Here is a 129,790-nt window from a genome sequence, read left to right on the forward strand (position 1 = left end):
CGTTGGTGTCATGGCCGATGTCTTCATGGAAATGGCAATGTTTATTTTTGTTCCGATTTTCAACGGAACCTCTCATTGGAGTCGGCTTCTCAAGGGTCAGCTGATCCTTTACTTCCATCAAGATGGAACAGCAGTCCGTGTGGAACTCGTACCTTAGAACGTACGGTTTCCACTCTTTCTTCTTTTTCTAGGCCGGCTGATCAGAGTTATCCACGGCCCAGACTTGCTTTTTCTTTTTGCTCTCTTCTGGCTTAGGGGCCGACTGAGCAGGCCGACTCTCCTTTTGTCGGTCGGACCTCTTAGAGTCCGACTGTCTGTTGGAGGAGCAGAGCTCGGTCGCCTGTATATAGGCTTCCGCCTCTCGCAGTGCTCCCTACAGGGTGAAAATTTGTTTTCGGACAAGTTCATACTTGAAAGTAGAACCGTCCTTCAGACCCTTGAAAAAGTCTGTGAAGGCGACCTCATCAGACAACCCATGGATCTGGATTCGCACCAGATTGAACCGCCTGACATAGGAACGCAAGCCCTCTCTATCTCCCTGCTGCACATTGCCGAGATCAAGGCTTGTCTTTTTGGCAGGGATGTTCATAGAGAAGTTGGAAGCAAACAAGAACGCAAGCGTCTTGAAGCTATTGATGCAACCAGCCGACAAATTGCCGAACCACTGCTGGGCTATGCCCTTCAGGGTGGCTAGAAAGCAGCGGCACCATGCGGCATCATCCAACCCTTGTAAATACATGAGGTGGGTGTATGCTAGCAGGTGGTCTTCGGGGTTGGTGGTCCCATCATAGGTTCCAACCAACACATTTTTAACCTTAGCCGGCTGTTCGGCATTGGTTATTTCCTTAGAGAAGGCAGAGGGTTGATTTCCAAGGTGCTGCAGCCTAAGCTGCCAATCCATGGGCTGATAGCCGCATGCCGCCTGTCCTCCAAGGAAGGCAGGCTGGATGTAAGGTTGAGCAGGCATTTGGTACAATGGCTGAGCCATGTACGGAGCCGGCTGAATTACATGAGGTCCAACTTGAACCCGGGGGCTGCTTATTGGAGTCTTATGCACAGATTGTGAATACCTCGAGGTATTCTGGAAGCTGTCGTGATAAGTCGACGTTGAGGCCGACTCCGAAAGCTCATTCCTCTTCTGCTCGATGTAATGTCGAGCATCAGAGAATGTTTTCTTATTACCATTCGGCTGAACATGCCGAATGGCTTTTCTTGCAACCGTTTCTGGGAAACGGAGTCTTGAAAGGTCAAACTGAGGCCGGGCCTTTTCCTTAGGATGAGGAGTCGGCTGACGGTCCCTGACCGATTTGTGCTTGCCCGTCTGGGCTGACTTCTTGGCCGACTGCTCCTTGGCAGGAGTAGCCGACTTCTTGTTGGTGAGTTGTTTTATCTCTCCACGGAGAGTGCTCACAAGCTTCATGAGCTCGTCTCTGGTTACCGGGTCTGACCCTTCCGTCTGGGTAGGATCAGCCGGTTTCTTTGGATGTCCGGCTGGTTTGCTCGGAACATTCTGAGAATGAGGACGCTCCAGCTTTTCCTTGCTGCGGATGCGCCTGGAGATGAGGGACCCATCTCTGGCAGTATAGGTTTCAACGTCACCGTCGTCACCTGAGTCATGGTCCGACTGGACCAATACTTCTTCCAGGGGCCGATTGGTCTCTGGTGGCTGTCTGGTCTCCGGTGGCCGATTGGTTTCCGGAGGCCGATTGGTTACAGAAATTGGTACAGTTTCCAAAGAGGCCATCTTAGAGGTACTCTCCCCACAGACGGCGCCAAATGTTTCGGGGTTTTTTGAGTCCCTTGGGAGAGTTACAACACTAAGACTGGATGCTCGCTTGGATGCCTGTACCTGCAAAACAACGGAGCACCGAATGGTCAGTGGTCCGCCTCCGAAGCTTAAGTTAGTCTAAGTCCGAAGAATAAGGTGCGGAATGAAAAGGTTATCTGCTCGGATTCCGAGCTCGGGTGTACTGTTCTCTTGAGAGTGACAGTTCTGACAATGATTGGTAATCACTGAATATTCCTCATAAGGAGTGTAAAAGGTTTTGTTGTACGTGAAGACGTATTGAATCCCCCCCATAAATGAGGAGGTCATCTCCTATTTATAGGCTTCTCGAAAAACGTGCACTTCCTAGGGTTTCGTGCCCTAGGGAATATTCACGCATCTTTTACAGACCTCGGGATTTGGGCCTGAAAGCCGCCAATCCCAGGTCCTTTTATCCATCTGCCACGTGTCGTTCCCTGGGAGGTCCAAGGTGGCGCCCCTTCCAGTGACACGTGGCGGACTCTGATTGGGCCAACTGGCCTAGGGTATTTTTACCCAAAACAACGGTATTTGAATAGAGTTTTTAAATTATATTGCCAATAAATTCAATTTTGAATTTTCATTTGCTATATTAATTTAAGCAGACTATTTGATCTTTAATGCTTCAATATCCATTATTATTGAGAAGGTTTTGTGTGAGTCCCTTTCACGTGAGTCCAATTTATAATGCATACTCCCATAGTCCCATTCCCTACCCACTGTCACCGCTCAACCCTATCGGCAACCGACGACCATTCCCTTTACAGGATGTTTGGTGCGTGGGAATAGGAATTTGAGTAAAATACTCCATAGGTTGGGATAAACAAGGAAATTTAATATGTTGTGGGGAATTCATAAATATATGGCCATGTCAGTTGAAATCAAGTAACAAAAAATCGTGCACTGTATAAGCTTTCCTCTAGCAGGACTGCAGGAGTCATATGGATGGACATTATTCTCTGAACCCTCAGAATCATTATCACTATCTGAATTTGAACCGGTAACACAATATCGCAATATTATGTTTAATTTATAATACAATAGTTTTGACAATGCAGTGAAGAGTTCACCCAAAATTGAAAGATGACAATAAAATTCTACAGAGTACTAAGAATTCCAAAGAAATACTCCATAGGCAGGAAATTATTGACTGAAAAATTAGAATATAGTCTAAAAAATTTTACAGTTACCTGCAGACGAAGTATCATCATCAGCTCCATCTTCTTGAGTAGAACGAACATCTTTCAAATCAATTGTTATCTCTAGAATATGTTCAATCTCAAACCAGCCTTCACCTCCCTTCATGCATCTCTTTTTCAATAAAGGACAAGCATCTATTTCAAGAGTTTCTATCGACTTTGACAATGCTGGTCCATCTGACAGAGATTTTAGCACTTTGCAGTGGCTTATTTATAGATGCTTCAAGGAGCGGAGATGTGGAAGAAAAAGAAGCACACTCAGCTTGGGGCATTGCCTTACAATAAGCTTCGAAAGAAGTGGAAAATCACCATAAGTTACTCTTCCAAGAGTCTAATTGAGGCATGCCATCAATTTGTAGTGTCTCCAATTTAGGAAAATTGACAATACCATCCTTAGCATGAACCAAACGATTGATGTCTGTCAATTTGTACATTAAAGTAATCTTCAGATACTTGAGATTTGGTAACTCTCCTAATCTAATTTGAAGCTCTTTTATTGCACACTTGAGGAGGGTTATACTAACAAGCCTCTCATACTCTGGAGAGCCCATCCAAGCTGGAAAATTTAAGCCGGGATAATATAATACCTGCAACTCTTCCAAACATAAGTTTGGCTTAAGATAATGAGTAGTCCAATACATGCAGCGTAGGTCTTGTACACTATATGATTTGAAGTCATTCCATCTTAGTTGCAACTGAGTAAGATATTTTTTTATCAGATAAAGTAGCTTCCTGGGCCTCACGCTGAGTCACATTTTCCAACCCGGAGATACAAAAACTTCCTTTAAGGTTATTCATGTGCTGGAGTTCTCTAATGCTACAACCCTCTCCTGAGTCTACAATGAATGCCGATAGTGTGCGAAGCTCAATAAGAGCTTCTATACCTTTGGGCATGATTGTTAGTTGGCCCAAAACATCAAAATATAAATAGCGAAGGCCAACAAGCTCTTTCATTTCATCAGGAAGGATGTATAAATGCCTACACCCTTCAAGTTTCAAGGTTTGTAGTTGATGAAGTCGATCAATGGACTCAGGTAAACTCTCAATTAGTGTAAATGAAAGATCAAGGTAACTTAATTGTATTAGATTACCTATAGAACTTGGCAGCTCAGTTATATGGCTTCCACTCAAATCAAGTGCCTGTATAGACTTTAGAGCTAAAAACAAATCTGATGGTATTTGTTTGAGAGAAGATCCATAATCGCGAACAAATAAAAGAGTCCTCAATTCATTGAAAGTCTTTAGTGTCTCGAACGTTCCTTGATCAATGTGATTAGACACTATTGAGACATGCCAAAACTTAGATCCAACCACATATGCATTTTCATCTTCTAACATGGCACGAAGATCCTTATTTTGGATTGTTAGCATCCCATTTAGAAGAGTGGTGACCTTGTCATAATTAACCTTATACTTACTTTTTCCAGTCAAAATATCAAATCTTGTTGGTGAGATGTATTATCCCTCTAAAAGAGCATCAAATCTTAAGTTTCCAGCATCTTCCATGTGTTTATCTCCTAAAAACCCCACAACCATCCATAACTGGACTAATGTCTCTCTCTCGAATTCATAGTCATCGGGGAAGAGACAACAGTGAAGCTTTGTCAGCTCTCGTCCAGGGCTAACAATAGTTTTCATCCTCATTATTGCTTTGAAAACCAATGCTAGAGTGCGCCAATGATTATGATTAATCAGCAGTCCTAAAACAATAGATAGTCATTATTTGTCCAAGTTTACATAGTTTAGCTAGTTTATTACCAATTATGAACAAGGTTGTTTACAAAGTGTTAGGCAAACAGCAAACTACATACTACATTTGTTAATCTACAAGAATAAACTTGAAATGAACAGAAAAGATATCAACACTTGGGTAATAGTACATGTTGTTCTTTTCATTCGTGATTTCACTATGAAATATGGATCACTCTGATGCAAGTGCGAGGCTGTTGAAGCATTAGGCTCCTGGTTAACATTGCAGATATGTCAAAGGCAAGCATATATATGCAAAAAATGTAAGCACTTTCTTATCTACACATTTTATGATACTTGGGTGGCTATTAGATGGCTAATGCGCATGCCATACATAGTCATGTCACCAGATCTCTTTTAGTTTGGCATGTTACAACTATAATTGTTGGTAGTTGAATGAGGAAAATTATGTAAATTATACGAACAAGAAAAAAATCGGATTTCAACTAGGCCCTTGATACCATGTTAAATCAGAGACAAATTATGAAAATCATAGAAGATGAATATAGTTCGAAAATTATGAAAATTATACGAACAAGAAAAAAATCACAAAAGATGAATATAGTTCGAAAAAAAAAATACAGAAGATGAATATAGTTCGAAAATTATGAAAATTATACGAACAAGAAAAAAAATTGAATTTCAACTAGGCTCTTGATACCATGTTAAATCAGAGACAAATTATGAATGCAATTCTCTGTATCCTTCTCATTGATATTCACGGCCAATACATGTATATATATTGCTAGGGTAACAAACCCCTAAAGCTCTACAATATTCTACCATATCTTTGCACAAGATATGATTCCTAAATATATCACAATAATATCACAATAATATCCTAGTATCCCTAGGATAACTCCAATACAAATATTTTAGCAGTATATAGACATTAACATTAGAGCAACTTCAATGGTAAGCTAATTAAAAAATTAGCTTGTTATGCCGCATAAGATTTATAAGCTAATCTGTTTTGTAGTTAATTTGTGCTCCAATGGTTAGCTAGTAGCTCAATTTGTTAATTAGCTTTTAACATTTAATTTTATTAATGTATCAACCTATGTTTTTGGCAAGTTTATTTCTCAAGCAAATTAGCTTAGCTAAGCTAATTTTCTTGACCAAGCTAATTTAATTTTTTAGCTCCAACGGATAAGCTAATAGTTAGAGAATTTTCTAAATTGCAAACAAGTCCCTAGCTACAACCCATTGGAGTTGCTCTTAATTAAGGATAACAAATAAGTAAATAAACATTTTAGAGAATATAATTGTTCAAATAATATTGATAAAACTATAAAAGTTATTTCAAAGTATGAATGACTGTCGTTCCAAAAAAAAATTCTTAGTGGTTTGTTCACAAAATTTTTATCATTTCCAATTTTCCACCTTATGATAATAAACTTAATTCACCATACAACTTTTTTTTTTTTTTTTTTACAGGAATTCACCATACAACTTAAAACATTTGGTCTCTTACATTTCTTGTAAATTATATCTTAAATAACAATTCCTGTCAACAAAAAAAAAAAAAATAAATAAAATAAAAAAAGTTTTACATAACTAATTTAAAATGTTGAATTCTTTAGCTTTAAATGTAAAATAGTTCATTTTTGGAACATTTGTAAAAAAAAAAAAAAAAAAAAAAAAAAAAAAAAAACATGTTAACAATTTTTGGCAAATACGGAGTAAAAAATAAGATATTTTATCAGGAAATATATATATATATATATATATATATATATATATATATATATATATATATATATATATATATATATATTAAGTTAAAAGTTCAACTTAGTTTTTCACATTTTTCGACATTGACTTGATATTTATCTTTCTTCTCCCTCATCGCCACCATTGTCCACTTCTCCTAGCACTGTTCTCTCTCCTGAATCTCCTCCCTTCAATTTTCACAAAATGGTGCTTTTAAAATTTTTCTATGATTTTTCCTTAATTTGTGTCCTAATCAACATATGTGGTCTATTATCAATAATAATTAGTTCATCAAAAAAAAAAAAATTAAAATAATACTTCGTACTACTTTATCTCAATAACCATGTCAGCATGAGCAATTGAATTGAGAAAAAACTAAAATGGACTTGCCCGACTTGGTGAAAACTTGTAGATTTGTCCATCATGATAAACTTTTAAGAGTGCTCTTGTCCCTGTGTAATTCAAGAATATTAGGCCCTTGCTGTTTTTTTAAGAGTGCTCTTTAGCTTTTTTTTACTCTTACCGGTTACCAGACGATTTACAAAAATAATGTAATTTAAAAACTTAATTACGATTGTGGATTGGAGTAAAACTTAATTACAAAATTAGTTTCCACGTAGGCTCGGTAAGAGGTTTGTTTTATTTTTTTATTTTTTTTATTATTTTTCAAGGCAAAACCACTATATATTATCGAAACCGCTATCTTACTACTTCTTTGTATTGTATGAGTGTTTACTTTTTTTCCTGAAAGAAATTTTATTTACTTCTTTTACTGCAAAAGTATGGAGTAGAACAATTGCAAAGCAATTTGGCTTCCCCAAGCAGTCCTACCACCGAGTAGCTCAACACCAAGCAACCCCACCACCGAGCAGCCTACTTGCGCTGAGCAGAAACTATTATTGCCGGCGTCATTAAGCTATCACTCACAGGACTAAAAAAAAAGGTTAGTTTTTCCCTAATTTTCTTTCTCAATTTATTGTTTGTTAAAATCAATTACCTTGTTGCATCATGTTGTCAAAATTATTATAATAAATTCAACAAGAAGATGAATTTTACCATGAAAATCATTCAAATTTGCTGTACGATTAGTTTGTCCGTTTACTTTCCCCAGTCTCTTCGTAGCGTGTTAAAAAAACGTGTTGCAAATGTAAAAAGTAAGGAAGTAAATGTATTCAATCTAATTAACACACTCCGTTCATAATTACTAACTAGGATTAAAAAAAATATAAATTGACTTAGTGGTTTAACATGGATCATATCCACTAAGCTACATTTACTCAATAATGCAAAATAATGATATCATGTCTTTTGACTCAAACAAAGTAACAAACACAACGAACATGCTTCTTAAATTAGATGAACATGACACTTTGATCCAACAACGAGATCTTGACAAATATGAGTACTTCAAAACTTCAGTACAAACTACAAAAGACAGAGGAAAGCCTACATTTCTGTAGCACCATTACTTCAATTGTTGTGAGTTTTTGCAAGATCCGCCACTGATCTTACAACTTTTATTTGGAGAAGGCCTCCTACAAAGTCTTGTTGATTATCTGAATATGACACAAGTGATAAGCATCAACCTCATTAGCTTTATAGGATGTTTGGTACATGGGAATAGAAATGGGAGAATACACATTAGATAAAGAAGGGGAATCTTTTATTGGGAATCCATAAAATATGACCATTTTATAGGAAAAGGAAAATATCATCCGGAATCAAGTAACAAAAAATTTGACCCTTTTATAAGTTTACCTCTAGCAGGAGTCACAAGGGTGGATATTATCGTTGTCTGAACCCTCACTATCTGAATCTGAACCTGTAAAACAATATCCCAACATTATGTGTAATAGTTTAAACAATTACTAGAAATGAAGAGTTAATCAATTAAAACTGAAAGATGATAGAATATATATAGGACAGAAATTGATGAAAAAGCTAATAATTACCTGCTGACGAAGTATCATCAGCAGCACTACCTTCTTCAGTAGAACGAACATCTTTCAAATCAATTGTTATCTTCGGAATATGTTTAATCTCGAACAATATGTCTTCTCCTCCCCTCATATATCTCTTTTTCAACAATGGACAAGCATCTATTACAAGAGTTTCTAGCAACATTGACAATGGTAGTCCATGTGACAGAGATTTTAGCACTTTGCAGTTGCTTATTTCTAGATGCTTCAATGAGTAGAGATGTGGAAGAAACGGAAGCACACTCAACTTGGGACATTGCTTTACAATAAGCTTAGAAAGGACTGGGAAATCACCATAACGTACTCCATCCCAAGTTGCTAATTTAGGCATGCCATCAATTCGTAATGTCTCCAATTTTGGAAAACTGCCAGGACCTTCACCAAGATACCCATGAACCCTGTAATCGATGTTTTGTCAATCTGTACATGAAAGTAATATTCAGATATAGGAGATTTGGCAACTTTCCTAATCTGATACGAAGTTCTTCTATTCCACACTTGAGGAGGGTTATACTAACAAGCCTCTCAAACTGTGGAGAGCCCATCCAAGGTGGCAATCTTAACCCAGGATAATATGATATTTGCAACTCTGCCAAACATGGACTTGGCTGAAGATGAAAAGTACTCCATAATATGTCGTGTAGCCTTTGATCATCGTAAGATTTGAAGTCATTCCATCTTAGTTGCAAATGAGTAATATCCTTTTTATCAGATAACAGAGTAGCTCCCTGGACCTTATGCTTTGTCGCATTTTCCAAACCAGAAATACAAAAACTTCCTTTCAGATTATTCATGTACTTAAGTTCTCTAATGGTACAACCCTCTCCAGAGTCTACAATGAATGCTGATAGTGTGCGAAGCTCAGTCAGAGCTCCTATACCTTTAGGCATATAAGTTAGTTGGCCCAAAACGTCAAATTCAAAATAGCGAAGGCTAGTAAGATTTTTCATTCCATCAGGAAGGTTATATAAATGCATACACCCTTCAAGTCTCAAGGTTTGTAGTTCATGAAGCCGATCAATGGATTCAGGTAAACTCTCAATTAGAGTAAACGAAAGATCAAGGTAACGTAATTGTATCGCATTCCCTATAGAACTTGGCAACTCGGTTATATGGCTTCCACTCAAATCAAGTGCTTGTATAGACTTGAGAACTAAAAACAAATCTGATGGTATCTGTTTGAGAGATGAGCCATAATTGCGGACGAATAAAAGTGTCCTCAATTTATTGAAAGTCTTTAGTGTCTCGAAGGTTTCCTGATCAATGTGATTCGACATGATTGAGACATGCCAAGACTTATACTTGTATCCAACAAAAGATGCATTTTCTGTTTCTAACATGTCACAAACATCTTTACTTCTGATTGTTTGCATCCCATTTAGAAGAGTTGTAACCCTGTCAAAATTTACTATGTACTTGCTTCTTCCCGTCATAATATCAACTCCTGCTGGTAAGATGTACTGTCCCTCTAAAAGAGCATTAAACCTCAAGTTTCCAGCATCTTCCGTGTGCTTATCTCCTAAAAACCCCACAGCCATCCATAACTGGACTAATGTCTCTCTCTCGAATTCATAGTCATCAGGGAAAGACAACAATGAAGCTTTGTCAGCTATCGTCCAGGGCTAACACTAGTTTTCATCCTCATTATTGCTTTAAAAACCAATGCTAGAGTGCGCCAATGATTATGATTAATCAGCAGTCCTACATACATAAATCGACGCAATAGATAGTCATTATATGTCCAAGTTTGCATAGTTTAGTTTATTACCATAATGAACAAGGTTGTTTACAAAGTTTTCGGCAAACCGAAAACTAAATACATAGTACCTGTTGTTCTATTCATTCGTGATTTCGCTACGAAATATGGATCACTCTGATGCAAGTGCGAGGCTGTTGAAGCATTAGGCTCCTGGTTAACATTGCAGATATGTCAAAGGCAAGCATATATATGCAAAAATGTAAGCACTTTCTTATTAGTGGCTAATGCGCACGACATACATAGTCATGTCACCAGAGCTCTTTTAGTTTGGTACGTTACAAGTATAATTGTTGTTTGCTGAATGAGGAAAATTATGTAAACAAATATTTTAGCAGCATATAGACATTAACATTAGTTAAGGATAACAAATAAGTAAATAAACATTTTAGAGAATATAATTGTCCAAATAATATTAATGAAACTATAAAAGTTATTTCAAAGTATGAATGACTGTCGTTCCAAAAAAAAATTCTTAGGGTCTGTTATGATTGACTGAATTAAACTTACTGGAACTGAAATGAACTGAACTGAATATTTTATGAGAGAAGGAAATTAAGAAATGAACTGAACTAAACTTATTGGAGTTGATCTAAATTGAAATGAAATGAAAATAAGTAGAAGAGAACAGGCCCTTAGTGGTTTGTTCACAAAATTTTTATCATTTCCAATTTTCCACCTTATGATAATAAACTTAACTCACCACCATACAACCTTTTCGTTTTTTTTTTTTTTTTTTTTTTTTTTTTTTTTTTTTTGGCAGGAATTCACCAATCACCATTCAACTTAAAACATTTGGTCCCTTACATTTCTTGTAAATTATATCTTAAATAACAATTACTGTAAAAAAAAAATAAAAAAATTACACAACTAATTTAAAATGTTGAATTCTTTAGCTTTAAATGTAGAATATTTAATTTTTAAATCCTTCGGAAAAAAAAAACCCAAACCTTTTTAACAATTTTTTGTAAATAAAAAATAGGAAATTTTATCGGGAAAAAAACTAAAAAAAAAAAAAACCATTTTAACAATTTTTGGTAAATACGGAGTAAAAAATAGGAAATTTTATCAGGAATTTTTTTTTTTAAAGTTAAAACTTCAAATTTTTTTTTTTTTTTTTTTTTTTTTTTTTTTGATGGGAAAACTTCAACTTAGTTTTTCACGTTTTTCGGCATTGATTTGATATTTTTCTTTCTTCTCCCTCACCGCCACCATTGTCCACCCCTCCCACCACTGTTCTCTCTCTTCCTACCACTCCCACCACTATTCTCTCTTCTGAATCTCCTCCCTCACACCACCACCACACAATTTTCATCTCCTCCCTTAAAATTTCACAAAATCAAAATGGTGCTTTTAAAACTTTTCTATGATTTTTCCTTAATTTGTGTCCTAATCAACATATGTGGTCTATTATCAATAATAATTAGTTCACCAAAAAAAAATAATTAAAATAATACTTCGTAATACATTCTCTTAATAACCATGTCAGCATGAGCAATTGAATTGAGAAAAAACTAAAATGGACTTGCCTGACTTGGTGAAAACTTATATATTTGTCCATCATGATAAACTTTTAAGAGTGCTCTTGTCCCTGTGTAATTCAAGAATATTAGGCCCTTGCTGTTTTTTTAAGAGTGCTCTTTAGCTTTTTTTACTCTTACCGGTTACCACCATAAAAAAAAAATCACAACATTGTTTTTTTATTACCAGGAGTTCTAACTTTTATTTTACCACAAAAAAACATAAAAAATTGTTTTTACCACATATTGTAAAAAAAAAACCCGGCAAATCTAACAAAATTTTTTAAAATTTTCGATTTATGTGCCAAAACATGCACTTTAGAGGGTTTGTGGGGTGTTTTAGTCCTTTAAAACCAATTTGAGGTCAAAATTGGCAACAAATAATCACATAAAGTATGGCTTAAAGCGTTGGAAATGATTGGAAATGCACAAACGGTATACATCTGTATGGTAAGCAAATGCCATATACTCATATATATCAAAATCTGTACATTATCCAGTTGAAGAATGTATGCAGTAACTTTTTAATGCAAGCTGATTCTATTTTTTTTTTAAACAGCTGACATGTATATAGCAAAGTATGAAAGAGCACACCTTTTCATCCTCTAAGATGATGTCCTGAAAGATCACACCAGGTTTTTTAGGTGAAGGCTGAGCTCTTCCCTTTTCAGTGACCGTGACTTTCACCTTGTAGTCCTTACTTTGAGCAGTTAGCTCGTCCAAGTACACTGGTTCCAGCTTCATTTTTGGAGGTGTATTCATTGTCTACAATATATAAGATGCAAAGTAGTAAGTAAGTATAGCAAGAGAAGACATGAAATATAATTTACATGCAAATCCAGCAGCAAAACATGCTGTCCTCCAAGAGCTTAAAGATCTAAACAGGAAACAAGTGCATATAAAAAAAAAAAAAGAATGCAGTAACAAACAATGACATGGTCTGCAATGATCAAATTTAAAAGTTTATTTTTGGCATGTATTATTTTGTCTTTTCATGAAAATACAAACAACTTTGTTTTTTTTTTTTTAGAAAAAATACAAACAGCTATGTAACACTTTATAAGGCTAATATATGCAGGAGCATGAATTATTTTGAGAAAATTAATATATGGATAAAAGGGAGCTAGCAAAATATATATGCAATTACAAATGATCACATTTTAAAGGCTGTTTTGGCATGCATTCTTTTTGTGGTTTCTGCAAAATATATATAGATTAGTAACAGTTTTGAAGACCAAGGAATCTAAAAGCATGAATTCTTTCCAGAAACTAATGTATGTATAAAAGGAAGCCAGCAAAATATACATGCAGTTACACCAAATAAGATCTCAATTATTACAAATATTTAGTATAACAAAGCAGCAAAGCAAATTCAAAACAAAAATAAAAAAAAGGTCAAAACGTGGCTTTATTAGGATAGATTTGCATGCACTGAAATATAGTTCAAGATTTAAGTGATAGTAAACACTCTTGACATAAGGGTACTACAAAGAATTCCCATGAAAACAGAAGAATATACCATTACTATGGATGATAAGGCAGAGAATAAAAAAGTTTGCTAAAAAAAGTGAGAACTCCTTTGGTATTTATAGTGTAGTTAGGGAAGAAGCTAACCTGGATCTTTCTACCAAGCAACGGTCCAGATTGTAGAGGCACTGTTCATTAAGATGACTGGGTACAGCTTGCAAGCATAATACTCTTGGTAAGTACAATTTTCCCTTATGCATTAAGTTAAAAGGGATTAATTATTATGGCTAAGATAATATTGAAGTACTTATAATGCTGAATTTCTGATTTTTTGTGGTGAAAATGAAAGAGGAATACATCTAGCTTTATTATAAAACAATTAGTTTACTCAAAACAGTAACTTTGACCTGTACTTGCCACTTACTTTAAGATATAATACAAAGTGCATTTCAGTTTTGAATCTAAGTAATCAATAAGTATATTTTATAGGGCTTCTTTATTGATTTGTTGCGGGCTAGAGTCAACTAAGCCCATGTATATTTCATTAAAGCCACAAAAGAATTACAAAATCAAAAGAAGATACTTAAATCACCACTAAATAATGTAACATACCACGGTATACTAAACACACCCTTTGCAATGTCTGCTATTTGTTTTCACGGTTCAAAAAGATTACTCATTATTTATCCCATTTTTTTTTTTAAAAAAAAGAGGAATTCAAGTCTGTAACTTGAGAGCAGCATTCTAATATCACGATTAGTACAGACCAACTATAGTGAAATAGACGTAAACCTAGTAATAGATATTCCATTCTTGCTTAACCTACAAATCGTAGAACTTTTAAACCATAATGCAGATTGTAATGTACACCTCAGTCATAAAAGAGCTAACTCAGTTAGCATATAGCAGTAAGTAGAACCTGAATCTAAGAAATAGAGTCGTTCAAGTAGACTTTTAACGACCTTATAATTTAAAGGCAGCATAAAATTACAAGCTAGATTGTGACAACAGATCACTTACTGATATGTGCACCAAATGTTTATGATTACTGTAATACAGCAGCATGTAAGTACATCTGCATCTTTTGCATACCAAGTATAACATAATATACCTAAGTTATTGCATGAAAGATACTGTTTCAGTGCTCCTATAAACAGAAGATGAATGACTTACATTGTCTTGCTATCAAGGGCAACCATGAACTGGAAACTGGTCCAATCTGCAGACAAGCAAGTACAGATTTCAGTAATGCAATATCTAATAGCTAACTCTATTGTCACATAAAAGAAAAGACCAGCTTACCTATAAAAAGTTACTAATAGAAGCCTAGATTGCTTTGGGTTTGTCTTCACCAAGGGAGTAAATTAGGCATATTGCTGAGCCTCACTGTCAATTATGGCTGCTAGATGTAAAAGATCATAAGACACTACATTCTTCACTTCATTTGCAGAACACTGAGACGTACTTCCAGTTGTAAAGACACGAACATCTTTTGATTTCTTAGCCCGTGATAATGCAACATAGAGTTGGCCATGAGAAAAGCATGGTCTTGGAAGGTAAATGGATACTTGACTGAGAGTCTGTCCTTGTGACTTATTAATCGTCATTGCAAAACTTAACTTTATAGGAAACTGCTTCCTTTCAAACAGAAATGGATAGTTCGCAGAGCTAGAGGGCCTTAAATTAATTCTATGTATGAATATCTCTTCTCCTTTGTAATGACCAACTGCTATAGCACACTGGATCACGTTAGGGAAATTTTTTTTGCAAATAAGCCTCGTACCATTGCAGAGACCTGAAGACGGCAGCAAATTCCGTAACAATATTACAGGACAATTCTCCTTTAATACGAGCTCATGTGGACTCATTCCTCCGGGACATAATTTATTAGTAAATTCTGTAGGATATACACTACAGGTGTCATTCAAAACGACATCAAAACTCTTGTATGTAACAGGCTGCCCAGGAAATTTATCTATCATGAATGTATTAACCGCATCCACATCTTCATTCATGGGTGTCAATATTGCCTTTTGAGTGAAAACCTGACTATCAAAGTGGCCATGGACCATTTCTGGGAATGTTGTCTGTACAACAGTACTCACTAATTCCGTGGCATCGCTAGTAGATTCCACAATCTGTTGTGGTAACTGAATGAAAGCATTTTCTGTTTGTTGCAACTGACCATTGCCTAAAGCAAGTAAAAAAGAAGCATATGTTGGATCCTCTCTTGCTCTTATATTTTCTATTAACCTAAATTTGGTTAGTTTGGGCCACAGATAAGAAGTTACAATGCTTGCTTCTACTGCTTCTTTCATAGTTTTTCGTGGAACTACTAGCAAGACTTGCCTAAAATCCCCTCCAAAGACGACAACCTTTCCTCCAAATATGCTCTTATTTCCACATAAATCCTGCAGCAAAAGGTCTAAAGATTCTAGATTTTGCTTTTTAGCCATAGAAGCCTCATCCTATATAATCAATGTTGTTTCCTTCAAAAGAGCTGCTAAGCTACCTTGCTTTGGGACATCACAGACCAATGAATTTTCACTATCAATCGGAATTTTGAATCGAGAATGAGCAGTTCGACCAGAAGGAATATTTGCTGCAGCAATGCCTGATGTAGCTGTTGGTAGTACAATCTTGTTCATTTGTCGTATTTCTGCATATAGAGCATTGTAAAGGAAAGTTTTACCTGTACCTCCAGGGCCATCAACGAAGAACGCGCCCCCTTTTTGCTACATGACATGATCCATAATACACTCAAAAGCAGTATTCTGTGCAAAGTTGAGCTTTGAACGACAACTTAAGCATTCCTCTGGAATTGGTGCATCAAGAGCATCAACAATATCTTTGGTACGCCTGAATTCATCACTGACCTGAGAAATTAGTTGGTCCAAACTAAAAAAAGAAAGAGATTTACCCATTGCTTCAAGATGCTGTTCTATTGATCTGACAGTAAGTTGCTGTATTTTAACCATCTGATTCGGAAATCTGTGAGAAAAATCTTCAGTAAGAAAAGTGTAATAGGCATTCCATAAAGCAAGAGGATCACGTGGCTGACAGAACATCAAGACTGTAGCAAAAAGCCGTCGTAGAGCAGCATGCATATGAGTTTCGCATGCTTTGGACATGGTTGAATTAGCTGCATCATCATCCTCTATAAGACCGAGCTTTAGAGCAGCTTCCTGAAAAGTTGGAAGCAGACAACCATTGACAGTACGTAAATCCTCAAACGATTTAGGACTCCTTACATTTAACAATAAAAGTCTAAGGAAAAACCGTTCACCTTCTGCAGGAAAGACGAACGCTAATCTACCAACTGAAATTCGGTTCTGGACTCTTTGCTTCCATTTTTTGTCACCTTGATGCCATGTGTAGTGTTCACAGAATTCGCCATACAAATACCCCAGCCCAAGTTCGGATGCAGCATTCATTGCAAAAAATTCTGTTAATTGAGTTCTTGATCGCTTTGAATCTGAAACAACTGCACGGAGCCTTTCATGAGGGAAAATATGAACTGTCTGCATATCAGGCAAGTGGACCTGTAAAGGCAAAACTGCAGGGTGCATTTCGAATAAATCAAAACTAAAGATTCTCCATGCAGCTTCACAAGGAGATACCCATCTACCTGATTGATATTGCTTAATCTCATCTACAGAATTGCTGTCAGAAGCAACAACATTGTACGAAATCCGATCGTGACCTTTATAAACATACTTGTACAGGTACTTTACTACCTTAATTGTCGAACAAACTTCAACGTTCAAGTGACAATCAAATAGTATAGACAAATAAGGATTATAAGGGATAACCCACTGGTTATCTAACTCTGCATTTCTTATCATAACCTTTTCCCCGGTTTCTCTCCTACGATAGATAGGATAACCATCCTTATTATTAGTTGTTTCGGTGAAAAACTGTTTAGGATACTTGTTCTTACAGCTAAGCTTTAGACCATTCTTCCGCATACAGGGGCATTCAGGATCAACACACCACAAGGGCCATGCATCATATGCGCCAACACAATTTTTCTCAAAGTAAGATTTGCCTCACTGGGTATCTCAGCACAAACAAATCGATCATAATCAGCAGGAGACTTCAACTTGTATTCAGGTTTCAGAACAATTAAAAAATGAGCGTGCGGCAAACCTCTTTTTTGGAACTCGACGACATATACCATCGCAGCAACCTCTCCAAATACTTTCTTCTCCATAATTTCCTTTTTCAGTGCAAGCAACTTCGCCCTAAAAATTCTAGCTACCAAATCTGGCCTATCCTGCGCTGTCTCACCAGCCGCCAACTCAGCCTTGATTTCAGGCCAATTAGCATTACATGTAATCGTCACAAAAAGATCCGGTTTACCAAAACGCTGTACTAAAGCCATAGCATTCAAGTACCTCTTCTTCATATCACGAGGACCCCCAATATAAGTAGGAGGTAATATAATGCGCCGTCCAACATTCTGACCAAGAGTTTCCCCAGAATCTAGTGAATCCAATATACCTTTATACAAATCAGCCCTTATTGTTTCTTGGTTGTTTCTGAAGTAATCAAGTCTGGTATTTTCGATTTTCACATACATATCGACTATATATTGTTGAAAACATCTACCTGCTCGTAGCAGCATGTTATTCGGACGGATTTGCAACCTGTATGCATAGTATTCCCTAGCAGAAATGAACTTATCTGCTTTGGTATTTTTCCGCTTTGAACCTGTACATAAAAATTAGAAATAAAAGTCACAAAAGACAGCAACATCAACAATATACTACAAATATGCAGCAGGATATACAGAATATCAGGGGAAAAAAAAACAAAATCAAGACCAAGCTCATGCTAAAGAAATGCAGCAGAACATATAAAACCCAAAGCACTTACGGGCTTCTTCCTGACTTAATAAATCCTCTGCACTATGCACAGCACAGGACATGATAGGATCTGGAATCGAATCTGCTGCCCTTCTACTTGGATGAGAATTTTTCTTAAGGCCTTGAGTCCACCCACATTCTCCTCGAGGGAATAATAGTGGATACTGAAGGGGATCATAACAACCATAACTATGATAAATTCGGTGAGATTCATCAGATCTTCCAGTGACTAATATATGAGGGCCCAAACTTTCGCTCGATGAATAAGTTTCTGGCCAGATCACAGCCACATCATCAACAGCAGGAGCGTTATAAACTCGCTGATCAAGTACTGAACTTCGATTAAGAACAATTTTTGTATCTGCATGAATAGCTCTGTCTCGTAAAGATCGAAAGAAGGTAGCATATGGATTCTTTTCAGATACCTGCATAAGAATGCTAACCACATCTTCTCTTATTTTTGGGAAACAGCCTACTCTATTTTCTGCTTCATGCTGACCATCATAGAAGTATAACTGTAAGTACTTGGGATTGCTATCATCAGGCAATAGATCTGGCACAAAATGATACATTTGGCCTTGCAGCTTGAATAGGTACATCCCTTTGTAAGTACTTGCATAATAAAGGCCCCCTAACGAACTAAATGTAAACAGATTATTGTATAATCTAGCATACTTTCGAAAATGCACAGCACCTTCATCCCTTGAGGTAAACAAGTAAACAAGCTCATGTGGATAATCAGCTGCAGCTATCGTAATATCTCCATTCCCACAACAGAAATGCAAAGATTCGAACATAAATTTCTTTGCACCACACTTGCCATAAAAATCGGGCAAACAAAGTCTAAAAGGTTCAATTGGAAGCTGACGATCTGTAGCAGCACCAAGGATATCTAACAGAAACACAAGAAAATACAAGCATATAGGTAATGTGGTATAAATCACGATAGTAAGAAAATCAAGGTGCATAATAAGTATACCAATTTACCTTCTACATGACTGTGTTTAGCCTTCTTTTTACAAGAGAGAGGTACCTTTGAAGGTGCACCACTGCATAGAACAAATAGTGTCTTACTATATCATTTGAACGATAATGCAGCAAAGCAAATACTGTACTACCATGCCATCTGTATAGCTAGTAACAACCACTTATCTCAGACAGGCATTCTGGCATCTATAGAATGTCTAGCGGTAACCACTGTTACATAGTATAGCCATTATAAGCAATAGCAAGAGCCATATCCAACACAATCAAACAGCAACGGATGACCAATATGAAGACAGGAAATTATGCTGGCCTAACCACCAAGATGACACCACACATAGAACAGCACTAATGAGCACAAAGAAAGCCACCTAAATAAATCCAGTATACCTGTTTAGCAGTGGCGGCGCTAGCTCCTGTATACATTTTTGCCGCTTTGAGGTATGACCTTGTCGAGAGCGTCTAGCAACACACTGAACGTCCAGCGAAGACAGGCTGCTAATAAAGGCCAAGTTATTTTTTTCACAGGCACAGTACTGGCTATCCTAACTACTCTTACCATTTGATGGGCACACATGCCTAGCATAAAAATGATAATACACCTACAAATAATTCTGAACTAATTACTTAAATACTACTGTATGCATCATAGCACAACTAACCAAAAAAGTGGCTATTTCAATGGATATAGTATACCTATGTAGCTGTGGAGCACTAAGTTCCTGCATGCTATTTTGTCGATTTGAGGTGCAACTTCGTCGAGGGCGTTTAGCAACACACTGAGTGACTGGTAAAGAGGGACTGCAAATAAAAGTAAAGCTTTTTTCTTTACAAGCACAATGATACATATCATAAATAAGATAACATCCCATGAAGTTGTATACCTAGCGAACGCTGACTGTGATGTTCTTTGTGCTGCCCTATTCAATCTGCTACAGCTTTGCCGAGACAGACGAGGAATGCCATAACGACAATCTAACATACAACATATACCAATTACTGCAGAGTAGCAAATGGTACAAAAACACAGATATAATAACTAAGACAAAGTGGAAGTAAGTTTAGCTAAGGCAGTACCCATTGCCACCACTGCAAAGCAAGCTCGAAGAATTGGAACGTAATAGTACTCTCCAAAACCTTCTCTTGACAATATCTGTAATACCCGTAAAAGTGAAAAAACATAAACCGTAGGACAATAATAAACATAGACAACCTATGTAAAAGGGGCCATAAAGGCAAAAAAACCAACACTTTAAATACTAAATCAGGAAATTCCAAAACTCAAAAAGCTCATGTTAAAGAGACCATAGGCAAACAGGCCATACTTAAAATTTGAAGCACAAATGAACTGCATTCATTAAAAAGAGGCCATACTGGCATTACAGTCAGATTAAGAACACCAATACAATACAAATATTCAAGTACATAATTTCAGTAGCAAGATACCATCTATTACATATGTTTTTCATATCTACTGGTAATCAACAAAAGACACCTAATTAGTCTAGCATATCCTAAACAAAAGACTACCATCTGCTCACATACCCTTAATTACCTAAATCCAAAAGGCAGATAGCCATACTAAACATAGTTATTCAACCCTAGCACACTTATAGACAGCCTCTAAATCAGACAGACCAGCAACAAGACTGTCAGGAATCTGCATTCCCACACCACTGGTAGAGGGCTCGCTCCTATCAATTCTGCGCTTAGACGGAAGACTCGGTTGGAGGGCTAAAACTGGAAGCTGATTTGCTTCATCAGTCGACGTCACACATACATCAGTACCTAATCCATTAACAGAATCAGTCTCCTTTGAACTACTCTCCAAGCATTCAAGATGGCCCTTCAAAACCATATACTTCTCTCTTATTAAAGAACATTCTGCACTAATCTTTGCTGCAGCACCATAATTAGCATCAACTATTTCTAGATTGCAAACAGAAGCTACAAAGAAACATGCTTTCTTCGCAACTCGCTGCTCAGCAATGTACACTTCAGGACAGGGATCACTGAAAATGCACTCCATGGAAATACTGTTACGAGGGCAGGTCACCGTTAACCAAGACATATAGCCATGTCCTTCTAATCTAGTGGTTTCAATGCCAGTCACAGTTTCACCAGTCTTCCTAACTAAAACTCCCAAAAACTGTGCATAATCCAATAACACATGAACATCATGAAACAGCGCATCCTCCCTTGTACTGCATTCTGCACGTATACGACTTAAATCTTCTCTGTCCTGCACTAACTCAGCACATCTACTCTTATACAACTTCACACACAATCGATACATCTTAATGCGCTCATAAGTGAAGTCAGACACGCGCACACTAAACCGACACATCAATCTCTTCACAGCTTTGTGGGCCGCTCTTTCACAAGATTCTTCAACTGAACTGGCATCTCCACCATAGAATATGAACCTTGCACGAGAATTTGGCTTACTAACTCGCACAAAGACATTATTCTTAGCAGCATCTATAAATCCATAAACAGGCGAAGGGAACTGCAGCTAAGCAACAACCTTTTCCAAAAAAGGCTGGAAAGGGACAAAAACTCTGTTTGACCGTCTAGCCATAACCTGTAATGGCAAAAACGATATTCAGCTACAAAGCATCTAACAAGAGAAAAGGGCTTTCTCTCCTAAACAAGACTACTAAACCCTAAGCACACCAGACCGTAAAAAATAAAACTAAACTCTACTAATAAGAATCTAATCAGAAAAGGAAAGCTATAATGGATACAAAGGCAAATCATATAAAGAATCTAGAAACAGAGGACATATATCTTGTGCTAAACACACATACAAGTAAATAAGTATTCTTAAAATCACAAACACTCCACCACAGAACAATCATGCCATTGGTGCACTATAGCAAACAGGAACTCTAAATCTGAAAAGGCATACATAGAAAGCAGCTCCATTAGTCCAACAAAATGTACAACTTTGTTCCACTCCATGTGAAATCCCCTCCCATGTGTACTCAATTTAAATATTGGCGACACTAATCCATACTTCATCATTACCTAACACTGAAGAGCTATGCCATATTAAAACGACCAAACAAATATTACTTTGGCTCTACATACAATAGCTAACAGGTACTATTTCTATTTAAAGCAAACATAAAATACACTACATAACCACTCAATTAACAAACCCCAAAACTATTATATGCAACTAACCAACCAGTCAAGAACCACATCTTTAAAAAGAGTCTTAACTATCCACCATCAAACACATAAAAAAGAAGCTGGAAAAAATACCTCAACAAATGTCCAACAACACCACAACCAACGATAGCAGCAAACCTGTAAGGCCAAAGGGAAAAAAGCAAAATAAGAACATGCAAATAAATCAAATTTATGTGTCAATAGTCCTATTACCACAACAATCAAATCCATCCACCTAATGTATTCATATCCACACTACTAACACTATCCAAACCGCGTCATAAAGACAATATTATCACCATTTCTTTGACAGTGCAGAACAAAAGCAAACCCGACACCACTATCACGAACATTCAATCAGCATAATCACATAAGTGTAGGGAATTAAAACAGACATCCAACACATTGTAGAATTGTATATTCAATATTAGTCATTGTATCAGAACACATATAATAATCTATTAGTAAATTAAGGCTCGATTTGCTAGAAAACCCAGAAAAGAAACCATCTGAACAAACAAATCATGTGCTATAAGTAATATAAAATCATCCATAACAAAGTACCACCTTTCACACAAACAACTCCGCACAGGAAACTCAGATCACCCACCGCCAAAAATAAATTGTTACTGCGCATGGATCGCTTGCCATGTCCAAAGAAAAGAACACCCTCAAGCTATATATATAGACTATGGTCAACAAGAGCACCGACATCAAAGGCATTAATTTTTTTTCCCTTTGACACAGACACTGTAGTGGCGCCCAAGTAAGGCAATCCAATGCAAAAAACAAACCAAAATACTAAAAGGCTAAATAGCAAAAAAAAAAGCAACAGAAACATACCAGCCATTCTGGAACTTCCAACCACAGCAAGAAAACTCCATTCCAGACCTGGCCATCGAGCAGAAAGGCTCGGCAAACAAACCAGCAAAAATACCCAAACCAGAGCAACTAAGCAAGACTAAATCAGAAATTCAACACACAAAGCTACCTGTACAAGCAACCAACACCTTAGCTGTCAGGCAAACAAACACATGCACACCAGCTGGATTTTCCATCATACATGGCAACACAGAAAGCAATTCACAGCAAGGGCAAACTCGGCATTCTATTTAATCTAGGGGCGTCTAGGTAATAACACGCAAAAGAACTATTCACCAGCTACAGTGAATACTTTTGCATGTTTTATAATGGTTATAGATTTAGCTATTCAGCCCTTGGGTCATCTCATCCATATTTTTCGTGGTTTTCGCACAAGAATTTGGAAACTTTGCAAGCCCCTGAGTTGAGGCATCAATTTGTTGTCTTATAACTCTAGGTAATCACTTACTAATATTATTACCTACAATGCTTTGAATTGTATGTATTTTCTTTCACTATCAAGTATTTTCTGTCATTGATCAATTCACTAATTAATCAGTTGATTGAGCTACATACTTTGAAAAAATTTATTAGGGATATCAAAAACTACTCCATGGTTTTTTTTAATACATTGATTGGTTAAGAGAAATTTGATTATACCATGATATTGTGATGATTGTATAGATAGATTGGGAATTGCAGTCTTACATTGTTGGAGGAAGTCGTCATTTATCAATGGATTTTTTGTAAATTACCACCCTAAAATGTACCACGTATTGAAATAACCACCCATTTTTTTTGAAATTAAAAATAACCACCCATATTTTACAAAACATGTAGGTTTTACCACCCGACCTATACTCCGACCAGTTTTTCGAGCATGGGCCCCACATAACGGCTGTTTTTTTTATTGTTATAAAAGTTGTTTATCGATTTATTTCCTCCCTTGTTTCACAAACTACTCCCAAACTTAAAATTCTTCATTTTTTCCACAAGTTCTACCAATTTTTACTCCAAGTTTTGCAAATTGACAAGCGAATCCTTTGAAGAACACACTTAAATTTTTTATACACCAATTTGTACAGCAAGGTAATTGAAGAACGCCCTTAATTTTTATTTTTTATTTTAGTTATTTTGCAATGTTTAATGAAGTAGAATTCAAGTTATACGATATTTGTTGTTTGGAATGTGTTTTATTAGGAATTTAATGATGCAATCGTTGTTTGATTCATTCAATTTAACTTGAATTGGAAATTAGGGTTCTTCATAATGAAATTGTGGGGCACATGCTCGGAAAACTGGCCGGAGTATAGGTCGGGGTGGTAAAACCTACAGTTTTATAAAATATGGGTTGTTATTTTTAATTTCAACAAAAATGGGTGGTTATTTCAATACATGTTACATTTTAGGGTGGTAGTTTACAAAAAATCCTTTATCAATTATCATTTCGATAATCAAAATTTGTTTATCAAGTGGTATATGCTAAACAAATCAACAAATTCAATTGTTGATTTAGTTAAAATTTTGTCACTAGATAAAACACTTTTTATTTATCAATTAGGTGATAAACTCAATTATATGTTCTCCTTACATTGGATCAACTAAATATAGAACTAATTTCGTGTATTTGATTTATGTTAATTAGGCATCAAACAATAGCACCATGTATTAAGTATATATTAACTAATATCAATTTTTTTTTTTAATTTCATATTCTTAAACTTTTTTCAAAAAATTTGATAAGCAACCTTTTGAAAATATCATATAGAATGTCTTTGATTTTGAATTTAGATTCACTAGCCTACATAAATTCTATTTGTTCTCAATTACACTTCAAAGAGCCCATGAGTATTTTTTTTTCTTATTTAAAATTCTCCAAGTAAGCGCAATTACATTGTAAATAACAGAAAGACTTGCGTGGACCTGTTCCACAATAATATTATTGTGAACCCGAGATTATACACACGCAACTGACATTATATTGAACATAGTGACTTTTATTTTTAACATAGTAACCTTATTTTTAACACAATAACCTTTATTAAAACTTGTATAACGTTTAATATTATTGTGAACTTGAATACGACGTTGTGACCCTAATTTTAACATAGTAACCTTTATTTTTCATATTGACCGGTATATAAAATATTTCATTAAAAAAATTAACCTCTTCTAGCCTTTATATTACCAAAATGGCTTTTATTTCAACATAGTGACCTTATTTTTATTATAGTGACCTTTTTTTTTATTAATAAAACAATCATAATTTCTCTAATATTAGTGGTGCACAATAAATTAGTGTGAACCAGGTTCATTTAATAATTTGTGTGTAAACAAATCAATATTTTCTAAAAAAATGTACATCTAGAACAAGATAAAGTTGTTGATGGATACATACTCAACCTTCACCTTTCCTGAGTACTGAGTAGGCATCAAATAATCCCTTTTAAAATATCTTTTTTCCCTCGCAAATATATTAAGATTTAAATATTTAATCTAATTATTGATTCTATTACATGTTTTGATGTTCATACACATGTTTTAACATATATATTGATGAATAAAATTGTGTGATACTGTGATAACAATTGTAAAAGTTAAAGTGTTGCATATGAACTCGCATTTACTAATCATATATGTTCATCATTTCAGTCAAAGACTATATATAGATATTTTCAATTGTCAACTGTTATTTGGATGGAGCACACAAGAGGGGGGTGAATTGTGTAGGAACTAGTGTTCCAAAGTTTTGCAGAAATTAAAAACGTTTAATGCTATGGAACAAATAAAAGCGCAAGAGAGATCTTTACGTGGAAACTTCTTGTGCCCAACAAGAAGGAAAACCACGACCACTTGGGATTTTCTAAATCGACTTCACTATATAGGAAATACTATTACAACCTATTGTAACTCGACAAGAATTTAAGTTCCTTAGAACCTAAATCTACCCCAAATTCTCTTTGCAGCTTCAACCCCGAAGCTTGAAAACTCAAGACTCATTTCCAAGTCTCTACAAAAGATAACTCAACCTTCTTATGAAATTACACAACTCAATAATAGATTAAACTCTAGTACGTAGAAACTCAAGAACAATTGGAAACTCGAAACTCTTGGAAACTTGGAACTTGTGATACTAACTTAATTACGTGAAAACAAAATATATTATATGAAAATATTTTCACTTAAGTTAGACCCACTTGGAATGGCTCACTAAAGCCAAACCTTTTTTGGAAAGACTCTCTAAGGTCAAACAATTTGAAAGTAAAACTTAGATCTCCTTTTATAGGGTTCCAAACCACCCACTTTGACGCACCACTTTCTCCACTACTTGATGTGGTGTTCCTAAAAATTAGGAACTAACTAATGCGACAGAGAGAAGTCAGGAAGAGTCGTTCAAGTAGAACGTGGGTGGAGTGTTTGAATAAATCTTTTTCTTGGAGAGAAGATAGAGGAAGCAGTTTAAAACTTTGTTTTGAAGAAAAAAGATATTTTTGTAAAATAATATTGGGTTTTTCTATATAATAACCCTGTTAATTTCACTTTTCTATGTTGTGCCCCAACATATATCAATCTCCACACTATAACCCCAATATACATTTTGTTTCCATACGGTAACCTTGTTATTATCCTGCCGTTAAAAATTCCGTTAGTGAGGCCCACTCTTAATTTATTAATATTTTTTTTACGATTTGCGTGTTGGAACATGTTTCGGTAAAGATTTTCGGGCTATTTTGGCTCTTAAGAGTCCAAATTGAGCTCAGATTTGGCAAAAAAATAACTTAAATGTCTCGTTTTGCTTATTAAGTAATGTCTCGATTTATGTGTTCACGTTTTAATACTTATATAGAGGCATTTATGTTATTTTTTTTGTGAAATCTAAGTTCAAATTGGAGCCTTAAGGAACAAAATAGCCCCCAAACTTTTAACGGAACATTTTCCAACGCGCAAATCGATTAAAAATATAAACAAATTGTGAGTGGGCCCCACTAACGGAGTTTTTGAAGACGAGATAACGACAAGGTTACCGTATAGAAACAAAATGTATATTGGGGTTACAATTTAAAAAGTGATATATGTTGGGGCACAAAGTAGAAAAGCGAAATTAACAAGGTTACTAAATAGAAAAACCCAATAATATTTAAGATATACTTTCCAAAAAATAATAATTATCTTTTTACCAAAAGTAATTTTATTACTTTTAAAAACTTTCTCTTTTAAAGAAAAATAACTAAATAAATATTTCATTCATTAAACTGCACGTTATTTATTTTTCTTTAAACCAAGTTATGTTCCTTTCCATTATATGTTCCTTTTAGTACCATGAGTTCCAATGCCTTTCAAGTTTCTACATACGTACATGAATCCTAGAAAATAAACTCATATCTTCTGTTTTCATGCTCCATGGTACTCCGCATATTGATTTGTTCCGTTTATGGAACTTCTAGTGATTCTCATAGGATCTTGTGTATAGACTGAAGGAACACTAGACTTGAACTTCTCTATTTTCTTCCTTCGATTAGTCTGCAGTGTATTTCATGTAGAGATCAAGGACTTCCCTTTGTTCCAACTCTGGAACTTGTTCCTTTCTCAAGAACGTGCCTAAACCTGTACACTTAACACACTTTCATCAAATCTACTAGAAGTATATAAATGAAGTTCTTAAACTAACATAATTAAATTATAATAATAAATATAGTAATAATAAAACTTTAAATACTTGTTCCATATTTATTAGGAACTTCTCTTTAACAGTATCCTTACGAGAACTTCATTGATTGTTGCTCTAACCATGTTCGATCATGATATACAAGGATCAATCTCCATGTCTTGTTTAATATGCACATCAACACACAAGTTAGTTAATAAGCATCATTTTTTTATGATCATCAAAACCATATTATCTCAACATCAACTATTTGCATCCTCTATAGTCTTAGGTAGAAATGGGCACCCATTTACTATCCCCTGATTTTGCAACCTTTGTTGTTTTATGCAGAAATCATCTCATTATGGAGTATACTGCAATTATATCTCCTGTGTTGAAGGCACTGATTGAAATAACCCGAAAACAACTTCGAAATCTAAGTAAAAACTTGGAATACATTAAACAATCTGCTGAGGAAGTGCCCGTGCTAAGAGCCCTTGTTAGTAAAGCTGTTGTCCTGCTTTATAACAGGGATCACATCTTGCAGTTACAAGTTGACAACTTTGATGTGCAAGAGCAGGTTTATATCATCACCAGCATCAGCTATGATGCAGAAGATGCAGTGCATGAGATGGAATTCGAGAGCATGATGAGCGCATTGGAACCCGTTACTTGCAGAAGTGGTGCAGGGATATCTGTAAGACGCAATCATAACAGGATCAAGGATCTTACAAAGAAACTAGAAGATGCAGTGCAGAACTTGCAGAGCCACCTTCAGTCAGTCCAACCTCAATTACTGGGGCATGAGAATAATATTCCTAACGATTGGTTTCTGCCTCCTAGTCCTGATTTGCTTGTTGGAAGGAACGAGGAAATTGAGGGCCTTGTTACGGAATTGACATCCCCTGAGAGGCAATCTCTTGGTGTTACAATAACCGGAATGAATGGGATTGGAAAGACGGCACTTGCACATAAGATTCAGAATCATGCTATAATCATGGCTAGATATCCTCTTAGACTTTGGGTTTCTCTTTCAGGCCCTTTTAACCCACAAGAAGTGCTCGAGGAATTGGTAAAAGATTACATAATAAAATATAAACGTCAGCTAGATCACGACCTTGTGCGTCACAAAATCACTAAAATCCTCCAGAATAACAAGTGGTTGATAGTTTTGGATAACTTGTTAAATGTGACGTCTAAGGAAGTTTGGTCTCATTTCTGGTCTGTGATTCATAATTTTCCTCAACATGGAAAACTTATCATTACCACTGTCAACCGTGATGTTGCTCTTGCTACTAAGACTACTAGTCATCGGATGAAGCCTGTGCCAAACCTCGTTTGTGAACTACTGATCACAAGGATGCTCAATAGATCATGTGAAGTTGAGTATATTAGCAAACTCGCTCAAATGTGCCATGGCTTCCCAAGGGTTGCCATTATCCTCACCAACCACTTCAATAATGATATAACAGACGACCAAGAAGATCAAGGGGGTACGTTGTTAAATAGGGACCTGTGGGAAATCCAAGATTTCAAGAGATTTTTTGTAATAGCTCTCGCGACAAGTTACTCTATGTTGGAACCACACTATGTAAAGATGTGCTTCTCCTATTTCTCCCTCTTCCCTCCCGGCTATCATTTCAAAAAGGAGGACTTAATCCACTTATGGATTGGAGAAAGGCTTCTATGATGTCAAAGTAAATCAAGCATGGAGAACATTGGGATGGACTACTTTCACACCCTTTGGAAATGGTCTGTCATTCAACTGTCAGAAGACTCCAATGAGCAGAAAACATGTGAAATTCACAAATTTACTCGCATGTTTTCTGAACTTATTGCTTCAAAAACATGCCTCCGCTTGGATGAAGATGTGGAAACACGTCCTTGGGACATAAGTATTCGCCATTTATCCTTGTTGTGTCAAAATCTACAACGTAGCACTTGGAACAACATTCTAACTCTCAAGGGGCTGAGAACATTTCTCCCACTATGTCCTATAAACATCGGTAAAAGCAATCTACAGCATATATTGAAGAATTTAGTTTACATTCGAGTTCTTTCCCTCAGTGAAAGTGATGTTGATGAACTTCCAGAGTCCATAAAGATGTTAAAGCTCCTTCGATACCTTGACATATCAAAAACTAGCATAGTAAGGTTGCCAAATTCAGCAAGCCAACTTTACAATCTACAAATTCTGAAGCTGAAAGGTTGTCCAAATCTGAAGTCATTACCTAAGAATTTCAACAAATTGCTTAGTTTACGACACATAGATTGGGAGATACCTGATATGAGGCGCTTGAAGTCAATGCCATCAGGCATTGGCAAGCTCACTAGTCTTCAAACACTTCCTTTGTTCACCATTGGTAAGATTGAAGGACATACAATCAGAGAGCTCAAGGATATGAATCGTCTAAAAGGCTCGATTTACATCAAAATTCTTGAATATATCAAGGATGAGAAAGAGGCTGCAGCAGCAGAGTTATCTTATAAGACTTCTATTGAAAGGTTGGAGCTCGAGGTAAGCAAGGACAGGATTGTTGGTCGAGATGTTTTCAGGTCCCTCGAACCTCCCAAATCTGTCAAAAGGTTGCACATAACAAATTATAGTGACCCTATGTTTCCAGAATGGCTAAGCCATTTACATAAGCTGGAAGATCTTTACATACAAGGGTGGCATTGCAGCCGACTGTCATCTAGTAGCATTCGATTCCCTCAGTCGCTACAAACACTGACATTGAAAGACACAACATTACCTAGGTTTCTTTGTTGCCGGGCACTGGATGGAGTTGATGCCACTGATACACCCCACCTTCATCGTCTTGTCATCAAGGAATGTCCGAATCAGACCAGCTTGCCTTCTCTTGAGCATCTGACATCATTGACAGATTTGCAAATCAGTGAATGTGACACACTTGGAGTGTTACCAGAGCTACCACCATCACTCAACAAACTTACCATCACTAATTGTGCTTTGTTGAAGGACCATTGTCAGCGAGGCGCTAATGAGTGGCCAAAGATAAGGCGCATTCCAACTTTGGTGATTGATGGTAACTGCATCATAACATCTGATGACACTTTCCTGGTATGCATTATTTCACCCATCTTTTATATACAATATACTTTTAAAGTGGGTTAAATACAACTCTGTTACAAAAAATGATTTTGTTATAACAAAGATAATTGTATGTTTTTTTCAAAAGGGAATTACTGAAGAGAGTAAAGGATACAGATCACTTTGGACGAGGGTCAACCAATTTTTCAGGGCAGCTTAATCATGTTTATCTGGTTCATTTTGCAAGCTCACAATGATCAAGTACTCAAGTAAAACCTGCTAGCTAGTATGTTATGGTGCCACTATTAATCTCGTTTAATTTGGTTGTAGTCTGTCATGCTATGCTAAGATCACGGAACTTCAACCGTTATGACCACGCGGCACGCGCTACATTCCTCCTCCGGTATCTCTTCAATTCATAATTTTATGCACAAGTTGGAGCAAGTAGATCGCCAATCACTAGTCCCATATTCCCAGATCATTGTATGGCTTCACCTATTACCAATTCATAGACAATGTGACCAATTTCAAATTATGCCTAGCTTGTTTTCATTCAATTTGTAAGTAATCTTGGTGTCCAATAGACTTCACAAACATGCTACCTGTTCTATTATAATTATTTTCCAAAACTTTGAAATAAGAGTGAAATATGGCTTGCTGTTATTTAATTTTCAATCATAAAAAGCCTAGTTAATTCTTTGGCCACTAATTAACAAATGATAATTTATATGAATATCATAATAGTAGCAAAATCATTAGAAATCAAAATGCAGATATTTGCTTTTGAATTCGATCTCTTGCCTTGCTATTATTATTGCATGGCAACATTTGTAGAAATTTTATTAACTTGCTAAAAGGCTAGAAAAATGTTACTATTAAGACATAGTACTCTCTCTGTTTCATAATATAGTACCTATGCTTCTAGTCCTCATAATAGATATTCTCTTCTAAAAGATCTCAATTATCGATTAATTTATCATGGTCCCATTTTAGGGGGTTCCCTAACTTATACTCCCTCCGTTTTTTTTTTTCTTATTTGCACCACTTGGTGATGCGCGGAGTTTCAGGAAAGTAATATAATATTGTGAGTGGATGAATAATTTATTATAGTAAAAGTTAGACGGGGACCATGAAAAAGAAAGAATGTGAGGGAGAGTAAATATTTTTATTATATAAATGGGGATCATGAAGAAGAGAGAAATGATAAAATAATTTAAGTGGGGTTTAAAATAAGGAAGAGGAATGATAAATTATAGTATAAAGTTACTAGATAAGGAAGTGATGTATTTAAAAAAAACACCCAGAAAAGTGATGCATTTTAAAAAAACGAAGGGAGTATTATAATTGGATAAAACACTTAAAATTGTTACATGTTGCAAATTTAGTGGTTCGGTTTACTAAATATTATTGTTAAAAGCTAGGAGGGGGTGAGTGTTTAGAGTGGTGGATGATTAACGGTTTTTACTACACTTAATGAAAATAAGACATGTGACATTATTAACCAATCAAACCAGTTAAAAATGTCAAAGATCGTTTAGAGCTAGAGGACACTCTCTATTATATACTCTTTTGAGAAGATAGTTTAAAAAAATCGTATATACTCTGTCCATCTGTTGAGAACGGTTTGAAAGAGGTTAAACTGTTCTAAAACAGATGTCCTTTTGAGAAGGACACCTCTAAAGTAACTATATATGCTTTTTTGAGACGATGGTTAAAAGTCTTTATCGGTCAAACCAGTTAAAAATATATGGTTTTTATAAAGATGGAAAAAGTATATACTGGTTATTTTAAACATGTACTTCCACCGTGTTTTAATAAGTACGTGTTACAGTTTGAATGGCACGTTATAAAATATTTGATTGACTTAAATAAAATAAGAGGTAAGTGGGGTAGTTGAAATATTAAAAAATTATTTTTGATGTTTAAAGAGCCACAAAGGCAAGGTGAGAATTGATCTCAGGATCTCCTGAAATCGGGAGGAAAGCTCTAACCACTTGAGCTAATAAATGTGAGAAAAAAGATATAATAAAAGAAGTAGGAGTGGGTTAGGTGGGGATTATGAGAGGAGAGAGATATAATATTTTGGGAAATTCTACATGGTGGCCTCAAGGATTCACTTTTTCTACGTGGAAGACGAACGTTTTTCCAACTCTTTTAAGTGGCCCCAAGGTTTTGAAGAATTAAGCATAGTGCCCAATTTTTGATTTTTTGGCTAACTTTTTTAATTTTTGGTTAACCATAACTAATTAAAAAAAAGGCAAAATTGGTATAAATCACCTTTTTTATCCAACTTTTTTGAAAAAACCACCTTTTATGTTTTTTTATTTACTAAACCACCTTTTAAGTACCAAAATTCTTGGTTGCACCACCCCTATTTCAAATTTTGATGAAAAATTTAACTGAGATGTCAAAGGGGCCCACAACTTGTGCCTTTCGTTCCTAAATCATGTATTTTTTCACCCCTAAAAACATTTGACCCTTCCCTCTATATAAATGCATGACTAAATTGAGTAAAGCTCTAAAAAACCAAACCTGATTTTGCTACAAAATTTAAATTGTAGTATTTGTTTATTCTCAAACGCTAAATTGAGGTAATTGAAGTGATGGTTGAGATGGAAGGGAAGGTTTTGCTATGGTTGATGATTTGGAAGTGGATGGTTGAAATGCAATCTGTTAGATTTGAAATAGGGGTGGTGCAATAAGAAATTTAGGTACTTAAAAGGTGGTTTAGTAAATAAAAAAACATAAAAGGTGATTTTTTTTTTCAAAAATGTTGGACAAAAAGGTGATTTATACCAATTTTACCTTAAAAAAATAAAAAAATTATTTAAAAAAAAAAGAAACACCAGCCAGTAGCCACCTACGGCAGTAGGCACCTGCCGAACCCACTACCCCGTTGCTGGCGCGCCCATACCCCTTCCCCAAGTGTCGGCGCACCCACAACCCCCTCCCTCGGTGCCGATGCCACCCTCCATCCCTTCCTTCTCTAACCACCGTAACCTCGCTCAGCCCCCACCAATCGAAAACCCCTAAAAGTTGCCGGGAAAAGTCCGACTACCCTCCCCACACACTCGAAACCCTAGCTAGTGCCGGCCTTTTCGAGGTGTGGGGTAGGGGCGACCGGACTTTTCACTATTTTATGGCTAGGGTTTTGATGTTGTACGGTGGCTAAGTTTAGGTTTCAAGGGTGGTGGATAGGGTTTTGGGTTTTGAATGGTGGCTGAGAAAAAAGGGGGTGTTTTCATGAATGGGATGGTAAAATTGGGTCGGAGCTGGCGATAGGTAGGTTTGGGTCGGGGCTGGCGGTGGGGAATGGCAAGGTTTGGGGGCTGGAGGTACGGTGGTGTAAGGCTATGGAGGGGGCAGTGAAGGTGGTAGGTTTGGTGGCTGGGAAGGGGTTAGATTAGTTAGTTTATTTAGTTTAATACTTTTGATTAGCCAAAAAATCAAAAAAAAGGTCATTGTACTTAATTATGAAAATCTAGAGTGCCACTTAAGAGAATGCAAAAAAACATTGTCTTTCATACAGAATTTTTAAATCCTTGAGGCCACCATGTGTAATTTCCCTAATATTTAAAAGTAATTTTTTGACAAAAAAAGGAAGTGTAACACTTATTAAAACACGGAGGGAGTATCAAGTTCATATATCCAACTAAGTTGGATAAAAGCTTGTTCAAGCTCAAACATAAACTTGAAATGCAAATTAGAATGATTGTTGACAAATCTAAAACAAGACAGACTTTGATCTAAACAAGCCAATTAACTGTGAACAAAAGTCAAAATTTTAAAGGCTTGTTCAATCTCGAGATAGCTCGATTGAACACAAGTAATGCTTAACAAGGCTATGCTTAGTTCGAATAGGCCAAAATTTAGGTCAAGTTGGATATATAATTTGCAAGCCTTAGCTGGAATGAAAGGATTATAACGAAGTATTTTTTTTGCTCAATGAATTACGGGCCTGTTCACTTCAGCTTGATTTTAGTTCAGTTCAGTTCAGCTCTTAATTTCATTCTCTCATAAAATATTCAGTTCACTTCAGCTCCAATCAGTTCAATTCAGTTCAGTAAATGTGAATAGGCCCTATATTAGATTACATAAATCTCTTTAGATATACATCATAGATATGTATATTTATTTTTTTGAATGGATCAAAGTAAATGAATCACATTGGATTACTGAGATATAGATATATATTTATATTTGGCAAGAAATCAAATTGGATATGCTAAAAATGCAACAAATCTTAGATGATTTAATATTCATTATTAGTCTATATAAGCTGAGTACAAGCAATAGATTTTTCAAACAAAATTTATTCTTAATTTCTCATATAATTCACAACAATGACCAAGATTTGTTTACCTTCTTTTTTACTCTGCTACTCTTACTCTTCTCTTATGGTAATTTATTTTATTTTTTTTATTTTGCAGAGGGGTGCTTGGTTCACACACATAATATTTAGGTTGAATAAAACCTATAATTATTGACTATTGTTTAGGGCTGGCAAACAGGTCGGGTTGGGTCGGGTTCGGGTTGAACTGTTTACATAAACGGGTCAACACCCCCCAACCTGAACCCGACCTGTTTAATAAACAGGTCAAAAATATGAACCTGAACCCGACCTGATTTTATACGGGTCGACCTGAACCCGACCTGATTTGACCTGTTTAAAACTTAGAATGTTCAACCTGGTAATTCCAGAAACCTTTTGTATAATTTATTCAATCAATAATTAACACAAATAATTAGACAATTACATTTCCAACCAAAATAATAGTATAAACTTGGTGATATTACAAGTATGGCTCAAGTCTAAGTAGACTTTCTTCTTTAAATTATCTCAACCAGATCTATATTCATAAACTTCATTCGTTCATCATTTGACTTCTCAGGCTAGTCACCTGTGCATAGAAAAAAAATGCATAATAAGAATTCAAAAATATACCCGAAGAATGACAATCAACCAGATTTTCAAAAGCAAGGAAGTACTAATTTCAGCAAGCAAAATGTAGAGAAATCACGAGTTCAAATAAACAATCAACATTTTCAACATTTCATAACAAAATTAAATTGCATAACTATAAAAGGAATAAAATTGATGGGTATATTACCTTGACGAAAGAACGATGGAAGATTAACGAGCATAGATTGAACAAAATGACATATAATGCGAGGATAATTGACCTTTTAACAAGTGAATTTCCTTGAATCTGAAAATCTTGATGATAAATATTGAAAACAAAGAGAGGAGAGAGAATGGGTGGAAGCGGCGTGACAAAGAAAATGTAGTAGTTAGGTTTTACTTTCATACTTTGTTTTAGACTTTGGATAGGTTGGGCTTTGGCCCATAATTGCAAATAAAAGGCCAAATATCATTTAAACTAATTGGGTTAAACGGGTTGGGTTCAGGTTGACCCGACCTGAAACTGACCCAATTAGTTAAACGGGTTAAGGCGGGTTATTATCGGGTTGGGATTTTCAACCTGAACCTAACCCGTTTATTTTCAGGTCGGGTTCGGGTTGACCCAATTACTTAAACGGGTTGAAAATCTCACTCAAAACCCATTTATTTCGGGTTGGGTTCGAGTCGGGTTGTCGGGTTGGGTCAGCTTTTGCCAGCCCTACTATTGTTTGTTTAAGTGTAATTTTAACATATACCAATATGTGATTGTGAACCAAACGTCCCTCTTATTCATTTCTTACTAAAATAATGTACTTACATACATATGAAGTACTTCATACTTCATATATCTTTACTTTTAATCATTGAATATTATTAAGAAATTTTGTCTAAAACTACCTTAAAGATAAGGTCATTTGTGAACAACTACCCGTTTTTTTTTATTATTTATTTGTTAAGAACTACCCACAAGTTAAGAAAAATTTGGGTAGCACTACCCATTAACGTTTTCCTTCCTAAAAACATTGATGGGGCCCACTTTTTCACTTTTCCCACTTAATTAACTCCCCTAATTACCTTCTCTCTCCTCCCTAATTAACTTCTCCTAAACCCTAGAAATTAAAACCCCAAATTTAGACATCCTATCAATTACAATGGTCAATTAGACATCCTACCAATTACAATAGCCAATTAGTAATTAAAATACAATTGAATTCAATCTTAAAGTCAAAATAACCGAAACCTAGAACTCAATTGAAGCCCTAAACCCTAGAAATCAAAATTCCCAAATTTATTTGAACCCATAAACCCTAATCCGAATCACTAATTTACACCCTAATTATGTTAATTGCGTTCAATTAAAACTTGTAAACAAATACAATAAACCATGAATTAAAAGGAAAGTGTGAAACATTACTTGAATAATTGAGAATTTGTGTTCAATTGATTGAGTATGTTCTCTTGGATTTTTGAGTGAGAATGGAGGGGAAGTTAATTAGGGGGGAGGGAGAAGATAATTAGGGGAGTTAATTAAGTGAAAAAAGTGAACCTAATAACGTCTTAATTGGACGGAAAACGTTAATGGGTAATGCTACCCAAACGTTTTATAACTTTTGGGTAATTCTAAACAAATAAAATAAAAATGAATAGTTGTTTACAAATGACCCTATCTTTAGGGTAGTTCTAGATAAAATTTCCTTCTTATTATTATTATTATTCGATTTAGGTGATGTATCTGTAAAGGTAATGCCGAAGAGGACAACATGCGCAAAACCTATGATTACAATAGAACCTCAATGCACAACACGACTTTGTTGGACAAATTGTGAAGATGAATATGGTAAATTTGAGCTTGGAGGTTGCCATAATGCCAAAAAGTGTTACTGCGAATAAAAAGATGTAAGGATAATAATTAATAAGAGACTTTGAATCAAGAGAGATTTGTATGGTTCTATTGGCAACAATATATTAATAAGCCCCAGTTACTCTTTGGGATAAACAAAATTTGTTTATCACATGTCATTTTGGTAAATAAATCAACAATTTTATCCAATCATCATCACTGTGGGACCCATTTTTATTGAAAAAGATGTTGATTTATTTACAAAATTGTCATGTGATAAACAAATTTTGTGTATCTCAGAGACTAACTTGTATTTACCCATAATTTAATGGAGAGGAATAAACGCTTTATTAATTAACATAAACTATTGATGTTTGATTTCTATTTCACTCAAATTTCTTATAGGTTGAATAGCCTACTAAACTTATATGTTTGACTTTCTCATTACCCTTCTAAGTTTTAACCATATTTTAACTTAAGAACAGTAAGGGTCTGTTCACATTTACTGAACTGAATTGAATTACTTGGAGCTAAACTGAACTGAACTGAACTGAATTGAGCTGAAATGAATATTTTATGAGAGAAGGAAATTAGGAGCTGAATTGAACTGAACTGATTGGAGCTGAAGTGAACAGACCCTAAGTTCATACACCTTCTATTTACAACCACCTCTCATTTTTCTCATTTGCCCATTCACACTTTTGACATTATTTTTCTTAAAACAATAGCAAATAATGAGTAATATTTCCTCCATTTTTTAAGTTGACACCGTTTGACTTTTACACTATTCACACAACACGCTTTGTCTCGCTTTTGTGGTTTATATATACAATAAAACATATTCATGTGGGATCTTGTTTGAATCGTTTCAATGTATATTTTATTAATATTCACTTTTCATAATTTTACAATGTTTATAATTACATATATTAATCGTTAAAAACATGCGTTGGCAAGCGTGATAATAGAAAGGTGTAAAAAAAATAAAAATTAAAAATAAAAAAAGAGGAAGTATGATATATCAAAAATTCTAATTATAATATAGTTTAGTGAGAAAATACAATTTGATTTTCATGATGATAAACAAAAAGTGAAGTCAACTAAATATATAAAAGATTTTTGTTTATCATGATGCTTAATTGGTCTTCCTCTATGTATACCACCAAAGAAATAATAATGAACCATTGTTTTGAATTATACTCTTAAGTACAAAGTTAAACCTATAGCAAATTAGCAAGTACTCATTGTATAAAACCGCTATTACCGTAAGCGGATCTATGCTGAACTATAAATAAATAAATAAATAAAAATTAACGAAGCTCTAACTAATCCTACGTGAACAACATTGTGGGAATAAATTTAAAACGATGCATATAGGAAATAAATTTACGTTTAAGCAATATTTAGGGAAATCGTTCTAAAGAGGGTGATCAAGCAGAAGATTAAATAAAAAAAAATTAAAAAAAAAAGAAGTGACTTAATTGCGTTTGATATTAGGAAAGTCAATATAAATGAAATACAAAAAGCCCACAACCTAAATATAGTGAGTAATTCTTAATGTCTAACTAGTGTGTGTCACGGGCGATACCCGGGTTGCTAGCTAGTTTGTGTATTTCTTTAATTTGATAATTATGTTCAACTATTTTTATATATTGTGTAATTTGAGCATTGTTTGAGTATATGTATTTATATTCTATTCTTGTGAAAAATAAATGAATTTTACAATATAATATTATATGAAATTTGAAACATTAATAAAAGTTAGTCGAGATGGTAAATGTATTACTCCCTCCGTCCCTTTTTTACATTCCTGCTTTCCTTTTTGGGTATTCCAAAATTACATTCCTCCTTTCCTTTTTTAGTAAGTATTTTTTTTTTTCCAAATATCTCAAATTATCCCTCTTTTTCTGTTATGTAATTAATGCTCACTCTTATTTTCTCACTCTTATTTTCCTATTCTCACTCCTAAATTTAGATGAATATGATTGGTTCTTAATTTTCTAATAGGAGCATGTTATTGGTCCTTTTTTTTTTTTTTGCAAAGGATTGATGACATGGCATCATTAAATATTAATCTATCTTTGTTTTACTCAAATTAAAGACATCATTTAATGTTTTGAACTTCCCATTGTGTTTTGTTTTATTGTTATTTGTTTAATTCTTAGTTCCTTAATTCCCGTGTAATTTTACAAATAGGATTGTAAAAAGGGACGGAGGGAGTACCTTTATGTATTGGAAATTCTGGGTTTATAATGAAAATACACTTAAAGACTAATCTAAAATTACGTTGCCACGTCAACAAAAATAACGGGATAAAGACACGTATAACGGGATTTGGTATCACACGCTATTTTTTCCATATAAACACACAGGAACCCAACAATGAATTAAAAGGTAAATAATGTAAATATTAACCCTAAATTGAATCGACATTGTTCTTATAATTAAACCCTACATTGTATCTACAGCAAATTTTATATAACCCTTATATACGTTAATGAGTAACCCTACTAAATCCTTCAAAAAAACTAATAAAGTAACCCTTTATTATTTAATAAATAACATTTTTTTTTTAATAAGAAACTTAATATTTTTATAAACTAAAAGGTAACCACTGATATTATATATATATATATATATAGTTTCACGTAATTTGTTAATATATAAATAATTTTAATATAATTTATTTCACATTAATTGAACTGAATAATAAAAAATATTAGTGTCGCTATCAAATATTAATGGAAAATCCCAAATATATGAAAACTTTTTTTTGAATAATTTTTTATTTTCATATTTGCTTTATTTTGAGAATTGCTATAACAGTCTAATACCATTTAACTTATCTTTCCAACTTTAAAGTTGAATTATTCTAATCTTTCAATCTTTTTGTAAAATTGTTCCCTTACTTATCTATCTTCTCTGTAAAATATGATTTTTGCATGTTTCAATATTCATATTAATTAGAGTATTCAATCATAGAAGAACTTCAGAATTATTACTTTGAAAATGTTCTGTCCTGATCTATCTTTCAAATATACCACCCTTTTGACCAAGATCCTCCTATCAATAGAATGCATGTTTGTATCCACCGTTATACTCAATTGATAGGCCCGGTATATATAGGTGCTTGTTCATTAGGCAACGTTAATGACTATTCTGGCATCATTACTCGATATAGAAATTCTCGAAATATTATAGAAAGATAATCAGAGGGTCTCAGGATAATTCTTTCTCTGCGTAAGCACATAAGTATTAGCTAAGTGAGTTGCACCCTTTTTATCAAACTATAATCCTTGCGTGTACAATGGGAAAATTAAAATATTCTCGTCTTCTTGATGTCTACAAGACAAATATCCAAGAGTTTACGCCATCATTTATAACTGACTTATATATGCTCTGATCAATGTTCTTTGCTTCATCATTAATGTTACGTACCATTGAATTAGTAAAGATAATTAGGGTTTACCAATGATAATAAGTTTTTATTTACAGTTTACCACTGTGAAAATTAAAAATTACCAGTGTACTAAAGAGAATTTTCGTATTTTTTTTAAAAAAAAATAACTAAGAACCCATCAGGAGATGACACGTATCATTACTAGTGTGTCTTTTAGTATATATAGTAGGTTAAGTCCCGTGTCATACACGTTCATAATAACAAAAATTATAAATAATACCAATCAATCAATTTGATGTTGGTATAGTGGTGATTGGGACTACACTTGGTAGGGGGGACTTGTGTTCTACCCCCCGCAACAACAATTGGGAAGGGAATGGAACCTAACCATCCAGAACTGATCCCCGAATCAGGATTAGCCCAAAGGGTGAATCGGGTAGAACACAAAAAAAAAAATGGTGTTAATTCAACAATAATTTATCCAAAAACATATTTGTAACATAATAACTTGAATTTTAATTTATACCAATACCAAATGCGTAAAAGTTGTTGAATTGAATTTTATAAAAAAAAAATACTCTCTCTATCCCATAATTCTTGGGACGTTGCAATGGACACGTAGTTTAAGAAAACTACAAGTTTAAAATATTTTTTCATTGTATAAATTAAAAAATTCTCTTTTGTATTTTTATATTGTAAGAAAACAATAAAGTAGGGTGAGGGTGGGGTAGGTGAGGAGAGTGAAAATGTGGAAAATACTTTTTTATTAGTGGTCCCATTCCATTTTAATAACGTGTCAATTATTATGGGACGGACGAAAATGGGAACTGTGTCAAGTATTATGGGACGCTCGGAGTATTATAGTACAGAGTAATAGAAATTTAGAAGCTATAAGGTTTTATATAAGAAAATGAAAATATTAGCTTTGGTTAGTAGTTGGTACCTGTTAGGGTTGTACACAGTTTGGTCTAAACCGTGACCAAACCAGACCAAGCCGTATTTTAGCGGTTTGGTTTGGTTTACGGTTTGGTTTCGAATTTTTTGTAAATACGGTTTACGGTTTGGTTTGGTTTTTCAAAAATTATAAACCAAACCAAATCATAAACCAATAAACCGTATTTTAATATTTATATAATTTTTAAATAAAAAAATTAATTATTATATATTGTAAAAAAAGAAAATGAAAAAAAAATATATAAACAGTCAGTGTTCAATTCTTCAATAGGTCATATTTTGCTACCAATTTATTTTTGCATGTATTATGAATTTATGATTGTTATGTATTATTTTTATTATGTGTTAGCACTTGATTAGTTGATTGTTATATTTATTGTAACTTTGTAGTACAATTTAATACCTTTGGGCTAATTATTTAAACTGTATTATGAATAAATGAAGTATCATTTGACAATTTTTAGAAAAATATGTCATCCCATCATAAACCGCAAACCAAACCTAACCAAACCGTATTACGGTTTGGTTACAATGCTAATATGATTTGGTTTGGTTTGAAAAATTGACCAAATCGTATTTTGCGGTTTGGTTTGGACTCAAACCGCACCAAACCAAACCATGTTAACCCTTAGTACCTGTATATGAACTCATATACATTTTTCCTTATATTTTGTTGACACACTCATAGAGGTTGAGTTTTCTGGCCCAGCCCACACTTGGGCTCGTGGCAACTCCCCTGAAACAAGGCAGAGCGCAAGGCTGGACCGTGTTCTTTGTAATTCTGATTGGAGCATGAGGTTCGAGCAAGCAAGGGTTAAGCACCTTCTTGCACTCCAATCTGACCACTGCCCCCTTCTCATCTCCTCTAATGGATTTGCTCCGTTGGACTCATTGGATAGGCCGTTTCGGTTTCAAGCTGCTTGGCTAGCTCACGAAAAGTTTGCTGATTTTCTTGGTGAAAAGTGGAGTGTTGACACACCTCTTATCCCTCTCCTTGCATCTTTCTTTAAGGAGCTGCAAGATTGGAACAAAGATGTATTTCACAATATTTTTTAGGGAGAAGAGAACTCTAATGGGTCGAATTAAGGGGATTCAAGCGTCTTTGTCAACAAACAAGCAGTCCGGGTTGATAAAATTGGAAGCCAAGCTTCGAAGAGATCTTGACGAGGTGCTTCATCAAGAAGAACTTTTGTGGTATCAAAAGGCGAGAGTCGATTGGATTGAAAATGGTGACCGCAACACGACTTTTTTCCACCTAAGTACAGTAATTCGAAGGTGGAAAAATCGAATTGTAGCCATCAAAAATTCGGAAGGTGAATGGGAACATGATAAAGCGGCAGTGAAGCAGCTAGTGGTTAGTTATTTCTCTTCATTGTTTACTGATGATGGGATTTCGAGGGCCTATGACATCCCAACTGGAGTTTGTTCTGCAATATCGACAGAGGATTGGAATAGCCTGAACTGAGCCTACACAAGCAGTGATATTGACTATGTGGTGAAAAATATGGGAGCTTTAAAAGCCCCGGGTCCAGACGGATTCCAAGCCTTGTTTTATCAGAATAATTGGGAAATTGTAGCACCCTCTGTATATGCTATGGCTCTTGTTGTTTTAGAGGGGAAAGGTATTCCGAATACTGTGAATGAAACTTTCATTTTCCTGCTCCCAAAAATTGATAATCCGGAGTCACCTTCTCAGTTTCGCCCCATAGGTCTATGCAATGTGACCTATAAAATTATAACGAAAGCAATTGTCAACCGTTTGAAGCCCATCCTGCCGAAAATTATTTCTAATGCTCAATCGAGTTTTGTGCTAGGGCGACAAATTACGGACAATATTGTCATAGTTGTAATCCCCCATATTTTAATTTAATTATAATTTATTTATATATTATTCTTACAATTATATTTATGGCAATTTCATTAAATAAATTATTTTTATGAAAGGATTTAAATAAACTAGTGTATTTTTACTAATTTACAAGTAATTCTAACATAGCCCAAAACCCAAATACTACTCCTAATCTAATTAGGAAACCCAAAGCCCAAATAAAACCCTCACTTTCCTCCTCTTTCTCACGTAAAAAAAAAAAAAAGAAAAGCTTTCATATTTTTCTCCTCCTCTCCTACTGCTTTCACGAAGAGAAGAAAAAAAAAACGAAAACCTACTGCTGCCGCCCCTGCCGCCCAGCAGCCACCACCGCTGCCGCCCTGCCGCGCCGCCCAGCAGCCACCACCGCTGCCCCCCTGCAGTTTGCCTACTCCCTTCTCCTTCCCCTTATTTCTCCTTCTCTTATTCCTTGTTATTTTTAATTAAAGCTTCAATTTTTATTGGTTTTCAATTATAAAATTATTGTTATTAGGCTTTGATATTATGTATAAATTACAAAAGATTTAAATTTATGGGTTTTGTATGTTTAAATTATTATGTTAATTTTCAGATTTGGTTATGTATGAATTTAGGGTATTAAAGTGTTGATTTTTCATGTTTAAAGGCTTAATTATGTACTAAACAAGTTACTTAATTATTCTATGTTCAAAGTATGTCAAAATATGATTATTTTGGTTGTATATAAATTTTCAGATTTAATAAAGTTGCAATTTTTATGGATTAGCAGTGTTAATTTCATGTTTTCATGCTTCTAAACCTATAAAATATTTATTGTGGGTATTTTGTGATTGAAAAAGCTTTGAACCTTATATTCTAATCTTAATAATAATTTTCAGATTTTATACTTTTTATTTTGAAGCCTCTAATTGCATTGAATTGATATATTTTTGGGTTTTTAACACACTAAATTGCTATATAATGACTATTTCAAATAATTATGCTTATGGGATTATTTTATATGCTTAAAACAAATTTTCAGATTTATTTAACCACTTTAAAGTTGCTGTAATTTGGTATAAAACACTATATTTTCATGATTTTAACACATAAACTTGTAGTTGGGATGTTGTACTACTAGTTTTGGCTAATGGGAGTAATTTAAAGGCTTTATTTTAATGGTTTGAGAGGTTTTTAAATGCTTTAGTATTGCTGTAATTTTAATTGCTTTGGTATTGATTTATTTCTTATTATTTGGTTTAGGAGAGGACTTTGTAGAAGGTGATTTCTAGTTTCTAAAGTGGCCAATCGAATTGTTTACTCAAGGTACGTACAAGTTACAAAACCTTGATTTTAGGTGCATGTTTAAGGACGGATCGAGAACTTAGTATCATGTCTAGGGATGACTGGGTTAAATTGTTTGGTTATACATTGTGAATTTCATTTGATGTGCACTATTCCTTATTGCAATTATTGGTTATGTTCTAATTATGCAAGGTGCGCTTAGAGGCAAAGGTATGTGATTGGTGAAATGACTTAATTATTACTCATTCATGATTTAATGAAATAGGATGAATAAAGGAATGATTCATGTCTTATAAGACAAGGTTAAGAGTTTGGGGTGCCTTATGCACTCAAGGTGTTTATACACCGAGGTAGTAAGGGAATAAATAATAAATGTTGCTTGCCACTAATAAATCAAGAATTGAAATTGAAAAGTTGCTTTACTTGATTGAATTGATATTGGATTGATTGTATTGTTATGCATATGAGTCATCACCAAGTCTAAACCTGTAAATCACGTAAAGTGCAAGATGGATGAGAAATAAAACTCTGGATTGGTGCACTTCTAGAGTAATGACAATCAGGGGTTGGGGTACATGGGGTATTAGCCGTGTACTTTTCTCGAGGCCGTCTGATCTACGAGTCTCTTATTTCAAATATTTTTCAAAACTAGGAGTTAGGTGAGATCTCATACTAACTACGGTCACGGAGTCGCGCCCGTGGTCGTTGGATGTTTATTGATGTTTCCGAAAGGAGGCATGGGGTTTTTCTTTATTGATGTTCCAAATGGGACATGGGTTGGACAACCTTGTCTATTGCTAAATCCAATGAATAAATTGAAATGAGTTAGCTACTATTAACTAGTGAAGTCTTAATAAATTGGATAATCGAGTCGTGTGTCGAGTTTGTTATTAATGATGCGTATGATTGATTATTAGTAGCATGTTAGGTATTTCCTTATTTTACTTTGCAGCTTGTATGTACTCAGCTTTGCTGTTTGCGTGCTTTTGTGTGTGTGTCCTTCTTTGGTCATGGCCTTCGCATTTCAATGACCCTGTGACGATCCAATTTTTACACTTGTAATATTGGGGAGCAGAATAACCGCAGGTTCTCTCACATGCAACATTCATCAGGGTTGTGGGATCTTGAGTAGAGAGTTGGTTGCTTGCATTTCATTTCCTTTGCAAGTTTGATTTTATCTTAACTCGATTTTATTTGACACTATTTCTTTTGGTTAAGTTTGTTTAAACACTGAATTTAATCACTTATTATTTCTTTTGGGTTTTGAATAAGGGCCTTAATGGTTCCAACTTGTAATACTTATTTTGATTTAAATACTTTGTTTTGAGGTTTATTTAAAACTGTTTTGGTTTTCCGCTGCTAATTTCTGAGATAGCCTTAACGTTTGAACACGTGGCGGTAGCACACCAGTAATTCTCTTGAATTTTTTCAGGCTATATACAGGTTTCTCACAGGTTTTTAAGAGAGAATTATTGGGGTATTACAAAGTGGTATCTGGGAGCTTAGGTTAGATTTAATTACCACTAAAGCCAATTAGCTTAATATGTCTTAGGCGCCTAACTAACTAACATTGAGGATTTAAGTTCAAAGGCTAAAGTGATTTTTCGAAACTTAGTATGTTTGAAACGTTTTATCTAAAATGATTTTGAAGTTTATTTTGTCTACTTGGTGAGCTTTGGGTAGACTTAAGAAGGGAATGCATGCATATTTCATACATATCTTTACATTTTATTGTCACTTGAAGTGTCATTTTTCTTATTTATTTAACATGTAATAATTAATGTCTTAATTGATGTGTTTTATGATGTGCTTGTGTTATGCTTTTGTATATTCGTTGCGTTGGGATGACGTAGAAAGGAGATGAGTGACTCAGTAAGCACGTCTGGAAGCACGAATAATGGTATTAGGAACAACCCCGTTGTTGTGTCTGAGGATGAGAATGATGCGCGAAGTGAAGATACCTTAGAGAGGTTTGAAAAGACTATGACGCCAGATAATCCTGATGAAGAAGACTACCAGTATATACATGAGTTTAAGACTGCGAAGAATAAAAAGCATAAGATTAAAACTTATACAAGAATGTTCCATGACTATACTCTTATTGAATTTCCAGATGAGAATAACCTTGAATGGCTACAACCACCACTGGAAGATCCAAATGCGGGAAAGAGAGCTACTAGGAATCCTAATCCGCTTCACAAGTATATAACTATTGAAGACTCAGATGATGAGAAGGATCCTGATTTTGATGTTAATAACTATGATGAAAAGAAAGATAGGAACAGCAATGTGATACCTTGAGATTTATTTTTTTTAGGGTAGAGTTAGCATGAATAAGGCAATTTGCCATTAATAATAGTTATTAGAACTTTATTATAGTATGCTTTAGATGATTGATTTAAATAAGTAGCTAGAGCTATAGAGTTATTATTCTTTGGGATTCATACTTTTATTTAAGTTATAATAAAGTCATTATTTTATATTAGAAGTTTTATTTTACTAATATTTGTGAACCAAGGAAAGTTAAAGTTTGTGAAATAAAGATTTTAAGATATTTCCTTTGGTTATGATTAAGCTAGTAAGAGTGACGTGGTATGGGGATTATTTTTCTTAACTTTACTTTAATTTGCGTGTGAATTGTGTTTATATTTGTATGATTCTACTTGGGACAAAGGGGTGCAAAGCAAGGTGCCCTTTGAACCAATGTATGTGATATTTATTATGATGATTCTGTGAATATATGAGAATGGTATTTGAACTAGAGTATGTATCCCTATATTTTCAGGCGTAAAACTACCATGGCCAATAATGCCGCCCTTGCTGAGGCCATCCGAATGTTGGCAGAGAATCTGAACCAAAACCGAGGGGATTAGCTTGACCCCCAGGCAGAAATGTTCAAGAAGCTAGCACAAGTAAGACCCCCAGTGTTCAAGGGAGGTGCTGACCCCACCTTCTTAGAGAACTGGATACGTGAGTTTGACAAATTGTTCGTGGCACTGAACTGCCCTGATAATCTGAAGGTGGATCAGGCAGCCATGTATCTTAAGGACGAAGCTGACATATGGTGGAGAGATAACTGTGAGCTAGTGAAAGCCAAGCCTAACTTTGGGTGGGAGGTATTCAAAACCGCTTTAAGAGACAAATTCTACCCTCCTTTCCTAAAGAAACAAAAAGCTCAGAAGTTCATAAACCTGGAAATGGGGCAGATGACAATCTCCGAGTATTATAATAAGTTTATGGCCCTTGCTAGGTTTGCCCCTGAGGTAGTACCCACTGAGGAACTGAAGGCTCGGAGATTTTAGCAAGGGTTAACTAACCAACTGCAAAAAGACCTAGCAGGGAAGGTATTTAAAACTCTAGACAAGGTATATGAGAGAGCTGCCCACATGTACCACCTAAATTCTAAGAGTGTAGGAGAGACTGCCAAGGCCGAGGAGAAAAGAAAGGACTTTGGGAGACCCGAGCACCAAAGTAGCTATAAGAGGCCTAGAAATGGGAACTCGTTTGATAGAGGTGACCAAACTGCTAGCAACTCTTCTAATGCTAACAATGGAGAGAGAACCTACCATTGTAAGAGGTGTAGAAGAAACCACCCTGGGAGAGACTGTGATGGGAATTTAGTGACTTGTCAGTTCTGTAATAAGAAGGGGCACAGGGAATATGAGTGTTACACCAAACAGAAACAACAGGGAAATGGTGGGAATGGTGGGAACACCCAACAGAGGCCTAACAATTTCAACAACCAGGGGAACAGGGGAAATGGTCAGAATGGGAAGTTTGGAAATAATAGCAACAACAACAATAGATCTGGCAACAGCAGTAACAACTCAGGCAACAATAACAACAATGGTTACCAGGCAAGAAACAACACTCCCGGACGCTTGACTGTGATGAGCAAGGGAGAAGCTGAGAGGTCCTCAGATGTAGTTACTGGTACTTTTTCTATTCATTCTGTCTCTGTAAACACTTTGTTTGACTCTGGAGCAGCTTACTCTTTCATTTCTACTTCTGTTGTGCGCAAATTAAACTTAACTGAATCGAGTCATGTTGATGTGTCGGTCAGTCTGCCTACAGGCAAACTTGTCCATTGTAATAGAATATTCAAAGGCTTGCCTTTGAAAATAGGAGAAGCTATCTTTCCTTCAAATCTTATTGAGTTTAATCTAGGGGATTTAGATGTAATTCTAGGGATGGATTGGCTGAGTTCATACAAGGCCAAGATAGACTGTGAGATGCAGAGGGTGCAATTGAGAGATCCTTTGGGTAAGACGGTGTCATATAGTCGTTTAGGGAAGCCTAAGGGTTTTGGGATTATTTCTGCTTTGAAGGTCAAGAAGCTAGTGAGTAAGGGATGTCCATTGTACTTTTGCCGTGTCCAAGATTTGAGTATGAGTGAGAGTAGGCGGATGGAGGATGTACCCATTGTGAATGAGTTTTTAGATGTTTTTCCAGAAGAGATTTTAGGAATGCCACCTAAGAGGGAACTTGAGTTTACCATTGACTTAGTCCCAGGAGCTGCACCTATCTCAAAAGCACCTTATAGAATGTCACCAGCTGAGATGAGTGAGCTAAAGGCTCCATTACAGGAGTTTTTAGACAAGGGGTTCATTAGGCCTAGTGCATCACCTTGGGGAGCACCTGTGTTATTTGTGATTAAGAAGGATGGAAGTTTAAGGCTGTGTATTGATTACAGAGAGTTGAATAATGTGACTGTGAAGAATAAGTACCCTTTACCTAGGATAGATGACTTGTTTGATCAGCTAAAGGGGGCAAGTGTGTTTTCGGAGATTGATTTGAGGTCGGGGTATCATCAGTTGAAGGTTGCAGATAAAGACATTCCAAAAACAGCCTTTAGAACTCAATATGGGCATTACGAGTTTACTGTCATGCCTTTTGGGTTAACCAATGCACCAGCCATATTTATGGACTTGATGAACCGAGTGTTTCACAAGTATTTGGATAAGTTTGTAGTTGTGTTCATTGATGACATTTTGGTGTATTCGAAGAATGAGGAAGAGCATGCTGAGCACTTGAGAACTACCCTTGAAACTCTTAGAAAGAACAAGTTGTATGCTAAGTTTTCTAAGTGTGATTTTTGGTTGGAGAAAGTTGCATTTTTGGGGCATTAAATTTCGAAAGAGGGTGTATCTGTGGATCCTGCGAAGATCAAGGCAGTAAGTGAGTGGCCCACACCTGAGAATGTGACTGATGTTCGTAGTTTCTTGGGATTAGCTGGGTATTATAGAAGGTTTGTTAAGGATTTTTCGAAGATAGCTAGACCCATGACCACCCTTATGAAGAAGCAGAGTAAGTTTGAGTGGAATGAGAGTTGTGAATCAGCTTTTCAAACCCTCAAAGAGCGATTGACCACTGCACCAGTGCTGGTATTACCTGATGGGAGAGAAGGATTCGAAGTGTATAGTGATGCCTCGAAGCATGGTTTGGGATGTGTCCTACAGAAGAATGGAAAGGTGATCGCATATGCATCGAGATAACTGAAGAAACATGAGGTCAATTACCCTACCCATGACTTGGAGCTTGCAGCTGTTGTGTTTGCTTTGAAGATTTGGAGGCACTACCTTTACGGTGTTTCTTGTAAGATCTTCACGGACCATAAGAGCCTAAAGTACATCTTCACCCAAGATCACTTGAATATGCGGCAACGTAGATGGCTAGAGTACCTCACAGACTACCATGTCCACATTCAGTATCATGAAGGAAAGGCGAATGTAGTTGCTGATGCCCTTAGCAGAAAGTCGAGTCATAATGTTAATGCTTTAATTGTGGCCAATGAGTTGTGTGAAGATATGAGGATATTGAACCTTGAGGTTATCAATCAAGGAGAGTTAGAAGGATTACTGAGTGCTTTAACCATCCAACCTACAATATTTGAGGAGATTAGAGAAAGGCAACTGAAGGATGAGTCGTTTCAGAAGATTAGGGATCGTGTGATTAGTGGTGCGGAGACTGAATTCAAGATTCATGAGGATGGGAGCTTGAGATATAAGGAGAGATGGTGTATACCACAAAAGTGTGAGGATATTAAAAGAAAAATCATGGAGGAGTGCCATAATACACCTTATTCAGTTCACCCTGGGGGAGATAAGTTGTATAAGGACTTGAAAGAGTTCTATTGGTGGCCAAATATGAAGAGAGAGGTAGCTGAGTTTGTATCCAAGTGTCTGACGTGCCAGAAGGTGAAGATAGATCACAAGAGACCCATGGGAAAAGTACAACCCTTGGAAATACCAGAATGGAAGTGGGATTCTATATCCATGGACTTTGTGACAGGCCTACCAAAGACTCGTTCTGGGAATGACACGATTTGGGTGATTGTGGACAGACTTACTAAGTCAGCGATGTTCATTCCTATCAAAGAGACCTGGAAAAAGAAGCAGCTAGCAAGTGTCTATGTGAAGAATATAGTTCAGTTGCATGGGGTTCCCAAGGACATAGTGTCAGATAGAGACTCGAGGTTTCTATCAAAGTTTTGGCAAAAAGTGCAAGAGAACCTTGGGACAACATTGAAGATGAGTACTGCTTTTCACCCTGCAACAGATGGTCAGACTGAGAGAACAAACCAAACCATGGAGGATATGTTACGAGCTTGTGCTTTAGATTTCCAAGGAAATTGGGAGGATCACCTACCTTTGATCGAATTCTCCTACAATAACAGTTACCATGCAAGCATCAAGATGGCACCTTTTGAAGCATTGTATGGAAGGAAGTGCAGAAGTCCAGTTTGCTGGAGTGATTACAGTGAACGGGTTACTTTGGGTACAGATTTCATTGAGGATATGGTGGGAAAGGTGAGACTAATCCAGTCGCGTATCAAGGCAGCACAAGATAGACAGAAAAGTTATGCTGACTTGAAGAGGAGAGATGATGAGTTTAATGTTGGGGACAAGGTCTTTCTAAAAGTTTCTCCAACAAAAGGTGTGATGCGATTTGGCAAGAAAGGGAAACTTAGTGCTAAGTATGTGGGGCCATATGAAATCCTCCAACGTGTGGGAAAGGTGGCTTACAGATTGGCTTTGCCAATGGAGTTTGAGAAAATGCATGATGTGTTCCACATTTCCCAACTAAAGAAGTATGTGCCTAGTGAAACCCATGTTTTGCAACCAGAGACTATTCAATTAGATGAGTCTCTAACTTATGAAGAAAGACCAGTAAAGATACTAGATCACAAAGTGCGTAGTACTAGAAACAAGGATGTGAAGATAGTGAAGGTCCTTTGGTCTAATCAGGAATACGAAGAAGCTACCTGGGAGGCCGAGGAAGAGATGAAGAACAAGTATCCCGAGTTATTTGACGAGTTGAGTTACGAGGGCGTAACTCTTTTCTTTTGAGGGGGGAAGAGTGCGATGTAATTTCGCGCTTTTACCTCAATTATACCATTTATTGCTTGATTTTGCACGTTTTTGCGTGTTTTTGGTTATCATTATGCATTATTAATGCGTTTACATACAATAAAAGTATGTAAACTTAAGCCAAATATGAGTTCATTGAGTACAAAGTCCGATTTGTTAAGTATGTTTGTTGAGAAGCAAGCAATTTACAGCAATACAAAACACAAAAAGTTTGAATGATTTTGGAAAATTATGGTTTTTGGGTTAAGTTTCAAAGGCGAAACTTCTTTTAAGAGGGGTAGATTGTAATCCCCCATATTTTAATTTAATTATAATTTATTTATATATTATTCTTACAATTATATTTATGGCAATTTCATTAAATAAATTATTTTTATGAAAGGATTTAAATAAACTAGTGTATTTTTACTAATTTACAAGTAATTCTAACATAGCCCAAAACCCAAATACTACTCCTAATCTAATTAGGAAACCCAAAGCCCAAATAAAACCCTCACTTTCCTCCTCTTTCTCACGTAAAAAAAAAAAAGAAAAGCTTTCATATTTTTCTCCTCCTCTCCTACTGCTTTCACGAAGAGAAGAAAAAAAAAACGAAAACCTACTGCTGCCGCCCCTGCCGCCCAGCAGCCACCACCGCTGCCGCCCTGCCGCGCCGCCCAGCAGCCACCACCGCTGCCCCCCTGCAGTTTGCCTACTCCCTTCTCCTTCCCCTTATTTCTCCTTCTCTTATTCCTTGTTATTTTTAATTAAAGCTTCAATTTTTATTGGTTTTCAATTATAAAATTATTGTTATTAGGCTTTGATATTATGTATAAATTACAAAAGATTATAAATTTATGGGTTTTGTATGTTTAAATTATTATGTTAATTTTCAGATTTGGTTATGTATGAATTTAGGGTATTAAAGTGTTGATTTTTCATGTTTAAAGGCTTAATTATGTACTAAACAAGTTACTTAATTATTCTATGTTCAAAGTATGTCAAAATATGATTATTTTGGTTGTATATAAATTTTCAGATTTAATAAAGTTGCAATTTTTATGGATTAGCAGTGTTAATTTCATGTTTTCATGCTTCTAAACCTATAAAATATTTATTGTGGGTATTTTGTGATTGAAAAAGCTTTGAACCTTATATTCTAATCTTAATAATAATTTTCAGATTTTATACTTTTTATTTTGAAGCCTCTAATTGCATTGAATTGATATATTTTTGGGTTTTTAACACACTAAATTGCTATATAATGACTATTTCAAATAATTATGCTTATGGGATTATTTTATATGCTTAAAACAAATTTTCAGATTTATTTAACCACTTTAAAGTTGCTGTAATTTGGTATAAAACACTATATTTTCATGATTTTAACACATAAACTTGTAGTTGGGATGTTGTACTACTAGTTTTGGCTAATGGGAGTAATTTAAAGGCTTTATTTTAATGGTTTGAGAGGTTTTTAAATGCTTTAGTATTGCTGTAATTTTAATTGCTTTGGTATTGATTTATTTCTTATTATTTGGTTTAGGAGAGGACTTTGTAGAAGGTGATTTCTAGTTTCTAAAGTGGCCAATCGAATTGTTTACTCAAGGTACGTACAAGTTACAAAACCTTGATTTTAGGTGCATGTTTAAGGACGGATCGAGAACTTAGTATCATGTCTAGGGATGACTGGGTTAAATTGTTTGGTTATACATTGTGAATTTCATTTGATGTGCACTATTCCTTATTGCAATTATTGGTTATGTTCTAATTATGCAAGGTGCGCTTAGAGGCAAAGGTATGTGATTGGTGAAATGACTTAATTATTACTCATTCATGATTTAATGAAATAGGATGAATAAAGGAATGATTCATGTCTTATAAGACAAGGTTAAGAGTTTGGGGTGCCTTATGCACTCAAGGTGTTTATACACCGAGGTAGTAAGGGAATAAATAATAAATGTTGCTTGCCACTAATAAATCAAGAATTGAAATTGAAAAGTTGCTTTACTTGATTGAATTGATATTGGATTGATTGTATTGTTATGCATATGAGTCATCACCAAGTCTAAACCTGTAAATCACGTAAAGTGCAAGATGGATGAGCAATAAAACTCTGGATTGGTGCACTTCTAGAGTAATGACAATCAGGGGTTGGGGTACATGGGGTATTAGCCGTGTACTTTTCTCGAGGCCGTCTGATCTACGAGTCTCTTATTTCAAATATTTTTCAAAACTAGGAGTTAGGTGAGATCTCATACTAACTACGGTCACGGAGTCGCGCCCGTGGTCGTTGGATGTTTATTGATGTTTCCGAAAGGAGGCATGGGGTTTTTCTTTATTGATGTTCCAAATGGGACATGGGTTGGACAACCTTGTCTATTGCTAAATCCAATGAATAAATTGAAATGAGTTAGCTACTATTAACTAGTGAAGTCTTAATAAATTGGATAATCGAGTCGTGTGTCGAGTTTGTTATTAATGATGCGTATGATTGATTATTAGTAGCATGTTAGGTATTTCCTTATTTTACTTTGCAGCTTGTATGTACTCAGCTTTGCTGTTTGCGTGCTTTTGTGTGTGTGTCCTTCTTTGGTCATGGCCTTCGCATTTCAATGACCCTGTGACGATCCAATTTTTACACTTGTAATATTGGGGAGCAGAATAACCGCAGGTTCTCTCACATGCAACATTCATCAGGGTTGTGGGATCTTGAGTAGAGAGTTGGTTGCTTGCATTTCATTTCCTTTGCAAGTTTGATTTTATCTTAACTCGATTTTATTTGACACTATTTCTTTTGGTTAAGTTTGTTTAAACACTGAATTTAATCACTTATTATTTCTTTTGGGTTTTGAATAAGGGCCTTAATGGTTCCAACTTGTAATACTTATTTTGATTTAAATACTTTGTTTTGAGGTTTATTTAAAACTGTTTTGGTTTTCCGCTGCTAATTTCTGAGATAGCCTTAACGTTTGAACACGTGGCGGTAGCACACCAGTAATTCTCTTGAATTTTTTCAGGCTATATACAGGTTTCTCACAGGTTTTTAAGAGAGAATTATTGGGGTGTTACAGTTCAAGAAGTCATCCATACCATGAAGCGCAAACAAAGTGGAAAGGGCTACATGACAATCAAGATTTATTTCGAAAAAGTGTATGACCGTCTTAAATGGTCTTTTATCCGGGATACGCTTAAAGAGATGAATTTGCCGCTCAAGATGGTTGGAGTCATCATGGAATGTGTAACTTCTTCTTCTTTGAGGGTGCTTTGGAATGGTGAGAGACGGATGCTTTTAATCCAACTCGAGGCATTCGACAGGGGGATCCCCTTTCACCATACCTATTTGTGCTATGTATGGAACGCCTCAATCAAGTAATTGAAGAGGCCATCATCTCCAATAGGTGGCAGCCCATATATACAAGTCGTGGGGGTCCTATGTTGTCCAATTTGATGTTTGCCGATGACTTGATACTCTTTGCTGAAGCTTTTGTACAACAAGCAGAGGTGGTGAAGGATTGCTTGGACCGTTTTTTTAATGCTTCCGGGCAGCGCATTAGCCTTCCAAAGTCTCGAGTTTATTACTCGAAAAATGTTGATGTACAGCTTCAATCCCAAATTAATGCTACTTTGGGAATGGACTCGACAGAAGACCTTGGTATGTACCTTGGTATGCCGACATTAACTAGTCGTGTTACCAAGGAAACTTATGATCACCTTTGTGAAAAAATTGATCGAAGATTGTCGGGTTGGAAGACAAAGTACCTCTCTCTTACAGGGAGAATCACTCTTGCTAAATCTACACTCACGACCATGGCAAACTACTCAATGCAAACTGCAAAATTACCTCGATTAGTTTGCGATGAGATTGATAAAAAGGCCAGGCGATTTATTTGGGGAGGAAGTGAGGAGAAAAACAGAATTCACCTATTATCATGGGATACGTTGCAATTACCTCGTGAGAAGGGTGGGTTGGGAATACGGTCAGCGAGACAATCAAACTCTGCTTTTTTAACAAAGTTGGGGTGGAGGGTGCTGGAAGAACCGGACTCACTTTGGTCAAGGGTGTTACGTTTCAAATATTGTAAAGGCCGATGTGATGTCGATATGTTTGCTTCTACTTCTAACATGTCTAATGTGTGGAGAGGAATCACAGACAATGCTAAGTAGATTTACAAAGGTTCGGCTGTAGCAATAGGCAATGGGAGAAGAACTCTATTCTGGGATCACTGCTGGGCAACGTCGAAGCCCCTTAGAGACATGGCTATAGTTCCCATTCCAAAAAGCATTGATGGGCCTATTGTTGAGGAAATGTGGACAGTAGGGGAAGGGTGGAATTCGGATATTTTTGCCAACTTCTTGCCTCCAAATTCCCTTCAACAGATTGCTGCACACAAGGTCATAGAGAACTCAGAGATTAAAGACTCTAGGTACTGGAAGGGGTCAAAATCTGGAGCTTTTTCAGTTAAGCAAGCTATGTAAATAATCAAGAATGATGACCACATTATGAAGGATCCCAAGTGGGCTTTAGCCTGGTCTACTCAAGTTCAGCAAAGGGTCAGAGTATTTTTGTGGTTAATTCTTCATGACAGGGTCTTGTGCAATGCTAACAGGGTCAAACGCCATCTCTCTGACGAGCTACGCTGCCATCGTTGCAATTTAAATGCAGAGGAAACTCTGCTTCACATGTTGCGTGACTGTCCTAGGGAAAGGGAACTTTGGAATTCTGTTGGTGGGGCTGCTTTCTACCCATCCTTTTACACTGGTGATCTACTCTCTTGGATGACAAAAAATCTCAAAGCTGAGGAACTTATTCACTCAGAAAAATGGCCAGTAGTGTTTGCTGACTTTATGGTGGGCTTGGAAGTGGCGTAATTGTGAGATTTTTAGTCGAGATTCTGATATTCCTTTGAATAGAGGCACTTTCATTCGAGGCAAGGCTGAAGAAACTTGGAGTGTCATGATGGGTGATGGCATATCTGCTATGTGTAATCGCCCTGTTAAGAAACACCAAGTGTTGATTCGATGGCAAGCACCACCTACTGGGTGGTTCATTTTGAACACTGATGGCGCTGCTCGTGGCTCACCTGGGCTTGCTGGAGGTGGAAGGGTGCTTAGGGACTGTCATGGCAGAGTTATTAAGGGTTTCACGGCTAATTTTGGTATGTGTACTGCATATAGGGTTGAGCTTATGGCAGTAGAGATTGGGCTGCAAATGGCAAGCAACTTGGGTGTATGCAACATTGAAGTTCAGATGGATAACAAAGCCTGCATAGAAGCACTTCAAAATGACCAACTCCTTGGGGGTGAAGGCGTGCATATGCTCCGTAATTGTCGTAACATCATTCGTTCTTTTGGTTGTAATTTTCGTATTTTTCATTGCTTTCGTGAGGGGAATAAAGTAGCTAATAGACTAGCTAATTTAGGGGGTGGTTCAATCTGATAAGTGCCTTTATTTCGAGGTACCTCCTATCGAAATAAAGGAACTTATTAGGGAGGACATGTTAGGGGTTACTACCTCACGTTTTATTGTTTAATTTTCTTGTAGTTTCTTGGGCCTTGCTTCCTTTTGCACCAAAAAATAAAATAAAAAAAAAATTAAATTAAATTACTTTAGAATAATTAGCATTCTGTAATCAACTTTTTTTAAATATATTTTTAGTTGGTAGTAGGTGTTTTTATTTTAATTTTAATAATCACATTGCATAACTGCGTAGAGTAGATTGAATTTTTCAATGTATGTTATGTACTCTCTCTTTCTTTCTTTTTTTTTTATAATTTACGCAAAAGTTGGAATTTTACACTATTCACATGTCATCATTGATTTATTTTTTTTTATAGGATTTGTCATAATGTGTGCTTTTATAAAAAAAATCATAATTTTTAATAATCTCTAATTAAAGATATTGATGGTCAAAGTTGTGCCTCGACAAATGTGCAAATTCAACTCTAGCTTATAAAAAAACGAAGGGAGTATAATATGATAAAATAATTTTGTTCAGTTGTTCTTATAAACGTCATGTATAATTTTAAGATTTGTACAAAGTATGCTACCAAAATGATTTTTCTTTTTTTAATTAAAATCAATTTTATTGTCAAATGATAAAAGTTTGAGGAAAAAAAATGATAATATTATAATAATCTTGGATAATGATATATTTCAATACCTTTTTAATTTTATTTTTTTTTATCTATGTTAGTATATTTGTAACTAAAGACACCTAGTATATAGAATATATGTAAAAACAAAAAAAGAAAATTAATTGAGAATGATTGGATTATATATATATATATATATATATATATATATATATATATATATATATATATATGTATATGTATGTTATAAATAATGACATCATGACAAGTGTCATTTTAGGTTTGCTTTTAGTGTAGGTTAATTGATTGATTATTGATAATTTTTCCAGAAGATGGTTAAAAAGTCTTAACCGATCAAACCAATTAAAAATATATGGGTTATTTTAAAGATGGAAAAATATATACCGTCATTTTAAACATGCATCTAACTAAAAAGATGGAACATTATATTATTAATTACACGCATAGAAACTTAAAAGAACTTATTTTAAAGGCAAATTAAGGTTAGTTCATATATCAAACTAAGTTGAATTAAAGCTTGTTTAAGCTTAAACATACACTCGAAATACAAACAAGAAAATAGCCAAGTGTGAACAAAATTTTAAAGGCCATTCTATCTTGAGACATAGCTCAAACAAAAATATAATACTGTAATTCTTAACAAGCTAAGCTTATTTAGTTGGAATCAAAAAATCTTGCGTGGACCTGGTCACAAGATTTATACACACGTAACTGACATTATATTCAACATAGTGACCCCTAATTATAAAATAGTAACATTACTTTTTAACATAGTAATCTTTTTTTAAAACTTGTGTGACCTTTAATGTTATTATGAATTTAAAGTATGATATTATGTTGAATAGTGACTAAATTTTAACATAGTGATTATTATTATTCATATTGACCATTATATTAAAAATTTTATTAAAAAAATTAACCTCTTATAGCTTTTATAATGTCACACTAACTATTATTTCAACATAATAACCTCTATTTTGATATAGTAATCTTTTTTTTATTAATAAAACAATCATATTGTCTCTAATGTTGGTGGTACATAATAAATTAGTGTGAACCAGGTCTATTTAAGAATTTGTAAGTTCGAATAGGCCAAAATTCAGGTCGGATTTGGATAGTTTGTAAGCCTTAGCGGGAATGAAAGGATTATATTTTTTTCTCAATGAATCATATTAGATTACATAAATCTCATTATATATATATATATATATATATATATATATATATATATATATAATTGACAAGGAATCACATTGGATATTCTAAAAAATGCAACAAATCTTAGATGATTTAATATTCATTATTGGTCAATATAAGCTGAGTACAAGCAACAGATTTTTCAAACAAAATTTATTCTTGATTACTCATATAATTTACAATGACCAAGATTTATTTTGCCTTCTTTTTTACTCTGCTACTCTTCCTCTTCCTCTTCTCTTATGGTAATTTTTTTTTAATTTATTTTTTATTTTGCAGAGGGGTGCTTGGTTCACACACATAAGGTTAAGGTTGAATAAAATGTATAACAATATTGTTAGTTTAAGAGTATTTTTAACATATACCAATGTGTAAATCAAACGTCCCTCTTATTCATTTCTTACTAAAAAAAATAATGTACTTACATATGAAGTACTTCATAATGCGTATATATTTACATAAGTTTGGCTTAAGATAATGAGTATTCCAATACATGCAGCGTAGGTCTTGTACACTGTATAATTTGAAGTCATTCCATCTTAGTTGCAACTGAGTAAGATATTTTTTATCAGATAAAGTAGCTTCCCGGGCCTCGCGCTGAGTCACATTTTCCAACCTAGAGATACAAAAACTTCCTTTAAGGTTATTCATGTGCTGGAGTTCTCTAATGCTACAACCCTCTCTTGAGTCTACAATGAATGTTGATAGTATGCGAAGCTCAGTAAGAGCTCCTATACCTTTGGGTATGATTGTTAGTTGGCCCAAAACATCAAAATATAAATAGCGAAGGCCAACAAGCTCTTTCATTCCATCAGGAAAGATGTATAAATGCCTACACCCTTCAAGTTTTAAGGTTTGCAGTTGATGAAGTCGATCAATGGACTCAGGTAAACTCTCAATTAGTGTAAATGAAAGATCAAGGTAACTTAATTGTATTAGATTACCTATAGAACTTGGCAGCTCAGTTTTATGGCTTCCACTCAAATCAAGTGCCTGTATAGACTTTAGAGCTAAAAACAAATCTATTAGTATTTGTTTGAGAGAAGAGCCATAATCGCGAACCAATAAAAGTGTCCTCAATTCATTGAAAGTCTTTAGTGTCTCGAACGTTCCTTGATCAATGTGATTAGACACTATTGACACATGCCAAAACTTAGATCCAACCACATATGCATTTTCATCTTCTAACATGGCACGAAGATCCTTATTTTGGATTGTTAGCATCCCATTTAGAAGAGTGGTGACCTTGTTATAATTAACTTTTTACTTACTTTTTCCAGTCAAAATATCAGCTCTTGCTAGTAAGATGTCCCTCTAAAAGAGCATCAAATCTTAAGTTTCCAGCATTTTCCATGTGTTTATCTCCTAAAAACCCCACAGTCATCCATAACTGAAGTAATGTATCTCTCTCGAATTCATAGTCATCGGGGAAGAGACAACAATGAAGTTTTGTCAGCTCTCGTCTTGGGCTAACAATAGTTTTCATCCTCATTATTGCTGTAAAAACCAATGGTAGAGTGCGCCAATGATTATACCTTGTATACATTAATAAGTAATCCCATTAAAATCATTCATAAAGCTAATAAAGTAACCCCTTATTTAATAAGTAACCCTTATATATTTTAATAATCCTTTATAAGACTAATAAAGTAACCCCTCATTATTTAATAAGTAATCAAACTTAATTTTTTTAATAAACTGTAACCTTTTATATATATAATGTATATATATAATTTCACGTAATTTATTAATATATAAATAATTTTAATATAATTTATCTCTTTTATATTTGCTTTTGGAAATTGCTACAATCTACATCTTTTATGAGTTGTCAGACCATTTGAACTTATCTTTCTGACTTATATTCAGATTGCTCTGAGTATTCTGTCTTTGAAGAACTTGAGAATTATTACTCGATATAGAAATTATCAGCATCTGTCTTTGCTTAGTCCAATTATTCCCATGCCAATATGGAGGGATATAGAAGGGTCTCAGGACACTTTTTTTCTCTAGGTGAGCACATAAGTATTGACCAACTAAGTTACACCCTTTTCTTCAAACTACAATCCTTGCGTGTACTCAACTTGAGTGGAACGGATATTAGTGAGCTCCTAGAGACAATGGGAAAATTGAAACATCTCCGTCTTTTTGATGTCTCCAAGACAAATATCCAAGAGTTTCCAGCATCTACAACTAACTTATATATGATGCAATTCCTCAAAGATGATCAAAGTCCTTTGCTTCATCATTAATGTTACCATTGAACTAGTAAATATAATTAAGGTTTACCAATGATAATAAGTTTTTTTTTTCAAGTTACCACTGAAAAAATTAAAAATTACGACTTTACCAAGAGAATTTCCTTTTTAAGGACACATCAGGACATGACATGTGTCATTACTGGGTTATTTTAAATGGAAAAATATATACCGGTCGATTATTTTAAACATGTATTTAACTCAAAATGTTAGTTGAGACGAACACTATAAGAGGGGGGTGAATTGTAGTGAGTTCCTAGTGACTACTTTTGCGGAATATATAAAACAGAATATAAAAGGAACTTGTACAGCACACAGTATTTTACAAGGAAACCTTCCAGAGCCCAACTGAAAGTAAAACCTCGACCCTTCTAAGGGATTTCAAAACACCAAAACACTTCACTATAATAGAGAAATCACTCCTGTTACAACCTTTTATAATTAGACCTAAACTCACAAGTTCCAGAATGAACTTGCTACACAGTAGAAGCCTATTCTACCCAACCTAAGTCCCTGACTTAAATTCACTCCGTACTCCCTGATTACTTTCTCACTCAGCCTCAACATAGAAGCCTACAAAACTGTATGCAATAAACAAATTACTCACCCAAACCAAAACAATACAAGCAATTCTAAAACTGTCGATTTTCACAAAACATATTTTATGAAGAAAATCTTTTTAGAAAAATTATCAAAAATAAATTTATGAAAAGAATATTATATTTTTAAAACCAGATTTCATTCTATGAAATCTCTTAGAAAATATTTTCATAAATCAAAACTTATTTTTTATAAACTTTACTTTTATAAGCTTGTCAGTCAAGTTTTGCCACACTTCTAATAAATTCCATGCATAAACTAACCTAACATATTTACAATAATCCTTAAAAATATAAACTTAACATAACTTAGATTGTTTCGTCAATTGTTGTAGATTAAGGATACTTGGGCTTCACGCAGTCCAGGATTAAGATCATGCTGTCTTCATTTCTCCAACTCCTTACTGAAACTTCGCATGCCAAGTTCTTGTGGAACTTGCTGTCTTCAATGCAGACCAAATTAAGCTTCTCAGCTTGCTATCTTCATGATCCTGTTAGGGAACTCAGTTAGTTCCATTGAGGAACTCTTCTTCTACTTTCTTTAACTTCCCTTGGAGTCTTCATAGGCAGGTTACTCTTCCAGTTCCAAAGTCTACTTCGCCTGTTCAATTTACAACACTTAGAGAAATCTCATTAGTTGAAGTTTGTCTTTTGTGTTCATCATCATCAAAACTCTTAAGCTTCAACAAAAAACATGGAACATTATATTATTAAATACACGCATAGAAACTTAAAAGAACTTATATTAAAGGCAAATTAATTAAGGTTCATATATCCCAACTAAGTTGAATTAAAGCTTGTTCAAGCTCAAACACAAACTTGAAATGCAAAGTAAACAAGCACAATTGTTGACAAATCAAAAACAAGACAAACTCTGATCTTAACAAGCCAAGTGTGAACAAAATTATAAAGGCTCGTTCAATCTTGACTTCTTGAGATACCTCAAACAAAAATACTGTAATTCTTAATTAACAAGCTAAGCTTAGTTCGATTAGGCCAAAGTTCAGGTCGGATTGGATAGTTTGTAAGCATTAGCGGGGATGGAAGGATTGTTATTTTTTTGCTTAATGAATCACATTAGATTACATAAATCTATTTAGATATACATCTTAGATATGTATATTTATTTTGTTGAATGGATCAAAGTAAATGAACCACATTGGATTACATAAATCTCATTAAATATACATATATAAATCTATATTTGACAAGGAATCACATTGGATATTCTAAAAAATGCAACAAATCTTAGATGATTTAATATTCATTATTAGTCTATATAAGCTGAGTACAAGCAACAGATTTTTCAAACAAAATTTATTTTTGATTACTCATATAATTTACAATGACCAAGATTTCTTTTGCCTTCTTTTTTACTCTACTACTCTTACTCTTCTCTTATGGTAATTTTTTTTATTTTTTTATTTTGCAGAGGGGTGCTTGGTTCACACACATTAGATTTACAATATTGTTAGTTTAAGAGTATTTTTAACATATACCAATGTGTGAATCAAACGTCCCTCTTATTCATTTCTTAATAAAATAATGTACTTACAATCATATGAAGCACTTCATACTTCACTTTTAATCATTGGCTATTATTATTTATTTATTTATTTATTTATATTTAGGTGATGTATCTGCAAAGGTAATGCCGAAGAGGACAACATGCGCAAAACCTATGATTACAATAGAACATCAATGCACAACACGACTTTGTCAGACGAATTGTGAACATGAATATGGTAAATTTGAGCTTGGAGGTTGCCATAATGCCAAAAAGTGTTGCTGTGAATACTTAGATGTAATAATAAATCAATAAGAGAGTTTTGAATCAAGAGAGATTTGTATGGTTCTATTGGCAACAATATACTGAATAATTTAATGGAGAGGAATAAATGCTTTATTAATTAAAATAAACTATTGATGCTTGATTTCTGTTTTAGATTTCTTAGAAATTGTTTGTAAGTGTCGTTTGACTATCTATTATTAATGAAATCCTTCTTCTTGTCAAAAAAAAAAAAAAAAAAAAAAAAAAAAAAAAAAAAAAAAAAAAAAAAAAAAGGAATAGCCTACTATACTTATATGTTTGAGTTTCTCATTAAGTAATCCTTCTGACCATATTTTAACATAATAAGAACATACAGTAAGTCCAAACTCCTCCTATTTACAGCCCACCACTCATTTCTCATTGCCCATCATTCGCACTTTTGACATTGATATTTTTGTTAGTTAAAACAATAGCATATAATGTGTAATATTGATATATTGAAATATAATGAACCATTGTATTAAATAATAAGTACATAGTCAAACATATAGCAAATTAGCAAATACTCATCTCTATTACATAAGTCAGGAGTAATTCTAATTTTCTTTTTTATCTAGTCTTTTAAAATATTCAGTGTCTATACATAGTGTTCATATAAGTCTTGTCCTTGCATAAAACAAGTTCTAAAGAATCAAATGCCAGATCAAATTTGATTCTAGTTACCAATAAGTTTAAATTTTGGAATACAATCGATATTGGATAATTGGGTACGGAGTGTGAGTTAGTAATTTACTATTTCCAACTATTCAACTATTAGATTTTTTTTTTTTTTAAAGAAACTATTAAACAATTCACAAACTTTTAAATAAAACGGATGTTCAATAAATTACTGAACATCCGTTATAAAGTGACAATAAAATGTGCAAAAGTTACACTAAAACGCACAAAAGTTACCCTGACATATATAAGATTTATTTATGCTTTATTGATAAATTTGACAAAAGTGACACTAAATTTGACAAAAGTGACACTAAATCTGACAAAAGTGTACCCGATGTACAGTAAATTACTGAAAACCGGGTGTATACAAAAGTTTTCCTAAATAATTTAGTATTACCAAGTATTGGATAATTTAGTCTTAGTGTATTACCAACTATTCAACTATTGGATAATTTAGTATTACCAACTATTCAACTAGGTAGTAAACATCAATTTGGGGGTTACTCACGTAGTGAAGTGGACAGAAGCCCCGATCTCCACTTAAATTAATACGGACGTAGCATCTTTGAATGGCACAAAACGCATGTTGGCCCAATTTGCTGCCTTATTTTGACTTATTTTTTGACAACACTACTGAAAATTGCAGCCAATTAACATTGATTGAGGAAAGTTCTCGGAAGTAACAAACAAAAGATGCAGCTTAATCAGATCTTACTACCACAAAAAATGCAGCTTTTACAATTCTTACTACTACATAATCATTTCAACTTGAAAATTCAATCTTAGAGAAAAAACACACACAAGCTATGTTCTGAGCACTGTGATCTATGTTCTGAGCACTGTGATTTCTCTTTTGTGATTTCTGAGTGTGTGCGATATGGCATTAGAATTTGTATGTGGTGTGTTTGCATCTGTTGTTGTACAAGAATTTGTAGACACGATCAAGAGTTTTGGTTATGATCAATTTCGACATGTGATAGCCGATGTGGAGAAGAAGTTGCAAGCTCTGGAGATGAGTTATGTCAAAGCTCAGTTGATGCTTGACAAGGTAGATGGGTGGGAGCTTGTAAGCAGCAAGCTTCACCAAGATTGGGTGGGGGAAGTGAGGAGAGCTTGCTACGATATTGAAGACTTGATCACAGATGTCATGAGTGAAATGAGGAAGGCTCAGAATGCTCTGTCATTCTTGAAAAATTGGGTTCTGTCTCGTGAAATTGATGAGCAGCAGCACAACTTGGATGTTTTATTAGCAAAACCACTCAACTTGGTTGATGTTGCAAGTATGGAACAGCCAAGGAACATGCTTGCAAAAGAGCCACTGCTGGATTCTAGGCCTTTCCTGAGGGAGGCAGTTAAGGAAGAGATCATCAAAACACTGCTGCTTTCGACAAACTTCAGGAGGAATGGTGCTGCAGCTGCTGCTAGCAGCAGTAACAAGGGTGGAAGTGGGACTGCTGGTGTCATTGTTTTGATAGAGGGTATGTTTGGACTTGGTAAAACTACACTGGCTCGTGTAATCGATGATGATAACAAAATCGAGACTAGCTTCAACCAAAAGTTCTGGGTTAAGTTGTCAGGGAATTTCAACTTGAGTAAAGTTTTAAGCTCAATGGTGATCCAAGCAGATTCTGAACAGAATCAGAGGCAGCAATCAGGGCTATTACATAGAGATGTTAGTGATAGATGTAGGGGAAGAAGAGTTTTCATTGTTTTAGATGACTTGTGCAACTTTCCAAATCTGCAAGACTGGGAAGAATTTGAAGCTCTTCTCCTCAACTCCACCCAAATGTTTGGGATCCTCATTACTACTCGAAATCCTAAAGTCACCCATTATGTATCATCTATTAGCATGGTTCCTGTCAGCAACCACCACTTGAAAGGGCTATCGGAGGAAGACTGCCAATCGATCATCTTAGGCAAGAAACTCTTGTCAGCATCAGTGGTCGACATCCATTCCAAAAGAAAGCGTTGTACTCTGGAAGAGTCTGCACTTGAGATAGCTGAGAAATTCTGCAAAGGCCTACCTTTGGTGGCCAATGTCATAAGACCCCACCTTTACAATGAACCAGAGGGACAATGGTCTAACATGTTGTCTAAAGACCTATGGGAGATGCCATTATTTAGAGAACAGATCTTTCCAGCATTCAGATTGAATTTTTCAGATCTCTCCCGAGGTTTGAAAAATTGTTTCTGTTATCTCTCACTTTTCCCAAATGGCTTCAATTTTAAGAAGAAAGATCTTTTGGAGTACTGGATGGCAGAGGGTTTCATTATACAAGGGCACCCAGGGGAGCCATACCACACTGCAGGCTGGGAAGAAACGGGCAATCATTTGTTTGATGAATTGTTATCAAGATCTATTATTGTCTAATCATGAGTCACAAGTCTACAAGATGCATGAATTCATCCACCGTTATGCTCAATATGTCAGCTCTGACATTTACCTGCGCCTTGACAAACAATTTCTCAATGCGTACTCCTCTTTAAGTAAAGGTATGCCCTTTATTTCTCCAACTTGGTACAGTAAAGCACGGCATGTATCTTTTGTTTTCCGGAAATTTCCGCCTTCAGTGCTGAAGGAATTGGAAAAATGTAAGGGTGTGCGCACAATTGTTAACCTCCTTGAGCGCACTGAAATCAAAGAGCTTGGCTATGGACTTTTCAGTAAACTACAATCTCTTAGGGTACTCAACTTGAGTGCAACTTATATCAGTGAGCTGCCAGGATCAATTGGCAATTTGAAACACCTTCGGCTCTTAGATGTGTCTAGAACAGATATAGAGTCCTTGCCTGTATCGATTTCTAAGCTCACTGAATTACAAGTTCTCAGACTCACTAAATGTTATATACTTGAACTGCCTAAAGATACTAAGAACTTGACTAACCTGGTCCATCTTGAGGTTGACATAAAACGTTTGTCTTGCATGCCCGCTCACATTGGAAAGCTAACAAAACTCCGAACGCTTCCTGCATATATTGTGGGTACCAAGGATGGGTGTCAGATCATAGAGTTGAATAAGTTGAAGCAGATTCAAGGATCCATTTGCCTTACAAATTTAGAGAATGTAACGGGAGAAGATGATGCTAAGAAAGCCATGTTGAGCAATAAACGATTCATCAAAAGACTAGAACTTGAATGGAGCAATAACATGAAAAATCCATTACAAGCAAAAGGAGTCCTCAAAGGACTTGAACCTCACCAGGATTTAGAAGAGTTAAATATAATGGGATATGGTGGTGATAAGTTTCCGAACTGGTTGAGCGAACCAGAATGGAGGCTCACTAGCATTCATCTAGAAAGATGCCACAGATGCAAAAGCTTGCCACCACTGGGACAACTTCCATATCTCAAAGCTCTTCATTTACAGGAAATGTGCAGTATAAAATGTATCAATGATCAATTTTTGGGAGCAGGAGCTGCTTCTAGTTTCCCAGCATTGGAGTTGCTAATACTCGAAGACATGACAAGCCTTGAAAAGTGGGAAGGAAGACTGCTAATGCCTCGCTTACGTAACCTCAGGATCTTGAGTTGTCCAGTGTTGCATGCTCTGCCTTCCCTAAATCAACTTGCTGCACTGGTAAATTTGGAAATAAGAGATTGTGCAGCATTACAGTCACTGCCAGGAGGAATAATGCCCTTGTCACTAAAACAGCTGATCATTGAAGACAGTAATCTGCTAACACAGAGATGCCTTCCAGAAGCTGGCGCCGACTGGTGCAAGATCAGCTTAGTTCCCAGCGTAGTTATTGACTTTCTGCCCATTGAAACCTTGACTAGTTACACAATTCAAGAAGTCACAAATGATCAATATTCATCAAATCTGTAAAAACTTATATTGCATAAGTTTACTATTATAATATTACAAGTTATATAAGTTCCCTTTTTCTTTTTTCTTTTTTTCAAATTCATCATTGTACAATAAAATTAACGGGAAAACATTCAATCATTGGTACACCATATTAGATTTTCATTATAGGGAGTTTATGTTGAAATTTTGAATCAGATAACCCACTATTTACACAATACTTAGATGTAATAAACATCTAACAAAATACCATTATGTACTTCGGGTTTTTTTTTTTTCATTACAATTCATGAAACAAACTTCAAACAAATTGTAAACTTTTCAATGCAGGTTCCAAAATTAATGCAGGTATATTGAGTCGTATTTTACAAACAAAAATCATGTCCTAGGATTTCATGTCTACAAATAAACATGGTACTACCCATCATATATTACACAATACGTACAGATAATCCACTCAAATTAACTGAATAATTACCCCCCCCCCCTCCAAAAAAAAAGAAAGAAAAAAGAAAAAATGAGTAACTTCAGTAAAATCCCCTGTATCTACCTGTTGGATGTCGCATAAACAGCAGTGGCCTCGTAGTGTGGCTGTTGCTGCCGATCTCATTGAAATGACACTTCTTAAGTTTTATTGATGATCCTGAAATACAAAAAATAGGCAGCATATAAATTGGCACTGACCGACTCTAGGATGGTCCCAATTCGTGCACACTACAATAATGCTGCTAATATACTCCGGATGACAGAGTAATTCCAATAATCCATAGGCACAAGGTCTTGAGTCATATGATACATAAAGTGTATTTTATGATTCAAGACCTGGTATTCAGCTCAATGGGAGGATATTTCTTCATAGTCAATCCACACGCTGGGAATATGCTCCATCTTATGCCAATCTTGGCCATGCAGCTTTGAGCAGCTTGATTTAAGTAACGGGCAATCTTCAATCACTAATTGTTCAACAGAAGCAGGTAACCGTCCCCTAGGTAAAGACGAAAGTAAAGGACAATAACTCATCTCCAAAACTTGAAGAGAAAGGATGTTTGTAAGGCTGCACAAATCAGCAAGTTTAGGACAGTCCTTTATGGTAAGTTTACGAAGGGAAGGAAAGCATAATTCTCCCATGTCTCTCCATGATTCCAAATTGAGCATGGATGTGAGGGCCAGATTTTGCAAATTCGGGAATGCCCCATCAGCACTCCCTGCAACAGTGGATGCACTATTTCCACAGAAATTAAGATCAATGATTCTCACTCCAAGAAGTCCATTTAAGGTAATTGATTCAAGAGAGCATAGCTGACCTAAAGCTGGTAGGTACTGACACTGTTCACATTTGAAAAGGGTTATGCTCACCAGATTCTTATAGGATGGATTAGAAATCCAGCTAGGAAATTTCGTACCCCCATAATACAGTACCCATAAATTAGTCAGCTTTGCATGTGGCACTAGATATTCAATGACCTGATCATCAATTTTAATGTCTTTTTCTGCTCTGGGACACCATCGAAGCTCCAGTCTCGAAAGGCTTGGCTTAGCTCTTAGGTTTGCCTCTTTAACTTCCTCCAAGTTGGAAACATTTTGAAGCCTTGAAAGGGACATACTGCCTTGAAGGTATCTAAGGTTCTTAAGTTCTGCTAGGCTGCATTCACTTTCTGGGCCAACAGGGAACTCTGACAATGTGTGAAGACGAGTTAATGCTCCAATCCCAGGGCAAATGGAATTTAAGTAGCTAAGTGTACCAAGATCAAGATGAACAAGACTATCTAGCTTTGTTGTATTTTTTGGTAGCGTAGCCAGGTGGGGACAATTTTGCAGCTTCAGTATTTGCAATTTTTGAAGGCGGCCAATGGTTTCTGGTAAATGTTTAATCAGGGTCTCTGAGAGGTCCAAATAACGAAGATCCTTCAAAATGGCAATAGAACTTGGGAGTTCTGACAGCTTAGTCCCATTCAAAGACAAAACCTCCAGGACCCTCAATGAGATAAAGAGATCATAAGGTACGTGCTCTATGCAAGATTCATGACCACGCAAGAACCAAAGAGTCCTCATCCCTGCCAGTCGTTTAAGCAACCTGAGATTTGAAGGCACATTTTGCACTGTCACATGACAAGGAGGTTCAACCACAGACAGATCTTTGACAGTATCATCCAATTGGTCCACCCTAAGGTGGCTGAATCTAGCTGACAACTCGACAGAAATGATAAATTCATTTACCTTGTACCACACCGACCCAGTTCTGATGTCTTCCCTTGAACAGACAATGTACCCACTAGACTGAATGGCTTCAAGATAGCCAGCAGATATGTAATTGGCAGACACTTCCTGGAGATGACCTGCTACCATCCATAACTGCACCAGCGTATCTCTATCAATTTCATATTCCTTGGGGAAGATACTTAAAAGTAGGAAGCAATCTACACATTGAGCAGAAACTTGAGGAGAACTGATCAGTGAGTCCAAAGGGCAATAATGTGTAAGTTGTGAATATCTAGATCTGGTGAAACCAACATGCAGCTGCAACCGCCTACATTTCCCCTTCACAACAAGATGCTCTTTCTCTTCCAGAGCTCGAAGACTCTGCAACATGTCATTAAAAGGTTGAATGTTTCTAGTATTTTTCTGGCCTACATTAACAATAGATGAGGACTCAGCCTTCCTTATTACAGAGGGATTCTGACTCGGACCAATGCATTCTATATAGAGCTGATTTTGCAATTTCTCACTTTTCAGTCCAACAGTATGGTGAAATATCACAGAATGACCAGCAGCCAAAGCCTTGGCCTTGACAAATTGAAGCCAACCATTGTGGAAGGTGCAACTTTCATCTTTTTTGGAGAACCTCAAACGAAAACGCCACTCTTCCCCGCTTTGAAGTTCAATTATGGCAACTTCACCTTTCTCATCTTGTGCCTGAATAAACACATGCTGGTGGCCTTTTGGAACAGAAAGTACATGTAATACATCGCTTTCAGTCAGTTCCTTGCAGAACAAACGCTCTGTCTTCTGAATGCCTCCTTGTTGGCCAATATGGCCATCACTGCCTTCCATCAGTCAAAGAGTAAGTTGTAGTGATAATCTCCAATAATCTGCACAATTCAACAGAACTTGCATTGATTCACTGAGCTTTGGCATCATAGATCGAAGAATCAAAGAATAATTTATCAAACATCATTGGAAATATATATATATTTTTTTTTTCTTTTTAATGTAGTCAGCATATAAGTTATTGCTGAAAGTCACAGGCCTCAACAGTCAACACTACAGTGAGCCATAGATGATCATCAAATATGATTAAAAGCAAAACATTGCAACGCGCTTATCTTGTCACAGCTTACAGTATGTTGTTGGCTAGATCAACATGAATGTGGTGGCAAACTGACTCTTAATCATTCAAAAGCAATTAGCTTTATGAGGCCATGTCAGCTATGGTTATGTGTCTAATCTAGGCTTTGATTTCTGGTTATTATTAGATAATGTCACACTAGATCTTTAAATTCATATCAATTAAAAATAAGGGAATTTTATTAAAAATCAAAAATTCTAAATTGGGAAACTAAAGGGTAGCAATTCAAAAAATTTACTCATACTACCTCCTTCCTATAAAAGGCATCTGCCAACACATTTTTGATGTTATATACAGTATCTTCAATTAATTTTTTATTAAAAGAAAATTAATCATTTCAATTAATCATTAACAACACTTATGAAAATTGATAATTTTATACTACAAACTGAAGTTCATCCAACAACATTATTAAATAGCTTTTGTTCCTATCAAATTAGTAATAAAATATAGTCAAACTAAATACAAACCATTTTCACAATCAATCAAATAAGGAAGAGAGCTTCTGTTTTTAGCCTGCTCTTAAACAAACATTAATTAAGCACACTCAACTTAACAGATCAAAAATCTGAATATACAATTTGTATAATCAATAATAATAGCTATATTAATTTTAAAAAAATTACAAAAAAAAAAAAAAAAATCACTGCCTAATTATTGATCAATCGATTGAGATATTTACATTGCTGAACACAATCTATGAATTGATAAGCCATAAGCATAATTAGTTTAATTTAAATTTGTATAAAGAAGAAACACTTACCAGTAATCTTTCTGGCAGCAGGGAAGCGGTGGTGGGGTGGCGATAATGGTAGCGATGGAGTAAAAAGAGGTGGACTACGTAAGTGAGCTATGAGCTAAGGGGAGAGAGAGAAAGTGGTGTGAAACAAAAAGGGGTACTTGTATATGGAGTTGGTAGGAAAAGTAAACTTCGAAATATAGACTACAGTACTCTATAAATCGTGCTAGAGTGCTAGGTAGAGGGTAAAGGTGATCATTGGGCGGGCAGGACGAGTTTAGGTGGGTCTAAGCGTTTAAAATCAGCCCTTCAAGTCGTGTCAGGTTAAAAATGCTTGCCCAAATCCAAATAGTTTACCAAGCCTAGCGGGCTTTTCTGGCAGTTTGAGTCGAGTCGAAAAAAATGTATAAAATGCTTGTACAAGGTCCGTCCAGAAAAAATATGTTCGGACTAAGCCAAACTCGACGTCATTTCATACCCATGGCCTAGCCATTAACCGGCCAGGCCTATGTTGATCAGGTCTACTCCTAGGGTATGAAGGATTGAAAGTTCACCTTCAAGAGCTTAGAGTATTATGAGTACTATTTTTAGAAATCAATTATTTACTTCCTTTGTTATTTTTTTAAGTGTTATATTTTGACCGACTATTCGTCAAAAAAATATATAGCTACCTCCTTTTTTTAGTTAGCACGTTTTCACTTTAGTTGGCGGAGTAGAAATTACGAAGTATGTGAATTGCGTAAGTCTTTTTAATATATATATATATATATATATATATATATATATATATATATTGCATCAATGGTCATATTTGAGTACTCAATCTGCAACAAAGTTTGTAGTTTAATATCCAATTTTATGTTTTACTCACTTTAGGATAGTAAACAACATACATCCTCTGTTTTTTTTTTATAGTTGCAACACTTTTCTAAAATGGAAATGTCACAGTAGTTACAACACATCATAAAATGAAGGTTTTTATGGTGAAAATTGTACTACTCCCTCTGTGTTTTAGTAAGTGTTACACTTATCAAATCCGGCCGTATTTTAATAAGTGTTACACTTCCTTTTTGGCAAAAAAAACTACATTAAAATATTATATATTACTCCTTTCATGGTCCCCACCCAAACCCACTAATACTTTTTTTTATTATATTTTTCCCCTTACATTCATTACTTTTCAGAGAGTGAGGAATAGCTCAAGTGGTAGAGCTTTCCTCCCGATTCCAGTGGATCCTGGGATCGATTCTCACCCCCGCCCTTGTGGCTCTCTAAACACCAAAAAAAAAAAACATTCATTACTTTTCAATAAACTATTAACCCCATTATATTTCTTTTACAATTTTTTAATGCTCTAACTACTCCACTTACCTCTTATTTTATTCAAGTCAATCATATTGCCTAAAACTATGTACTGGTCAAACTGTAACACTTAACAAAACACGGAGGGAGTATTACCTTTAATTAAAGCACATGGTCCACTTGATTATATTGCTAACAATTTTTTAACTCCATTTAATGTGTGTTATAACATGTGAGGTCCACTTTTCTTAAATATCATGATAAAGTATGCGTTGCAAGTATAAAGAAACGGAGGAAGTATATATATATTTGACACAAGTAAACAATATAAATATATGTGCATGTTATACATAAATAATTGAAAATTCACAGCCAAAGGGGGGGGGGGGGGGGGGAATTTCTTTTAAGTATGACATTAGTATAAACATATGGTATTACTAATTCCTCCGTTTTTAAATACTTGCTCCATTTCTCTTGGGCACGAATGTCGATGCTAATGTTTGATCAATAATATCTTTAATTATCAATAAGTATAAATTCTAACAATTGAAATTTAATAATCTATTCATTGAAATGATTCCAACAAGTACCTATAAGACTATATTTTTTATGTATAAATCACAAACATTAGTTAAAGTAAGATGAATGAATAGTGTAAAAAATATAAATGGAGCAAGTATTTAAAAACGGAGGGAGTATATTAGTATTCCCTCCGCTCTTTTTTATGTTTCCATTTACTACACATATAAAATGAAATAGTAAGGCCCTGTTTGATTCACCTTAATTTTGCTGAACTGAAATTATTTTTACTGAACTGAACTTATTTTTACTGAACTGAAATTTTTTTACTGAAATTAAATTATTTTTACTGAACTGAAATTATTTTTACTGATTTTCTATTATAATTCTTCTTTAAGAAAACTTAATTTTACTGAACTGAAATTATTTTTACTTAATATTATTTTTTTAAGGTGAAAAGAACAAGGCCTAAGTCGAAAGTGATTCCTTTTTTACTTTTTAGGAGTGAGAGAGTTGTTTGGAATCATTGATATTATTACTCCCTCCATCCTATAATATAGTTCATGTTTTCCTATTTTAGAGATCCAAAATGTTGTTCCCGTTTCTATTTTTGGATAATATGTGAAGACATTTATAGTTTATACCTTTACTTTTTAAACTTTATTTATTATATTTCTTAACTTACCCTTGAATTTTGCACATACCTTGTACTTTTTTTTCACTTTCTCTCTCTAACTTTCGTCAACAATTGTAATTCTCATTTTAATTAATGTACTTCATCCACATTTCCCTCCTACTTTTTAAATACAGTAAAAAAACACAAACAAGAACTATATTATGGAACGGAGGGAGTACTATATATTTTTATGTGAACCATGTGAATATGTGATGGTTAAATGGTTAAATGCTAAGAAGTGTTAAAAATTGATTTGTTTAATATATTGGTTTGTTTAATATTTTTTATGTATTTGTTTGTTTATTTTTTTTTTCATAATTTATACGGAGTATATTACAGAAGAATGTAGCTTAGTTTTATAGAGGTTATAGCTTAAATCTTGTAGTTTGAAGATTAATGATGTAGCAACCCAAAGCTACATGTATATATAGCTAGCTATTGTGGATGACTGAATGCTTTAACATCATTATTACATTCTTTTTAAGAAACATAAAATCAACTAAACCGTTAATTACCTATGAATATTTATGATTCATGGAATTTTAGCTTATTTTTTTACAAGTTTGTCATTTGATAAACTTGGATTTTCTTTTTTTGAGCGAGGGAGTTGAACAAGTGTGTCCCCAGCCCAACCAATCATCTTCTAATTTGGAAAATAATCAAAATATCATTTTCGAGGAATTAGAAATGGAGGAAAGTTATGTATTTACTAATGCATAACATTGATTAAAATATTATAATAACACATGGTAGAGAGAGAAAAGAGGAGAGAGATAGGAAGAGAGAGGCATTTAGGTGGACCACACCTATTTTTTGGTCGGATTATATCACGTGATGGGGACCACATGCTGATTGTTCCACCGAAAGTTTATATAGTACCATTGAATCCTCGGTGGTAGTTATTATGCAATTCTAAATGCCTAACATTCCTCCCTTTAAAATTCCTCATCATTTTCATTCTCTCTCACTGCTTTAATACTCTCTCACACAATTTGTTTCACTGATCGACATTACAGTGGACTTAGACCAAAACTGGAAAAGGACATGGAGTTTGACGGAAAACTTACCAATGTCAGATTAATTTCAAACAAGGTAGATTACAATACTATGACTTTTAGATTTTTGTATTCATTTATTTAAAATTGCATTTAGCCCCAATTCGAAAACCCTAACATTCAATGTTCAATTTCTCCCAAATTATAAACCTTAATTTACCGATACCATGGACTGAGCAAAGATTTGGGGTTAACTACTTGTATATTGGCTATAATTTGCAAAACCCCATGTAATTTGTATCTTCAATTGTGTTGATTTTGCGTTAATTTCTCGATTTTGGCTGTTTATTATTGGGTATTTGTAAGCAAGATAATTATAGTTTCCCACAAACTTTTCTAGTTGAATAAATGGGAGTAATATTATGGACTATGGTGCGTGGAAATTTGATTTCTTGATCATAATTATATTTACAAGCAAACATAAATCAATGAAAATGGAAAAATATGGCCTATATGTATTACACTCAACAGTATGATAATGAATTTAAATGGTCTAAACATCTAACACTTGAAGATTCTGTAATTCTTTATCTGCAGATCATGCTCACCAAAAAGCGATCATTCAAAATAATATAATGAGACTGATAGTGGAAGTTCTGGATCTTCAAGTCTCGGACAACGTATGATTTCTAAATGTTCAAGCATATTGAAGAATCGCAATGTAGACACGCCATACAATGTAGGACAATTGATGAGTTTAAGAAGACAGAGACGAGGCATGTCGTTGGGTCTCAGTTCATCCCACCTTGCAAGACTTTCCATGTTCTGAAGCTCTAGAGACTTCAGTTTTGGGAACCTGGTACTCCTATGATCGCCAAAGAATTGGCGGTCTAGTTCCACCAAACTGCTTGCTGTATCAATGGTAAGGGTTATTAGTTGTGGAAGCTTCCAAAATGATGGAAGTTTTTTGATATATGGACAATTGAAGAGATGAATGGACTTAAGGTAACACGAAGGACTGCCAAGCCAACTTGGAAACACGTCTCCACTGTAATTTGCCAGCCGAAGTTCTGTCAAGTGATCGTGAGGCTTGAGCTTATCAAGGATGGTGCTTATGAGTGGTTCTGGTATATAGCTTCCTGGTGTCCAATGCAATTCTAATCTGTTGAGGTGGGATTTTTGACATAGCCTGGCATTCTCAGCTTGTAATGCAGTGGTAACATTTTCGAGCTTCATTATCTTGATTGATTCTCGAAGAGCATTCATGTTCTTTAGCTCTGTGATACGGTATCCTTCTGCATCATGGACAGAGAAAATGTTTAAGGCTTGGAGGTTGGTGAGCGATCCTATACATATTGGAGGGGTGTGCAAATGTGCCATATTCATATCAAGATGGAATAGATTGACTAGGTTTGCAATTTTGCTTGGTAAACTAAGAAGTTTACAATTTTGTAGCTTTATAACTCGCAACCCAAGAATTTCACAGATTGGATCAGGTAAACTCTTGATTAGGGTATTTGATGCATTTAGGTAACGAAGGTGTTTGAGGTTGCTAATTGATCTAGGAAGAGTGGTGATATGGGAACGATTAAGGCTCACTACCCGTAAATATTTCAAATTATGAAAGAAAGACTGTAGGACATCAGTAATGTTGGCTCTCTTTCCAGATAACAAAAGAAATGTCCTTAAATGGGTGTAGAACTTTTCAATGTGCGTGTGATACAGATCTAGGTTTTGACTGCTTAGTGATAAATGGCGGATATGTTTGAAAGGTAAGAATGGCGTGTTACCATCCTTCATTTGATAGCACATACTGGAAGCTAATTTTTGAGCGAATTTATGAGTGAACTCGTGAATCTGGTAGGTAGCCATCTCATCTTCTTTAGGGTAATGTGAGAGGTAAAGTATAGACCTTGACAACAGTTCGTCGAAATATCTGACTGCATTCTTCAGGCATGAGGCATTCCACTGCTCTGGTGTTACAAAACCTTCTGCCATCCAGAGTTGGGAGAGCTCGTCTTTCTCGAAGTAATAGCCATCAGGAAAGAGATACAAATAAGCAATGAACTTACCCAAATCTGGTGGCATACTGGGATCATCAAATCTTAAAGCTTGAAAAATTTCAGCTTCAAATTCCCTCAACTCCCACAAATCGCTTTTTTCTAAGTGTGCAAAAGCTGCTTCTGGTCCCTCTTCGCGACATTTTGCTGGTATCATTAAACCATACAAGTTCGCCACCAAAGGCAAGCCTGCACATTTTTTAGCTATTTGTGATACACTGCGATCATATTGGTGAGATAGATTTTCAGACAGCATCTTTATTATCAAATCCATGCAGTCTTTGTCAGACAGCCTCTTGATTTGATGAGGAGTTGTGGCAGTTATGGAAGCAACCTTAGGATCACGAGTCGTAATAAGAAAAGTAGTTTCAGGTCCAAGAGTAGAAATATATCTACTCCAGGCTGTGTGGTGTACATTCCACAAGTCATCCAACACAACCAGGATTCTTCTTCCACGGTGAACAGGATATCCATTGGCTACACGACCTTGGAGAGATGGAGCAAAGATGTGATTATTGGCCACGGAATTGAAGTCACCAGGCATTGGAACCCAAATGGGGGAGCCATAATATTTTCTGATCCTGGAATCGTTTGTTATGTGTTGAGCAAGGGTGGATTTTCCTAGCCCTGACATTCCAACAATGCAAATTCCGCCCCTCCCTCTAAGAGAAGGATGCAGCAAATACTCTATGATTATTCTCTTGTCTTCTTCTCTTTCTCGAGCAAGCAGCACCTGATGTAAATGGCCTGAAGAACTCGGAATGGATACTGATTCTCTTCCCATCGGAGAAGAATGAGCTGCACTCATACCTCCGTTGAGTCCGCTACTGCCAACACCTTGAAGCAGACCATCTACCTGCTTATCAATCAGCTGCAACCTCTCTAAGAGGTTATTTATCTTACGAGGCAAATCCCATTTTTTCAATGATGAAACGATGTAGCTTCTCACTTGGTTCTCATTCTGTGGCACAGTTGGCACCGGAAGATGGTCATCACTCTGCCTCGCCCTCCTCCCTGAACGACTTCTAAAAAGAGTAAAGACTCTGCTGGTGCACACCTGATCTTGTGCATGAGCCTGATGCTGTGAGTTGATCTGTCGTTGTGGATTCTGGTTGATGTAATTTTGTTTCATTATACCAAGCATAATGCCATCAATTTTATCGTCCACATCATAAAATAGGCTGGTCACTTCTTGCAACCACGGTATCCATTCCACGGGCAGCTTGTCGTGGCCTAGCCGCTTAAGCTTATCCTGGACAATCTGAGAACTCGTGCCCAGAGATCTGAGATTCTCATCCACATTCCAGACATGGTCAATCTCGGTGCAGGTTAGTTCTATGATTTTACCTGTCAAGAGTGAAATGAAAGATGATGCTAAGGCGTTGTGAAATGATGATTCCCAACCCATGGCACAACCCGATGTTACAATCACTACCACCCTTACACACAAGGTCGACATGATTTTTTATCACCTAAGGTCGACATGATTTTTTTGGGTAGGGATAAAATTGATCTTATCAAACCAAAACCTTGCAAAACTCTATCCGACACAAGTTAACATGCGACCTGTGAAATGTGCATTTTTCCGATCTAGTAGGATAAAACCATAGTTGGTAGTTGGTAGTTGGTACTTGGTACTCCGTAGTAGACATGATATAAAATCTACCTCGTTTATTTTACGAGTATATGATGTTGTAAGAATCTACCTTTTTTTTTTTTTTTTTCGGTAAGAATTTACCTCGTTTTCTTCTATTTCTTCAAATCTAGTCTATGGTTAAATTTAGGGATTGTCATTGATATATTTATTCAAGTCTAGTCTATGGTTAAATTTAGGGATTGTCATTGATATATTTATTCAAGTCTTACCATTTACCTATGTACAATCAGGAAATATTTTTTTATGAATAATAATACGATCCTTAGCTTGTACAACTACAAGAAGATATAGTTACACAACATGCTCAATTGCTCAAAATCTCCTAGGCGAGCAATATCTTTGACTTTCCACGACAATAGGAGAGATGACTACCTCTACTTCTAGATATGTTCATAGAAATATAGTCACGTGGATTGTTGTATCAATCCTTAGTCCCTTTTTGTTTGCTCCATGGTCCACTTGCTTGTGAGAGCTTTACAAGTCATATGAGTTCATTTTCATGATAAACAAAAAAATGTTTATCTAATGACAATTTCGTAAATAAATCAATATAAAATTCCAATCAACATGACAACTATGTAAATAAATAAACATTAATGGAGTTACATTTGACAAAAGTTTTTGATTTATTTACAAAATACCACTAAATAAATATTTTTTTGTTTATCATAAACATGAACTTGTATTTTGGAGTATATATTCACTGTTAATTTTTAATACTGTTTTTTACTTATCTAAAATTAGAGATATAATTAGTTGAAATCTTTATCTTAGTATTTAAAAACTATAACCAAGAAACTAAGAAAGACATATGTCCTCATCCATTCTATTACACTTCTTTAACCATAGTGTCACATATCATTTTACACTATTAATTTTTTATTACACTATTTTTTTTTTAATTCTTTACTTATATTTCATCTTTCATACACAATTCATCTCTTCATCTTCATCTCTCCCCTTTAATTAAACCTTCTCCTATTCTCTCTTTAATTGTAGCCCTTCCATCTTCTTTTTAAGCCCTTTTTGGATTAAAGTTCCAAAATTTTAATTTCTTTAAGGAAAATTTGGATTTTGGTACCTCGAAAATGGGGGTAATTGAATTTTAGTACCCAGCTAAAATTTTATTTTAAATTGGTACCTCAAAAATGACTAAACTATAGATATCAGTACCTCCGTTAGCATTCTGTCAACTTTGCCGTTAGTGAGTCCCATTATCTAATTATTTAATAATTTAATTTATTAAAAAAAAAAAGAAAAAACATTTAATAAAAAAAAAACTTAAAAAATAATTAAAAAAAATCAGAAAAAAACCCCTAATACCACCAGCCATCCACCTTCCCCGCGCCGACGCCACTCCCCCCCCCCCCCCCACCAGCCCTGCCTCCCCGCCATGACGCCACCCCCCCTCCCACCAGCCCTGCCGCCCCGCAATTCTCTCTCCCCTCCTTCACCACCTCTCTCTCCCCACCTACGCCTCTCCTCCTCCTCCCCAATTCGAAGGTTCCGACGATGATCTAGACGACGTCGATGACCCACTTGACTCGCAAATCCATCTCACTGATCTCCCGCCTTCGCCGATTTTGACCCAATCAGATTCGCAGACTCACCGCGGTCCTCCTCCCCCTTCTCCGCCTTCAGATCCTAAAACCAAAGAATTTCGTTCTTATCCCAAATATGAGGGATGAAGACGAGGTGGTGAAGGAGGAGAGAGAGAATTGCGGGGAGGCAGGGCTGGTGGGGGGGGTGGCGTCGGCGCGAGGAGGCAGGGCTGGGTGGCGGGGTTGGTCTACCGTCGGCGGAAGGTGGGTGGCTGGTGGTATTAGGGGGTTTTTTCTAATTTTTTTTTTTTATTATTTTTTAAGTTTTTTTTTATTAAATATTTTTTCTTTTTTTTAATAAATTAAATTATTAAATAATTGAATAATGGGACCCACTAACGGCAAAGTTGACAGAATGCTAACGGAGGTACTGATATCTATAGTTTAGTCATTTTTGAGGTACCAATTTAAAATAAAATTTTAGATGGGTACTAAAATTCAATTACCCCCATTTTTGAGGTACCAAAATCCAAATTTTCCTTTCTTTAATCATGTTTTCGATTACATATTATACCCTATAATGACTTATTGATATTTCCTCACTTATCTCTCAATACAATTTTATATGAATAAACCGTGCATTGCACGGACCAGAAGGCTAGTTATGAATCAATACAGAGTAATTGTGAAAGTCAAAATGTTACAACTAAGTAACGAGAGCCCAGAGAAGTCACCTTCCAACAACCTTATTTAATCAACAGATAAATAATGTGAATGCTTTTTTATTAAGTGTTACATCGTATGTTCGTATGTGAGAATGAAGTCGCACCTACAACCGTGTGGCTTATTACTTCTTTCTTAGCACATAATGAAACGGTCATTGTGAGTTGCGTTGTTTAATACGTAGTATATATAAGTATATATATTTTTTTGTAGTCTAACTATAGTGTTTGATTAAGGACTTTAAATAATATTAAAAATTTTAATTTATTTCAAAAAAAATATATCTGGAACTTTGATGATCAAGAAAGGCCAAAGTTTTTTATTTCTATATATATGTATTTTTTTATCCTACAAAAAAGGCCGAATTTAAGCTCTATAATTTCAATGGCGTAGTGTGAACTCAAATGATCTAATTTGACCCCAAATGTCCTTTTTAAGATATTATTGAATAGGAATATACACTTGAAGAAGTAATTTTAATTAATAATTCTGAAATATTAAATTTTAGAAGGTTAGATTGATGAGTTAAGTTGTTGCTAACATGTAGCTTTCTTGCAAAGTTTATGATTGTTACTCAAAAGATTGTAAATAAATGATTATGCCATCTTTTAAAAGCATCTTCCAAGAAATATACGTTAAGGTGTAATTTAATTGCAACGTACACAATTATTGGTCTTTAACCGTCATTAAAAAAATACTGTATAATTTATAATTTAGATTAGAGAGATGTTCAACGCCGCCTCTCCCTCTCAGGGGCTGCTCCTACTTACGCCATTCACATACTTTTATTCATCCTTCACTAAGGGTTGTAAAAACGAAGTAATTTATTTTATTTTTTTGAATGACAAGTAATATTGATTATAATACTAATTCACGCGTATTTAGTACTCGTAACTAACGTCAATAATATGTATATGTAAATGTATATTATTTTTATTTTTTGTGGTACAGCAACAATAAGTCAATAAGTTTACTTGTTCTAGGTTTTTTTAGGTTGAGGAAAAGCCTCTTACAACAATCAGAGATTCTACTACTTGTTTGGAGTGTAAATCAAAAGGGTAGAAAGGAGAGCTTCTAATCAGGTAGCCAACCTTAATTAGCTTGATTTTCACTTCATAATGTGTATGATAATTGATCACTAATGATTGAGAATTATAATGATAATTATTCTTTTAGTGAACACATACATAGTAGTAGAAAATAACTACTTCATGCTCCTTAATATTATTAATTTACTCATTTTAAAATCATTCTAACAAATCAGACACTATATCATTACAAACACATGATTGGTGACTTGATGGGGATGTATGTCCAAGAGTCAAATCTGATCTTCAATTAACCATGACTTTGCTCACTTGTTTTAAGGTACATGATTTCTGGCATGATACTTGTTGCTTTAGTAAACATATATATATATATATATATTTAAGAAAAATTTAGTTTTCAAATGCATGTTTGGTAGTTGAAAATGAAATTTTTGAGTTTAAATTATTAAATTTATAATATTTGGTTGTAAACGAAAATGAAATGTCAACTCCCAAATAAAAACAATGCGCCTTGTGTGCGGCTGGCCACATCGTGTGGCCGCTTTCCACTTGTGAAAGAACAAAGTTACTCTAAAATACTGATTGAGTAACCCCTATAAAACTGATGAAGTAACCCTTATAACAATGATCAGGTAAGCCGTATAACACTAACAAAGTAACCACAATGATGGCTTGTCACATAATGTGGCTAGCCATATATAAGAATTTGTGAAATAGAAATGAGTCAGGACCTCTATCCCCAAAACAAAAATATTGATTTTTATAAATTTTTTTTTTTTAATGATTATTAAAAATTAATTTTTATAAATTTTATCTTATGTTTATCATTAAATTAATATCAACTTCAATAGGTATAAATGATTTTTTTTTTTTTAATACATTAATGCTTTTGATCCCAACTAAGAACCTTCTTCTTTAAAAGTTTCCAACTATCAATTAAGTCATGACAGTTCCTACTTTAAAAGAGGTTCTTAAAATAGTCCCTACCTTATTTTGACCGGTTAAACTAATAAAATTACCACGTGTTGAATATTTAGTGGTCTGTTTTATTGAATATAATTTTTTTAAGGTGAAGAAAACATGAGCTAGATGGATGGGGTGAGTGTTTTTTTAGAGTGGCGGATAATTATTTTTATTTTACCAAGCCTAATGAAAACAAGACACATGGCACTGGTAACTAGTCAAACTAGTTAAAACTATCTATGGACCATTTTTAGAAGGATCCCCTAAAATTAAGATCCCTTTATATTAATCAATAGTTGAGACATGAGACCTTTTAAAGATGACCTATCATAGTTAGAACAATTTGCATCAAATTTACCATTTTTGAAACATGTAGAAAACATGCCTTTACCAACACATCATTAGTTGATGGTATGGTTTAATCAAAAAGGTTACCGACAATGCATGAATTAGTTGATGGCCTGGTATGGCATAATCGATCAAAAGAGGTTATCGACAATGCATCATTAATTAAATGTGTGAATATTAACTAATTTAATTGATTAAAGTCTTAAAGATGGTACTCTAAATTTAGATCTAATTCTATTTACAACATTGTCCAAGTCTCTCCAGTCTCCACTATACATCCATATAAGATGTAAAAAAAAAAAAATAATAAATAGATCAATTAGACATGCAACATGTCACATAGAAAACATGTTATATACAAGTATCATTGAAATCGAGTAAGGAATTAAATCATCGTACATATTTTTGAAATATAAAGCACCAATCGTTGGGATATCGATGTAACTCAACTCACATCCTAGAATTTTCCGCAATCTTTTAGTTCCCGTGTTGAACTGGACTAACAAATAACAATATGCTGAGTATATAATACTGGAATGTACTATGTAATTTATGTAATTACTAAGTCTAATCTGCTTCAATTTCTTTTATAATTTTCTTGTCTAGCTTAGTCTTCTTTTGAACAAGTGTAGTTTTTTAAAAAATTCCTTGTTTCCCTCCCTTTGTTTTAAGGAGTATTGTTTATTACAAGAACTATCTTTATATCAATGTGCCTTGTCAATATCTATCTATAATATATTGATCATATCATATATATAAATATAGTTGTTATACGTATCATTATATTACAGTGCCATGATCTTGCACGACAACTCTAAAGCCTCTCCTTTATCCTTCACAAATTCCGAATAAAGGAAGATTAAAGCTTTAAATGGCGGGAAACATAAAGCTATTGGAAATGAAAAAACATAGCTCAACAAATTCACTTGCTTCTCATATCCGGAAAGACCGGAATCATCTTGGATTATTACATGGATGCCAACCGACATCAAGAAGCAGAAAGGAGAAACTATTGAAGGTAATTGCATGTTTTTCATCAGCTTAAACTTTTAGTGTAGTTGTTTATGTTAAATAATGGTATTCGAGTATTCTAGCAATAACGGCCTACAGGTTTTGAATATGAGCCTTGCAAGGCCCTATCTTCGTACAACAATCTCTTTGTAAAGAGAGAATCACGAGACAAATGATATAAACAGAATTTGATCGTTGGAACCACTCTCCAGACAACAACCAACAAAGCTAATTGGTATACATATAGACAAACCCATTATATTAGTTAGGCCTAACCATATACTCCATATATGCTATTGCGTGGACATGTATTCTTTCCGCCAATAGAGGAGGAAAGTGAGTCTTGAATCTCTTGACATTCTAATTATTATGACAATGATAGTATAATACCTCATTTGATGATACAAGTGGTAATGAAGTTACTTATAATTTAGTTTAATAAAATCTTCATGCCAATGTCTATATATATAGTACTAAAATTCCATTCCCTAACATAATTTCTTATTACTTTTCATTACAATTCAATTACGCATCCAAATTTTAATTGTTGATGATAATGAAATTTACATAATAAGCAACAACAATGAGATGAAAAGCATTATTGTGAAAGTATGAAGTTTCATTTGAAAAGTTACAAATTATCGAACATAAATTTATTTTGTCACTACTAAAACAAGTATTGATTATTGCCGGCCAATCAAACAAGATGAAAAAGTATCTATGGAAAATATTATTATCAAGAATAATGCTAATCCAAAATCTACTTTGTACTAATTCTTAAGAAAAAGAAAATCAAACAATATCTTTTACTTTGTATTATACTTCTTTTGTTATCATGGCCTTCAGATTTTAAAATATGACCCTGTTTCATATTATTTGCAACTTTTAAAAAAATTTATCTCACAAATAACTCAAATGTTGCAAATAGAATGAAACAGAGGCAGTAGAACTTTGCAATAATATTAAACAAAAACCATGATATAAAAAGTATCAGTATTGAATAGCTTAGGATGTTTAGTCTTTAAAAGTTAAGTACTTTTAAATATAAAGACAAGTAGTTAAATTGTAAGGAAACTAAACTCGTTTGCAAAGACGTGGAAGCTTATAGAGTTATAGTCTTTATATCCAAGAAAATAACAGCAGGAAAAAAAAAAATAGAAAGAAGAAAAAGGAAGTATGATAGTTACAAGTTAATTAAAAATTAGATATGTCAAATGTATGGCCCGTTGGAGATGAGATAAGGGTACAAAATTTTGGTTTAACTTTTACGTTTCTCTTAAACAATGTTTGCCTGTATATGCATGGTACAAATAAAGGTCTAGGTTAACCCTACGTCTTAATTAAGAGATTTTAAAACGTTCTTCAATTTCATTTTCCCTTCATATAACCCGTATTAGTCATCATATGCCTAATAAGCCACGTTGAATTTAACTGTTAAAGAACGTTCTCATAATCTCATTTCGAATTTATTAACATATGATTCTATTTTGAGTGGGCCAGTTCAAAACAATAATTCAAGTAGGATTTGACATTCAATTCGATAATAAAGTTGAATTTTAGATTAGAAAATTAAAGGCTAGTTATTGTTCAAAATTCATCGTTGTTTTTATAGGTCGGGTCAATTTTTGGAAGGACTCAAGTGAAGAGGAGGTGGTCAAGGGGCATGTTTTAGAAAACGAGTCCAAATACCCAAGAGTTGTGCATGCATGCTATTGTACAATTGCACATGCTAGGAGTTGAGAACTAATGATGTCTTATGTTGGAATCAAATGCAGGAAGTAGCTAAACCATCCTCAAGCATATCCATATCAGATTTGATGAGAACTCCTGAAACTTTGGCCTCTGAAAAATATGCCTCTAAAAAAGATGTTTATCAAACAGTTGTGGAAGCTGTTAACAGACTAGGCGGCATTAAAAGTACGTGTGTTGTTCTTCTTATAATTACTATCATTTGAAAATAGATCAAAATTTGTCCATGATTATTCATTGATATATTAAAAAAAAAACAAAAAAAACAAAAAAAAAAACATATATATATACAGACGTTAGATTTTTTGAATTCGTCTCTATAGTTTCATAATATCAGTATTTTATTATTAATTAATGTTTTTTTTACTTGTATGTAAATAATGATTTTGTTATCAAAGACATGCATGTATCAAAAACTGTAAAATAATAAAATAAAAAATTAAAATAATTCAATAGAAACAGAATCATATACGTAGTATTATGAAATGAAGGGAGTATAGGCCATAATTATATGCAGATATATCAGTATATGATAAACTTAATTGTTTTTCAGTGTTTATATTGAATTGATTTGCTTTCGAGTTTACTTGCAGACGCTACCCCAGAAGCTATGGTTGATGAGCTGATGGACTATGAAAATTTAAACCTCACGGATGTGTACAAGCACATGCAGGTATGTATCTTTTACGTTTATTGATTCTAGTTTTATCTTTAATTTATTTATACAACTACCTATTTTAGTATATTGTACAATTTTTTTTTTATTTATAATACTTCCTCCGTTCTATTAATATTGCAACAATGGACTTTTTGCACTATTTATCACTCTTGTGTGACCATATAATATGATTTTTACGTTAAACAAAATATAGTCAAGTGGGTTCTTGTTAGATTCGTCTCATAAAATACTTTCACAATATCAACTTTTTTTTTTTTATAATTTTTACTTTTACAGAATTATAGATATTTAGCATATAAAATGTGCTTTGGGATGCGTAATTTTCTCCTTGTTGCAATATTAATAGAACAGAGGAAGTAATTGATTAATCATCAAATATAATAAATATACAAAGTAGTCCAAAATTTACCTATGTATTTTAGTGAGATCATGACAATATTTTTGTTACAAAGATTAAAGACTTTAGATAATTGTTTATTACTTGTATTTTATATAAATAAATAAAAAAATCTCATCACTAGAAGAAAACAAAGTTGGCAATAATATTATTAAATTAATTAATTATTTGATCTTTCCAAAAAATTTGAATATTAAGACAGTTTTTTTTTTTTTTCCTTCTTATTCTTAATGGTTCTTCACTTCTTTTACAGATGCTCGAGCGGCCTACAAATTCAGAAGGTATCTTTAATCTTTGTATTAGCACTAATTTCTATTTTATCTTAATCCTCCCACAAATAACACATTAATTTCTATTTTCTATAATAAAACGTTCATCATAACCATTGTAATGTAATTTAGGGACGGAGGGAGTATGTATATAGAAGTATTAGTTTTTATAACCTATTAAAGCTTCTACACACTCATTTTCACCACCCATCTTTTTACACTTTCTTTCACTTTTCCCGCTTAATTCGAGGCTAAAGGTTAACATTACTGAGTAAGAACATTATGAGACAGATTCAGTAAAAAAAGACCCTCACTAAAATAACTTCTTTAATACGAGTAATGTTCTTAACATATTTCAAAAAAAATTTAATTTTTTTTTTTTACCATTTTATAGTTTACATTATTTCATTTTTGTTAAATTTCTTTTACTACCTTACCATTTTTTAATCTAACAAAATCTACACATTTTCACTTGTTACACTTTTATTCAAATTTACAAACTCTTCTTTGTCTAAGTTCTTGTACTTACCATTTTTTAATCTAACAAAATCTACACATTTTCACTTGTTACACTTTTATTCAAATTTACAAACTCTTCTTTGTCTAAGTTCTTGTACAACCCGGTTTTGGGGATTCGATTGCTCATGCCAACCCCCATCACTCATATTTAACAAAGCTTCTTTTTTTTTTGGTTATGAACATAGGGAATGATATATGGACGCGTACGAAGAATACATCTGTAAAAAAACCTGAAAGAAAGATGTCGTCAAGTGTAATGACTAAAAAAGAATCAAGCGAGACAACTAGAAACAAAGCTACCGTTAGCAAAAAATTTAGGGCTAAAGTGAAAGAAATGGGATTTACAAGTAATGAAATCAAGTCTCTTTTAGAAGGTGAGGAAAGAATGTGGCAATTTTGCACACTTTTTCCCGAACGTTGTGAATTCGAAAAGGATACGCTTATTCAATTGTGGATAGCAGGAGGCTTTCTAAAGGGTAAGCAAAAGGATCATCTTGGTGAATTCTATTTCAGTACTCTTTTGTCCTATGACTATATTGCGAGTACAAGCACACGGTCTCCTATCGAGAAGGAAAGATATGTCGTAAATGTAGATAAGATGATGAATGATAACGCGAACACAATGTCACATGATAAGGAGCTCTTTCATAAATTGAAGAGCTTGTATTATCATAAAGCATCTAAAGATGTACAATATGTGTCTTTGGTGGGGGAAGAAATCGATGAAGAAAGTCTTAGAAGATTGACAGATTTCAAGGAGTTAAAGGCGCTAATGCTGCTTAGTGAGGATGCTTCGAGTATTAGCAAGATACCGAGTAATGTATTTTCAGCTCTCAAGCATTTGGAGGTGTTGGATTTGAGTAAATCTAACCTTGTCGAGTTACCAAATTCGGTGGGAGATTTGGTTGAACTAAAGTATCTAGACCTTTCGCGAACTCTAATTGAGTTATTGCCCGAAACCATTGATTGTCTTTCTAAATTGCAAACCTTGAAACTCAAAGATTGTACACACTTGTATAGGTTACCTGAAGGGATGAGAAAGCTAACCTCTCTCAAACATCTCGAGCTTGATGTTCTCGGGCAATTAGACCTTATGCCGAGAGGAATGGGAGCACTTACCGAGCTTGAGACCTTATCAGCATTTCTTGTTCAAAAGGATGATGATCGAAGCATTAAAGAGTTAAAGAATATGAACAACCTTAAGGAAAGTTTTTGCATTGCAAGATTGGAGAATGTTTCGGATACATTTGATGTTGTGAAAGCCTCATTGTCTAAAAAGAAGTATGTAAAGGAGTTAGAGTTAAGGTGGAGCGACTTGCATAAACATCGGACTAAGTCACTAGATCAAGATGAAATTCTTCAAGGACTTCGACCTCACTCTAACTTGGAGAAGCTACAAATATCGTGCTATGGAGGCACGAGCTTTCCTAGTTGGATCGGTGATCCTTCATTCATGGTGCTCACTAGTGTTACACTCTACAAATGTGATGATTCAGAGATACTTCCTTCACTGGGAAAACTTCCATCTTTGAAGTTTTTAAGCCTGGTGGAAATGAATAGCGTAAAAGAGATTGGGACTAAGTTTAGAGGATTCGATATTTCCATTGCATTTCCAAAACTAGAGAGACTTGCTATTGTTGGCTTCTCTAAGCTAGAAAGCTGGGAAAAAGCAGAGAATGGAGACTATCCGCGTCTTTGCAAGCTGACCATAGAGCGATGTCCTAAGTTGGTTGGTGTTCCATCTTCACCTCTTAAACTCGCCACTCTCAAGCATTTGGAAATAATCAACTGTGAAAATCTCAGCAGTTTATTCCTTGAGAAAAATTTGTCGAAATCACTGGAGAGATTGATTATCGAGGATTGCACTAAAATCACAGAGTGGTTTAGAAGACGCAAGGGCGCGAAACTTCACAAGATTGAACATGTGCAAAATATATGGATTGATCATGAATTGATCAGCAAAGTCTAATTTTGCTAGAGGTTTGGATCATTCTTTGTATACCTATATGTAAAATATATAGACAAATATCATTTATGCACTATATATTAGCAAAAAACATTTAATTAGCAAAAATCATTATATGTATATATGTAAATAATGTATATCTTGTATTTATGTTGTAACGGGTCTCATTTGTACAAATTAATAAGAATGTAAAACTACCATTTGGGTTCCAAATTCTATTTTATCTTTATATGTGAAGATTTTTTATTCCACAAATAGCTATCGCCAACATCAACTTGCTAGCTCTACATTTCGATGACCAACTGCTTCAGAGACGACGGCATCTTTCCGTCAGGCAATGACTGCAAAGCAGTGTCATTCCTTATCACCAGATTAGTCAAGGAAGTAAACTCATCTAGTGCAGGTAGAGCTCTCAACTTGTGACAATCCACGATCTTGAGATCGCAAAGGCGAGGCATTTTCATTGCAGGATCCCATTGTTCAAGCCTTGCCATGTCTTCAACAGTTAGCGACTCTAATGATGGGAAACTCACTTCTTCCTGTATTGCCTTGTTAAAAGAGTGAAAGCTCATGTATGTTACGCCGCGCAGTTCCTGCATATGAAGGGTTTTAAGGCATGGAAGATTATGTAGTGGAGGTAATATGTTACATTCATAACACCGTTGGAGGTGGATGGACGTCAGCTTGCTTATCGAGCTGATCCAATTTGGAAAGACAGGACCTCCATATCCAATTATTTGCAATTCTTCCAAATCTTCATGTGGTTCAAGTCCATCTAGGACTTCTTTGTCTTGGGGTTGATCATCTCGATAGTTATTCCATTCAAGTTCCAACCTTTTAACGAATTTCTTGTCGTTCATCTTAGCTTCCTTAGCTTCATCTTCACCTTCAACCCTTTCTAGATTTGTAAGGCAAAGTAAACCTCGAAGTTGTCTCATACCCTTTAATTCTGTTATTCGACATCCATCTTCATCACCCACGACAAACACAGGAAGCGTTTGGAGATTCGACAACCTTCCAATGTTAGGAGGCATATGCCACAAAGTTTTTATATCTGCCTCGAGATGGAACAGGTTGGCCAACCTTGTTGTATCTTTAGGCAACTCGAGTATGTAACAACCAGTCAGTTTGAGGACTTCTAGTCTATTGAGCTTGGTGATAGACACAGGAAGCTTATCAATTTCTGTCGACGACACATCCAGGAGGCGTAGAAGTTTCAAATTCCCAATCGATCCAGGTAGCTCTTTGATGTCAGTGTTACTCAAATTGAGTACTCTCAGAGTTTGTAATTTACAGAACAGACCATAACTTAGTTTAGCGAGTTTTGTACCCTCATATAATGAGACTAGTGTTCGGAGACCCTTGCAAGATTTTTCCATTTCCTTCAATATTGAAGGTGCAATCTTTTTTAAATTAAAAGATACATGTCGTGCTCTACGAAAGCAAACATACAGCATCGAAGAGTGCCTGTTCTGGCTCAAAGAGGACCAATACGTATCAACTTTTTTGTTAAGCTGAACGTATATGTAAGAACTGACTTCTTGAGCATATCGATAGACAAATTCATGCATTTTGTAAACCTCTAGCTCACGGTCATAGATGATTGTGGACCGTGATAGTAGCTCATGAAACCAATCGTTTCCAATCTCTTCTAATCTTGCATGATCATAAGAGTTCCTAGGGATCTCTTGCTCAATGAAACCTTCTGACATCCAGTATCGAACCAAATCTTCCTTCTGAAAGTGGAAATCTACAGGGAAAAGAGAGAGATAACAGAAGCAATTCCTTAGACTTCGAGATAGATTTGTATAATGCAGCTCAATTGATGGGAAGATTAGTTCCCTAAGTTTGGGGATATCCCATAAATCACTTGGCTGAATAGACGACCATCTGTCTTCGGACACAGAGGAGATATGAAGTCTGATGGTGTTGGCAACCAACGGTAAGCCTTTGCAGAGATTCTCGGCTACCTTAAGTGATATTGTGTCCCAAGAATAATGTTCGCGTTTGGAAGAATTGTGTAGGATGATAGATTGGCAGTCCTCTGTTGATAGCCCTTGCAAATGATAGGCAATCACAGGAATAGTACTCAGAGTAGTAACTAACCGCGTTACTTCAGGATTACGAGTAGTGATGATGACACTGAACATTAAGGTGGAATTGAAGAGGAAAGATTCAAAGAACTCCCATTCTTGTGGATCTGGAAAATTGTACAAGTCGTCTAAAATGATTAACACCTTTGCTCGCTTACACAAGTCTCCGAACACTCTCTGCTGCTGCGACTGCCCCTGCTTTTGAATGATCTTTTCGATTTCTGGGGAAGCTTGGACTATCACCGAACTCAGGACCTTTTCCAAATAAAAAACCCCTGATACAATCAATCAATCAATCAATCAATCAAAGCCTTAATCCCAAAAGTGGGGTCGGCTAACATGAACCAAATTTGATTATTCCGTGTAGTCATCAACATAAATCTTTCTCCTCCATCCCTTACGATCCAAAACTTCATCCTCACGTAAATCCATGCACTTCATATCCTTCCTCACTCCTTCCAACCAAGTCATCTTTGGTCTCCCTCTTCCTCGTTTAATCCCTGATACAGAAACCCAAAATCTGTGGTCAAAACCTTGCTGAATGCTTAAATCTCTATTGATAACATGAGCAAGGTACGTTTTTCCTATCCAAATATGCCCTCTATCGACAAAATGATGTTGTTGCGTTGATTGCTATCGTTGCTACTGCTGAAGCTTCTATTATTAGTTGCATCCAGCAACAATTTAACAATCTCTTCCTTGTCGCGCATTCTTTTGAAGTCCACATCATTGTCTGCAAGCTCCAGCTTCTTAGCTAGAGTCTTAGAGGGCCTATTGGTCTTGACACGAACCAAGTTTTCTGCTTCTATTGACAATGTGTCCAGGTTATACTGCAGGTTCACCATCTCTCGAGACATACACCAATTTTGCAAGAACGACAAGGAACCCTCCCTCTCCCTAGTCTTAAGCGCAAAATCTACTGTCAAGTCTTCGAAGTCATAACAATTTGTCATTGCATCACCAATCCAAGCCTGATGACTATGGCTGTTCACCAACTCCCACCCATCTATGTGATCTCGCGCTAACTGAACTTTTGTGTAGCTCATCTCTAGACTTTTCAGCTTGATCTCCAGGTCTGATATTACATGGCGATATTGATCATGAGCAAAAGACTTGATGGTGTCAATTAACTCTTGGACAACGATAGTTGCAAATACGCCGCCAACCAACTCTAAGGCCATATCGATATCTAGCTGTGATGTGCAGCTTAATAAGACAAAGAATGGAGGTGAATGCTTCAGATATCAATTAGAAATCATTTGCTATGGTAGTAAAAGGTTTATTATTTAGTTTACAGAAGTTCAATGGACATTAAGACAAATAAAATAAAGAAGAAAATTGAAAATTTAAGGCCATTGTTAACTTTACATCATCAAAACTAAGTCAGTAGTTAGCACGGAGTATGATGTAACTCTTTTTTTAAACTAATAATAATCCATTTTTATTTGAAGTTGTATATACATCACTGTATTATATATAAATCAAATTTTAACAAATACATATCGAATCGATTTGAATAAATCTCTAATCTAAATAAATAATCATAATCTACTTTTCATATCCAAAGTCGCCTTAAAGGTCCTTTTCCCAATATATTTTAACGGTCATTTCTATTCATAAATAAATAAATAATTAAAAGAAAATATAATACATAGCCCTTAGCGCTACATATAAGCATTAAAAATACTCTAGAAAACGGTTTAAATTTAGAAAATCATGACAAATTCACACTAATTACACTAATTTACGTGTGTTTTTGTCATGAATTCTTAAATTTATACAATTTCCAAGAGTGTTATTAATGCTTATATATAGTCTAAGGGCAATGTATAACATTACCCATAATTAAAAATAAAAAGAGGTCCATCTAAAGAACTTTTCGAATTTATATTCACAATGATATTTAGCTTGGCTTTTTCAATGACTTCATGGCTGCCACCTTGAGGAATAGTTTGACTACAACGATGAACCAGAACATATGAAGTTGCCTAGCTTGTTCTTCCTGGAATCTTACTTATTAATAGCTATCATCGCTTTCAAGATGTACTATGTATATATTTTTCCAGTGATATTAGAACATTTTTTAGTTAGGGATGATAATGATATCTGATTATTAAGTATTTAGGTTTATATATTGAATACTTCCTTGATCGCGTACCTTTTTCTGTATTTATGTATGATTAAGAACCTTAGTGTTGACAAGTCTAGGCAGTTATGTTCAAGGCCATAATTCCTAAGTATATGCAACTAAATATCACCCTCTAAGGCCTCAATACATTATACATTACCTGACTAATCTATATGGATTATTTGAAAGGAAAAAAAAAATATGTAACAAATTACCATTATATTTGACAGAATACATAGGACTAACAGGAGAATTTTTTCTCATCTCAAGTTGGCCTTTCATTTTTCAACTCTACACAAAAGAAGCACCAGAACAACTGTCCAATCATCGATATATCAACTTCGATCCAGATGGACTCCACTGCACATAGAAGACCCCGAATAACGGCCCTGTCTAGCAGGGATAGTGCGAGTAGCAGTCAACAAGAAAGCATCAAGAAACCTGCACAACTTGAACTTTTGTTCTGTAAGGAGCTTCAGAAACAGGATACTATAGGTGTTTGTTCATTAGCAGAAGAGTATGGCAGTATCTTCCTCGCCGAGCAAGATAAGTCTGGGCATGTGTTGTTCAATGACATTCAAAGTAAAAAAAATTGGGGATTTTATTTGGAGTTCTCTGAAGATCAGTCTGATTACACATACAAATTTGGCAAAGGTTGGCTCCAATTTGCACAGGCAAAGGGTCTAACTGTTGGTGATTCAGTGACATTTTATCGCCAACGTGCCACTGATCTGTTCTTTATAGACTGCTTGCCTAAGGAGCCCTCTGTACTTGACCAAATTTTATCATCAAACCAAACAACTTTAACTCCGTTGTTTGATTCTCCGTTCTTGCATTATTTGAGCCTCTTCCCCGAGGATCATGAAATCGAGAGGGATACATTAATCCAGCTTGGTCAGGCAACAGGTCTTTTTGCAGATGCATCTCTCGCTTCCATTGTTTCCTCATTCGAAGCATACCAAAGCGAGGGATATCTCTATCCTTCAAGGTATGATGAAACAACTGGAAAGCTGTGGTACAAGGTAACTGATTTGGTATCTAAACATGTCACAAATTCGGAAAAGACCCATCTCAAAATCGATCTTGATGACCCCCTTGATTCACTCAGTTGCGAAAATTCAGCATTTGAGCATGTAACAATGTGGCGTTTTCCATCCAATGTTATTCCAATGTTGGAAAAATTTATAAATATGAAGACACTTTGGTTCCTTAAGGGTCATCGGTCTCGCATAAACCATGTACCTTATGATTTTTTCACCTCATTGAAGCACCTGCAGATTCTGAATTTGAGCTGTACTAAAATTACAGAGCTACCAAGTTCGATAGGCCATGTAAGGGGCTTGCGCTATCTTGATCTCTCTGAGACCCTCGTTAAAAACTTGCCTGGAACCGTAGGCCACCTTAAGGAACTGCAAACTCTAAAAATCAAAAATTGTCGCGGCCTAATTACATTGCCTAAAGATACAACTAGATTAGAAAATCTTCAACATCTTGATCTTGGTGTCCATACCTACTTGCACTGTATGCCCCCTGGCCTTGGTGCACTTACTCGCCTTTGTACATTGTCGCCATTTGTTATTGGCTGTGAGTTAGGTTGCGGAATAGCTGAGCTCAAGAACCTTGATGGTTTAAACGAGCTCCGCCTTACAAAGCTTCAGAATGTTGCAAGCTCGATGGAAGCCAGGGAAGCAGACCTGATCAACAAGGTGCATCTGAGGAGCCTGGAGCTTCAATGGAGCTCAATTGGACAGAAAACCAGCAGAGTTTACGACGAGGTTATTGAGTGCCTGCGGCCACACACAGACCTCAAATACTTCAAGGTACTCTGTTATGGAGGTTCAAAATTCCCAAGTTGGTTTAGTGATCCTTCTTTTTCCAACATCATGAGCATTACCCTCTTAAAGTGTGAAAAATGCCGGGTTTTACCTCCTCTAGGGCGCCTACCCTCGCTAAAATTTCTCACCATAGATGGATTAACCGGAACAAGAGTCATTGATAATCAGTTCTGCAGAGTAATTGAGCACAATGATGGAATTGATGATAAAGTTGCATTCCCAAAATTGAAAAACTTGGCATTAATCTCATTGCTTTCGTTGAAAGAATGGAAAGATGTACATAAAAGCGATTTTCCATCCCTTCTTAAACTGGAATTGAAGGATTGCCCGAAATTGGTTACAATTTGCAGCCTTTCAGACATGCATTTGCTCCGACATTTGGAGATAAGTAATTGCCCCTTGCTCCGGTCCCTGCCAGAGGGACGCTTGCCTGCTTCAGTGGAAGAGTTGTTGATTGAAGATTGTCCCTTGCTCAAGTACAGCTGCTCAAAACCTGATGGTGTAGATTGGCACCAGATAGAGCATGTTGGAAGCATATGGATAGACTACGTAGACATATCCTCTCGCTAATCAGAAAGATACAGAGTTTTTAATCAATGAGTGATCCACTGTACAACTATAATGCAGAGTGTATCGTTGTATAACTAATCGAATTTTTACCTTTCATGGATTAATTGAAATTTACATTCAATGGATGTTGGATTTGTTTTTTAAGCTATGATTCTGAGGTATATGATAAACAAAACTAGATCAAGCAGCCAAAACACAACTGAAACCTACCATGGATCTATGCTTGTGGAGAGGGAAGTCCAAAATCGCCAAAGATTTATTCTATGAAAGGTAACATTTGACTAGTTAAACCAATAAAAACTAGAAAGATAAATACAAAGCCAAAATAGAACAATGCCAAATCCCGTCACATTAAATTTCACTCAAATAATTCTGATTGGAAAATCTACAGATGAAGTATATGGCTTCAAAAAAAAAACCCTAGCTGAACTTATATCTACGGAATATGATGATACAAAGAATATTAATACTAGAAATCAGTTGGGAAATTGCCAAAAAAAATGTAACGGAACTTGGGAATCCCAATAAGATGGCAAGAAAAATATTCGAGGCAAGCCTATATCATACATAATATACCAAAATGTAGAATCAGAAAAATGGAGGAAAAAAGTTACAAAGAATAAAAAGGAAAGAAAAAATTATACATCTCTCTTCACTTACAGGTTACATAAGCAGTTGTTCTAGATCTGCAAATGCAGACCTTGAGTTGCTTGGTTTGGCGACCTCTGGACCTATACTGTCAAGTAGTTGTTGCTCAGAAGCCTTGAGGTCCAAGGCAGATTGAGTTGAGTCAACTGTAGGTGGTGAAGCTTCAGTCTGATTTGAGTCAGCAGGTGGTAGAGCTCCTGGCTGACTAAATTCCACTGAATTAGAAACTGCCAACTGGCTAGAATCAGCTTGATTTGAAGATCCTAGTTCACTCAAATTTTCTGAAGAAGGTGCTCCTTCAGGTTTTGGTTGATGAGAAACTTCTGCCGAAGAAGCTCCAACTTCGCCGGATTCCTCTCCAGCTTGGGTGTCTAGTGGAGCAGCTCCAGGTTGGCTGGACTCTGCTGGAGGAGTAGCTCCAGATTCGCTGGGTTCTGCTGGAGGAGTAGCTCCAGATTCGCTAGATTCTGCTGGAGGAGTAGCTCCAGGTTCGCTGGATTCTACTGTGGATGGAGCTCCGGGTTGACTGGACTCTGCTGGAGGTGTCACACTCGAATCTCCAGAATCTTTTGGTGGTGGTATAACACCATTAATCGGAGCTGCGGTAGGAGGTGCTCCTAATAACAACTGTTTACCAGGCTCCTGTTGAGAACCCTTTGTGGCGGGCAATGATTTCTTTGGAGCGGAAATTGAAAGCGAGAGAGAGCTCATCCCTGGAGGAAGAATTTCAATAGGAGGTTTTTTATTAGTGTCCCCTAAACTAGGAAGCTTGGGGTCCTCCAGAGAAGCCAGGAATGCAGAAGTTGCATCAGTCTTGGTTGTTCGAGTATGCTCAATCTCCTTCTGCAACATTTTATTCCATGACTCAACCAAGTTCTTAAGAGTTGGTCGTCCATGGGCCTGATAAATATGAACTAGTCAGACAAGGCAGTAATACCAACATATATAAATAAATAAATAAATAAGAAGAGGCTTCATGTAACTTGAAATAGCATACATGAGAATGAAGTACAGCCTCTGCAAGCATCCCTGTTTCATGCCACGCCTTCTCCATGAGAGCATTGTCACCCAAAACTGCAGCCGCAAATGCGGCTTCACGTCCCAATCCAAGTGACACTAAATTATTCACCAGAGTCTGCATTCAATCATCAAATACATTTTGAGTAGCACAAATAAGAGATAGGTAATGCAGCCATGTAATCACAAGGAAGAGCAAAAAGAAGTATTTGATGCTGAAAGGGATTGCAGTTGATATAAATCTCATTGGAAAATCTACAAATGATGTATGCAGCCAGAGTCCAATGTCCTGGTCTTAACAGCAGGATGGCAAAATATTACCAAGTTTAAAATGGATTTTTCAGGGACACACCGTATCTATGTTAATGTTTAGTCATGAAGAGTAAATATACTCAAGAAGTTGCTTGATGCAACAGATTATGTAAGAGCCATTTATATCTACAGCTTTAATAGATTTGACAGCACCACATGCACATTTAACAAGATTAGTCACATTGGAATGATAGGTGATTATCATATTTATAAATGAAAACTTCTAAAAGATATCCCACTACATCCAGATCATCATAAAGAGGTGAAAATTAAGTTTGATCATGCAGATGTCTAAATAATTTTTATGAGTGAAAATAAAAAATAAACTTATCAATCTTCAACAACAGTATCTTAGTACACCAGAGTGGAAGAGAACAAAAAGAACATACACTTAAGCGAGTTAACTCCCCATGGTTTGCAAGTCGCAAGGCCAGACCCCTTAATTCATGACTCTGCAAAGATCCCTTCACAGAACCAGCTGCAGCTAATCGCTTAAGAGCTTCACGGGCAATTTCAGATTGTGCTGTTGCATCTGCTGCATCAATAAGATCCAAAAACTGCTTTGCAAATTTTGCTATCCCTTGCACTGCATCTACAATATTTTCTTTCTTAGCAGCTACATTTAACAGGTTTGTCAAATCCAACCCTGAAGTTTCTTGTCCTATATCCCTGCTATTGCTCATTGTCAAAAGGCACTGAAGAGCTCTTTTCAAATCATTTCCCTGCATGGCCAGATCAAACTCCAACCTGCGAAAGAAAAGATGAAATCACACCTTAAAATCATAGAGATCATTACACAATCAAGTTGGAGCATCGACTGCTAGTCAAGTTGTAGCGCGTATTTTTTATGCATTGAAAAAGGCATCATTTAAACATCATATAGTCATTGTCAGGTATTACAAAAGCACAAGTTATAAAGAGCAATCAGAAGCACAAGCAACACTATGATAGAGTTGAATGACCAACTTGTACATAGCATGTAACATGAGTTTACCTCTTCGATATTCCAGGCAAATGAAGAGCTTCAGCAGCATAACCCATTCCGAGCATAAATTCAGCTAAGTCATCATGATGCTCTCTGCCAAGTCTAGTAGCCCTGTAGATGCAAAAGTAATTAATGTACCACCTCAATAAGCACATGCATCCAGCAAACATGGGAAATTTGAAGGATAATTACCATTTTACTGCACTGACAGCATCCCCATAGGCAGCAAGACAGCGGCAACGAATACCAGGATGGGTAAGAGATAAAGCATGGGCCCGCATATACCTGGAGGTGAATTCAGCAGTGCATGAATATTAAATACTCAAATATACAGGAGAAACACAAAACAGAAGTACAAAAGCATCTAAAGATGGAAAATGGTTTCAAAAAATTGAGGATTGATTTTGGGTTTTCCTTTTCTGACAAAGCATCAACTTCATATAACCTTAAACTTCCATAGGACAGAAGTAGAAAGGACCCACTGGTAACTGGTTTAGCTTCTTGAAACCAAGCATAATTTCACAGCTCTGCTACATTTAAGAACTAGAGATGGGTTACCTATCAATCAGCCAGAGTACTCCATCTCTAACTCCCACAACCACAAGTGGGCCAATTGGTCGTTTTTGCTCCGCAGGGAAGCGGGTTACTGCAACAGCAACACCACCACCACCAACAGCAATATCATTTGCTCTTCTATCTTCGGGCGTACCAGAATCATCCCCGTCAACTTTGGACTGTTTTGGCAATGTTAAGTAAGGTGGCACAGAAGGAGCTTGCTGAAATGAAGCTAATCTCACAACCTGCAATAATAACTCCATCCATCATTCATTTGATAATCATACAAGTGACAGCAGAGTCACTACAACATGCTCAGATCTTTGTAAAAGAAATCAATTAATGATAAACGATCTTGTAACATATACTCTTTCAAAAAGGGCAGCATAAACCCACAATATAGCTGCCAATACTCTGTAATATGTACAACAAACCTACAAGATAATCTGACTAGAAGAACAGTTGAACTGAAAACAGTAGATAAAAATTGCATAGCTCAATCAATGACACTATATGACACATATGCTTATTTTATTACCTGGTCCATTTTCGTCACATCCAGCTCTTAATCAGTTCTGACACAAGATTTCAGAGCAATTGGAGGTCTACTAGATAGTCTAAATAGAAATAAGCTGTTTGACTAGCCAGTACTGAGTTTGTGACAAGCTAGTGATGAAATTACAGCTCTTTAAAAGCTCTACTTCACATAGCACAGATAATTGAATAACCAGATATTTGTCCTGGTCAAAACATATAAGACTTATTAATCTAATCTAATGATAGGTAAGCAAGAAAAAGGACAATAATATATTTTTTAAAAATTAAAAAAAGTTTTTATGAGATATATTTATAACAAAAGGAACTAAGGAATTCAAGATATTGTAGCAATAATAAATAAGTGAATCTTTGTAATACCAATTTAAATATTTTTATTTATGTTGCAACCCAGAAACAAGATAAGGCTGTTTTACACTAGACCTTTGATTAGAAATGCAACAACCATGTGCTAGTTCATAAAAATAAAGAAGAGAATCTAATGAACCAATATTATTCAAGTCCATTCTGAAAGAAAGCTAAACAAGTCAATCAGTCTACTCCATTGCAAAGTGCTATAGTTCAATCTAAAAGATTATACTCCCTCTACCATAAGGGAAAGAGCATAAATAGTTTGATAGTTACCAAAAAAAAAAAAAAAAAAAAAAAAAAAAAAAAAAAAAAAACACGAAAACAAAAACAAAAAACAAGTCAACAATACCTGTAGCATTGGCGGTCTCAAAGATATTCTTTCATTTGTATCAGCTTTAGGACCATCAACTGAAATCAGAGCTAATTCACCATGCTCAGCAACAGCTCTAGCTTGTACCTCTTTCAGTCTCAGTTCTTCATTCATCCTCTTTGTCTCTAGATCGATTGCAGCAATTCCAGCATCCACAAAAACCACCCTAGAAAAGTTATCAAAGATGAAACCGAATGTAAGAGAGATTCAAAATTCATAAAACCTGCACCATGTACATAATTAATAAAGATATAACAAAATTCATAAGAATTCAAGCCTAAAATCTGCACCACAATCCAAATATAAAAAATTAAAAATTAATAACAAATAAAACAAAAGATCATTTTATCTTCCTAATTTAAAAGGCTACTTATCTCTTGAAAGAAAGATAACTAAATGTTTGTCTAGTATTACTCTATCCCTCCCTATTCATAGTTCCGGATACTAAAGCAAGTAGAACAGAGAGAATGATGATAAATATTTTGTGGTGAGGGTCAGCTGATATGAGGAAAGCTCATCTCGTAAGCAATAGGTCTAGGCTTTGGGAAAGTGCTGTAAAAAAAAAATTGCACTTGTGGGAAAATGGTACAACCCCCTCGTTGCTGGTTTTAAGGCGATGATACAAAGGCCACTTCATGATAGCGAGTTAAAGGAGTTCACTTATACTAGAACATATGGTTTTCAATTAGGGGCTCTAAATGATTCAATGGAGTGGACAAGAATTCATTGGGGACTTTTTCTTGTAATTAGTTAAATACAAATCACTTCAAAGCATTATAGCACAGCTAATAACTTGTCTCCCAATTGTGCCGAACATTCAGATTCCAACGACTGTCCTTTTAATAAGTTTTTTCAACATGCAATCAAATACTTCTGTTTTTTTAGAGGAAAAGAAAAAAAAATAAAATTCTAGGCCTTAATTATGGGGTGGGATAAAAATAGCATCAGTTAGAAGCACCAAGCTTTGATAATTCACCCAAATTAGGTCTTAATGTGAATGGCCAAGTCAATGGTAAGCTTAAAATGTGAAATAGTTCATAATATGCAACGACATGGTTAGCTATTCTATCAAAACAACACCAAAATGAAAAAAAAAGGAGGAATTGATTATTCAACAACACTAATATCCGAAAATATGTAGCGATATAATGTGGCCATGTTAAAATAGTTTACCTTTAAAAGGCACTCATCTAAGTATTTCAATGATGTTTTTATAAAAAAAATATTCTCAAATGCAAGCCAGAGATAATAACGAAAAAATGATTTTAAGACACTGAACATAATGAAAGGTGTAGAACAGCAGAGCTGGAGCTTAAGTAACTTACTCGATGGTAGTTGGAGTAGCAACAAATAGCTGTCTGCGATGCCAAACAGCACTAGTTGCATAAGGAATTGCAACATCTCCCAAATATCGATACTGAGGACGCAAGGAGGATATGACAATATATTTCTGATAGGCAAAAGCACAATATTCAACAGTTTGGTCCCAAGCTGTCCACTCTGGCTGAGGGAGAAGACTGCCTACAGGTTGAAAAGTTTCCCAGCTGCAACAGAACTTGATTAGATAAACAATGAAAAGATAATGCAAGCTAACATTGTAAGAAATAAGAAACAAAAAGGAAAAATAATAGAGGAAAGGACACTGAACGTGCGGGTAAGGGTAAAAACTTATGAGTCGTGAAATCTTATTGGGTCAAAAGAGATAAAGCATTTTATTGGGTAATTTCACGTAAATTTGATAACGGGTCGGGTCAAAAGAGACATTTTATTGGGTCAATGCAGGTCGCAGGTCAATAACAAGTTGATAATAGATGGGCCAATTAACAATCAAGGGAAAAGAGTAGAGGAGAAAGCCAAAAATTAAGTATATGTGAATACGAAAATACATTAATATTTTTTTTACGCTATCTGTTTTCTTTTTCAATCAAATTGGGCAAGCATTTTTACTCTATATTGACCCTGTACAATAAGGGTCCTCTAATCTTGACCCATACGCTATACCCATTGGGTTACCCTGCCAATAGCCAGGCCTAACACACACACACACCAAAAAAAAAAAAAGGGGGGGGGGGGGGGGGGGGGGGGGGGGGGGGGGGGCTGCGTATTCAATCCAGAGCTTCTCTTGACGTATGTCAAGGATCAGATCCCAAACAAAGAAGATGCCTCCGAAATGAACTTTTATGGACATAGAAGAGAAAAATCCAATGATAAACAAGAGAAGCATGCAAGGCCTAGTATAGGGAGAAATAGAAAAGAAGCTATAGGCCACTTTATCAATTTATTTTGGTTTACAAGGACTAATGCTAAACAAGAAACACACTAGGTTTTAGAGATTGTAACAAGAAACATTATACGTTGTAGTACCAACTCTTGCTATGCAATAAGATAAAATCAATAGAATTTTAAGTATAGCAATTAACATTTAATATAAAACAGGATATAAATATCCATACTCCAAAATTTAGCACATAGTTCATGAATTTGAACAAGACTGGATTCACTGAGCCAAACAAAACCAGAATGGGGCTCACCTATAAAGTTGAAAATTTTGAGTAGATGAAGGACCAGAACCGACACCCTCATCAAATGTGTTAAATGAGGAAGCACCAGAACCAAAGCCCGACAAAGGCATTGACTGTATTGTTGAAATTGCAGTAGCGGCAACAGCACTAACACGGCGGGAAGTTCGATATGCAATACCAAGGAGTGAACCTCCATGCAAACCTATTACCTAGTAGAAAAAGAAACTGAAATTACATCATGCTAAGTGGAATAAGCTAAATAAATCTAATATCAAGTTACAAAACATACAAACTAGCGAGTTGAAGAATGCATCACCAAAGCCCATAAACGGGAAGAAAAAAAAATGTAAATCACAACCACAATCAGATAGAAGATATTAGTTATAACCATGTCATAACAAGCAAATGTGAAAAGGCTTGTTTTATGAATCCTCTATTCCTCCATAAATCAAGGAGCATCCAACAGGTTCCATGAAATCAAATTACAAAAATAAAAAAAATAAAAAATAAAAAAAAGTATGATTCATAAATCAAGGAGCATCCAACAGCTTCCCTGACATTCACACCTCCAAAACTCAATACCCCACCACTGCTCCCAAAATCCCCTGATCTATGCTTTATAATCTAAACTTTGGACATTAGCCAGCAAAGATTCAAGAAGTCCAATAAGAAACACATGGACGTCACTCTCCCAAGGCTCAAAGAAGAGTCCACATAACATGATCCCCTATTTATACATTAGTATATTACTCTTCTCCAAAGGAGGAACAAACCTCAATTGAATAAGTCTCCCACCAGCAATTACACCCACACAGAATAAGATCCCCACTCAAAACATACACATCGATTGTCCCATTCATAAACTGCTTCTGTGCATGAAAATATTCACATCCCAAACAGGTGGGCAACTTCTCCACTTCAATTCAATATTATAATTCAACAAGTAACTGCATCGATGAGAGCAGGTTACCTTAGAATCACAAAAAAAGTTCTGAAGTCTGAACATGGTAAATATTCAATATCAGAAGCTTTTAGTAAAGAAAAAGGAGAAGATGATGAAAGAGGTGACAGAACTCCATAAACACCAAGCTCAGCACGGTGCCTTTTGCTACATATTTTTTGCAAAACCAGTACCAAATTTCCACTTTCAAAAGGACCATTGATATCACTGCTGAAACCAGGGTGTGTGATCCAACAGTTACAAATGAAAACTCTAATCTGATTCACTAACACATACACGCATCCCAGAGCAAGACCAAGAGTTCAAATCCCATTAGGTTTACAAGCTCTGCCCCTTCCATATATATGTAACATTTTTTATTTAACCTTGGTGAATAAATACGGCAAGGGTAGGGGATAAAATTCTAATAGGCAATCATACCACAGCTTCCTTAGGAAAAATACATTTTAGCATTTAAGTGGTACAGCATAAGAGCTTTGATTAAAAGATTGCTTACGCAAAACATACCGGTTCACTTCTTCCACCAATTGATCTCATCAATATGTTAGATGTTCCATCATCCAGCACAATACGAACTTGGACAGAGGCAGAAGCTGCACTAGCAGCAGCTGCTGCAGCTGCTGCCGCTGCAGCAGCTTCCTTGGCTTTTCTAGAAGAACCCCCCTTTGGAACTACAGGAACTCGTGGAACAACAGCAGATTCTAATATCGCAAATCTATCACGACAATTATCCCACGCCAAGAGTCTAGCACTCCCTGAATCAACAATGGACCAGTCGCTGACCTTGTATATTGAAAAGTAAGGGATATCAGGCCACACCACAGCTAGATACCTGCATAAAGCCATAACTTTGATAAGGTACAGAATATTAATATCTTGTTGACAACAAATAAAGATGGAACATTTAAGATGATAAAGAGATCCCTCTGTAGCAATTTGATAGCTTAGGAGTCACCAAAAATTTAAAGGAATATTTAGTCACGTGCTAGCAAATATAATAAACAGGATCTGTACATGTAAAATACCAAATAAATACCAATATATTTTATCAGAAATGACCTGGGTCAGTAATATGATACAAAAGATCAAGACCTAATAGACTAGATAACTTATTACCAAATCAATACCCTCCAAAACTTTATCATGTAAACCAACATCAAATTCTAATTTTGAAATACATATATAGAAAGTAGATAACCAAACATTTTACTTCAAACATCTTTACAAACGTCAACTAAAACAATGGACAGCTTCTTTTGACTTCGAATGTCCGATGAGATTGTTCAAAAGCCCGACCAAAGTATGTTTTTGGAGTTGAACAATATAAGCGATATATACTACATGCATGGAAATAAACTAGCTGCAAACGAGACGCGTGCATGGACACTTACTTTCCTGAACTGCTAAGAGAAAGAACAGAATACGAATCGTGTGGAACAGGAGTACTAATGTGCTTTTTGATCTGTTTGACCTGCGATGCCTCTGGATCCACCTTAGACCTAGCTGATTCGGTCAATGAACCATTGCTACCCAAAGATGTGTTTGCTGCGTTAGACAACTGAAAGGTCAATAGTTTAAGTTCCCTTTCAACTATATATACAGCAGAATGCTCTCGGCTTCCCGGTGGTGAGGGTAGAGCAACCACAGGCGGAAGAGCTCGAAAATCAAACTCGCTAATAATTACACCAATATTAGTTCCAGTAGCAACCAGATGAGGCTGTAATGGATGTGCAACCATACAATAAACCTGCAGTAGCAAGTAATTATTAAAAAATTTAATCTAGGATCTTTCAGTCACCTTACACAATATATAATATATTTCAAACAAATCATATGAACAATAGACCAGTACAACAGATGCCACTTAAAGTTCAGAGAAGATACAACATAACGAAGCTTCATCTGTCTCAGAAGCAGTGTGATTAAAAGTGTCTCTGAAGTAAAATACATAACTGCAACATGTAGAAAATCATGTAAGAGGGTTGTTATCACTTCTAACAATACCATACCCTGCATACCAAGATTTAATTAGGAATCGTTTAGGAACTGCACTAATACACAGACAGTACAGCACCTGCTACTAACCACTGACACACTACAGCAATATAACCATACGATCTCCATCCTTGAACCTTGTCAAAAAAATCCACGACCTGAGCATTTCAGGCTGAAAACAAAACCCACAATGAGCCATTTGGTTCGGAGTTTTACAAGAGCAAAAAATAATTCTCTTTATCTCCAATTAGCATATGGTTAGCTTTAATTTGATCTTTTTCCCTCTTCGATGATTTGAGTGCATCCCAAACTGCTCTATCAGGCTTTCAAAGATTCCCCCACTCCCCTTGGAACTTCGATTTCCATAATTTGGTTTTGCTTTTAAACTCTTAACTAATCAAAACCAATAACCATTACTAGCACCTGAATTACTTCCACTAGATTAGCAACACAACCAGTCTCTTATGCCAGTCTACAGTTGGCTTCCATTAGTAGCCGGCTCTATAATTTTTAAGGGCTTCACAGCTTACCACTTCTTTGACATAACTCACTAAAGACACCCCAAAACATCTCCTACAACTAATACAATTAACAAATCTTAGGGGCGTTTGGTTGGGGTATTCAACAAAGGGAAAGGCAATCAAACTACCATCAATGCCTTTTATGATGATTGTTAGACAAATTCAATCATTCCCTATACCCCTTCCATTACCCCACTTACCTCTAGTCCTCTACTCTCATTCCCCATCCAAATACCCCCCACAGGGAATCACTCAGTCCCTCAAACTCTACTTCATCCAACTACCTTGACCACCCTCAGAAACACCAACTGGCCACCCAAAACCACCACCCAGCCACTGAAACCACTTCCTAGCCACCTGAAACACTAGCACGACAGAACCTCCACCTAGCCGCCGCGAGAACCTCCGCCCAGTCGCCCACACCCAAAACCACCTTTTCCTACCGAAAAACACACACACACACACAAACAAACAAACAAACAAACAAACAAAATACAATAAAAAGGTCTGGTTCAGCAGAATCATCAAAGCCTTCCACAATTTTGACATCAGGCTTACTTTACTAAACCATAAACATTTGCAAGATACATACCCGGAGCTTTTTGCTTGGTGCAAGAGCTTGTGGAGGTACAAGGGAGGAAAGTTCACATAATGGCCTTGTCAGCACTGAATAAGTTGGATGCTCAATAGCCCTGTCAAAAGGCCAAAAAAATCCCGTGTAATTATAGAGTCCTAGTCTTCTAATCATGGAAAAAAAAAATTGTAAGCCGCTAACTAGTAACTAGAGCGTTTTCAAACATAACATAGTGCTGGATGTCAGTGAAAATCTTGATAGTGGTGCAAATGTAATACCAAATATGTGAATCCTTCACACAGGTCAATATATCAAGGTTGGGAGCACGTGGATGGCACCAAGATGCCACACTGTGGCAAGACATCCTAGGAACTGGCTTTATCCGCCGCATCTCCTGAAAAAGAAAAATGATCATGTAAGAATGAAAATCTAGGAACATCATTCATTAATAAAAGGCTTTCTCCCGTCTATGCAAGCGGATGTGTCCATTAAAATTGTAAACTATAACACCAGATCAACTATCATGAGATCACTAATCAACAATTGCCGATCCTATACTGAATAAGAAAACTGGGTAAAAGCAACTGAGCTTTGCTGCTCACAGACCACCCAAAACCAGACATTTATACAGCAGAATGCATAAAGCTACCAAGAAGACAAGCCTGCAGCATTCACAACTTGCCTTAAATGAGATTGTATCCCATATAGCCAGTGTTTTATCAGCACCAATCGTAATAAGCTGTGGTGCGCCACCAGACACTCTTGATAATTCTACAGCCACAACCCCGCCATCATGTGCCTTCGATGTAATATGAAACCCAAAAAAATTAGAACGTTCACAAAAAGATTAAAAAAATATAGGCATTTGCAAGGTTTCAAAAATTCAAAAATAACTCCACAAGAAAGTAGCCAATCAGATGCATACATCATCGTAAAATTACCATATTGAATAAACTCATAAGAAAAATAACAGGATCACTACCTTTAGGCTAAGTTTGGGTACGAGCTCTCGTGAATCATGGCCGTGATCAGCACTCCAAAGTATCAGTAATCCGTCACTTCCACCAGAGACCAACAATGCCTACAATTACAGAGAATATTAATGAAATCAATCAATCAACTATATAGGCAAGGAAACCCCCAGCCACACAAGGTCCACCTATATGAAGAGATTATCCATATCATGTCACAGGAGTCCAAAAAGTTTCCCCATTTTCCAAACATAGTGTCCTAAACTAGTAAACTACTGTGTTCAAAAACATCTGAGTCATAGCCAACTTGTCCCTACCTATCCCCCCAACAGCAAGGCAATTTAAAATAATCAGCATAAAAGTTTCCACATGTCTTTCAACTAAATCTTCTCTCACTATTTCTCTCCATCCACAATTCAAAACTATTGTGCTAAACTTGAGGGTAGAATTGTTATGGGGAAAAGGGACTAAAGATTTTACAGACTACTTTGTAGCTCATGATTGAATGAGAAACCATAGCTAGAGTATGCTGATGTTTCACATGGAAGATGTGTCAAGTATCCAAAAAAAATTATTTGTAGAAAATGATGCTCCAGACCACGGCAAAAATAAAGTGTACAAAAGTCCACCAATATAGCAATATAAGCAAAACTCCAGCCAGAGGGAAAATAACAAATGCTAAAAAGAAATTGATTAAGAATATTAGATCCTCCCATGATATAAACCAACCGGATTCATGCTGATTAATTCAATCAAACAGCAGAAAAGATTACCAGATAACACTTAAAAATAAATAAATAAAAATAGCTTGACAAATTCACCAGACATCAGTGTTAACACAAATTATGAAAGGTTTACCTCGCCTGAAGATGCCATGAATGTCATCAGACAATTTATAGCTCCTTTGTGGCCTCCAGTGTACCTTCGAGCAAGCTGTAACGAAGCATCAGAAAAAACTCTGAGAAACAATATATCACAAGTCAACAGGAACCAAAAAAGTTTCTGACAGTCTGACCTTCCATGTTATCATTGAAAGAACTCTTATTACACCATCTGATCCACCAAAAGCAACTAGTGGACCTTCACCTGCAGTGGATCTATATAGGAACTCCATACTGCAATCCCAAATAAACACAATTAAGCAATTGCATATGCAACAGCCACACGAGTATGCAATCTCATATTGGAGTATTAAACGACAAAACCCTTAAACTCTTTTTATTGTATTCTCCTGGCAGGTAAAGAAAGGAAAGCAATGACCAATACAAATCATATACTCCCTCAGTTTCTATTTAGTTGACGCGTTTGATTTAGGCACATATATTAAGGAGAGGAGAGAGAGTGAAAGAGAATGAAAAAGCAAGTGGGGTAGCTTGTAAATGCAAGGTAAAAAATTTACCCCAAAAGGAAATGTGTCAACTAAAAAAAACTTCCTAAAAAGGAATACGTGTCAACTAAAAAGAAACGGAGGTAGTATAACTTGTCAAGCAACACATTAAGCACAATTACGCAAATGCAATTAAGCAAGATGCAAAGAGCAGAGTCCAATTTTCCAACTTATTTAGGGCTCAAGGACAAGACATCTCAAAGATACAGTCCAGGCTTCCTAATGCATTGCAGTGCTAGAGGCAAAAGAGATGCACCAGAGTAATTAGTTAAATCACTGCCTCTAAATATTTCAGATAAAAAGAGACATAAATCCTACTGTTTTTCATACAGCAGGTACCATCATGGTGCATTGATATCAATACTAATTAATACAGTGACTTCTGTATATATAATATCAAATCCAGTATCAAAAACTCTTTTATATAAATACTTTTATTTATGCAGTTATAACCCTTATTTTACCAAAAGGCACACCTCCAGGATTTACTACTAGTTTCCCCTCATGCTTTCAAGGCTTCAAAACACTGGTATATACAAAAACGTGTATACAATTAAGAGATTTTAGTAGCATTACCACATTAGGGATCTGTTATCAAGTTCTTGCTTGGGAACATCACGACCACGCATTGTTACCAAGTCCAAAAATATAGCTTTATTCTCACAGCAGATGACCAGAAAATGTCTTCCTTTAGTTGCTGGAGGGAGAGGACTTAAAGTAGAGGTGACATTACTGACTGCCGATGGAGCCTCAGCAGCTGCTGCTCGATTGCGCCAAAGTTGCCAAAAACGTACATCATCATCATAAAAGTTGACTTGCTTAACACTGAAATAACACACACACACACACACACACAAAACAAAACAAAAAAAATAACAAAAAAAACAAATTTAGTAGCAGAACGGCAAAAAATATAATTCAACAATCACAAGGAAAGCAAGTGCTCCTCACCTTCCTCCACGTATAGCTTCGGTAGGCTTTCCTCTAGACTCTAATAGCATGAAGTTGTCAACAACAGTAAAAAAAAGTCAGCAACACCACTCAAAAGTTCTGAGCACAATAAGCGCAAGAACAATCAAGATTGCTTATAACTAAAATATGCTGTACATTAAACAGTAAAATTCAATTTCTAACTTGTTGATAATTTATAAACAACTAAATAACGATTCTGTAATCTTTGTGAGGGGGAAAAGACAAGAAAATGACACGCGGTATATTACGACATAAGTTGAACTACCACTACCACCACAAACTACACCAGACATACGCAGCCATACCTCCTACAGATGTGACTGTAGGAGATCAAATATAAGCTCCAACTAAATTGAGTCACCTTGGCCAGCATTAAGGGTTGACAAAGTCAAATTTCAATATGACCTGGCTAACACACACACATATACAAAGCTAGGACTGATGAGCACAAGTCCTGGACTTAAATTTTATACTTCCTTCAGTAGTTAAATCTACAACATTTCTTATGATACTATCTTCCAAACAATTTCATTCTAACACTCCGTAAATAGAGTGGATCAACCTAAGTATGAGCATGTATTTTTGTGTCTAATCCCAAGCTTGATCGTAAACTAACATGATTACTAAGTCAAGCAAATTCTCAAGAAAAGCTATCAATTATTATTCTAGCTAAATTACTCAATTCCTGCTAGCTGAATTACTCAATTCTCACGTTACGGTTGCATAAGAGTAAAGTATCTCCAGATGAGGCCAAATCTCCCACAGCCCCATACAGTGCCTAAATCCCCAAGGCTAGATCACCTGCCCTTAAAGCACAACAATCATAAAACAGAGCTAAACACAAGGAATACAACACACATTAAATTACCTGCAACAATATATGTATATTAGTACAGAGGGAGTTGCCTGGTATGGAATTTGATACCTCTAACACTGGAACAAGTGAAGAACTGACAATGCATGACAAAAGGCTCTTATTACACTATTAAATTATGAAAGAACCAGTTCATACAAGTCATACAAGTTCCTTCCCATTGCCCTTTGGAATTCTGATGCTCCGACAAAAGCTTATCATTTCTTAGTGGTTATCAAGTATTCAGAAGGAAGCTCTTAGATATGATTTGATTTCCCAAATATATTGATCTAGTATGTGTAGCTAGGCAAGTGGATTCATATTTGCGAATTCTGCACCGCACCCACAATAAGAGCTGGTATAGTATAATTTCGGAGGGTAGTGAGAAGGTATAAATATCAGAAGTTATACTTGCCATGGGTAGTAAAAGACTTGGAGCAATATTTTGAGAGGAAATGTCATGTTCAAATTCAAATCTTCTTAGTACTATTTGTTAAATAATTGCAATATAAAGACCTCGATAAACTGATAGAATTGGTAAATGAAGGGAAGAAGGGAATATGTGAAAATTTCTTTTGAAAATTCGGTGTAAGAGGATTAAAATATACCAAACTAGGGCCCTATTCTCTTCGTACTACAAAAATAACTAGATGGATAACCAAAACTAACAACCAGATATGTTTGTTGTAGTATTTATAAAATAGAAGAAAACTGAAGGAAAAATTATCACTAATGCTTTATAAAATAATTAGTTTCACTGAAAAAACTATCCATTGAACATGGAGGCGAGTACAATCTAATAGCATGGGTGGAGAAGTTGTCATTACCATCTTCACATTTTGTTGAAAGGATGAATCCTAGAAAGATATTATTCAATTTTCACCAAAAAATGGATACCCCAGTTTACCATCAAACTATATCAAACTATTATAATCCCTTGCAAGTTGAGGCAGCTTTGGCATGTTAAAATCAATATTGCATTGAGAATAAGATAAGAAAAAGGTTTGCATATTATATGGTTGATGGCAAAAAGGCAATTTATACTTTACTGCACGTTCAAACTACAATTACAAAAAAGTATGAGCCCCATTAAGTGAGAGGACAGCTTATACAAACTAACAAGCTTCATTACAAAGGTTCAATGCTAGCAATTGCATAATAGTCTAACATTTCAATCCTACAGTGGAGGGAACATCAACAGTGTTTGGGTGTAATTCAATGCTCGCTATTGCGTAATAGTCCAACATTTTATTACATCAGTGAAGTAAACATCGAGAGTGTTATGGTGTAATTTCAATACACATGAAAATCATCAAGTTTCAAGTTCACAATAAAGTTCCCTAAGTTCATCCCATGATTATTCACCGTGATAACATTTCATGCTAACTCAGTACAAAGACTATAAAAATTAATGGTCCAACACTCCAACTCATTTATATACAGCAAACTAATAAACATGAGAAAGTTTGACATTACCTGACTCGCCCTCAGCAAGCTTCTCCAATTTGGCACCAACAAGCCGCCTTTCATCAACTCCGCCAGCTTTTAGCTCATAAATAACCTGTAATCAAACACAACCAAATATTTAATCATAGCTCATTGTCTCATTTCGATTCACGCCATAAAAGTAAAAACGAGTATAGACCTGACGATGTTCCCAATTCCAAACTGAGACATGATCTGAGGCATCAGAAGTAACAAGCCATGGATGAGTGGGATGAACTTGTATTTTAACAATCTTCTCATTCGTCGGCCGAAACGCCCGTAACCTCAGCATTTCTCCCGCTCCCTCTTTCTCTCCCCCTCAAATCAGAGGTTAGATCTAGCTAATGCTGCACATTACCATCAAAATTCAGCTGCAAATGGTGTAAATACTTAAGATTCTATCAATGCGCACTAACAATGCAAAAATTGAAAACCCTAACCCTCAAATTCAATCCATTTCGGCAAAATTAACCTACATTTCTCACAAAATTACCAAAAAAAAAATCCGAAACTAATTCATCAAACATCTAATCATCATGTTGAACAAATGAATTATGAATAATAGCATAAAACTGCTTCATAAAATCTATCAATTGATCCATATAATACACGTCGCAAAAAATTCAATAAAATATTTAAAAAAATACTGACCTTGAGGAGAGAGAAAGAGAAGAAATGGTGGAGATTGCAGTAGAAAGGAGATCAGGAAGAATTGGAGAATGAAGATGGATCTGCAGCAAAAGGTTGAAGATGATGAAGTTTTTGGGAGAGTTGTTTGAAGATGCAGGTGAATTATATGATCATCGAATATTAGATTTGTGAGTGTAAGAAATCAGACACTCCTTTTGAATTTTTGATGTTTCATTTCATTGCCTATTTTACTTTGTTTCTCTTTCGTGGTGATTAGTCTGATTACTAATGAGTAATGACCTTGTTTAGCAATTAATTTGATGAAGGTACCAACGTAATTTTTGGGTGTATAAGACAATTCCATTACTTTCTTTAAACAAAATGATTATATTAGACAAAGTGACAAACTACATGAATGCAATTTAATTTCAAGTTTTAGTTTCGTCAAAAAAAAAAATCAAGTTTTAGCTGTTCCCTAATACGGAGTATCAAATAAGGGGATGACAACATATACTATTATTTTCAAAATTCTACACACAACATGACTACTACATGAGTTGTGTTAGAGAGATTACTAAAACTACAAGAGGACTTGACTTAGTAGCAGAAATTAAGGACATATACGGTAGATCACATGATCAAATTATCACTCTCTTATATGTAATTTGTAATACTCTTGTGAATCATTAAAACGACAACCATGAGCGGATCCAGGGGGTTCATTGAACCCCCAGATTTTTTGAAAAAAAATTATAAGTTTTGGTTTTTTTTTAAAAAAAAAAAAAAGAAAAAAAAATAAGGTTAAAACAAATTTTTGTGAAGTAAATAATTAAATATGTAACTCTGGCACATTGGTAAGGGAGTGACTAATAGAGTAGTGAGGCTCCTCTTGATCATGGGTTCGAGACTAGCCACCCTCATTTTTTTTTCCCTTTCGATTTCTTCCGCTGTTCTTCATGAGTTAGTCCATAGTTGGGTCAATAATTTTAGGAGTAGTATGTTGGTCATTTTGTTAAGTTAGAGAGTCAAATGAATTTAGAAGTTAATGAGTTTATTTAGTGGGTTTAATCATGGCATTATACTTTCAGTTTTTTAGCTTATTATTTGTTGTTTGTTAGCCTACCTATATGGCTCTTGTATTTGGTGAATTAAGCATGAAGAAATATTATTGAGCTCTTTATTTTACTTGCTTCATACTTATCTAATATTATTATTGTTTTTATCCTTTAGTACGTATTAGTTTCAACAGTCCTCTTATTCCTCTACTCCTCTTAATTCTTAAATCTTTATTTGTTTGTAAATTAGTGATAATTAGATTAATTATTGATTTGTTTAATTAGTTTTTATATATTGTTGACGTACAAATTGAATTTAGAAACTTAGAATTTAAAATTTTTACTTGGTCTTTTAATTGATAATTAGAAAAATTTTACATTGTCAAATTTGTGTTTATTGGGGACTTGGGATTTTTGTTATTCCGTGTAATATTGATTTTTTGCAATATAATTATAGATTTATCATTTATAGAAGTAGTAATGTTTTAGCACGCTTTCAAAGTATAAAACTCGAAGAATGCTTTTGTAGGGTTTTTTTTATTTATTATTTTGTAACTGTTTAATCCATCCATTTGTAATAAAAAATTTGAACATATATAAAATATTTAATTAATATATTAGCATCTTTTGTTTTTTAAGATTCCGAACCCACAGTTCGGAATTCCTGGATACGCCACTGACGACAACAACAAACAGACAAAAAATAATAGAGAAGGGTAGTACTAAAATCAAGCAAAAAAAGGATTTTACAAGAATTTAAAGTAACAAATAACAATCTTTAGACTTGTTCAAGGAGCTTGCTTGGCATATATAATGGCAAATTGACCACATTGTTACAGTCATTTGTTTTGGTCTTAACTCTATTGACCATGTAAATCTACCAAATAGCAAATCAAACAGTTGATTTGGTAGCAAATGAACGAAGTTTACTATCCTCACATGTTAGATGTTGTACATCGTTAAATTCTCAATTATCTTATATTATTGTACCTAACGCATTAAGAGCTCCATGAGAAAAAGGGGCTCCTATTGTTTTATTTTACCTTGTATTTACCAAAAAAAAAAATTAAAAAAAAAAAAAAAAGTAAATGTAGTGGACGAGTGGTGGGTTGTGTTGAATATATTATATATACTTAGGTTGTAGGTGAGTATTGAACTATGAAATAATCTTAAACTGTACCTGATATATTAAGAGTTTTCTCGTGAAAAGGTCATATATATATATAATTGTTTTGATGATGTCCCCAAGTTATTCTATCTTCACTTTATTATTTACAAGCTTCTTCTTATGACCAAAAGAATTGGACAAGGTCCAATAACTATAGTGGACCAAATATGGCATTAACTACGCAAATTGTTGGCTGAGGTCGCGCTCAACCAGACCTGGTTGAGGTCACTCCCCAGCAAATGAACAGTAGAAAAAATTGAACATTTACTAGAAAAAAATGAACATTTATGTTATTGCTCATTCATCAACACATACCTTGATTTGTTCAATTCTCTTGAATGGATATCATGCAATTGAGCTATAGGGTATATGCATATATTTGTTTAATTACTTTAATATAAATTGTTACACGGTAAATGTTACGTATGCAATTGATTTAACATTGAATTTCTGTGTATTTGAAATAAATTTCAGGTAGTTTATATGCTTTCATTATTGCGAAAGATGAAACTCCTAAGCTTGGTACAATTATTTGGAATTAAACTTTGTACCACCTACTCGTGTGTTCATGTGTACAATGGTAAAGTTGAAATTATAGTAAATGATCAAGTTGAAATTATGTGTACAACAATGGTAAAGTTGAAATTATAGTAACTTTCACGTGTACTCCATCATGAGTGAACATTTATTTTTATAAAAATGAACATCATTATACGTCATGAAAATAAACATTTATTTTATAAGAATTAACATCATACTACATGATAATGAACATTTGATTATTGAAAAATTACAAAATTATTATAAAATATGTTCAATTAGAAAATGTTCACTTTTATTATACTAAATGTTAGAAAGAGAAAAATTAGGGCTTTCTAATGAAGATTATGGCCTTCTCCAAAGGTCAAATAAGAAATTCGAAAGACAATTTGAGTTCATGAAATTGCTGACACTGAAATAAATGGTAAGTGCAGAGGAGGTTCCTAGAGGGCCTAGGCACAACCAAGGTTCATGTTTGTTTGATGCTCCATATATATGAGGACGATGAAGATTCTTCTAATCCTAGAGGGCCTAGGCACAAGATGCCTTTGGTACTTGGATGCTTGTTCAAAGATCCTACAAGAAGACACGGAATAAAGCGCCTACGGTACGACAGAGTAAATCCAAAGGTCAAGAGAATAAAATTCAGGCTAATTTAAGTAATTTTGTGAAAGGAAATCAACAAGTTGTTCCTACTTCCTAAAAGTGAGATTATTAGTTTCAATTTTTCCTAAATCAAATTGTATTACTCTTTTTTTTTTTTTAATAAAGATAATACAAGTTTTTTTTTTTTTTTAATTTTTTTTAATTTTTTTTTTTTACAAGAAAGATAATACAAGTTAAATGTTTGAAAAGGATAAAATTGTGAGAAAAGGATATACTTTAGAAAAGGAACTTAATATTGAGTTTAACTTGGCAGTTGGCAGACTATAAAACAGACTCCAAACATAAAACAAATAACCTTGTATTCTTCTGCTCCTCGTCTCCAGCGTCTCCTTCAACCTCCGAATCTTGGCTTCATCGTCTCAAACAAAAAAACGTTTGTCCGATTCTTGGTAAGATTTTTATTGCTTTTCCTTTCAATTTGCTTGTGTATAAAATTCGTCCCATTCTTGATTCCTGAACTGGCATAGGTCATCCAGTACTATTAAAATCTTTCGATCTTTGCACAGTGTCGAAATAATCTCACATATTGCTGGTTAGTGTATAGGGAAAGCCTTGAGTTGCCTTCATGGGATTTCTCAAACTGCAAGTCTACGATAGATGAACCCAAAGCCTTCAACAAATGAAAATCTCCCGATACAGAGACCCAGAGTTTGTAGTCTAATTTTGGACCCTCGCATCATTCTTAATGACACTAGCCAGAGTGGTTTTTCCAACCCCAAAAATACCACATATGACAATCACAGTGCTTCTGCCAGGATGAAGAAGTTTGTGAAATGATAGGTTCTTTGTCTCTACTGAAGCAGTCATTACCAGGTAGAATAATTGGTTATCTCTGCACAACAACATTTCCATTATCACTAACCCCTCGTGTAAACTGATCTGAGGCACTTGTCACAGAATCCAACATCTTTTTCAATCTACGAATTTCAGAAGATGTATTCCATTTTTTTCTAGTAAAAAGCGATTAATCCAGCTTCCCCCTTCTTCTCAAAGATCTCAATCTTGAGATATTCGATGAAATCCTCTATTTTGTAACATACCCTCTTAATCTCTGCTAACCAGTCTCGGTGTCGCTCGCTGGACACAATGTCCCATCCATCTACTTTGTTAAACAAAGAATGGGCATTTCCGTAGCTTAGTTCAAGATTCTTGAGCTCTTGTTCTGCATCACAAGAAAACGCAATACGCTAACCTGGTTTTTCGCGTCATAACTCTGTTTTGGATTTTTTTTATCTTTTTGGCTGATTTTCTCTATAAATAGGTTCCTAAAAACTTCGTTTTGATTCACCAACTCTCATTAAGATTCTCTTGATTACTCTCTCTCTCTTTTCTAAACTAGCCTTTTCTCAAATACAAAATTCCGCATTCGCAAGACTTAGATACACCTAGCCATATTCAAAGTTGCCTTCGCCCTAGACGTGAAAGGTTTAATTTCTGAGGGTTTGGTCCCAAATCTCTCTGTCAATTATTTAATTTAATTTTTGTTTATTATTTTCCTTTAAGTTACTAACGTGTGTATTTTGTTATTAGAAAGAGGTACGAGACATTCAAGTAAGTTCTTTAATTGTTTAATTGATATTTTGATATAGAAATCATGTTTAAGTTATTATTTTGATTCCTAGTATCATGTTTAGGGTAATTTCTAATATCAATTACGATTAAAAGAATGATTCCTAGTATCATGTTTAGAATAAAGAATAAGTTCCCTAAATCAAGTATGATTGTTACGATGCTTCCTATTTTCTTTCCTAATATTCATGTTAGTATCATGTTAGGGCTATATATTTGATCTTTATTGCTTAGTGACATGCTAGGGTTTGTTATTAATCTTGTTAGTATCATGCCTAGAATCTTGCTATTATTATGCTTTAACATAAACATGATTATGATAATTATGATTATGATTATTGTTGTGTCGAATTCTATAATTTAACGTGATTTGTTAATTTACGAATTGTTTTACGTGATTTGTTAATTTACGAATTATTTCATGTTATTTGTTAATTGACGGATAACTTATATGTAATTTAATTATTATTATGTTGCTTGATATTTATTGTTATTTCTTGATCACACCTTTTATGCATGTTTAAAGGGAATTTGGTACTTGTAATCACGCTTAATAAGATAATTAATAATTTTGTTTAGGGTTAATATGATTATAATTCAAGAGATCGTCAATAATAGATTTATTTGTGCATTTAATATTCAACTAACATAGATAAACAAATTTAGGGTTAATCTATTGATTGCATGTTAGTCAGAAAGCGCACATGAATACCATCATAATAATGTAGAGGCCTATTATAAGAGCAGGTTCAATCTCTTTTAGGTTGGATTTGTACCTTCATCCCCGAACCATATTTGATTCAAGACCTATTGGAGTTGACGATCTCTTGGATCGGTAAGGGGTGTAACCTTCACCTCGTGAACGGTTTACAAGTTCCTAAAAACTTGTTGGCGACACTTTTGCTCTATCTTCTTTCTCTTTGGACGCCACCGTTCTTTAGTGTATGATCACAGTGGGATTCGAGCTAGGGATTAACGCTTGAAATATTCCATACACCATAAAACCAGAGATAAATTCTAATGCCATGTAAATTGATTGAAAATGACAGAGAGGGAATGTAGAGCAAGTGGGAGAAGGTAAGAACTCAGGAGTTTTAGCACGAAAAGTTTAAAAATATGGGAGAACGAAAATAAAAACAGTAAAGATTAAGAAAATTTGGAGTAAGACATTTGGATATTTATAGTCTATCAAGAGTAAGACATTTGGATATTTATAATATGTCTAGTCAATCTCAAGAAGTCAAAGTATGTCACGTGGGGCCCAATTTTCACTCAGCAACAGAAAAGTTGAGTCAGTTATCTTTATGTTACTTCAAGATTTTGTCAAGGGGTTCTTGACCTTATCTTTTTTTTTCTTTGTTTTTTTTTTTTAAAGAACTAAAAGACCTACCAAGAAACTTATTCCAACTTCTGTTAGGAAACTGATTACTTCACTCGTTCTCATCCGTTGCAATTATAAGAAACAAGATAAGAACCTGGAATATAATGATCAAGCTGAATTGTCAGAGGATCTTCCAGACGATTTTTGATGAGATTGGGACATAATGTTTTGTGAAGAAGTTGCAGCAGTGGAAGTATTTCTCCAACTTTACTTATGATGTGCTCAATGTATTTGAATGGAGGGCTCAGGAGATCAACAAGGGTCGAGGAACCTGCATCATAACAGAACCAATGAGCTTCTTTCCGGGACTAAATTTTGAGTTATATAGTTGTGAGATGCTTGATGATACACTCTTTTTGTGAAGAAAATCGCAGGAAAACACATATCATCAAAAGACACTAACAATAGAAAGTACTTCCAAGCCTGAATTTTGGCTTAGATATCCAGTTATAGGCTTTCATTCATGAGGGCAACTAGAAAGAAAATTGTAATGCTCTAATTGTACTCAAAATCCAGTCATATGGAAGTGCTTAAGAATTAACAACATTTTTTTGAAAAACAGCAGTGACCGGGTAAGTCTTGTTGAGTCATTTTTTTAGCTGTGATTCTGCTAAGTATATGACAAATAAAATCAGATCAAGCAGCCAACACCACTAAAAATTATACCATAGATGTATACTTGTGGAAAGAATAGTCCAAACTCGCCTAAGGTTTATATTATGAAGGTAACATTCGACTAATTAATCTACGATACAAACTGCATAGTAAGAAATTCTATAAGAAGCCAAAACAAAACCAAAAAATGAAAAACACACATAACATTTCACTAGGGCAAGTCTGATTAAAAAAATCTACAAATGAAGTATTCGGCTTCCTTCCAATAGCCCCCTGAACCTATACCTACTGAATATGATGATACGAAGAATATTAATACTTTGTACTAGAAATCAATTGTGAAATTGGAAAAAAAAAAAAAAAAAAAGGCGCAACATACTATCCCAATAAGACTATAAGAGGGAGGATCTAGGAGATGGAAGGATGGTAAGTCCCTCCATCTTAGGCCCTAAGTGATTGGGGGTTCAATTCCTAATCCCCCATTACTGTGATTAGGATGGGGGACCTCCCATGTATCTTACCTTTTTTTATATATAAAAGGGACTCGAAAAGGGCAAGAAATATATTTGAGGCAAGCTGATATCATACAGTATATACCAAAATGTTAAATTTTAAATGGGAGGAAAAAAGGTCAATAACTGGAGAGAAAAAAATTATACACATCTCTTCACTTACAGGTTATATAAACAGCAATTGTTCCAGATCTGCGAATGCAGACCTTGAGTTTCTTGGTTTGGTGACCTCTGGACCTATATTGTCAAGTAGTTGTTGCTCGGAAGCCTTGAGGTCCAAGGCGGATTGAGTTGAGTCAACTGTAGGTGGTGAAGCTTCAGGTTGATTTGAGTCAACCGGTGGTAGAGCTCCTGACTGACTAAATTCCACTGAATTCAATAGAAACTGCCAAGTGGCTAGAATCAGCTTGATTTGAAGATCCTAGTTCACTCAAATCTTCTGAAGCAGGTGCTCCTTCAGGTTTTGGTTGATGAGAAACTTCTTCTGAAAAAGCTCCAACTTTGCCGGATTCCTCTCCACCTTGGGTAGAGTCTAGTGGAGCAGCTCAAGGTTGGCTGGACTCTGCTGGAGGTGTAGGTCCATGTTGGCTGGGTTCTGTTGTGGACGAAGCTCTGGGTTGACTGGACTCTCCTGGAGGTGTTACACTCGATTATCCAGAATCTTTTGGTGGTGGTGTAACACTATTAACCGGAGTTGTGGTGGGAGGTGCTCCTTATAACAACTGTTTACCATGCTCCTATTGCGAACCTTTTGTGACAGGCAATGACTTCTTTGGGGCGGAAATTGAAAACGAGAGAGAACTCATCCCTGGAGGAAGAATTTTAATAGGAGGTTTTTTATTAGTGTCCCCTAAACTAGGAAGCTTGGGGTCCTCCACAGAGGCCAGGAAAGCAGAAGTTGCATCAGTCTTGGTTGTTCGAGTATGCTCAATCTCTTTCTGCAGCATTTTATTGCAAGACTCAACCAAGTTTTTAAGAGTTGGTCGTCCATGGGCCTGATAAATATGAACTGGTCAGACAAGGCAGTATTACCAATATAAAATGAAGAAAAAAAAAGGGAGGCTTCATGTAACTTGAATAGCTTAGATGAGAATAAAGTACAGCCTCCACAAGCATCCCTGTTTCATGCCATGGGCCTCCTCCTTGAGAGCTTTGTCACCCAAAACTGCAGCTGAGAATGCGGCTTCACATCCCAATTCAAGTGAGACTAAATTAGTCACTAGAGTTTGCAAGTAATCCAATTAGCAGATACATTTTAAGTCCCACAAAGAAGAGATGGCAATGAATTTATAAGGAAAATATATATAAAAAAGAAACACATTGTATATATATGATGTTTATTGGGTTGGATTGCGAGTGTTTGTAAGACAATAAGGGAAACATGCTCAATGATTCTAAAACAAAAGTTCAAAATAAGCCAGAAAATGCAATATCTAATATTTAAAAGTTACATTAATCAAACCAAAGCAATATGGTTGCTTAGAAGTTGAAGCTTTATGCCGAGAAGCATCAAATAAGTTGCATTCAAAGCGACTCCTCAAACTCTTAGCTTCACCAAAATCTTAATACGAAAAGATCTAAACTCTATCAACAGAACAGGGAGGACTTAGAATGACATACAGAAAAGGATATTGCTGCTAGTCCATCCTATACACATTCCTTCAACATTGTATTAACAAAAGGAAAGAACACTGTAATAACACATTAGGTATAGCCTTGAACAATTTCCCAATCTGCTGGCCCATGGTCCTTGAGCATATTACTTTCAACAATTATCACCATATCCATCGAGGAGACAAATCCTTGTTCAATTCACAACACACAACTAAGAAAAGAACATAACACTAAGATCTTCTTCATAAACTAAACGACTTGACTATTGCTCATTGTCGATTTCAAACATATCCACAATATTTTCTTTCTTAACAGCTACTATTGCTCATTGTCAAAAGGCAATGAAGAGCTCTTCTCAGATAAAACTAGAAAACATGAAATCACGGCTTAAAATCATAACACAACCCAGAAATGTTGGAGCATCGACTGCTAATCAAATAGTTATAAAGGGCAATCAGAAGCACAAGTTATAAAGGGCAATCAGAAGCAGAAGCAACACTATGATTACCTTTTTGAAGAATTTCATTACCATTTTACTGCACTGATAGCATCACAGTAGGCAGCAAGACAGCGACAACGAATACCAGGATGAATTAGGGTTTGATTAAGGAATTCCAGACGATTTGAAATCGATAAGTGATTTAATTGGGATTTTCCGGGGAAGGAGGGGTAGCGCCGTCACGGGGACGAGGATTGCGCCGGTGGAGGAGATGATGGTGGACCAATGGGGTGGTGGACTGGTGGGCAGGTTGATTTTTTTTTTTTTTTTTTAAATAAGTATTTAAAAATTAAAAACTAATTATGGTTAATGTTTTCATTTAAAAATAATTATTACATTTGGTACTGGTAACTAATACAACAAGGTTACCAATGATGTTAATAATCACCATGATTTCATTTGAATTAAACTTTTTAAAAAGTTTGATGTTAATAATCAGAATTTTCTAAATTTTTATGCAATTTAAAAAGCATCATTAAAACATCATGTAGTCATTCTCAGGCATAACAAAAGCACAAGTTGTTAACACTATGATTACATAGCATGTTATATAGCATGAGCTAAAGAGACATGCAATGGGAGAGGTAGTAGCCTAGTAGGACTTCTGTCAAATGCAAAAATGGAAACAAGCCTAAAGGCTAAAGCCATAGCTCAATTATTGCAAAATAATATTCTGAAGTCATCTCATACACGCGAAAAATGAATTACGGAATATAAGACTAATTAGTTAATCAAAATGGATCAACCCACCCCATGACTCGTAATTTAATTAAGTTAAATGACTTGTAATTAATAAATGAACATTTTAACACAGGACATAACACATAATATGCAGAATTATGAAGTCACAAGAAAGAATAAAAAGGTTTAATAGTTAAGACTAATCCAGATGATTACCAAGTCAATTCACAGCACAAAAACATCACATATAATCAGCTTGATAGTGAAACATATAATTAGCTAAAGAGTATTTCAAGTTTTCATCGCAAAACAAGTGATGAAATGTTAGTTATACAACATTAATAAAGGAATAATTACTGGTTGATAGAGTATAAAACATAATCCTTAACCTTAACCATCAACTTAAGCTTTTGGTTGAGATGCAAAGACGGATCATGAGGGTGGCTAGCCTAGGCCATGGCCCATCCCATGATCCAGAAAACGTATAAAACAATTTAGTTGCATGGATATTTTTTGGTTGAGATAACATTAATTATCTCCTTTCTTTTTATAGCTTCAAATACAAGTTAATCTTACTAAGCACTAAAAAATACACTTTTTGATCAATTGTAGATAAATCGAATGATACACTTTATTCAATTATCATTAGAGAAGGTGAGAGTCCAAGGATGTAGTGATCAACTGAGAAAGTTGGTTATCATAAATTCTGTTCTGATAGCCTCCTTTAATCATGTGCTTTCGGTGTTTAAGGTGCCTTCTACTATATGTGACAGTGTGGATTCTCTTCTTTTGCGCTTCTGGTGGAAGTCGGGAAAGGATTCCAAAGGAATAGCCATGGCTTCTGCGGCGAATGTTCATCTACCTAAGGGGCTGGGGGTTTGGGTGTCCGTCACCTTAGATCCTTCAACGTGGCTTTGCTTGCTAGGCAATCTTGGCTTCTGAGGCAAAATCCCCAACTCCTAGCTTCTCGAGTTCTTTCGGCTAAGTATCCAGGCCTTTTTACTCACAGTCTTGTCATTTCTGTTCCTCGGCCTTCTTGGGGTAGTCGTGTTTTGTTAGAAGGTAGTTTATTGTTATCCAAGGGTGCTGCCTGGAAAGTTGGTTCAGGGAATAGTATTAATATTTTAAATGACTGTTGGCTTCCTAGTGTTAATGTGAAATTTAAGGAGTCGATTCCAGAAGAGACTCGTCCTGTTTACGTTTCAGAGCTTTTTCTTCCCAATTCGTCTCTGTGGAACCCTTCCTTGGTTAGATATCTATTTCCTTCGGTTGTTGCTGATTCTATTCTTGGGTTAGAAAGGCCAACAACGAGGATTTTGATGATTTTATTTACTAGAAATATACTCGGGATGGCTGCTTTTCTACCAAGTCGGCTTACTCTTACATTCTGTCGCAACACTTTGCTTCTGATACTGGTTCAATCCCTCACAGCTGGTGGAAATCCTTGTGGGGCTTACCTATTCTTCCGAAATGGAAGATGTTTGTTTGGAAAATCCTGCATAATGCCCTTCCTACTGTGTCTGTTCTTGCTCTTAAGGGTGTTCTGGTTGATTATGTTTGTGTTTATTGTCATGATTATGAATCAGTGGAGCATTTGTTTCGTGATTGTTCGTTTGCTCGTCAATTGTGGAACAGGATCTCTTGGGGTACTCTTCCCTCTCCTTCTACTCCTTTACCTTTTGATAATTGGTTTCAAGGTGTTATCTCTGGCTATAGTTTGTCCAAGAATTGGTCTGGTCTGGATTATTTTCTGGGGGTCTATTGGGCTATTTGGCTAACCAGGAATAATATGAGATTCCGTTCTGCGGTTTATTCCCCGAGTCATACTTTGGAATTGGCTTCTGTTTGGTGTATGCGAAGTAGAGATGCTCGTCAGGTTTCTACATTCGAGATCGATAAGCCTCCTGGTTTCCCGAGCCCTTCTACTGTCTCTGTCTATGCTCTTTGTGGTGATTTGAATGTCGATTGTGACATTTATATGATTTTTGATGGTGCTTGGGAGAAGGAGAATCATTATGCTGGTACAGGTTGGTGTTTTCATTCCAAGACTTCCCCTCAATGTGTCGGGGGAGGGGCCAGAGCTTGTATGGCTACTTCTGCTCTCCATGCTGAATTGCAAGCATGTCTGTTTGGTCTCCAGCAGGCTCGATTGCGGGGGTTTTCGCAGATTTTGGTTCTTACTGATTGTCTAGTGATTCCAGAGTTAATTCTGCGCCGGAGGAAAGAGGACATATCGGTTGTTTGGATTCTGCAGGAAATTCGTGATATTTTACCATCGTTTGCTACTTGTCTTATTCGTAAGGTTTGCAGGTCTTCGGTTACGGAGGCTCATTCTCTAGCGACTGCAGCTCGTTGTAGAGATTTACTTTGTTTTTCCTTTTAGGTTTTATTTTTATTTTTTTTATTTTTATTTGTCTTTTGTTGTTGCCTCCTTTGTCAAAAAAAAAAAAAAAAAAAAAAAAAAAAAAAAAAAAAAAAAAAAAAAAACTGAGAATCAATTTGTTACTTTTTATACATTTTTTTTGGTTTCTTTAATTATCCTTTACTTGGATTAAAGCATTAAACAACAATGAGGTACAACATATTACTCTCAACACATAACATGAGTAGTGTTAGAGAGATTACTAAAACTACAATTAGGTCTCGACTTAGTAATAAAAATTAAGAACGTGAAATATAGGTTAAATGTTCATATTCTCACTCTCTTAATTATAATTTGTAATTCTTGTGACTCATTGACACAACAAGAAACAAACAAATAAGCAAAAAGAGAAAGATAGTACTAAAATTAGGCAATAATAAGGGGATTATACAAGAATTTACAAGTAACAACCTACTTAATATTTAAACGGTTCAAGAAGCTTGGCATGTATCATGGCAACTTGACCACATTATTACAGACATTTGTTTTGGTCTCAACTCTTTTGATCATGTAACATCTGCCAAAAAGTAAATGGAATAGTTGATTTGGTAGCAAATTAAAAGAACGAAATTTAGTTTCCTCGAATGTTGATGATGTACATCGTTAAATTCTCAAGTATCTTACATTATTGTATCTAATACATTAAGAACTCATCGAGACGAGAGTCTCCTATTATTTTATTTTACCTTGTCTTACAAAATATATAAACAATAAATGTAGTGGACGTGGTGGGTTGTATTGAATATCTACTTAGGTTGTAGGTGAGTATTGATTATTGTGCAGTGAAATTGGATATACACTTTAAAGGTGAAATAATTGTTAATTTAGATAATTACTAACAGGTTAAAGTCATATCACCTACCCGTCAAAAAAAAAAAAAAAAAAAAAAAAAAAGTCATATCACCTAATTTAAAATAATTGTACTGTCCACTAACAAGTTAGTATACTGTAAAATCATCAACCATATTCTATCATCGTACTCGATACATTAAGAGTTTTTTTCTCGTGAAAAGGTCTTATAATGGTTTTGGTGACGTCTCTTTTTTTTTTTTTTTTTTAAGACCGTCCCCAAATTATTTTATCTTCACTTTATTGTTTACAAGCTTGTAATTAAGACCGGAAGAATTGGACAAGGTCCAATAAATGGTGCAAACCAAATATGGCATTAAGCATTAGGTTGATATTTAAAGTATCCATTGATTTGGCCCAGATCAGGTTATAAGATAGCCCATAAATTACAAAGCAACAAGCCCACAACTAAGAAACGGTGTTCAAATGTTCAATGCCTAAGCCACACACTGACACACATGAATGGAAGGAGAATATGGAAAAATTTATAAGTAGGTTTTATCATTAAACTAATTCATATAACAGTAACTCCTATAAGACATATGGTTCACAAATTGGTATAGGTTTGGAATCAGAAATGAAATTAGATTTTTCTTAAACAAT

At 35.2% G+C, this 129,790-nt stretch overlaps 12 protein-coding genes and 1 long non-coding RNA gene across 14 annotated transcripts; 6 read left to right on the forward strand and 7 right to left on the reverse strand.

Annotated features, from left to right (window-relative positions):
- Nucleotides 1-4,461: 4,461 nt before the first annotated feature.
- LOC145581384 (putative disease resistance protein RGA3) lies at nt 4,462-9,982 on the reverse strand. The gene is made up of 4 exons (XM_081638399.1): nt 8,943-9,982; nt 8,418-8,842; nt 8,267-8,287; nt 4,462-4,703 (listed from the first exon to the last, which is right to left on the reverse strand). Exons 1-4 carry the CDS (start codon nt 9,980-9,982, stop codon nt 4,462-4,464), a joined length of 1,728 nt encoding a protein of 575 aa, XP_081494525.1.
- A 5,673-nt stretch (nt 9,983-15,655) lies between these two features.
- LOC145581385 (uncharacterized) lies at nt 15,656-20,619 on the reverse strand. The gene is made up of 10 exons (XM_081638400.1): nt 20,595-20,619; nt 20,345-20,412; nt 20,117-20,192; nt 19,924-20,014; nt 19,736-19,840; nt 19,043-19,104; nt 18,066-18,947; nt 17,236-17,900; nt 16,064-17,146; nt 15,656-15,922 (listed from the first exon to the last, which is right to left on the reverse strand). The coding sequence occupies exons 1-10, from the start codon at nt 20,617-20,619 to the stop codon at nt 15,656-15,658; spliced, it is 3,324 nt and encodes a 1,107-aa protein (XP_081494526.1).
- Nucleotides 20,620-28,020: 7,401 nt separating this feature from the next.
- Nucleotides 28,021-29,412, forward strand: LOC145581386 (putative disease resistance protein At3g14460). The gene has a single exon (XM_081638401.1). It carries the CDS (start codon nt 28,021-28,023, stop codon nt 29,410-29,412), a length of 1,392 nt encoding a protein of 463 aa, XP_081494527.1.
- Nucleotides 29,413-29,430: 18 nt separating this feature from the next.
- On the forward strand, nt 29,431-30,994 carry LOC145581387 (putative disease resistance RPP13-like protein 1). The gene is made up of 2 exons (XM_081638402.1): nt 29,431-30,804; nt 30,923-30,994. The coding sequence occupies exons 1-2, from the start codon at nt 29,431-29,433 to the stop codon at nt 30,992-30,994; spliced, it is 1,446 nt and encodes a 481-aa protein (XP_081494528.1).
- Nucleotides 30,995-35,532: 4,538 nt separating this feature from the next.
- On the reverse strand, nt 35,533-36,071 carry LOC145582523 (uncharacterized). Its single transcript, XR_014099898.1, has 2 exons — nt 35,886-36,071; nt 35,533-35,675 (listed from the first exon to the last, which is right to left on the reverse strand). It is a non-coding gene; the product is annotated as an uncharacterized LOC145582523 (long non-coding RNA).
- A 5,666-nt stretch (nt 36,072-41,737) lies between these two features.
- LOC145581388 (uncharacterized) lies at nt 41,738-42,927 on the forward strand. Its single transcript, XM_081638403.1, has 2 exons — nt 41,738-41,753; nt 42,560-42,927. The coding sequence occupies exons 1-2, from the start codon at nt 41,738-41,740 to the stop codon at nt 42,925-42,927; spliced, it is 384 nt and encodes a 127-aa protein (XP_081494529.1).
- A 22,962-nt stretch (nt 42,928-65,889) lies between these two features.
- On the forward strand, nt 65,890-67,383 carry LOC145581390 (putative disease resistance protein RGA3). Its single transcript, XM_081638404.1, has one exon. The coding sequence runs from the start codon at nt 65,890-65,892 to the stop codon at nt 67,381-67,383; it is 1,494 nt and encodes a 497-aa protein (XP_081494530.1).
- Nucleotides 67,384-67,405: 22 nt separating this feature from the next.
- LOC145581391 (uncharacterized) lies at nt 67,406-68,839 on the forward strand. The gene has a single exon (XM_081638405.1). The coding sequence runs from the start codon at nt 67,406-67,408 to the stop codon at nt 68,837-68,839; it is 1,434 nt and encodes a 477-aa protein (XP_081494531.1).
- LOC145583317 (putative disease resistance protein RGA3) lies at nt 68,650-73,064 on the reverse strand. 2 transcript variants are annotated; one of them, XM_081640545.1, is made up of 3 exons: nt 72,928-73,064; nt 69,369-71,907; nt 68,650-68,786 (listed from the first exon to the last, which is right to left on the reverse strand). In XM_081640545.1, the coding sequence occupies exon 2, from the start codon at nt 71,867-71,869 to the stop codon at nt 69,653-69,655; it is 2,217 nt and encodes a 738-aa protein (XP_081496671.1). In that variant the 5' UTR covers nt 71,870-71,907; nt 72,928-73,064; the 3' UTR covers nt 68,650-68,786; nt 69,369-69,652. The 2 variants fall into 2 exon arrangements, with proteins under 2 accessions (XP_081496671.1, XP_081496672.1); XM_081640546.1 differs by having other exon boundaries at nt 68,680-68,767.
- A 3,949-nt stretch (nt 73,065-77,013) lies between these two features.
- Nucleotides 77,014-79,914, reverse strand: LOC145581393 (putative disease resistance protein At3g14460). Its single transcript, XM_081638407.1, has one exon. The coding sequence runs from the start codon at nt 79,912-79,914 to the stop codon at nt 77,014-77,016; it is 2,901 nt and encodes a 966-aa protein (XP_081494533.1).
- An 11,696-nt stretch (nt 79,915-91,610) lies between these two features.
- On the reverse strand, nt 91,611-94,600 carry LOC145581394 (putative disease resistance protein RGA4). The gene is made up of 2 exons (XM_081638408.1): nt 94,018-94,600; nt 91,611-93,694 (listed from the first exon to the last, which is right to left on the reverse strand). The coding sequence occupies exons 1-2, from the start codon at nt 94,598-94,600 to the stop codon at nt 91,611-91,613; spliced, it is 2,667 nt and encodes an 888-aa protein (XP_081494534.1).
- Nucleotides 94,601-98,278: 3,678 nt separating this feature from the next.
- LOC145583319 (uncharacterized) lies at nt 98,279-115,868 on the reverse strand. The gene is made up of 22 exons (XM_081640547.1): nt 115,638-115,868; nt 115,147-115,333; nt 114,978-115,062; nt 112,628-112,667; nt 112,253-112,501; nt 111,305-111,404; nt 111,148-111,222; nt 110,301-110,399; nt 110,001-110,117; nt 109,597-109,712; nt 109,337-109,436; nt 107,620-107,975; nt 106,736-107,060; nt 105,277-105,476; nt 104,071-104,289; nt 102,725-102,911; nt 101,473-101,714; nt 101,107-101,199; nt 100,924-101,025; nt 100,319-100,676; nt 99,598-99,735; nt 98,279-99,500 (listed from the first exon to the last, which is right to left on the reverse strand). The coding sequence occupies exons 2-22, from the start codon at nt 115,276-115,278 to the stop codon at nt 98,616-98,618; spliced, it is 4,218 nt and encodes a 1,405-aa protein (XP_081496673.1). The 5' UTR covers nt 115,279-115,333; nt 115,638-115,868; the 3' UTR covers nt 98,279-98,615.
- Nucleotides 115,869-126,537: 10,669 nt separating this feature from the next.
- On the forward strand, nt 126,538-128,299 carry LOC145581395 (uncharacterized). Its single transcript, XM_081638409.1, has 3 exons — nt 126,538-126,824; nt 126,926-127,163; nt 127,253-128,299. Exons 1-3 carry the CDS (start codon nt 126,538-126,540, stop codon nt 128,297-128,299), a joined length of 1,572 nt encoding a protein of 523 aa, XP_081494535.1.
- Nucleotides 128,300-129,790: the final 1,491 nt, after the last annotated feature.

The sequence above is a fragment of the Chenopodium album genome, chromosome 15 (genome assembly GCF_948465745.1).
Source record: "Chenopodium album chromosome 15, dcCheAlbu1.1, whole genome shotgun sequence".
NCBI lineage: Eukaryota > Viridiplantae > Streptophyta > Magnoliopsida > Caryophyllales > Amaranthaceae > Chenopodium > Chenopodium album.

Excerpts from the sequence above, each read along its gene's own strand:
- LOC145581384 (XM_081638399.1), bottom strand. The coding sequence starts at position 9,982 with ATGGCTGTGGGGTTTTTAGGAGATAAGCACACGGAAGATGCTGGAAAC. Across the intron at positions 8,288-8,417 it reads TGATGATACTTCGTCAGCAG|GTTCAGATTCAGATAGTGAG; the intron begins GTAATTATTAGC and ends ATTGTTTTACAG. Across the intron at positions 4,704-8,266 it reads TTCAGATTCAGATAGTGAGG|GACTGCTGATTAATCATAAT; the intron begins GTTCAGACAACG and ends CTATTGTTTTAG.
- LOC145581385 (XM_081638400.1), bottom strand. The coding sequence starts at position 20,619 with ATGGCTATCTGCCTTTTGGATTTAG. Across the intron at positions 19,841-19,923 it reads TCACAGTCAGCGTTCGCTAG|TCCCTCTTTACCAGTCACTC; the intron begins GTATACAACTTC and ends TTTTATTTGCAG. Across the intron at positions 17,901-18,065 it reads ATTAAGTCAGGAAGAAGCCC|GTTCAAAGCGGAAAAATACC; the intron begins GTAAGTGCTTTG and ends TTTTATGTACAG.
- LOC145581386 (XM_081638401.1), top strand. The coding sequence starts at position 28,021 with ATGGGCACCCATTTACTATCCCCTGATTTTGCAACCTTTGTTGTTTTA.
- LOC145581387 (XM_081638402.1), top strand. The coding sequence starts at position 29,431 with ATGGAGAACATTGGGATGGACTACTTTCACACCCTTTGGAAATGGTCT. Across the intron at positions 30,805-30,922 it reads CATCTGATGACACTTTCCTG|GGAATTACTGAAGAGAGTAA; the intron begins GTATGCATTATT and ends TTTTTTCAAAAG.
- LOC145581390 (XM_081638404.1), top strand. The coding sequence starts at position 65,890 with ATGGCATTAGAATTTGTATGTGGTGTGTTTGCATCTGTTGTTGTACAA.
- LOC145581391 (XM_081638405.1), top strand. The coding sequence starts at position 67,406 with ATGCATGAATTCATCCACCGTTATGCTCAATATGTCAGCTCTGACATT.
- LOC145583317 (XM_081640545.1), bottom strand. The coding sequence starts at position 71,869 with ATGGAAGGCAGTGATGGCCATATTGGCCAACAAGGAGGCATTCAGAAG.
- LOC145581393 (XM_081638407.1), bottom strand. The coding sequence starts at position 79,914 with ATGTCGACCTTGTGTGTAAGGGTGGTAGTGATTGTAACATCGGGTTGT.
- LOC145581394 (XM_081638408.1), bottom strand. The coding sequence starts at position 94,600 with ATGGCCTTAGAGTTGGTTGGCGGCGTATTTGCAACTATCGTTGTCCAA. Across the intron at positions 93,695-94,017 it reads CATCATTTTGTCGATAGAGG|GGGTTTTTTATTTGGAAAAG; the intron begins GCATATTTGGAT and ends TGATTGTATCAG.
- LOC145583319 (XM_081640547.1), bottom strand. The coding sequence starts at position 115,278 with ATGCTGAGGTTACGGGCGTTTCGGCCGACGAATGAGAAGATTGTTAAA. Across the intron at positions 109,713-110,000 it reads GGGATACAATCTCATTTAAG|GAGATGCGGCGGATAAAGCC; the intron begins GCAAGTTGTGAA and ends TTTCTTTTTCAG. Across the intron at positions 102,912-104,070 it reads GCTACTCCAACTACCATCGA|GGTGGTTTTTGTGGATGCTG; the intron begins GTAAGTTACTTA and ends TAACTTTTCTAG.
- LOC145581395 (XM_081638409.1), top strand. The coding sequence starts at position 126,538 with ATGATACACTTTATTCAATTATCATTAGAGAAGGTGAGAGTCCAAGGA. Across the intron at positions 126,825-126,925 it reads GTCACCTTAGATCCTTCAAC|TCTTGTCATTTCTGTTCCTC; the intron begins GTGGCTTTGCTT and ends TTTTACTCACAG. Across the intron at positions 127,164-127,252 it reads CTCTGTGGAACCCTTCCTTG|AAATATACTCGGGATGGCTG; the intron begins GTTAGATATCTA and ends TTTATTTACTAG.